The sequence below is a fragment of the Sciurus vulgaris genome (assembly GCF_902686455.1).
Source record: "Sciurus vulgaris genome assembly, chromosome: 1".
Classification (NCBI taxonomy): Eukaryota; Metazoa; Chordata; class Mammalia; order Rodentia; family Sciuridae; genus Sciurus; species Sciurus vulgaris.
The window spans coordinates 150,698,058-150,824,729 of NC_136461.1; the positions used below are offsets into that span (position 1 = coordinate 150,698,058).

Here is a 126,672-nt window from a genome sequence, read left to right on the forward strand (position 1 = left end):
AGCTTAAAGGTCAGCAAGGCATGGGGGAGGGGGGAGGGCAAGGGGGAGTGGTTCACACAGGTAAGAGTCCCATAGGACTATATGGCAAGCAGGAGATGATCATGTTCGTGGAACTGTTAACCAATTGTTAACCAATTCCTGATGGTGGTCCGATTTATCATCATTAACTTTTGAATCTGCCTTTGAGGCCTTGATCTTGCCCACCCACCAGGAAGTAAGGAGTCAGCCTGAGTTAGTTAACGTGTCATTAATCCCAACAGTCCTACTGTGCTGTCAACATAGAAACAGCTTCAGGAGGCTGAAAGGAAAAGATTATAAGCAAGCATACAATGGTGTCAGGTCAGAACACAATGGTGTTACTTTGGTTCTTTTTCATTTCAACATTGTATTGTAAAGTGTTGGGATACATGCCTTTTGCCCCATCTTGACTGTGCAGTTCTTAAGTAAGAGAACTACATGAAATGAAAGAATAAAATAAAATTAAAACAAAGAACTCAACAAATTAAATATCCTACTTTAACTTGTTGGAATGGAACTGTATCTAATTCAAAGATTCAGATTCTCAGGGTTGTGAGCAATTCTGGTCCCTGCCTACCTCTGTAGTCTCCCTTTGTATACCTGGCACTTTCTACCTCTTTGCTTTTCTCTCACTTTTTCTGTGATTGACTATTTCTTTACTGTAATTCCTCTCTTGCTGGTTCTTCTTATTTTTTTTTCATTTCATCTTCATGGAATTATTTTGTTGAGAATGTAGTGAAGTCTTTCTAGTTGAAAATTCTTTTAACTTTTGTTTATCATGGAAAGTTTTTATTTCATCTTCAAATCTGAAGCTTACTTTTTCTGGATATAGAATTCTTGGTAGGCATCCATTTTCTTTCAGAGCTTGGTATATAATTTTCCAGAATCCCCTAGCTTTGAAGGTCTGGGTTGAGAAATCAGTTGAGATCTGAATTGGTTTCCCCTTATTCATAATCTGATATTTTTATCTTGCAGGTTTTAAAATTCTATCCTTATTCTGTATTTTCATTATAATGTGTCATGGGGTGGGTCTGTTGTAATTTTGTACATTTGGTGTCCTGTAAGCCTCTTGTATTTGATTTTCCATTTCATTTTTTAGGTTTGGGAAATTTTCTGATATGATGTCATTGAAGAGATTGTGCATTCCTTTGGTTTGTATCACTGCACCTTCATCTATCTTGATAAATCTTAAATTTGGTCTTTCCAAGTTATCCCATAATTCTTGGAAGTTCTGTTCATGGTTTCTTAACATTTTCTCTCCTGGTCAACACTATTTTCAAGATTATATATTTTGTCTTCATTGCTTGAGGTTCTGTTTTCCAAATGGTCTAGTCTGTTGGTGATGCTTTCAATTGAATTTATAATTTGGTTTATTGTTTCCTTCATTTCAAGGATTTCTACCTTTTTGTTTTTCAGAATCTCTGCCTCTTTATTGAAGTGACCTTTCACTTCCTGTATTTTCTCTCTGATTTTATTTCTTATACTGTCCTTTACTTGGCAGAACAGTTTAACTATGTATATTCTAAACTCCTTCTCTGACATTTCTTCCACTGTATTGTCAATGGATTCTGTTACTGGAGTATCTTGATTTGTTTGGGACAATTTGTTCCTTTCCTTTTCATGTTGTTTGTGTGTCTACCCATCTAACAGTATGGATCTGAGATAGTAGAGTCTCTACCTTGTGAACTTATAGTGCCTCTGAAGGTTTCCAGTTCCTCCCTGTTTAGGGGGAGAAAAATAATATCAACAACCAATGCAAACATTATACAGCATGAAACCAAATAGTTCCTACTATGATGTCTACAATGTTAATTATCACAATAAACAGAAATGATATAATTAGTTATTGCCCACAATAAAAACAGCAAGTTTGTAAAAGTATTTATGATTTCAAATAGTGGACAGGGAAAAAACAGAAGTGATATAGTGATATGAGGAAGGAGAGGAAGTAAACAATTAAAGGAAGATTGAAAGAGAGAAAAATAGAGATTGACTGTTAGCAGAAAAAAAGAGAGAATCAAGGGAGACAAGCAGGAGGAAAATATATATATATATATAAAGTAAAAATTTAAAAAATAAAAAATAAAAAAATAGGAAAAATAACTGGCTTCAAAAATGCTAGAAATGAGAAAAAAATATGAATATGTATAAATGTTCATGTACAATTAAGGTCACAATTAAATAGAGAAAATGAATTTAAATAAAAAGATCTTGATGAAAAGTTAGGGAAATTTTTCCATTGGAGTTCAGAAGTTTCTCAGTTTCTCTTCCTAACAGTTTTAGATAGGTTCATCTAGAGCTGATGCTTCACCCTCCAGATTACTGGAGTGAGAGAGGTATTCTATAGGTGGAATTCCTGAAGGCAGGGTTTAGGCTTAGGTGGGCTCTGGGCTCTTCATTGAATGCCAGTTGGTCTGGAGATTTTAAATCTGCATGCTTCCAGGGCCCAGCACTTGCTGGTCCATGCTGGAAGACTCAGGGATCTCCCTTGGGTTCCCCTTGTGTGGTGGGGGACCCAATGCTTAGGTCCCCTACTTTACCTTCAGACCTCATGTTTCCTGGTCTCAGGTTCAGTCTCCAAACAATCTCTCCATCTCCCACCCTTCAGAGTTCCTGGCTAGAACTCTCTTCAAGCCCATCCTGCAAGCAGTAAGATCGGAGGGGTAGGGGTAGAGCCAGATGGGTTTCCACAATCAGTTGTCCCCTGTGTAAACTTCTCTCCATGTTTGAGTTTCTCCTGGTCACTTAAGCACACTCTATGTTATGTATCATGTGTTTGCTGGACCTGCATTTCAGGTCAAACTCAGGTTTACCAGGAATCAGTTCCCTCAGTTGCTGGCTCCTGTGCAGCAGCTGAAAATGTTTCCTTCTTTTGTCCTCCACAAGCTGCCTGGAGAGATGGCACACATGGATATTGTGCAGTGTGGCTTTTAGGTTTGTGGGGCAATGTCCTTGATCTCTAAGTGCTTCATACCCAGACATGCCGAGGGCCTCCCCAAAATGTGGGTTCCTTTAATTCCCTTATCCTTCCTCTATGCTCATGGAGGGACTGCTCTGACTGGTGCTTTCTGCCTGACTGAGGCAGTGGCTGTGCTACTGGGGGATTTCTTCCTTGTTATATCCAACCTCCTGAGTTTCTGATCTGCTTTGAATGTCCAGTTTTAAATTCCAGTAAAGTCCCCCCAATTTTGTTCACCCACCTTGCTGAGAAGCTGCCTATCTGCTTTCTTGGTTTCACTCCATGGAGCAGCCAGGAAAGTGACCCCCCTCTATTCACCATCTTGAAAACCTCTCCTCCTTTTCTCTGTGTGACCTCACTCTCATCTAAACTATCTCTAGTCCCTCCCTGCCTTATCACTTTACACCCATCCCCAGGGGAGGCCTCCCACATCATGGTGTCCTTGTGGTGCCTGTGCTATGTTCAGTAGCCCTGGGATCACTGGGCAGTGGTGTTGGTCAGTGTATGGACTTTGGAGCAAATCATGACTTTGAATCTGAACTTTGTCTCTTTCTTTCTTTTTTCCTTTTTTTTTTTTAAATTGAAGCATTATAGTTATACATAGTAGTTGGGTTCATTTTGACAAAGTTATACATGCATGGAATTGGATTTTCTCCATTTGGCCCCATTCCACCCCCCCTTTCCCTCCATGCTTTCCTCTTCCTATTCTTCTTCCTCTACTAACCTTCCTTTTTCTTATCTGTTTTTGATTTGTTCTTTTTATATATACATAAAGTTGGGTTCCCTGTGGTATATTTATAGAGGCATACAGCATGATTTTGTTAAATTCATTCCACATTTCCTGTCCTTCTCTCTCACTCTCGATTTTCTTGTTCTATTTCACTGATCTTCCTTACATCTTTAAGATTTCTGATCCTCCCCACTTGTGGGAAGCCATTCTTATTTAGCAGAATTAGACTAGGTTGAGTCCTGTGATGCAAAGGCCTGGCTTCTAGGAACTGTGGTGAGGCAAGTGGCGCTAAGTGGGAGTGGTTCCCTGTCTCCTTCTGGAAATATCCTCCTAAGAGGATGGCTTCGCTAACTCCATCCTATCCTGTCCATCACAGAAGAAGCTCCTCCCGGTCCTTGCCCCCTTTTACCTGCATATTATAAATAAAGGAGGATTGGGCGACTCAGTTGTTGTAAAGAGGCCAGAGTTGGTATGGCCAGAGTGGTCACACCTCCCTCTCTCATAAAAAGAGTATTGGCTCTCGTGCATTTATTGAGTAGATAAGTTTTTTGACTAATAGATAGAAAAACTGCCAACATCCTCCTCCAACAGTTAACCTTTTCCTCCTCCACATGGGATGTGGCAGAGAGGACCTCGACATCCACTCTTTCCCATTATTTTGCCGTAGCTTCCACAAATGTGAAATCTGCCACTTATAAGCTGTGTAAAAAGGCCTGCTGCTTGTGCTTTGGTTTTTCTCCAGTGCACATAGGGATAATAATGATAACTTTCTCACTGAATCGTTGTATAGATTAAATGGTTTAATGTAGAAAAGCTTCTGATATAGTTTTATAAGTGTTCCAGGAAGTCCCATGTGTTAAAGGCTTGGTGCCCAGTCTGTGGTGCCGTGGGAGGTGGCTGAACCTTTAAGAGGTAGAGCCTAGTAGGAGGCCTTTGGATCACTCAAAGGTGTGGCCTTACCTCTTCCTGTCTTGTTTCCCAACCAGCATGTGTGAGCATGCTTGATCTATGAGGCATTCTTTTTTTTTTTTTTTTTTTGTGGTGCTGGGGATCGAACCCAGGGCCTTGTACTTGCAAGTCAAGCACTCTACCAACTGAGCTATCTCCTCAGCCCCTTTGAGGCATTCTTTATCATGATGTTCTGTCTTACCACAGGCCCAAAAGCAACAGGACTAACAAACAAACATGGACTGCAACCTCCACAACTGTAAGCCAAAAATAAAGCTTTTCCTTTTTTTTTTTTTTTTTTTTTTTTTAATAAACTGATTGTCTCAGGTATTTGCTACAGTTTGGGGAAGCACTCCCAAAACTTAGCTAATATTATCTGCTTAGCCCTTTCTATACCATATGTAATTCTCTGCTTCCCAAGAATTGCCTGCTATTTGTGGGCTAGTTATTACTATTCAGTTGGCTATAAAGAGGAAGAGTAGTAGTGGAGGTGTGCTATTAATGTCATAGCAATGCTTGTTTCAGGTCTAATTATGTCCCCACATTTCAAAATTATCCATGATTTTATGTGTATTGATTTTGTATCCTGCTACTTTGCTGGATTTTGATAATAGTTTTCTGCTTTATTATATTCTACTTGGCAGAATATGATGGAATTTACAGAGGATGAAAATTAATCTAATGGAATCTGTTTCATTATTATGCACCAGCATTCTTCGGAGATTCTTTGAGAGTATAAAATGATCTACCTAAAGTCAATCTAGAATGTTGGTGGAAAGACATACACTGCACTTTCCTCTTCCTGCGATTTGGATTATCCATTTCTGGCCAACATTATGTGTTTTATTTTTAAAGGGTTTAACTTCAGGTTTGCCTTGTTATACTAAGCATAAGCTTAATGGTGCTTCTCCATGCACTGTGTGATTGGCAGTGATAATTTGAAGAAGGAATTAGCTCAATGTTGGGAGTTTTTTGTGTCACATTAAACTTTCAGAAACAACCTGAAGCAAACCCAGTTAGGTCTCCCCAGACCACATTTTATTGACAGTTTGTTGCAAAGAAGGCTAGCTCAAAATTTGAAGTTAATGTTAATTATGAAATGATGTCAGAGGGAGAGCACTGAATGTCTCTAACTTATTTTTATAAAGGAGGTCAAATTCAGTATCTGGAGGATAATGTGTAATTTGGTTGAAAATAATTGAACAAGTTTGACATCAAATACAAGAAAGGGGTCAGGGCTAAGTTTTAAATTCTGAGATAAATTCTTTTAGCCCCAGGCTCTTGTTAATTGTCTCTTATCACCAAGTCCAAGATAGTACCTGGGATTTTGTTTTTCCTGGATATTTGTATTTGTCTTGTGTAAAGAAGGTTGTGCTGAATTACTCTTGGTTTTTCTTTAGGAAGATAAAAAAGTGGTTTCTACAATAACATGTGAGTTTGCTGAACTATTGTAGAAGAAATGTAGAGTATTGAAGGAGCTTGAGCTCACTACTTTGAGGACAAAGAAAGAGGAGGGGTAGAAGGAAAGTAATTTAAGTGGTGTTCCCCAGAAGTGGACTCTGAGAGAAAGAAGTTTCATGTGCAAGTGATGTATGGTAGCTAGGGACCAGTGAGCGGTGGGGTGAGCAGCACATGGAAGAGGAGCCCAGGGGTAAGCTCCATCCTGACCCAGCAGGAGAGTTCTGGACTATGAGTTGTGCCCCAGAACTGTCCCTCAAGCAAGGGAGACATGGTTTTCATATTTCTTCCCCCAATAGTCATTGGTTGAGGACCATGAAGGGAAAGGTACAGACTTTGGGGGCATAAATTCTTAGACACACTAAGTTTTTGCATATACAGTCAAAGCAGACTGTGATATCACATCCCAAAAGATTCTCAGGCAGTGACTGTTGAGGATGCAACCTTATGGAAGCCAGGTACCCCACAAAATAGTGAAAAGGGGGCTAAAAGTTGGCTGAGTATCAACTTTTTCTACTACAGAGGGGAGAGGTGGTGATCAGAAAGACAGAGGCATTTTATCTCTGCTTCCCAGCTCCTTGGACCAAGATTGGGTGGGATGGTGCTATGATTTGGATGTGAGATGTCCCCCAAAACCTCATGTGTGAGATAATGCATGGTTTAGAGGAGAAATGTATTGAATTAATCCCCTGTTGGGGATTAGCTGAGTGGTAACTGAAGGGAGGTAGGGTATGGCTAGAGGAGTTGGGTCCCTGGGGTTTGGTCTTGGGGTATATATTTTATATCTGACAAGTGGAGTCTCTCTCTGATTCCTGATCATCATATGAACTGCTTCTTTCCCCCACACTCTTCTGCCATGATGTCCTGCCTCACCTCGAACCCTGAGGAATGGAATCAACCTTCTATGGACTAAGACCTCTAAAACTGTGAGCCCTCAAATAAACTTGTTCTACTCTACAATTGTTTCGGTCAGATCTTTTAGTCACAGCAGCAAAAAGTCTGACTAAAACAGGTGGGACTTTAATAGTATCTGAATAAGAGAAAAAGGCACAGGATGGGGTATATGCCAGGCTTAATGGGGAGCTGCTCAGTCAAGCATAGGTCTGAAGTTCAGCCCTGCATCCCCTTTATCTTCCAAGATGAGGTACAGATAGTTTCACATGCAGGTGAACTGCAATGGTCCGTGTGCCCACTGGGATTCAGCAGACCCTAGGTGTAGATCACTGTGCTGCTGAGAACAAAGATGAGAAAACAAATCAGTCTGCTGGGGAAGGCTGCAGGTTTTGAGGCTGGGGAAAGTGGTGCTATGGTGAAGTGGGTCTTGGGTGAGAGGCATCCATGGAGCATCAGGAAGGCAAGCTGAAGGGGTCAGACCCCTTTTCTTCATGTGCCCTTGTCTCCCATTTTGGATTTCTGTATGGAAGTCTTGGTTAAAGGGAACATTTCTTAGACCAATTAAATTTAGAAGAGTTTATTTGAACTAAGCCAAATAAAAACATGATTTGCAAATTGGGCAGCTCCCAGAACCAGAGCAGGTTCTGAGAACTCCAGCCAACAACACAATCAGGTGACATTTATAGAAAAACTGAGGTGGGAAAGAAACATCTTAGTTGGCTAGAGCTTAGTCAATGAACCAGTCAGTTGGTTTATCTAGTTAATTGTTTATGGCTTCATTAGTTGATTGGCTACAAGGTTTTCTGCAGTCAATAAAAACTCTGTTACTGTGATTAAGCTTTATATTGGTTTGATCCATTGGGCCCAGTGAAAGTGGCTTATTCAAATCCTAAGGTCTCTCACAAAATTTACTTAACAGTTTTCTGTTTTAGATAATGTTAGTTCTAGACTCTATATTCAAGGGCAAGAGATAAAGGGCACTGTTATGGTTTAGACATGAGGTATCTCCCAGAGCTCATGTGTAAGACAATGAAAGAAAGTTGAGAGGTGAAATGATTGGGTTATGAGAACCTTAACATAATCAGTGCATTGATCCTCTTGAATGATTTACCTGGCTGGGAACTGTAACAGGTAGAATGTGATTGGAGGAGGTAGATTACTGGGGACGTGTCTTTGGGATATATATTTTGTCCTTGGTGAGCAGAGCTCTCTCTTCCTCCTGCTGCCATGTCCTGAGCTGCTTTCCTCCATCACATCTTTCCACCATGATGTTCTACGTCTACTTTGGCCCAGAGCAATTGGGTCAGCAGTCTATGGATGAACTGAGACCCCTGAACCTGTGAGCTCCAAATAGACTTTTTTCACTAAAATTATTCTTGTTAGGTCTTTTGGTAACAGCAGTGAAAAAGCTACCCAAAACAAAGGCCTTAAAATCATTGGCGAGGGAAACATGGCAGATCGGGGCTCTGGTCAGAAGGCCCACCTGGATGTACAGCAAAGGTGCATTTGCTATAAGTGCCTTTTGCAAGCTTTGGGGAACTGGTGGAGAGAGAAGGGCCCAGGTGAGTGAGGGATGAGGCTGGTAAAGCTCTGGGTGAGGTGTGTCATTGGCTCCCATGTCTGTTTTTGCAAAGCTTTCCTCCTCTGGTTGACTTTGGAGGCCTTAATCATAAAACCATGGCGTACACCTTGCTGGCATCACCCAGCATAAAATTGTTCCATTCTGTCCAAGAATATCAAACATCCCATTTCCTCTGGGCTCTGATACTAGATCTGGCTTTTAACTAATGAACAGTAAGTATAATACAAAGCTGCTCCCTGGCCCTTTATGCTGCAGTCATTTCCCCGCCTCCCAACTTACAACCTAGCTCGTCAGTCTGTGAACATCCTAGCTAGCTATTGGTTCATCAGTCAGCTTGCAAGTATTCTTCTCCATTATTGGTCCCCTGTTAGCCTGCAGAATTTCAATATTTAGGAGAAGCTCCTGCGCCATTTTTTCTCCTTTTCCTTTCTTTCCAGCCCTGAGCAGACGCTCTAGTCGTGGGCCTGATAAAATCTCTGGTGTGAGTTCCCGTGTCCAGAGTGGCTTTCTGGGTACTGTTGCTGGACCGCAACTCAGAGAGGGCACCCCAGCGTGCCTGCTCCCCTGGATTTAAGGGTCTGAACTGCCTTGGGACCCGAGCTGAGATGCATTTTTCTTACAGTAAGGTGTGCGTCCCTTCTCTCATGCCCAGAGTTTCATGTACCTCCTTTCTGAAGGTTATTTGCAAGGGAGAATGGTAGAACCCTTTTGTCTTTGAAAAAATATTTTTATCACTTTCTTTCTTATTCTAAAAGCACCCCAGGCTTTTAAAAATATTTAGGTTTACAAATAAAGAAGATTCCAGTCATTTTACAACTGAGAGAAAACCATTGTTTGCATTTTGGTGTGAATCTCATCTTTTTATCAATATAGTATTGAAAATGTGTATTAAGATTACACATTATTGCATTTGAACAGAGGGTGCTTGAGGGGGTGACTGAAGTTCTCAGCCAAAGAAATGAATGTGTCCCAGTGAGATTTGCACTGTGCTCCCTGCTTACGTGGACTTTACACTGAGTAGGGGCAGGAATAAGAGTTGTTTTGTTTTGTGCTTTAAATAGAAGTCTGAGCTTTCTACCCTCTGTTAGACCTGCCTGGGCTTAGAGAGGTTAGTTGTAGGCTTGGAGACTCTGACAGTAGGCATTAAAAAAATAAAGACTTAGGAAAAGCAGGTGAGAGCCAACTTCGGCATGATCCTAGACTGAGTTCCCAGTTCGCCCTGTGGCCTGAACAGGAATCTGAGCCAGTGTTTGCTCACTGGCCTCTGAGGCCCTCTGAGCTTCTTTTGTTCACATACTGAGGTACTGTAAGATTTGGAAGTTTGCAGGGCAATGCTTGACCTTTTCGTAGATGCCCAAAGTCAGTGTGTTCAAGTTATGTATCACAGGTCAGGTTTTCCTGGAATTGGGATCTGGGTTGCAGTTTGGTTAGCAGGATGTTTATGGGGGAGTGTGCTGGAGAATACGACCTGGGGAAGGGAGGACAGGAAAACAGGATTGGGCAGAAGGAGGAGTTGAGTTGCCGTGCATGCCCAATGGCCTCCGCCAACCTCTCCAGGACACTGAAGTTGGAATGGCTTGACAGCATCAGCCTGTGTTGGGCCCAGATGGCCTGGCCTTTGTCCACCTTTTACTTCTTCCTCAGTCAATGGATGTGGGCTGCCCTGCTTAGTTGTGTGACTGAAACCAGAATTATAGGTGATCAGGTGGAATGAAGGAATGAAGGCCATCTGAGTCTGGGAAGCTGGAGACCACCCCTGGGAGACTGAAATGTGTCTCCAGAGCCCTTTTGATTACCAAAGTTACCTGCCTATACTACCCCTCCCAAAAAGGCTGCAGAAAGGGAATTGCTAATTAATGCCTCTGGGGCCCCTACCTGCTTGAATCACTTCATTTGACCCTCCACCTTGTGGCCCTTCCCCTATCATCTGCTTCTCACTTTTTTGCCATGTCACCAGCATCTCCTGGGCCTAGTCTCATAGACAGGAAGTAGAGATAAGTGGGGTGTGGGGAGAGAAGAACAAAGGAAACTCTAATCTATAAAAGATGCAGGGTGCTCTCACCTCTTGGGATTCCAGAACATCAGCCATGTCCCCTTCTCTCTCCTGGGAGAAGTCTGTGTTACTACCTTTAAATAAAACCTGCTATTATATGCTTGCCTCGTGGTGCTTCTTTGGTGTTATACTTCAACATCTGAGGAAGCAGAACTCATCACTGATAAATGGCGGTAATATGACCACAAGGGAAGCAGCTCTCTATAGCTGGGACAAGGTGCTCACAGCTGCTTGGGACAAGCGGTTCTATGATTGGGGGGTTGGACAGTTTATCTCCGTGTCCATCACAGTATGTAGGAGGTGAAGGATGGCGTGGGGAGAGTGGGGACCTGGAGGGTGGGGGATATGCTATGGCCAAGGTCATTCAAATTTAATTAATAAAAGTATTTGCTGGCTAAGCAAAACATGTTTGGGGGTATACTCTGGATGTGTCCTCCTACTTTGAACATCTCTGCTCTAGAAAGAAGGCAGTATCTGGGCTCCAGAATGGGCTTACTAAAGCTTGTGATGAATGACATAATCTCTTAGTGTCTACTCTAAAAAATGGGGAAATCATGACATCTACTTTGAAGAGTTGTGAGAATTGCATGAGGTATTTTGTGTAACATTCTAAGCACAAGACCTGGCCCGCTGTTAGCACAAGATTGATGTCGTTTGCTTTTGTGGTGATTCTGATACTTGTTATTCTCTTCAGATTATCAGAAGCTCCTGGTGTTGATGACTCTGCCACTGTTTTGGTTTAGATGTGAAATGTCCCCCAAAGGCGCAGGTGTGAGACTATGCAAGAAGGGTCAGAGGAGAAATGGTTGGGTTGTGAGAGTCTTAACACAGTGAATTAATCCCCTACTAGGGATTAACTGAGTGGTAACGGAAGTGGTAGGGTGTGGCTGGAGGAGGTGGGAATTGGGGCATGACTTCGGGGTATATATTTGCATCTGGCAAGTGGAGACTCTCTCTGTTTCCTGATCACCATGTGGCTGTCTCCCTCTGCCACACTCTGCTGCCATGATGTTTTCGAGACCTTCGGAGCTGGCCTTCCATGGACTAAGATCTCTGAAATCATGAGCCCTAAATAAGCCTTTCCTCCTCTACAGTTGTTCTGGTTGGGTCCTTTTAGTCATAGCAGTGAAAAAGGTAACTAAAACAGCCACCCTCAAATCTCTCCTGGCCTCACAACCTATTTCTATTACCTACTGGGTTTTTCCATCAGATTCCAACTAACCTGATGGTTAATACTCCCCTACAAATTAATGACATCCATCTTTTCATCTTTCAACCCCAAACTCTGGCTTTGCACTTACCACCTCCCAAATTTGACTCTGCGTGTATTTTAGTCATCCATACTGGGATCTTTAGAATTACCCTTCCTGCCTCTGATCTCTCCCTTTCTTCCCAGATTCTGTTAGCAGCAGAAGAGTCCATCTCCTGAAGAATAACTAAGCCCTCTTTTCTCTTGCTGTTCTTCAACTCATCCTCATGACCACCCTTGATGAGCTCAATTTCATTTGCCAGGTGACTGCTAAGGAGATTTCCCCTCAACAGCTCTGTTCCTGCCATTCCTCAACTTAAATCCTTCCTAGCGCTCTGTTTCCTGAAGAAGTGCTAAATCCTCAGCCAGCTTTCTGTGATCTGGGCTCTGCCTACACTTTAAGCCTCATCTTTACCACCTCCCCCCAGCTGCATTCTGCTCTGTCTGCAGTTCCGTGAAAGGGTCCTGTTCCTTTCTTGATGCCTTTGTAAGTGTGGTTGCTTTTGTCCTGCAGGCTTGTCTCCACTCATGCCCATCTTCCTGGAGAACTTGTATTTTTCCAGGCACTCTTAGTTCACATATCTCCTCTTTGGGGATGTGTCTTTGACCAAGTTCTCTTTTTCACAAGTCTCCATTAGTCAGTTATTTAAAATGTAGTTTTTCAACAAATATTGAGGGTTTTAGTCTTTTTTTTTTTTTTTTTCTAGTTGCTGTGACTAAAAGATCTGACGGGAATTTTAGAAGAGGAAAAATTTATCTGGGGGTCACAGTTTCAGAGGTCTCAGTCTACAGATGGCCAACTCCATCTAGGCCAGAGGTGAGGCAGAACATGATGGCAAAATGGTGGTGTGGAGGAGGCAAAGGCAGCTGAGGACAGGCAATCAGGAAGCAGGGAGAGAAAGAGAGCTCCCCTCACCAGGACGGACTATCAACCCCCAAACACACTCCCAGTGACCTACCTCCTCCAACCACACCCCCACCTATCTATTCTTACTGCCCAGTGAATCCATTAGTGGATTAATCCACTGATTTAGTTGAGGTTCTCATGACCCAATCGTTTCACCTCTGAAAATTCTTGTGTTGCCTCACACATGAGTTTTTGGCAGACATCTCATGTCTAACCATAACACTGATTTCTCAAGAAATGCCAAGCCATTTGGTCAATGCAGGTAGTATTTTGAATTATTTATTAACATGTCTAGCTGATAAACTTTGGTACCGCTGGGTTTTTTTCTTTCCTGTTTTTAGTTTTATTTTTAGTCGGCATGTACTTATACATATTTATGGGGTACAAAATGATATTTGATACATGTATACATTTTGTATCAAACCAGGATAATTAGCATATGTCACCTCAAACATTTATCATTTCTTTGTGGTGAGAACATGCAAAGTCTTCTCTGTTAGCTATTTTGAAATATGTAATACAATTATTATTAACCTTGATCACTGTACTATGCCTCAGAGCTCCAGAACTTATTCCTCCCAACTGTACCTTTGAACTTGTTGACCAACATCTCTCCTTTCCTCTTCCACCTCCACCCCCACCAACCATTCTCGTTACTTCTTTTCTATGTGTTGTAGGAGTTCCCTGGGGATTGAAAACAGGGGCATTTTACCACTCAGCTACATCCCCAGCTCCTTTTTTATTTTGAGACAGCATCTCACTAAGTTGCTGAGGCTGGCCTTGAACTTGCTATACTCCTACCTCAGTTTCTCAAATGGCTGGGATTACAGGTATGTGCCACCTCACCTGGCTTTACTCTCTATTGCCACGAGTTCAACTTTTTTAGTTTCCACATATAAAGAGATCATGTGGTATTTGTTTCTCTATGTCTGGTTTATTTCACTTTTTTTGGACAGGGCTTTCCTAACTTTACATTCTTGGTGTCTAGCACAGTGTCCAGCACGTAGTAAGTGCTCAATAAATGCAATTTGCGTAAATGAAGATACACAGTGATAATATTGCCTAAACAGAAAATCATGGCATGTGGTCTGGCAAAGCATTTTCTCTTATTGATAAATGCATTTATATAGATTCTTATAAAATAATTGCTTATTAATTACTCTGTTGGCTATGTGAAACCAATAAAGGCACATGGATTTAGACAAGTTTCTAAGATAGATTTACTCTGATTATGGAATTCCTTTCTTTAGCCTTAGTTGGGTTTCCCCTAGGGTTGTGATTTTCTGTAAGTTACATGAAAATCAGGCCCCTTTCTCAGTGTCCTATTCCTCTAAAGGACTTAAAGCCACCCTGGTCTGGAGGCAGGAGACCTGACAGAAGAGATGTTGTTCTTATGTGGCTTCCCAGGAATCCACAAATATGTGGCATGGTTTTATGTTGGACTAATTCCATAAGAAAAAAATATTTCCTTTCCTCTCACTTCACCTTTCATTCCTCTGTCTTTGAACTTGTGTTTTTATTACAAAAGTGTTTTATTCAATTTATATATATATATATATTTTTTTTTTTTTGGGGGGGGTGCTGGGGATCGAACACAGGGCCTTGTGCTTACAAGGCAAGCACTCTACTGACTGAGCTATCTCCCTAGCCCCTTCAATTTTTAAATTCATTTTTATTGGTGCATTATTATTACACATACTAGTATGATCTGTTGTGACATATTTGTAAATGCACATAATGTAATTTGGTTAATTTCATTCCCTAGAGCCTCCCCTGTCGCTCCCCTCCTCTCTCCTGGATCCCATTCTCTACTGGGCTCCTTTCTAGTTTCATGAGACCTTGTCTTTTTACGTGGAGGATATGACAAAATCTCCCTTCATCTTAGGTTTGCTGAGGAACAAAAAAACTGGTGGCTTTCTGAGGAAGATGCAAATTTATGGAAAGGAGTCTAGTTGGCTTGGCTTTAGTGCACACAGAGCGGCCACAGTGGATGCTACCTGTGGTCACTTGAGAGATGATGCCTCACTCTTTCAGTGGTCACAGGCCCAGACTGAGGCCCTGGGAGTGGTTTATTTCAACTGTGACCTCTTGTGCTTCTGGAATGGAAATGTGGCATGAGGTCACCACGTTGGGTAGAGTGAGGCAAGAAAAATAAAAAATATCAATGTCTTCTTTGATTTCCAGCTGGTCCCTCCCCTAGCAGGACCATCAGTATGGAAAGGTACAGAGCACAGAAGACGCTATTAATGTGGCATAACTAGTGATTCAAGGAACTTTGAAAGGACAAGGAGTTCTGTAACAAGATGACGTTTACATTAAAAATGATCCTGGGCTGGGGAAATGTACTAGACACGCAGTTTATATAAGGAAAGAACATCCCTCTCTCCCTGACATAGTCTCTGCTGCTTTTAGAAAATAGCTGGGCTTTCTTTGATGGACAGATGATGGATTGATGTCCTGTAATGCTGTAATCAAAAACCAAGTCTCTCTTGCTCTCTATTCTGGCTGGAAATGAATAGCTTCATTGTGTGGTGACCTTGTATGTTTTTTCTCATAGAAATTGATCAGTACTAATTCATTTCTGAGCAAAATCTATTATTTTTGAGTTTAAAACTGTTCTGATTGGAAACTTTACAAGCCATACTAAATTTTTATAAATTTCAATAGCTAAATATTTTTTTAATAAATTTCAATAACTAAAAAAATCTCTTTTAGGCTCATATACATTCCTTCACATCATTTTTCTCAAGTGTAGGTAAATTGGCACAGTTTTCTTATATTACCTTTATGATAAAGGTTCAAAAGGTTTGTGCCTTTTATTTTTATCTTAAATACATTTGAGTGATAATACATGTATATTATGAAATACATAAGATATGGAATCACAGACAGTGAAAATTAATCAACCAGGTTCCTCTACACTTACCTAGAATTATCTCCTTATTATCAATGTATCCTTCTAGAATTATTCAGTGTATATCAACAATATACAGTATATCTATGTCTTGTATATATATTTTTCAGAGGCACAGATAGGTTTATTTAGGAAAGTAGGCACATGGAAAGACACAGAGCCTAGAAATTGCTATTAATGTGGCATAACTATTGATTAAAGGAACTTTGTTATGGAATGAAATATGTGTCTATTCCATAAACACATTCTGTATGATAGAAAAATAAAGTTTTGTTAGCTTGAGCTACTAAGGTATTGGAATTGTTTATTGTTGTAGCACAACCTAGGCTATTCTGGCTGATTTAGAGATTGTTCTATATTAATACGAACCAAACCACCTCATTCTTTTTATTAGATACATAGAAATTTGTTGTTTAGATGTCCTAGAAATTATTTCATTGCCTACTGATGGAATTTAATTTATTTCTAACCTTTTTCTATTACAAATGATGCTACTGGGACACCTTTGTAAATTATGTTGTTTTTTAGCTGGATTCTTTTAATATTCTGCTTTGAATAAGGTGAAATCTTCTGGACCAGTTATTTGCAGAAGTTTTCTCCCTTTCTTTCACTTTCTGCATTGTGTTGGGAAGGGGTCATGGTAGTAGTGGGAGTCAGATCATGTTCAGGCTAGACTTCTTCCTATTTCACAATTATATTTTTCATGAGATGGGAAAATATGTAGGCAGATGAAGCCTCTACTTCCTTTTAGTTAAGAAGCACGGACAACCCTCAATGGCTAAGCCTCATGAAAGCTTGCTTCTGTACACATGACATTACTGAAGCCTCCCTTGCTTCTCCTTGGTGCTATTACTGATCCACAGAGTGTGTTAATCAGGGACCACTGGTTTTACCCACCAGTATGGGTTGCCTACTTTGCAGTCTTTACTTTGCCCTCTTTGCTGAGATTGGGTCAGCAGCTTCTTCACCCTGTTCGATGCTGGCTGTGTTTGGCAGCTTCTCTCTCTCTCTCTTTTTTTTTTTTTATTGTAAACAAATGGGATACATGTTGTTTGTCTGTTTGTACATGGGTTAAAGGCATACCATTTGTATAATCATAAATTTACATATGGTAATGTTGTTTGATTCATTATATTATTTTTTCCCTTCCCCCCACCCCTCCCACCCTTCTTTTCCCTCTAAACAGTCCTTTCTTCCTCATTCTTGCCCCCTCCCTAACCCTAACCCTAACCCTAACCCTAACACTAACTCCTCCCACCCTCCCCCTTATGTGTCATCATCCACTTATCAGCGAGATCATTCGTCCTTTAGTTTTTTGAGATTGGCTTATCTCACTTAGCATGATGGTCTCCAATTTCATCCATTTGCCTGCAAATGCCATAATTTTATCGTTCTTTATGGCAGAATAATATTCCATTGTATATATATACCACAGCTTCTTTATCCACTCATCAATTGAAGGGCATCTAGGTTGGTTCCACAATCTGGCTATTGTGAATTGAGCAGCTATGAACATTGATGTGGCTGTATCTCTGTAGTATGCTGATTTTAAGTCCTTTGGGTATAGACCACGGAGTGGGATAGCTGGGTCAAATGGTGGTTCCATTCCAAGTTTTCTAAGGAATCTCCACACTGCTTTCCAGAGTGGCTGCACTAATTTGCAGCCCCACCAGCAATGTATGAGTGTACCTTTCTCCCCACATCCTCGCCAACACCTGTTGCTCGTATTCTTGATAATCGCCATTCTAATTGGGGTGAGATGGAATCTCAGGGTGGTTTTGATTTGCATTTCTCTTATTACTAGAGATGTTGAACATTTTTTCATATGTTTGTTGATTGCTTGTAGATCTTCTTCTGTGAAGTGTCTGTTCATTTCCTTAGCCCATTTGTTGATTGGATTATTTGCATTCTTGGTGTAGAGTTTTTTGAGTTCTTTATAGATTCTGGAGATTAGTGCTCTATCTGAAGTATGATTGGCAAAGATATTCTCCCACTCTGTAGGCTCTCTCTTCACATTGCTGATAGTTTCCTTTGCTGAGAGAAAGCTTTTTAGTTTGAATCTATCCCAGTTATTGATTCTTGCTTTTATTTCTTGTGCTATGGGAGTCCTGTTAAGGAAGTCTGGTCCTAGACCAACAAGGTGAAGATTTGGACCTACTTTTTCTTCTATAATCTGCAGAGTCTCTGGTCTGATTCCAAGGTCCTTAATCCATTTTGAGTTTAGTTTCGTGCATGGTGAGAGATATGGGTTTAGTTTCATTCTGTTGCATATGGATTTCCAATTCTCCCAGCACCATTTGTTGAAGAGGCTATCTTTTCTCCATTGCATATTTTTGGCACCTTTGTCTAGTATTAGAAAGTTGTATTTATTTGGGTTTGTGTCCATGTCCTCTATTCTGTACCATTGATCTACCTGTCTATTTTGGTACCAATACCATGCCGTCTTTGTTACTATTGCTTTGTAATAAAGTTGAAGTTCGGGTACTGTGATACCCCCTGCTTCATTTTTCCTGCGAAGGATTGCTTTAGCTATTCTGGGTTTCTTATTCTTCCAGATGAATTTCATGATTGCTTGTTCTATTTCTGTAAGGTACATCATTGGGATTTTAATTGGAATTGCATTGAATCTGTATAGCACTTTTGGTAGTATGGCCATTTTGACAATATTAATTCTTCCTATCCAAGAACATGGGAGATCTTTCCATCTTCTAAGGTTTCCTTTAATTTCTTTCTTTAGTGTTCTGTAGTTCTCATTGTAGAGGTCTTTCACCTCTTTTGTGAGATTGATTCCCAAGTATTTTATTTTTTTGGATGCTATTGTGAATGGGGTAGTTTTCCTAATTTCTCTTTCTGAAGATTCATCACTTATGTATAAAAATGCATTGGATTTATGAGCATTGATCTTTTAACCTGCTACTTTACTGAATTCACTTATGAGTTCTAAGAGTTTTCTGGTGGAATTTCCTGGTTCCTGTAAGTATATAATCATATCATCAGCAAATAGGGATAGTTTGAGTTCTTCTCCTGTTCGTATTCCTTTAATTTCTTTGGTTTGTCTAATTGCTCTGGCTAGCGTTTCAAGTACGATGTTGAATAGAAGTGGTGAAAGAGGGCATCCCTGGCAGCTTCTCTTCATATTTTGCACTTGGGGGCCTGGGCTTATCTTCTAGTTTCATCAAAAATGTGGTTTGATCTGTCTTCTATTGTCTTTGCTTCGGGGTGAATTCCAAGAGAAGAAGAGGGCAGTGCCAGCTTTATGATCTTATTTTAAAACTCGAAGTTTTCTCTGACTTGTAAAAATACTAATTTAGCACTTGTCACTGCTTATTTTTATTTTATTTTATTATTTTTAAAATACCTTTATTTTATTTGTTTAGTTTTTTAATGTGGTGCTGAGGATCAAACACACTGCCTCACATGCTAGGCAACTGCTCTACCATTGAGCCACAACCCCAGTCCACTGCTTATTTTAAATGCATGCTAGGTGCAAAAGAATGTATGGAACTCAATTTGGGATTTACTTTAAATAATATGATATTTGTCATCTTTTAGTAAAAAAAAAAAAAAAAAAAGAAGATCAGCAGTTTCATATGGCTCAACCTACTATACTGAGTTGTTCACTGTGGGAAATATTTAGCGATCTGCTAAACATAAAAGGCATGATGACCATAGGCCTCTGTGTCTCACACTGGCACTGTCAGGAGCTCAGTCACACTGATGTATGATTCTATTTGGCATGATAGCTTCTTACTTGAAAGCTCATGTCTGTCTCTGTTTAGCACAAAGTAGAGGGTAGGGCAAAAATTCTCTTATTTTATGCTAAGCAATTATATTGACACTGTAGTTCATATTTCCTTATTTTTTTTCCAAGATGAAAAGTCACGTATTTTATAGAGAGTAAATTATTTGTTTCCAAGAGGCAGCATTCCCTAAATCACTAGAAATAGTTAAATGACAAGCCCTAGTATCATGTGATTGAGCCTGTGGGTGACAGGTAGACTTTTTTATTAGAGTAACTCAAGAAATAACCACAAAGTAAATGATGTCTATGTGATATATTTTGCTTCACTGGTCTTAGTTAGGGTTTTATCTGGCGGTTGTCTTTCTCTAGCCCACATCCAAGAAAATTCTTTCAGCATTGCGGTCACAACAGCATCAAGAAGCCATTTGGGCGCCATTACAGTACATAATTTCAGAGTCAGTTCTGAACTTACGTAAGACCAGTGGACGTCTGTAATGAGACAAGGAAATAATAGGAATTGCTATAGTTGTGTGTTATGTAGTAATTATAAGCTGTATTTGGTATTTGCCTGGACTTGTAAAAATAAAATCATAAAAGGCGCTTGGTGACAAACTTGCTGGGTGGCAGGATGACACTCCTGAACAATGCCGATATGAACCTTTATGATTTCAGTGGGGGCTCCTAGTACAGTCGTGTTCTGGTCTTTATCAATGAAGACCAGAGCATGACTGGGCTGAAAATCACTACTTAAACCCCTGGACTTTTGGAGCAAATTGTCAGCAGCACTGTGACCAGAGGTCTCCACGTCCCTCTGTCTCTTGACTGCCCTGGCTGCTGTCCACACTTTCGCTGATTGCAGATTGACCATTGTCACTGAGGCCAGACGACTGACCACCTCTCCTGCGGCGATGACTGCCACCCAGCCTCTGGCTTATCGGACACCTGAGGACATCCAAAGACATGCGAGGAACAGAGAGAGGCTACTGCTGAGAAGAATCCCCTCGGTCTTGCTGACTGGCTTCTTGGCTAAGAGACGTTGCATTGAGTAAGTCCATGGGGATTGGACTCTAGGTGAATAAGGGAGTGAATCTTCAATGTTTTGGTGACTTGCTATTATTAGGAATGTTAAGTTGAGTGTGTATTGCATGAATAAAATCCACTTGTTGGAACCAAACTTGATTCCTCTCTTACTCACTGCTCGAGACAATCTCCTTAGGCTCCAGCATGGAATGTATAATGCCGTGGAGCAGCCAGAAAAGATAGCATTAACTGAATAAAGAGAGTGAATTATTCTGTATTTGAACAAATGGCCTCTTAACTTGCATGGCCTCAAGCACTTAAGAGAAGAATAAAGGTCTATGTTGGGGGTGAGGACTAAGGAAAAGTGGCATCAATTCCCATTTCAGAGTTTGCCTCACCTCTGCCTCAAGTCCTCCAGCATGTGCTGTTCCATTGTCCCTGGGTTTGTTGTATGGCAGGAGGGGTAGCACCCACCTTATATCCTCTTATATCCTCTCAGCATCATTTGTCTTGAATGTGAGCACCTGTGACTCTCTGCAATGAATGGCATTTCTCTGGCTATAGGAGCATATTTGGCCCATGCACAGGGCCACCAGAAGAGCTAGAGAGTTAACATGTCCAAGAATAGCTCTTGACCAGTGACTGAGGGGACTGGTGGGCAAACATCCCAGTTTCCTTGCCCCTCAGGTGGGAATACCCTGGAATGAGCTCAGTGAAGATTCCCAGAGTTTCTAGATGAGGCTGAGTTCCACTTACCCATGGAGGTGATCAGTTCATTAACATACCTATTGCAGCTCCTTTTTCTTCTCTGCCTCATTTCCCACTCCTTTGCAATCTTCCTGGGATCACTTCCCAAATAAACTCTTTCTACTCAATTCTTGTCTCAGGCTCTTCTGGGAGATTATAGTCTAAGGCCCTTGGTATCAGGAGTGACCCTAGGGAGCACATCCTTAGAATGAGATCCTGAGAATGAGTCATTCTCTGGCCAAGTGGTAACATGGGCCCCATCTCTTGGGTTCCTTGGGTTGCCGATAACGTTGGTGTCCTATGGCATCATATTTACAAAACTTTCACCTGGGCTGGGTTGGGGAGGGCACAGGAAGAAAGGGAGGCATTGCTTTATGAAATAGTTCTAGTATTGAAAGATGTGGGTAGTGGTGATTAATGTTCTATAGAACTGGGTTGGCTGGTGTTAATGGCCATACAAACCCTAAAGGTAGAAAATGACATATTCAGACCAGCCAACTAACAACTCAGGGCACAGTGTGAAACATAGAAGGCCCTTAATGCAGGCTTTAAATAGGTTCTTATCTTGCTAAATAGTAAGGCAGCCTATGCTGAAAATGGGGCACAAGGCTTTTTCTTCTTTCTTTTCACAATGCTAGGGATCAGAACCCAGGGCCTTGTGCATGTAAGGCAAGCACTCTACCAATGGAGCTATATCCCCAGCCCACAAGATTTGGTTTGGAGTGTGACAGTTACAAAGGAGGTGGAACCAATGTCTCTAGAAAGTCTGCTGTGCTAGAAAGAAGGTCCTGGTAGGGAGAGGTCTGGACCCTGAGTCTGTGATGAGGATATCTGGGTGTAAATCTTGAGAGATTTATTCTTTAATAGTTTTAGAGACCAGAATTCTGAAATTCAGCTATCAGCAGGGGTGTGTCCTCCTTGGGGTGTCTGGGACATAGCCAGGTCCAAGCCTCTCCCTCCAAGTTTCTGGTGGCTACTGGCATTCCTTGGCTTGTGGCTGTTCCACTGTATTCTATGCTTCTGTTGACACAGGACTTCTTCCCTCAGTGTTTCTTCTTTTCTTAAAAGGAAGACTGTTATATTGAATTAGGACCCACCCTATTCCAGGATGCCTCAGCCAAACTTGATTATATCTGCAAAGAGGCTGTTTCCAAATAAGGTCACATTTACAAATACTGGTATTTAGGGTTTCACAAAATTTTTAAAAATTTTTAATTAATTATTATTATTATTTTAATTTTATGTATTTATAGGATATGATAACTTGATACATGTGTGTAATGAGTAATAATCAAATCAGGTATTTAGCACTTTTGTTTTCTTAAACACTTAAACATTTTTTGGTGATCATGTAAAAAGTGTATATATTTATGAATGCTTCAACAAATTATATGCAACATGTTCTGATCAAATCAGGGCAATGAACTTTGTTTTCTTATATTGCTCTGTGTTTGGAATGTTCAGTCTCCTCTCCTAATTCTTCATATAATACAGATTGATATGAACTATAGTCATCCCACTATGGCGTGGATAGTAGAACTTAATCCTTCTACCTAACTGTGTTTGGTATCAACATATTTTTGAGGGGCTACAGTTTGATCTATAGTGTCTAAAGACCATGAAATGGATGCTCCATCATGTGCTTGTCCTTCTTTACCTCTGCCTGCACTTATAACTTCTAGACCAATAACTGGGATTATGTTTCAGGATGGTCAAAGTAGAAACAGACTTTCCCTGTTGTGAGAAGAAAAGAATTGTTAATCGAAACAGAATGGTTAAAAAAAAGAACAAGAAGACTAAATATGGGGATTGATTTTGAGATTTTGCAACAGGGAATAAAGAATAGAAGACTGATATGGGAGAGTGTGTGATATTGAAGCCAGAACTGAGGACAGGCAGTTAGTGTAGAATAGGGAATCTGGTTGAACTGAGGAATGAAGGCCATCTGTGTCTGGAAGTTGGAGACCACTCCTGGAAGATTGGAATGTCAGTGTCTCCAGAGCCCTTTTCATCACCAAGGTTACCTGCCTATACTACCCCTCCCCCAAAAAGCTGCAGGCAGGGAATTGTTAATTAATGCCCCCTGGGCCTCTACCTACTTGAATCCTCCCTGCTGCCCTTCTCCCTGCCATCTGCTTCTCACCTTTTTGCCATGTCACCAGTAACTCCTGGGCCTAGTCCCATAGGCAGGAAGGAGAGAGATAAGGGAGAAGAGAACAGGAGAACAAAGGAGACCCTAATCTATAAAAGACAAGGGCACACTCACTTCTTGGGACTTAAAACTCAGCCCTGGCCCCCTTTCCCTCCAGGGAGGGGAGAAGTCTGTGTTAAGACTTTTAAATAAAACCCTGCTTCATATGCTTGCCTTAGCATGCTTCTCTGATGTTATACTTCAACATCTGAGGAAGCAGAACTCGTCACCGATAAATGGCAGTATCGATATGGTGCATAATGCTGATCCGCTTGCTCCTCAGAGCTTGAAACCAACACCAATCTCCTGTAAATGAGATAGGCGTGCTAGAATCACCATGGCAGGAAAAGAAGCAAGGGGTCAAAGGCTCGGAAAGCTGGGACTGTTAGGATGAGAATTGCCGTGTGGGTATAGAACCTGATAAAGAACAGGACAATCTGGGTGGAACTGGTGTTGTAAGGCCCCCAAAAAGGAAACCCCAACTCTGTCCCATGGATGGATGGCAACCCCAATCAACCGCAGGAGGCGTCACTTGATGCAAACCGCAAGAGGTGTTTATTCCAGCGCGCTGGGACCCAACTCCAGGAGTCGAGTCCCTAGCAGAAAATCTTGTAGGTTTATAAAGGCAGAAACCACACATGGGGAGGGGTCGCACATGAAAGGGGGAAAAGGGGGAACAAAGCTGCCAGGAAATTTCAAAGGGGGTCTGGGTTTGCTGACAACATGTTTCACAATGTTTTACAACAGGCTGTAGATTCTGGTCAATAGTTTCTGGTAATCCTACTGTTTGAGCACTATCTGGCTATCAGGCTCAATTTACTCTTTTACTCTCTGTTTGGGAACAGAGAACAGCTTTAAGGGCTTTGTTCCCATTACTGGGAGGGAAACCTTAGGGAGTTGAGATAAAACAGACAGCTTAAAAAAATGTCCATTCTTTCAGTGTGAGATATTTCTTTTTATTTAAGTTTTCCTCAATTATTGCAAAAGACTAGGATGAATACCTTAGATTGTAACTAGAGCAGCGTATTACTTAAAGCTGTATTTATGGAAGCTGGAAAGCTAAGTTCTTCCCTGAACACACCTCCAGGGATAGGGTTTATGTCATGCAACTGAGATCCTCCACTTTTTAGGTTTGGTGTTATAGGAGGAGTTTTGCCAAGTTTTTTGGCTGCCTTATCACTGAAGTGTGAGATATTCTTTCTTACCTACCACCCAGGGATCAGAAGGGACTATATTTCTGTGAACCATGGATTCCAGTTGGGATTCTTGTCAGGTGCCGCCTGGTCAATCAAGTATCCAGTTCCTTGGGCTCACAGATACAAAATCCACTTTCCTTGCACAGATATCCCTGCATTTTCTACTGTCTCTCAGCTTCCCCCTAAGCCCTGACTTGAAAGCAGCTGCTTAGCTTTTTGCCACATATGCAGATGCATTTATTAAAAACTTAATTATATTCTGATCTCTATTAAGCATTGGATTTGTAATTCACTGCAGAGGAGCCTATTCTTCAGGAGTCAATGAACTGGAATTTGTGTTTTTTCTTTCAACTGTGACATGGAATCTTCAGTCACAGCATGCAAGTTTGTTACTGTGGAAGCAGCAAAATAAGTCCCTACTGTGAGAGCAGAAGGGTGCTGCCTGTAATACAACAGAATCACAGGCCTCAGAAACCAGAGACAACTTAATTGAACAATAGGTTCAGCAACGGGTAGAGTTTTACATTTTCTTAACAAGACCATCAATTACCATAAAAACAGAACATACTCTGTTTCTTGCATTTGAAGCAATACATAGCAATTAGGGATGGGATATATTGTGTGTGGAGCTCAAAAAAAAAAAAAAAAAAAAGATGAAACCCAAGTTCAACTGACTGTGCAAATTCAGCTCATTTTCTTGCAAGGATCATCCTTGTGGAAACTGATTGTCGCTCACCTTGCAGCTTTTCTGTGCTACTTGGAGTATTTGCAATACCTCTGGCCTTGGTACCCTCTTGCTCAGTTTTCCTTTGTTCTATGTGCCTTACCTATTTTTGTCTACCCTCTGGGGTATCCCACCTGGAGGCTGCTAACCAAAGCTGCAGGCGAGTTGTGGATTGCAGAGCTCTGAGAGGCTGGAGGTGGATGAGCAGCTTATACAGCAGGCACTGCTCCAAGAAACCACAACTGAATTCCCAAGAGTTTCTAAGTCATCTGGGGTAGTCAACACTGTCTCATCGATGGCTGGCACCTCAATTAGCATTTAGCACATACTTCATCAATCAGCAACTTATGTTACATGTACATACATAGATTTTAGATCAAGAAGAAGCAGGCTGAACGAATAACAAATCCCTAGAGTGTGCTATAGAAATTGTGGACAAAACAACCAGATTAGGCTGTAGTGAGACACTAGTGGTTTTGCTCCTTATTATCACCGTTGATGACAAAATGCAATTTTACCTGAGACTTGTGTTTGTGTGTACCATTGATACTGCCGACTAATTGGTGACGAGTGGTGCTTCCTCAAATGGTGAAGTTGGAACATTAGAGAAGCACGCCAAGGCAAGCATATAGAGCAAGTTTTATTTAAAGGTAGGAACACAGACTTCTCCAGGGAGGGAGAAGGGGGCCATGGCTGGTATTCTGGTAACCCAAGAAGGGAGAGTGCCCTGCCACTTTCATAGACTAAGTTTCCTTTGTCTCCTGCTGTCTCCCCTCTTATCTCTCTCCTTCCTGCCTATGTGACTAGGCCCAGGAGATACTGATGGGATGGCCAAAAGATGGGAAGGAGATGGGTAGTGAAGGGTCCAATGGAGTGATCAGGGCAGGTAGTAGCTCAGGGGGCATTAATTACCAATTCCCTGCCTTCAACCTTTGGGAGGGTAGTATAGGCAGGTAACCTTGGTGATCAAAGGGCTCTGGAGATACTGACATTCCAATTTCCCAGAGGTGGTCTTTGACTTACTGGATCCAAACTGGCCTCCATTTTCTCCATTGGACCAGGTCACCTACCTATCTATCCTAACTGCCTATCTTTAATTCTGGCCTCACCATCACATTCAGACACAGTGACAGCCAACAATTATTGAATATTTATTTTGTCCTTGGCACTATCTGATGCTTTACAAATATTTACTTAATTCTCTGCGGTCACGCACCACTTCGTGATGTGGATAGGTTTTGAAAAATGGGTCATTGGGCCATTTTGTCATTGTTCCAATATCATAGAGTATGCTTACATGAACCAAGGTGGCTACATTATCAGGCGATATCATTTTATGAACCCACCATAGATGCAGTCTTACTGTTAACAGAAATGCTGTGGGGCATGCAATTGTACTCTAGACCAAACCTGTGAAACAGATATTATTATCATTCTGCAAATGAGAATCTGGGTCAGAGTAGGAATAGAGTATGCCTGAAGCCAAGCAATCAGGAAGTAGAGAGCTGGGATTTGAACTCAAGTCGCAGCTCCTGAGCTTGTGTACTCCACCATTGCTACCTTCAAGCTAAGAGCAATCCTCTTGGCCACTGTTTGGCCTGAGATGATTTGCTCACGCTATTGATACCAAAGTTTACCGGTGACGAGATCTGTTCCCTCTAATGTTGAAGTTTGAACACTAGAGAAGCACGCCAAGGCAAGCATATTAAGCAGGTTTTATTTAAAAGTAGTAATGTTATAGACTTCTCCCGGGAGGTAGAAGGGGACCTTGGCTGATGTTCTAGAATTCCAAGAAGTGAGGTTAAGGTCTCTTTTTGTTCTCCAGTTCTCTCCCCCCTTATCTCTCCTTCCTGCCTACATGACAAGGCCTGGTTTTGCAGGTGAGATGTAAAAGTGAGAAGCAGATGGGGCAGGGGAAGGGCCAAAGTGATCCAGCCAGGCAAGGGCCCAGGGGGCATTAATTAGCAGTTCCTTGCTTGCAGTCCTTGACAAATTTGGTCATCAATGGGCTCCAGAGATCCTAGACATTCCATTCTCCCAGGGGGCAGTCTCCAACTTCCAGAGGCTGATGGCTTTCATGGCCTCCATTTCCTCGATTTGACCCGATCCTCTATTTCTACACTAACTGCCTGTCCCCAATTCTGGCTTCACTGTTCCAGCACTGAACTCAAAACATCAAGGTGTGGGTGCAACACACACACACACACACACACACACACACACACACACACACACACTGTTTGCTAGTGTCACTCCTTCCCACAGCTTAGGTTGCAGTGTTAAGCCTGGCTTTCTGCTGTTCACTAGGGGCCAAAGTGGGATGGCAGGGATGGACTGGTATGACTCCATTTCTGTTACTGGACAAATAACTCAAATTGTGTGCTCCCTGAGAGTCAGTAAGGGCAGCTTTGTCTTTGTATGAATTTACTGACTTCCAAACTGAACGGTCAAATGAAAACACTTTAGATCAGTTCCTTCCACTGAATGGGAAGAGGTACAAATTATAAAGGGTACAATGTGAAACAAGACAGCCATGTGACATAAATATTAACTTCTAGTTGAGAGAAGGTCTACCTCTATTGGCTCCATGGAGAAAATAGCTGGGTTTGGTGAGGGGGGATAACAAAATGCCTAACATTAGGATTTTAAGGGATTATAATGTAATACTCTCTCTCTCTCTCTCTCTTTTTTTTTTTTCTGTTCAAAACTAAGTGAAGAACTGGTCATGGTGGTGCACGCTTAATCCCTGCTACTAGGGAAGTTGAGGCAGGAGGATGGCAAGTTTGAGGCCAAGCTGGGAAACTTAGATCCTGTCTCAAAATTAAAAGATTGAAAAGTGCTGGGAATGTAGCTCCCCCGAACAGTTAGTTCCCCTGGGTTCAATCCCCAGTACTGCAAAACCAAACAAAAAACCCCCAAACTGAGTGAAGGATGGAAGCAAGAGAAAGTCAGATGCCAAGAGCTACCTTTGCTTGGACTGACATTTTCTCTAGCTGCTGAAACAGCAGGGCAATAGATGGCTTTCTCTGCCTGGACAAGGCCTTCATCAGGCTTCTAGAAAAGCACCTTGTAGAGACAGGCTGGCTCTGAAAGAGAACCTAGAGAACTTCCCAGGCACAGAATTCACTTCTCCAGGGTCTGGGAGGGAGTGAAGAGGAGGGCAGGCCACCAGCAGTGTTAGTCTTACTGATGTTCTCTTTCCACAGAAAAGGAGATGAAGAGTGGGAACCAATGATGTTCTTTGTGTATACATGGTAACACATGTAATCAAATAGTAGCAACATGATTACTGGGGTAACAAGACCACAAGACAGAAACACATAAGGGAGAAGCAGGCATCGGAGGGCTAGCAGAGCAGAGGGTCTTTGATGTCCAGCATCAGGCTGGTCAGTGAGGGGGCAGGGACCCAAGAAGATCCAGCAGGGACCCACTGAGGGTGACAGAGAAAGTTGTGGCAATAGATAAGAAGGAACAATAGTCAAAAACTTTTGCTTTGTCAGAACAAAATAATATGTAGACCCTACTTATCCATGGTTTCACTTTCTGAGATCAACAAGAAGGGTGAGTTCAGTACACAAAAAGATATTTTTAGAGAGAGAGATATTCCATGTTCATACAACTTTTATTACAATATGTTATTATAACTGTTCTGTTTATTATGAGATGTAGTCTTACTACATTTCTCAGACTGGCCTTGAATTTGTGAGTTCCTCCTACCTCAGCCTCCCATGTTACTGGCACTACATATGTGTGCCACCAGGCCTGGCTTAATGGTTCTGGTTGGTTATTGTCTTTAATCTCTTACTGTGCCTAATTTATAAATTAAACTTTATCATGGGTATGCGTGTATAGGAAAATGTACAGTATAGTCACGTGCCATGTAATGATCAGCCAATGATGGGCCATGTCTATGACACCGTGATCATATAGTTTGATGACATCGTGGCTGTCTTAGTTCCTGTAACTATACTCTGATATTCACATGATAGTGAAAATGCCTAATAGCAAATTTCTAATAATGTGTCCCTATTGTTAAGGGACAGATGATGGTTTATTCAGGTTCTGGTACTATCTGTGGTTTTAGGCATCCGCTGAGATCTTGGAACATATTCCCGGCACCTTTTCTCCCTCCTGGCGTTAGGAATTAAATCTAGGGGCATTCTACCACTGAGCTATATACCCAGCCCTTTTCATTTTTTATTTTGAGACATGGTCTTACTGTTACCCAGGCTGGTCCAAAACATGGGATCATCATGTCCCAGCCTCCCCATTAGCTGGGATTAATTAAGGTGTGTATCACAGTGCCTGGATAACATATCCTCTTTGGATAAGGGGAAGCTACTGTATCACACTTTATCTCCAATTGTTGGAAACTGGAAATACAAGTAAATTTTAAAGGAAGACGGTGTGCTAAAGACAGTGGAGGACAAGCCATTGGAAAAATAAAAAGACATTTCTGAGGGTCCTAGATGGACTGACATCAGTGGTTCACTTATGTCTTGGGTAAGGTACCTTGCTATAGATTGCATCTGGAGTGTTCACCAAAGGCTCTTGTGTTAAAGCCTTGATTGCCAACCTGTGGCACTACTGGGAGGTGGTGGAAACTTTAGGAGGTGGGGTCTAGTAGAAGAAAGGTCAATGGGGCATGCCCTTTTTCTCTCTGTTTCCTGGCCACCATGAGGTGAACAGGCCATGTTCTCCTGACATGATGTAGTGTGCTGCCACAGGTCTAAAGCAATAGGACCAAGGGACCATGGCCTGAAACCTCTGAACCTATGCTCAAAAATAGACCTTCTTTCCTTTTCATACTGATTTGTCTCAGGTGTTCACAATGACGATGGAAAGCTGACTAACATGTGTCCCAAGAAAGAGTTCTAATTCTTCTGCTTTGTACATGAAGTAGAGACAGACATTGGCAACCTGGGGAATTTGGGGTTTCCTGTGAAAATACTGGCTAATTTTCTAATTGTTACTTCTAAATTATTATTATGTTTATTTTCCACAAACTCTTTGGCAAGGTTGTCTGTAGGTGTGTTCGATATTCCCAAAGATGCTATAGAAGAGTTGGAAGTAAGAACTGGCATATTGCCTGACATCAATTATCTGGAGATAAACTTAAATTGGCATAGTTCTTTACAAAATCAAACAGATCCACGATTATTTTGGTTGATTACAAAGAGAAGGACCTAGAAGTCTAATGGCAAGCACTATCTTATTGAGAGAGTTCTGTGATAGCTTTAACTTCTCTGTGCTTTGATTCCTGATTGAGAAATAAGTGTTATTTTTTCAAAGAGATAAAAGTGAATCTCTACAGTTGTCTGATGTTGCTTAGAGGAAGAAAAATATTTTAATGTGAGCCTTCTATAAGGTAATGTGTGAAAAGACTGTAAACTCTGAATGTGAATTTAAAGGCATTGGCGTCAAACATTTCTTTGGGGTGACTATTTTCTCTTTGAGTGTCATAGCTTGCTTATTACTGAGCATATGACTTCTTCCTCGGGCCTTCCTTTTAGGCCTCAGGTAAAGACACAATGTCCTTCTCTTCTTCCTTCACATCTTTCTTTTGAATAATGTCCTCACCCCTTAAAGATATAAGTATGACAAAGTTGTGGTTGGCAAATCCAGTGAGCTACACAGATTCCACTCTGTTCCTGTTCCTTTCTGCAACCAAAGATGCTTCTTAGAGGGAAATTCTAATTTCAGCTATGGCTGCTGGGTTGGACTTATGGGCATGGAGGTGCAATAGCCCTCCCTTCCTTTGAAGGGAATTGACAGAATATCACATATTGGAAGAAGAGAACTCCCACATTGTAGTTCCTTTTTCACTGCACAAAAGTTGCTAAAGTAGGAAAGAGATGCAGAGATGGGGCCTGGAGGCAGGGCTGCCCCAGGGCATGCAAGGGCACCCCAGCCTTCCAGCCTGGTCCTGAGTCTGTGGTGCATAGAGCTCTCTAGCCAGGAGCCTGACATTCTAGTTACATGTTAGCCTTTAGGTTTGTGTAAATGCTATGTTCTTAGTTCATTTTCATTAATAATGGTATTAATAATTAATATTTATTGCTTTTACAAAACATTTTTCCTTGTTATTTTTTTGGTTCCTTTGGATGACTCCAGGATTTTGATGACTCATCATTTTACTGAGTAGGGGAAGAGAATCGAGGTTCAAAGAAACTAATTCAGAGTCATGCAAGCCAGTGAACGGGGAAATCAGGACCAGAATTTGGGATTTCTGGTTCCAAATTCTGGCATTTTTCCCTATGGAAATCATCTTCTTTCTTCCCTAGATGATTTTAAGTAAACTTCAAGTTTAGGCCATGTTCAATTTCTGAGAATAGATAACATGTATTTTTGGAGCACATACTATGTGCCAGGCATTGCATGTGGTGATTCCCCTGCTTTACATCATTAAGTTCCCATAGAAACCATATGGTTTATGCACTCCAGTTGTACCCATTTTACAGAGGAGGTAAATAACTTGAGCAGAGTAACATGGCTTGTAAGAAGAAAGTTGGGATTTGGGTCCCAGTCTTCAGACTCTGAAGTTCAGCTCCTAACCATGGCATTATGTTGTTTCCCTGAGATCTGGTTTGATCTTGATGACATTGAGGGAGTCACCTTTGAAGATTGCAAGTGAGAAATTGGAGGGGGAAGTCCCATAGGTGCCTGGAAAACAGAGTAATGGATCCTTAAAGAACTCATGGCAGGCAGGACTCTCTCCCCACATGTAACCTGATCTGCTGATGCAGGACAAGTGTGTGATGTGCTGTCCTGGGGTGAAGCCCAGGGGCTTGGAAAGACTTCTAGCTTTTACTGTTGTTCCTTTTAAAGGCAATTAGAAGACAGAAAGTCTGCTTAGGAAACTATAAGCTCATGAGCTGATTTTAAAATATCCAAGGACAAGTTGCCATGTCTGAAAGTAATTCAACACCTCTAGCTCTCTTTTCATGGAGTGGTAATGCTAGGGAAAATGATAGTGATTTTTTTTTTAATTTAAAAATTCAAGGCATTATTTTCGATTATACCTTGTGAGTATGAAAATCTTAAAAAATGAAATTTCTTCTTTTCCTCCAAATCTAGTCTCCTTATTAGAAGAACTCCAGTGGTAAGATATTTCTTGCTGTCTCTTAGCAATGACACTTGCATTGGAAAAATTTCTAGGGATCCTCATTTACAGTGTACCTAAGAAAACCACATGATTTACTATTCTGTTCACAAACTAGAAAACGTTGAGAAAGTGTTTTGCTTCATTCTGGTCTCAACCCTATGGATTCCTGACATTAGTTTGTTGTGATGCATCTGTTTGGTCAAAATTGGTGTGGCAGTTTTGTTTTGGCAGGTAAAAGAAAGGTAGGAGAAGCATTTTGCTTTTGAAAATTAAAAATACAAATTCTTCTATGGAGGGTGACTATAGGATTGTTGTGTAAGCCAGAATGCTTTTGAGAGTAAGAGGGCACTGTGCCTAGTTATACCAGGACAACAGCTTAGATTACAACTGTCCTTAGGAAATGGGACATATGGTCACCCTGCTTTCCTGAGTCATAGTAAGGAAGTGGTTCCTAAAAACCAGATGCCAAATGTTGTCAATTAATTCTCTCTCCCTGGCATTGTTCAGAGTGAGCCATATAGTTATCTAGGGATCATCTAGATATGGAAATACCATTCACTGTTTTACTGCTCTGCATCCTCAACAGGTTGGCCTGCCCTGGGCAGGTTACTTGCTTGACACATAAGGCTGGGGATTACCAGTCACTCTGACCATATACCTAACCATGAGCTCCAACCAACAGCTGGCTCTGGAAAGTCACAGATTGGACTCAAACCTTGATTTTGCTCCTTTCCTGCTGTGCAGAGTTAGAAGATCTCCTTTCCTGCCCTGAATCTTGGTTCTCCATGTTGTGGAGTGAGAACATTAATACCTGTCCAATATATCTTTTGGGTTTGTTGTAAGGGTCAAGGAACAGAAGTATGTGGTAAATGAACTAGCAACATAAAAATTCTGTGACGTATTGCTTTTATTAACTAGTGGGGGGGAAACACTTTTCCTTATCCATAGAAAGAGGAGAATTATATATGCTTCTTCAAGGGATTGGTTTAATGCAGTGACCACCTAGTCTAAGCAAACATAAACTAGCCCTATTTTTTTTTCCTATTTTTTAAAACACACTTTTTTTTTAAAGTTGTGAATGGATCTTTATTTAATTTATATGCGGTGTGCTAAGGATAAACCCAGTGCCTCACTTGTGCTAGGAAAGCGCTTCACCACTGAACCACAACTTCAGCCCTGAACTAGCCCTTTTTAAATTGGTCTGTTCCTGGAACTTTGTAACTGAGTTGAAGCGATCATTTTTCTTCACACAGTTGTCAGGGGGGTAAACTCTGCTGCTTAAATACCCCCATTTTGGATGAAAGAACACTGATAGGCTCTGCGGACCACTTGAGTACCTCCAAGGCAGGAGTGAGGATGCTGACTGGCGCAGAAGCTGGAGGATTCAGGGGACAGGCTCAGGAGTGACAGACTGTGAGCCTGCCAAGAAACAGCACAGGGAGCTCCTTCAATCACACCGCTAAAAATACTGCTGGGAAAGTAATTTCTCTGGTCCTATTTTAGAAATCAGAGACAGATCCACCATATTCATGTTTGGATCCTGGTCAGCCTTCTGGTTTGAGTTTTAAATTTCAAGAGAGATTTTCAGGAGGGGGGATAGTTAAATTAGTCTGTAGAGTTTGAGAACTGAAATTTGAAGATACTGGTAAGAAAGATATGTGTTGGGCATTATTTAGGCAATTACTAGCAATTTTCTAAAAGGTTTTATTAGAGATAATCCAGATGTCATAATGACAAAATTCTTCCAGCTATTTACCTGCCCATGTAAGTCCATGATTATGTCTATATATATGAATTCATATATCTAAATCTGTTATATGTAATATATGTAAAATATATATTTTTAATATTTTTTTAGTTGCCAATGAACATTTATTTTACTTATTTATTTATTTATGTGTGGTGCTGAGAATCGAACCCAGGGCCTCACATGTGTAAGGCAAGCACTCTACCACTGAGCCACAACCCCAGCCCCAAATATATATATTTTACTTAAGGTAGATTATGAAAGGATATTTTCCTTTTCCTCTGTTTTTCTTCTTAATTTCCCCTTCTTTTCCTTATTTCTCTTCTGAAAACTTCCTCTTACCTCTTTCCTTTCCTCCCACCTTCCCTTTCTCATTGACGGCTTCACCCTGAGATGGGAGGCCCTGTCAGTCTGAGGGTAATAAGTTGTGTATCTTTAATGGAGTCCGTCTTTGCTTCAGTACTACGTACTTTCACAAACATTTCCTGAGGAGCTATTACTGCAAGACACTGCATCTAGCCCTTGGAGAGGAGTAGAGGAAATGTAAAGATGAATAGCACATGATTCCCATTCTCAAAGTTTCCTACAATGTAGTGGAAGAGATATAAGTTCAAAATCAAAACAAGGAAATATCCTGGGGACTGGGGAGCCTTTTGTGTAGAAACAAGCCTATTGTTCAAAACACAACTAACCAAAATGATTTCATTAAATGATCAATATACCAAAAGGCCAGTTCACTGAAAGTCAATTTGCCATTGGCTCAGGGCTGCCAAGTATTTCTATAGAAATAATTTCCTCAAAAGTTCTATAGGGGGCAACCTTGGTATTAGGAGAGGGTCACTTTTAAGTTCCAGCCCAGGGATGTGTTGGAAGTTCTCTTGAATCTGGCCATGAGAGAATATTTTGTATACAAAATTGCAATAACCGGGAAGTGCGGTTTGCTTAAATAACAACAGACTGCTTTTTAAAAAATTTGACATATCAGTCATGGTTCCAGCAGGAAACAGATGGCACTCAAAAACTGGATGTGTGAAGATAGTCTAGTGAAGAGACTTTTTTCAAGGAGTGGGAAAGATTAGGGAAGCCAATAAGGGATAGTGTGGTGTCCTTGGGTAGCAAGGACAGGGAGCCATTGCCCCTGGAGTCTGAGAAGGTTAGCTAGTTACTTGAGAGGGCCAAATTGGAGCAAGGGTTCACAGTGGTACCTTCCACTTCTCATTTCTTGCAGGTGCCTCTCATTGGCCACATGACTGTAAACTTAGGAAAGCAATTCCTGGGCACAAGGAAGGGGAGGAGCAAATCTATAGGGCGTTTGCATATCAGGTTTGGATTCAGTAACATGGCACCAAATTGCCATTTGGTTTCATCAAGGAAGAATATGGTTGTTATTTAAGACTGAAAGTTCAATATCACTTCAAAAGTTCCTCACTGGTACCAAATTCATCAATTAATAGTTGAAATGTATAATAGGGTACACTATAAAATTCTTTTCAGCAAGAGGAATTCTCAGCAATTCATTAAGTAGGTGGATACAGCAAAAAATTTGGGGGTGAATCTTTGTTCAGAAAAGTCACTCGAGCAAATCTCTGTGGTAGGTTTACTGTAAGGTCTTTTTAAAAGGTATAACAAAAATATTTTGTTTGGTTCAGTGAAGCAACCTGTCTGCAGAGCTCTTGGGGCATGATGAACCTAACTACATTAGGTGCCCTGGACTCATTACAAAGAATAAAGGGTTTGGGGAGAGGGATGTTGCTGAAGGTAGAAGTCTACCAACTTGACTTTGGCTCTGCAGAACTGTGTGTTAGTATGTCAGTATGAATCAAGAGAGCTGATCTCCAAGGTTGTAAGAATCTAGTGCAGCACTAAGCCATTGTAGTCACTAGACCACAGGTAGACCGTGCAGGACCAGTGTTCAACAGCAAATCACATGGGAGGGACAAAGTATGGTACAATGGGCAACTACATTTCTCACTTACCATCTGAGTTTACTTTCTTTGATTCAAGTAAATCTCTGAAGTTCCTGGCTACCCAGAGAAGATGGTGTCCGCAAGGGGAAATTTTAGCATTTTTGCTAATAGAGACACATGGACTTTGAGGGATTAGAGTAATAAATGAGATATGATTTGATATGTACCTTAGTTGGTAAAGTAGATCATACTTTGTACAAAAGAACACTAATCTGGGGTAATCTCCAGCTATGAAAGGTAAATTCAAATAAATTTGGAATTTGGAAAGAAAAAATGAAATGGATTTTCATGAAATTCTGCTGTTTTTTCTTCTAATCTCTGTCTTGTACGTTAAGCCCTGGAAAGGATATTTAAAGAAGGTGTTAGATTTGAGGTGTGTTTAAGAGAAAGTATCCTCAATAGAATTTGCGCATTGGTCAGTAAGGACTTGGTGGGATACCGTATTGTTCTTCTCCAGTCACTGCCCTTGAGCTGAGGAGTGACGGTTATCGGCTTCTCCCTGGTAGCAGAACCATGAAAACATCTTGACTATTCTGAATGTCTGACAACTCCTCATTCATTTCCAGTTATTTAAATTTGGGACAGCCTGATCTTTCAAACTCTTCTTCTGATCCCCATATGCTGGAGCTCTGGTTCCAGGACTTCTCCAACTCCTTCTCTCTTCTAGGCTCTAGCTACTCCCATAGGTTGGAGAGCAAGAACAAGTGATGGTGGGGGTAACCTTCCACCAGCAGAAACATGTCTGTCCATGGACTATTCTGGTGCAGTGTCCTTAGCTGCTGTGTCTGTATCATTAGAATGGTGTCTGTCAATTTCAGTTTCACCAGCTCCCTCCATTAGTGAGAGCCCTGGTGTTCTCTCTTTGGTCCTTGACAGTGGTCCATATTTCGAAGCATCTCTCTGGTTGGGTTGTCCCTTCATTCATGTCCTTCTAGACATATCTTTGGCCTCTTCTCTACCCTTCAGTGGTACCATGGGAACTGCTGAAGTTCTCATTCACATTTTTGAAGACTATAAGGATCTGGGATAGGGCAGAGGGTTGCCGCCATATTCTTCCAGGCTTCGGAATTTCTCCATCATTCCATCTCATCGTGATGTTGCATGCAGGAAAGTCCTCCAAACCTCCCATCTTCAGAAAACTGCAGATGAAAAGCAAACTTTATGTCTGGATTTGCTTCTAAACACCACAGGTCTCACGTAAAGTTCTCCCCCAAATTTATCATGCTCTGTTTTGCTCTGATGGAATCACGAGGTGGTTCTGCTGATGTTTCAGCTCAGCCAATGCCTGTCCAGAAGATGAAATGATCACTTTCCCTTTCTGGCGGACACCACAACTTTGCACATGCTTTCCTTGGATCCACTTCCCTTGCTTTGGGATGCAGAGGGTTGGGAGAGAGGGAGGAGGACATTTTCTCAGGATTAAGAAATGCCTGGGCAAATTTCATGGCATCTGTTTGACTGAGGAACTAAAGAAACTCATTGGAAATAAATTGTCTAAGGGAGGAAAGATTCAAGTAGGCTCCAGGCCTCTGGTCTAACAATGGTCTCAGGCACTGAGAAGAAAGGACATTTTCAGCATAGCAGTGTTTCTGCCTTTGGGTGTTCCCTTACCCAAAGGACTGTGTCTCCATCCCTGGATGGGGATGCGGAGAGCCATGTGAATTAAAAAAAAAAAAAAAAAAGAAAGAGCTGTTTTTATACAACTCTCTTTGAAACATCGAAGTACAAGGCAGCATTGTTTTGAGAACCATGCCACAGAATAACAAAAATCCAGGAGAGAGGAACCCTCTGCCCTGGTCACAGAGTAGACAGTGACCTGAGTGTGGGGACTTTGGCACCTTGGTGGCTCCTGCACACTGGTGGTACCTCCAGTTCTGGTGAAGGGTGCCAGCACTGACTTCTATAGTGCTAAGAGGAGAGGGGAGGGGAGAGCCAGGAAGAAGGCCTCCTTGGTGGCAGGGAGATAGAGGAAAGCTTTGAAAGCAGTGGGAAATGGTGCCCTTGGCATGGATTCCAATACCCTTCTGCCCAGGGAGGAGCAGAAGTAGCATCGGGTGTCAGGTGTATTTTAAATTTGAAGACGCTTTCTCATTTCAGTGATCAGCTGGATGCCTTGGCCTTCTTGCTGGGGATCTAGTATCTCTAGGTGAGAGCATCTACTCATTTGTGGTGCAAACATTTACTTGCTTCTGGCCAAGATAATGGCGTAGGTACATTCCAGCAGCATTGGAGCCAGGCCAGCAGATACCCATAGCAGGAGCAGAAGTACTTGCAGAAAGGCCTTCTCATGGCTGAGGGCAACCTACATCCACACCTCAAGGGCAGATGGCACCCATGCTGCTGGGCAGGGAAGTGAGGAAATGACTGCTAAGACCCAGAGATAGTTGCGGGGAGGAGGAAGTTTGCAGGGAACCCAAACACTCTGAGGCTAATGGGTCACATTTATCAGTTAACGGTGTTCGACAGCGGTGCTCTCCTTAGTGCACGAAGAGGGTGTCTTTGCTTTTAATTTATTAGAAGAAGAGGAGAGAACATGAGATAGGTAAAAAGAATTTCTGAAGGGAAATGCCCTAGAGATTTATCACAGATAAATGGTCCAATAAATAAGCCAGGGAATAGTGGAGTGACAGTTCCTGGGAGAAAGTCAACATCTAAAGCATTTTCTGTGGTTGTAACAAAAACAAAAACAAACAAACAAAAATTACTCCTAAAGGAAACCCTGGAAAACTTTTCCTTGAAACGTACTTTCATAAGGCAGGAAATTGATAATCCTTTCAAATCTGGCTTTGTATGTTTGGCTTGGTAAACTAACAACTAAAACAAAGTAATACATTTTAGAATTTATTAGACTTTGTAATCATGTCCTCTTATTACTATAGGAATACCTGTTTTTAGGAATAAATGGAATTGTTTACAATGAAATCTGAAGGACAAGAAATAGTGGGTCACTGAAGATCTTCTATGTTGCCTTACTTGGGTGAAAACCTGAGACATTAAAAAATTGAAAATTTTTTACTGTCAAGAGGAACAAATATCCATTTCTCTATGTTGCAAATTGAATGTGGAACATTGACTAGCTTCTAATCAGAAATCAATCCATAAATGATTTTTTTTTAAATTTTGGTAGTGCTGGAGATGGAACTTAAGACCCCTCACATGATAGGCAAGAACTCTACCCCCAACCCATGGGTGAATATTTATAAATGCTTACAGCAGAAGATGCTAGATCCCTAGCAAGAATTGCCCAAGGCATCCAACTGATCACTGAAATGAGAAAACTTGTTCAAATTTAAAATGACTGGTACTTAGGAAGAAGATCTTAAACAACAACAACAACAACAAAACTATCATTCATGTATCCTAATCAACAAACTGGGAAGCAACAGCAAGACCAGCAGAGGTGTGAACTTGGAGGCCCAGGGATTCAGGGTGACTCTGGCAGGACACCTCAGTAGCCCAATCACTCTTTCTGAAATAATTATATTATCTATTTCATAGGAACATTGAGAACTGAGAGGAGATGGGACAAAGGAAATGTTCTAATTATTAGTAAGTCTAATTCTGACGTGTTTAAAAGGGACCATAAATATTGAACTACACAAAGAGAATTTGTAGACATCTACCTTTCAGTTGCTGAAAATCCCAGCAGTAGCTTATCCAGACATGAAGTGTCACTGTGATGTGCATCTCTGGTCTGTTTCCCTCAGCAAAATTTAGAACATGACCTTCACTAAGTACCCTGGTGACCTTCACTAGCTGCCCTGGTGACTGTCCCTCCAGTTCACCTCCACCCTGTTTCCCAATAGACCCACACTGACCTCACTTTCTTTGCCTCCTTCCCTGGCTCTTCTACTTCCTGCTCCAAGGTGAAAAAAAGAATCCTCTGGTTTCTTTTCCTGGGCATGTCCGAACCTTGTTGATCTCTTTTTCTGCTTCTGCTCTGCCACTCTTCCTGGGATCTCTGCTGAAAACTCAACTTAACTGTGTCTCTTGGATGGCATCACCCTGGTAGCTTCAGTCGCTGGGATCTCTTTTGACAAAGTTGAGAATATGCGTATTTCAGAGGGCGTTTTACTGAAACATAGAGGAATGGATTTTTAAAAAATGACTTAATTATGGTTTCTAGGTTTTGATCCTGATTTATCCATAGATATGCTTGCCTAGCACGATTTCTGGACACCTCTTCTTGGATTCTTTCTCTTTGTGTAATTTAGCTCAGAGTGGACACTAGTCTTAGGGATCTGGTTTTTCATTGTATATGGATTCAGGCGACGTGCTGTTGATTCAGGGTGACTTACCTATTCTTGGTCTTTTCTGTTTTTTTTTTTTTTTTAAATTTTGCATGAGTTAAATTTTAATTAAAATTATACCCATACTATTCTTTTTTTCCATTTTTTTATTAAAAATCATAAATTTACATAGGGCAATGTTGTTCGATTCATTCTGTTATTTTTCCCTTCCCCCACCCCTCCCATCCCTCTTTTCCCTCTATACAGTCCTTCCTTCCTCCATTCTTACCACCCTCTTTATCCCTAACCCTAAACCTAACCTTAACCCTAACGCTAACCCCTCCTACCCCCCATTATATGTCCTCATCCGCTTATCAGCGAGATCATTCGTCCTTTAGTTTTTTGAGATGGCTTATCTCACTTAGCATGATATTCTCCAATTTCATCCATTTGCCTGCAAATGCCATAATTTTATCATTCTTCATGGCAGAGTAATATTCCATTGTATATATATGCCACAGTTTCTTTATCCATTCATCAACTGAAGGGCATCTAGGTTGGTTCCACAATCTGGCTATGGTGAATTGAGCAGCTATGAACATTGATGTGGCTGTATCTCTGTAGTATGCTGATTTTAAGTCCTTTGGATATAGACCAAGGAGTGGGATAGCTGGGTCAAATGGTGGTTCCATTCCAAGCTTTCTGAGGAATCTCCATACTGCTTTCCAGAGTGGCTGCACTAATTTGCAGCCCCACCAGCAATGTATGAGTGTACCTTTTTCCCCACATCCTCGCCAACACCTATTGTTGCTTGTGTTCTTGATAATCGCCATTCTAATTGGGGTGAGATGAAATCTTAGGGTAGTTTTGATTTGCATTTCTCTTATTACTAGAGATGTTGAACATTTTTTCATATATCTGTTGATTGCTTGTACATCTTCTTCTGTGAAGTGTCTGTTCATTTCCTTAGCCCATTTGTTGATTGGATTATTTGTATTCTTGGTGTAGAGTTTTTTGAGCCAGAGCAATTAGACAAACCAAAGAAATTAAAGGGATACGAATTGGAAAAGAAGAACTCAAACTATCCCTGTTCGCTGATGACATGATTATATATTTAGAGGAACCTGGAAATTCCACCAGAAAACTCTTAGAACTCATAAGTGAATTCAGTAAAGTAGCAGGTTACAAGATCAATGCTCATAAATCCAATGCATTTTTATACATAAGTGATGAATCTTCAGAAAGAGAAATTAGGAAAACTACCCCATTCACAATAGCATTGAAAAAAAAATACTTGGGAATCAATCTCACAAAAGAGGTGAAAGACCTCTACCATGAGAACTACAGAACACTAAAGAAAGAAATTAAAGAAAACCTTAGAAGATGGAAAGATCTCCCATGTTCTTGGATAGGAAGAATTAATATTGTCAAAATGGCCTTACTACCAAAAAGTGCTATACAGATTCAATGCAATTCCAATTAAAATCCCAATGGTGTACCTTACAGAAATAGAACAAGCAATCATGAAATTCATCTGGAAGAATAAGAAACCCAGAATAGCTAAAGCAATCCTCAGTAGAAAGAGCAAAGCAGGGGGTATCGCAATACTAGATCTTCAACTCTATTACAAAGCAATAGTAACAAAAACGGCATGGTATTGGTACCAAAATAGACAGGTAGATCAATGGTACAGAATAGAGGACATGGACACAAACTCAAATAAATACAATTTTCTCATACTAGACAAAGGTGCCAAAAATATGCAATGGAGAAAAGATAGCCTCTTCAACAAATGGTGCTGGGAAAACTGGAAAACCATATGCAACAGAATGAAATTAAACCCCTATCTCTCACCCTGCACAAAACTCAACTCAAAATGGATCAAGGACCTCGGAATCAAACCAGAGACCCTGCATCTTATAGAAGAAAAAGTAGGTCCAAACCTTCAACTTGTTGGCTTAGGATCAGACTTCCTTAACAGGACTCCCATAGCACAAGAAATAAAAGCAAGAATCAGCAACTGGGATAGATTCAAACTAAAAAGCTTTCTCTCAGCAAAGGAAACTATCAGCAATGTGAAGAGAGAGCCTACAGAGTGGGAGAATATCTTTGCCACTCATACTTCAGATAGAGCGCAAATTTTCAGAATCTATTAAGAACTCAAAAAACTCTACACCAAGAAACAAATAATCCAATCAACAAATGGGCTTTTCTGGTTTTTTAGTTATTCAGTTTGACCTTATGGTCTATGGTTTTCAAGAGCTCTGTAGTTCTCTTTTACTGGGCATGCTGGCACATGCTTGCAATCCCAGCTATCTGCAAGGCTGACGTAGGAGGATTGCAAGTTCAAGACCAACTTGGGCAACTTAGACCTTGTCTCAAAATTAAAAAACAAAAAATCAAAAGGGCTGGGGAGTATCTCAGTGGTGGGTCAACCCTGGGTTCAATCCTCAGTACCACTAAACCAAACAAAGCAAAACAAAACAATAACCCACAGTTTTCTTGATCACCTGCTCTAAACCACACACTTTACCATATGGTCTGGTGAATACAAAGCAAAAAAAGAGACTTACTGGAGTAATTTACAGCTTAGTGAGCAAGAGGAATAATGCCTGTGTAATTGCAGAATAGTGCAAGTGTTTGGTAGATGTTTGATTTTCCTTCCTTCCTTCCTTCCTTCCTTCCTTCCTTCCTTCCTTCCTTCCTTCCTTCCTTCCTTCCTTTCTTCCTTTCTTCCTTCTTTTCTTTCCCAGCATCCAGACCACCACTTTTGTTCTTGGGGATCTATCAAAGATCAAAGATTCATGCTGGGAAGGTCCTTCCTTCATTTCATGTGTATTGGAATTATACTCTCATGTCCCCAGTAGAAGATAGAGGTATGTGATCATAGTCAGCCAATCTAATGTTCCTGTCTAGGAATCTGAATCCAGATTCCTAGAAATAACAATACAATGACTGTTGAGAAATGTTTTGGACTATGGTTCCCAGCACTGAGTCCAGGAATTACCTTTGATTCCAGCTCATCAGGCAATGTTCTCTTGACTTCCAGGCATTCCCTGTCTGCCAATATATATATATATTATATATATAATATATATATATTATATATATAATTTTTTATATATATAATATATATATATATTTTTATATATAGTATTTTTTTTTTGGTAAAATGTGTCAAAGTAAAATATTTTGACTGCATTTTTTTTTTTGTATCAGGCATTGAACCCAAAGGGAATTTACCACTGAGTCACATCATCCCCAACCCCTTTTATTTTTTTATATTTTTATTTTCAGACAGGGTCTCATTGAGTTGCTCATGGCCTCACTAAGTTGCTGATGCTGGCTGTGAACTTGGTCTCCTCCTGCCTCGGCTTCCCAAGCCACTGGGATTACAGGCATGCACAACCACACCCAGTTCTGGCTATTTTTTTTTTATACTCTGATTTCTTGATCTCATTTCCCCTGTGTGGCTTTGGAGGAAGTCTGGACATCTTTGGGATCTACCTAAGCAGAGGTTAAGTGGAGAATTCATTTATTTTAGTTTTAGTGGAAGATGTTTTTGAAGTTTACAGCTAACTTACCCATGTCACAATGTTGACACCAGTATTGTGGTTATAGCTCATATCCAGAGGTCATACTGACATGTGAGTAGTGTCTGGCACAGGCAATGTGTGGACAGTAGAGGGAAATGAAGTTTGAAGTGGAGCCAAAGCTCAATAAGGAGCCAGAAGCTGCCTTATGTGAACCTCCTCCATCACCAAATATATACAGTTAGAAGTGGAAGGTTCAGTGTTCATAGATACTTGGTTGAGAACCAAAGATCTCTTCTGTCAGGAACATACTTGGTAAAGCAACATACATATTTAAAAATGTACCACATGTTTATCTTTCTGTCTTTGTTTTTGAAATTGCATAAAACATTGTTTATCAGAATGCTTATGTCTGTAGGGCACAATTTGAGGTAATTCTATGTGAGAGGACATCTGCTCAACAGAAGTGTCTGTCTGAGACAGGTGAGTAGAGAGGATTTATTCATTATTTGGGCTGTGACCTCCTCAAATGTTACAGGTTTGGTAGGAGGTAAGCGATTGAATAGTTTCCACAGGAGGCTTACCTGATTGAGGCAGTTAATCTGAAAGCAAGCTACACTCAGTGACTGTACTCTTGGGCTACTCATATCAAGAGCTACAAGAAAATGGTGAATTGAGAGGATCCATAGTGATCTCCAAGAAGAGTCCGATATGTAGGTCAATGAGTGTCATTCCTACCAAGATTACCTAAGCAGTCCCTGCTCAAGAAAATGGAAATACCCGGAAGTCTCATGGTTCAAATGAGAAAGAAACTTGATACAGGTTTTTCTAAATGTAACAGTGATGGAATATCTTTTAACTCAAATGCACAACTATTTCCACTTAGCATAGTACAAGGCATGTCATCAGCCCTCAATCAATAACTTTGCAATTGATAATTTGTCGAGTCAAAATATAGGTACTCATTCTCAGATTCCCTTAGATCCATAATGCAACATCTTTAATTTTCCTCATTAATTGTGAATTTCTTCCTTGCTTGGTTTGATTCTGAACTTCTCTGGGGTTCATTTCACAGAAAAAAGTATCCCATAGTGAAAAAGGAAACATGTTCAAGTTATTGCATTACTCTTAAATTTTATACCCTTTTGAATGAATGCTTAACTCTAAAATTTGGCAGGCAGCTGACCACCCTTGCCTATAAAATGCCTTCTTTCTTGGCTTATGGAGACTGAAATTTCATCTTTTGAAATTGGTAAGGTGTATTATTTTTTTAGAGGGCCTATTTCTGCAACAGAAGGGAAATGAAGTATTTTTTAACTACAACATGAGTGAAATGAAATATCTGTGATTTAAAGAACAAATGTGTTTGGGATACTTAATGATGCACCTTGGTTTTCAAGGCCTAGCTTCTATTGAGGTGGGATTGATATGAGTTTGTAAACCAGGGTACCCCTTAAAGTCTTCCTAAATAGATTTCAGAAATAATAGAGGTCACTTGTAGATTTATGGACTCTTGGCAGAGTCTGTGTGATAGCTTAATCTTTGTTTTAAGAGCTCATTTGTGTAGATATAATTTGGGTTAACTAGACAGTCTATCAGATATAGATTGGGGATTGGCAAATTTTTCTATAAAGGGCTAGATAATGACTATTTTAGGCATTGCTTGCCACCTAGGGTCTCTGTTCCTCCTCCTCCTTCCATTAAAACTGTGCAAACCACGGGGTGCCCTGACACATGCCCGTCATCCCAGCAACTAGGGAGGCTGAGGCAGGAGGCTTGGGAATTCAAAGCCAGCCTCAGCAACTTAGTGAGGCCCTAAGAAACTCAGCAAGACCTGTCCCTAAATAAAATATAAAAGAATTTCTGGGGATATGGCTCAGTGGTTGAGCAACTGCAGGTTCAATCCCCAGTACCAACGAAACAAAACAAAACAAAAAAGTGCAAACCAATTCTTTGTACGACTGAATTTGAATACTGACCCCTGATGTAGATTATTAGATTAGGGTGGAGTAGGTTATGCTACAACAACACTAAAACCTGAAAACCTCTGTGCCTTTATTTTACATTCACCAGGTGAGGTGGCCCTAGTCCATTTTACAGCTGTTAGATCTGCTTCAGCTATCCTCTGTGTTCTTGTCAGGTCTTTTGCTTTCAGGAGAAAAAGTTTATTTTGGGGTTCATGGCTTCAGAGGTCATAGCTCATAGATAGCAGGTTCCATTCCTCAGAATCTAGATAAGGCAGAACATCATGGTGGAATAGTGTGGCAGAGGAAAGCAGGTCAGGCATGGCATCCAGGAAGCAGAAAGAGAGAGAGAGAGAGAGAGAGAGAGAGAGAGAGAGAGCGCTCTACTCAACAAGAACAAAATATTTACCCCAAAGGCACACTCCCAGGGACCCACCTCCTCCAGCCATAACCCTACCTGTTTATAGTTATCACTATATAAGGGGATTAATTCACTGATTGGGTTAAAGTTCTCATAACTCAATCGTTTCACCTATAAACCTTCTTGTGTTGTCTCAGATGTTAGCTTTTGGGAGATACCTGATATCTAAACCATAGTGCTCCTCTTGTCCCTTGGAACACGCTGGCACAGGATGAGGCATGCGTTCTCTCCTGGGCACAGCATTGAAGGAGGCCCTTCCAGTCAGTCAGATGTTTGATTCCAGGATTCCCACTCAGGATGTGTTTAGTCATCTTGGCTCCCCAGGCTCCTCTTGGCTGTGACAGTTTCTTAGCCTTGTCTTGATTTTGGTGACTGGACTGTTTTGAGGAGCGCTGATCAGGTATTCTGTAGAATGCCCTGCACTGGGATTAGCCTGGTGTTTTCCTTTTGTTTCTGGGGAGGGAGACCACAGAGGTGGTGCCTTTCTCATCGATCACACGAGATGTGTGCTGTTAACACGACTTATCGTTGTTGATGTTGACCTTGATCACTTGGCTGAGGCAGTGTTTGTTACCACCCCCTTCCATACTAGACTCTTTGGAAGGTGTCACTGTGATGGCTAATGTCAGGCGTCAACCAAACTGGATTAGAGAATACCTAGAAAACTGGTAAGGCATTGTTTTTTGGTATGTCTGTGAGGGTGTTTCCCTCACAGGATGTGAGTCTGAGTGGTCTAGGTGGGGAAGACCCATAATTAATGTGGGCAGGCAGTGTCAAATTAACCAGAGACCTGTAGGGAATGAAAATAGAGGAAAGGAGAGAGTGCTTATCTCCTGGAGCTGGGATACACTCCTCTTCTCCTTCCCTTGGACGTTAAAACTCCAAGCTTTCTGACCTTTGGACTCTAGGACTCACACCAATGGGCCCATAGGTTCTCAGGTCTTTGGACTGAATTATACCATTGGCTCCTCTGGTTCTGGAGCCTTCAGACTTGAACTGAGCTACACTACCATCATCCTAGGGACTCCAGCTTACAGACAGTGTGTTGTAGGACTTCTCAGCCTTCATAACTGTGTGAACTAATTCCCCTAGTAAATCTCCTGTAATCTATTTATCTACCTATCATCTATCCATTCATCCATCCATCCATCCATCCATCCATCTGATTGTTCTCTTTGGAAAACTGACTAATACAATCACTAAGTGCAGCTTGAAGCCAAGTAGTGGTGGGGTATGGCTCCCTTTCCTTGAGGGGCGAATATCTACATACATTATTTGGAATTCTTTTGAATGAAAGGACTGTCTCTTTTTTCCTATGTATTTATTTATTTGTTTATTTATATTAGCATGAACTCTTAGATATTTTACACTTGGGGTCATAATCCAATACTACTTTATTCTGTCATTTGAATTGTTCCACTTTGACCAGTGGGAGTCTTTTAGTTGGTTGCTGGGTCCCTTTGACATATAGGTGTGCACATCCTTTGTGACATAACAAGATCCTCCAGGTTCATATTTTCTGCCCCAATCCTACAATAGGCATTTCTCCAAGAAGCCCTAGTTCCTTCTGTTAGAGAATGGCGTTAGAAACCATGATTCGGTTGTGAGATGCATTTGTTGCTACTGGGGTATTATTGCTCTCACATGGGACATTTTTAAAGGCTTGGTAAAGAAGTTACTTCAGTTGGGCCTACGTTTTCTTCTAGAAGGCACAGAGTCTCCAGTTCAATGCATAGGCCCTTGGTCCATTTTGAGTTTTGTGTAGGATGAGAGATAGGGGTTCAATTTCATTCTGCTACATATGAATTTCCAGTTTTCCCAGCACCATTTGTTGAAGAAGCTATCTTTTCTCCAGTGATGTTTTTGGCACCTTTGTCTATTATGTGAGAACTGTATTTAAGTGGGTGTATTTCTGTGTCTTATCTGTTCCATTGATCTTCATGTCTGTTTTGGTGCCAATACCATGCTGTTTTTGTTATTACAGCTCTGTACTAAGTTAAGGTCTGGTATTGTGATGCCTCCTGCTTCACTGTTCTTGCTAAGAATTGCTTTGGCTATTCTGGGCCTCCTTATCTTTCCAAATGAATTTCATCACTGCTTTTTCTATTTCTATGAAGAACATCATTGGAATTTTAATAGTAATTACATTAAATTTGTATAGTGCTTTTAGTAGTATGGCCATTTTGACAATTTTAATTCTGCCTATCCAAGAACATGGGAGACCTTTTCATCTTCCAAGATCATCTTCAATTTAATTCTTTAGGGTTCTGTAGTTTTCATTGTAGAGGTCTTTCATCTCTTTACATTGATTCTCATGTATTTTATTCTTTTTGAGTCTATTGTAAGTAGGATAGTTTTCTTAATTTCTCTTTCAGTTGATTAATCATATAGGAATGCAATTGATTTATGGGTGTTAATTTTATATCCTGCTACACAGCTGAATTTGTTTTACAAGTTCTAGAAGTTTTCTGGTGCAGTTTCTGGAGTCTCCTAAATATAGAATCATGTCGTTGGCTCAACTCTCCATCATGTCAGCTTAGGAACTAACTTTCTCAATAAGACTCCTAAAATGCAAGAAGTAAAATCAAGAATCAATAAATGGGATGGAATCAAACCAAAAAGGTTCTTCTCAGCAAAGGCAATCATCAGTAATGTGAAGAGAGAGCCTACAGAATGGGAAGAAATCTTTACCACACGCACCTCAGATAGAACACTAATCTCCAGGACATACAGAGAACTAAAACCACTTAACACCAGAAAAACAAATAACCCAATCAATAAATGGGTTAAGGAACTGAACAGACACTTCACAGAAAAAGAAATACAATTGATCAACAAATATATGAAAAAATGTTCAACATCTCTAGCAATTAGAGAAATGCAAATCAAATCTGCACTGAGATTTCATCTCACTCCAGTCAGAATGGCAATTACTGGGGGGTTTCAAGATGGCGGACTAGAGGGTGGCTGCATTTCATGTTGCTCCAGGACTCAGGATTCAAAAGAGGAGAAATTGAGAGACTTGGGACCAACTCAAAGCAGCCGGGTGAGTCTCTCCCATTGGGGAGGCGTCCCGGATGGGGCGGTAGTCCCCCAATGCAGGGAACTTTGTGAAGTAGAGCTGCCCGGCGAGGCATCCCTCCCCCCGCTGGAGCAGTGAACTCGGACAACTGGGAGCGTCGTAGAGGAGGCCGCTCAGCACAGCGCTGGGACTCAGAACAACCACTGGGGCTCCGGTGGCTGCCCAGGGGAGGAGCGGCGAGGAGAGCTGTTTGGACTCAGAGCGACCACTCCTGAACACCGGGGCCTGCACAAAGGAGGAGGAGGAGGAGGAGGAGCAGTGCGGTGAGGCGCTTGGACTTGGAGAGACTGCGCCAGAGCTACAGGCAGTTGCCAGAGGAGGAGCTGCTCGGCGAGCTGTTTGGACTCGGAGCGACCATTCCTGAACACCAGGGCTGCCCTGAGGAGGAGGAGGAGAAGCATGGCTGCTTGGATTCGGAGTGACTATACCAGAGTTATGGGTGGTTCCCGGAGGAGGAACTGTGTGGCGAGCTATTTGGACTCAAAGCGACCTTTCCTGAACCCTGGTGCCTTCCCGGAGGAGGAGGAGGAGGAGGAGGAGGAGGAGGAGGAGGAGGAGCAGCGCGGTGGGTCGTTTGGACTCGCAGTGACTGCATTGGAGCTCCAGGTGGCTGCTGAGAGGAGGAGGCGAGTGGTGAGTTGTTTGGACTCAAAGCGACCGCTCCTGAACACCGGGGGGGGGGGCTGCCTGGAGGAGGAGCGTGGTGGGTTGCTTGGTCTCCAGTGGCTGCACCAGAGCTCAGGGCTGCTGCCCAGAGGAGGCGTGCAGTGGGTCATGTGGACTCAGAGTGACTCAGAGTGACTCACAGTGACCACTCCTGAACACCTGGGGGGCTACCTGGAGGAGGAGGAGGAATGGGGCGGGTCACTTGGACTTGGAGTGACTGCCCAGGGCTACGGGTGGTTGGCAGGAGGAGGAGGCACGCAGTGAGTTGCTTGGAATCCTAGTGACCACACCGGAACACCGGGCGGCTGTCTGGAGGAAGAGGCATGCGGTGGGTCTCTGGGACTCGGAGTGATTGTACGGGGCTCCAGGTGGCTGCTCAGAGGAGGGGCCACATAGCCAGGCGATTAGGTGCAGAGCAGGGTTCCAGGACCTAGGAGTCTTCTTGGTGGAAGAGCCGCACAGAGACACGCTTAGGGCGGAGCAAAGGTTCCAGGACGGCGGGCAGATTATCTGAGGAGAGGCAGCCTAAGGAGACTCATCTGCGAAGGGTGAGGCTCCCAGGCCCTGGAGGTAGGGCCGGGCCCCTGGGAACGTTGCAGAGGAAGGCAGCACAGCCCAGGCAGTAGTTGTAGATTGAGGGGGACCTCTAGGAGGGGAACCGACCAGCGAAACCTCCCCACCAGGTGAGTCTTCCCTGCCGGTGAGGTTTTCCCACAAGGACGGTAAAACCAGAGACACAGGCCCAAACAGGCCTTGCCTCAGCCCACAGCCTAGTTACCCTTTGGATGACCATTGGTCAACAAGTGGAGACACCTCTGCCCACTAGCAGGGAATATACCCCACCTGAAGGCCACCACCCCTAGAGAGGCAGCTTCCTTATGGAGCACCACACTATCAACTTCCTCCAAGACTTCAGCCTACTGAAGACTAAGAGGGGATATACTAGAAATCTTCAGGGACATTATAAATCAATAGAGGAAATCTGCAATACCTCATCAGTCCACTGATACCTGAACAACATGAGAAAACAAGGGAAGAATATGCCCCAATCAAATCTAGATGTTACATCAATAAAACCCAATGACAGCATGGCAGAAGAAATGACAGAAAAGGAGTTCAGAATGTACATAATTAAAATGATCAGGGAAGCAAACGATGAGATGAAAGAGCAAATGCAGACATTGAATGATCCCACCAATCGACAGTTAAAAGAGCAAATACAGGAAGCAAAAGATCATTTCAATAAAGAGTTAGAGATATTGAAAAAAAAAACAAACAGAAATCCTTGAAATGAAGGAAACAATAAACCAAATTAAGAACTCCATAGAAAGCATATCCAATAGGATAGAACACCTGGAAGACAGAACCTCAGACATTGAACACAAAATGTTTAACCTTGAAAACAAAGTTGAACAAACAGAGAAGATGGTAAGAAATCATGAACAGAATCTACAAGAACTATGGGATATCATGAAAAGGCCAAATTTAAGAATTATTGGGATTGAGGAAGGCTTAGAGAAACAAACCAAAGGAATGAACAATCTATTCAATGAAATAATATCAGAAAATTTCCCAAATCTGAAGAATGAAATGGAAAATCAAGTTCAAGAGGCTTACAGGACTCCAAATACACAAAATTACAACAGACCCACACCAAGGCACATTATAATGAAAATACCGAACATACAAAATAAAGATAGAATTTTAAAGGCTGTGAGAGAAAAGAACCAAATTACATTCAGGAGGAAACCAATACGGATATCAGCAGATTTTTCAATCCAGACCCTAAAGCTAGAAGGGCCTAGAACAACATTTTTCAAGCTCTGAAAGAAAATGGATGCCAACCAAGAATCTTATACCCAGCAAAACTTACCTTCAAATTTGACGATGAAATAAAATCCTTCCATGATAAACAAAAGGTAAAAGAATTTACAAAAAGAAAGCCAGCGTTAGAGAACATTCTCAGCCAAATATTCCATGAGGAAGAGATGAAAAACAAAGAAGCAAATCAGCAAAGGGAGGAATTATCCTAAAGGAATTGTTAAATAAAGGAGGAACCAAGTCGTGTCAAATAAATAAATAAATAAATAAAATTTAAAAAATGAACCAAACGACCGGGAAACCAAATCATATCTCAATAATAAACCTGAATGTTAATGGCCTGAATTCATCAATCAAAAGACATAGACTGGCAGATTGGATTAAAAAGAAAGATCCAACAATATGTTGCCTGCAAGAGACTCACCTCATAGAAAAAGATACCCATAGACTAAAGGTGAAAGGATGGGGGAAAACATACCATGCACATGGACTCAGCAAAAAAGCTGGAGTATCCATTCTCATTTCAGATAGTGTGGACTTCAAGCCAAAGTTAGTCAGAAGGGATAAAGAAGGACATTACATACTGCTTAAGGGAAGCATAAATCAGCAAGATACAACAATCATAAACATCTATGCCCCAAACAGTGGCTCATCCATGTATGTCAAACAAATCCTTCTCAATTTCAGAAATCAAATAGACCATAACACAATAATACTAAGTGATTTTAACACACCTCTCTAACCACTGGACAGATCCTCCAAACAAAAATTGAACAAAGAAAGCATAGATCTCAATAACACAATCAATAATTTAGACTTAACGGACATTTATAGAATATACCATCCAACCAAGAGCGAATACACTTTCTTCTCAGCAGCACATGGATCCTTCTCTAAAATAGACCATATATTACGCCACAAAGCTAATGTTAGCAAATACAAGAAGATAGAGACACCACCTTGTATTCTATCAGATCATAATGGATTGAAGTTAGAAATAAATGAAAGAGTAAAAAACAGAAACTATTCCAATACCTGGAGATTAAACAATATGCTTTTATATGATGAATGGATAACAGAAGATATTAGGAAGGAAATTAAAAAATTCTTAGAGGTAAATGAGAACAAAGAAACAACATATCAAAATCTCTGGGACACTATGAAAGCAGTACTTAGAGGGAAATTTATTTCATGGAGCGCATTTAATAAAAGAAGTAAAACTCAACAAATAAACGAGCTAACACTACAGCTCAAAGCCCTAGAAAAAGAAGAACAGACCAGCACCAAAAGTAGTAGAAGACAGGAAATAGTTAAACTCAGAGCTGAAATCAATGAAATTGAAACAAAAGAAACAATACAAAAAATTGACAAAATAAATAGTTGGTTCTTCGAAAAAATAAACAAAATTGATAAACCTTTAGCCACACTAACAAAGAGAAGACGAGAGAAAACCCAAATCACTAAAATTCGGAATGAACCAGGAAATATCACAACAGACACAAGTGAAATGCAAAACATAATTAGAAGCTATTTTGAAAATCTATACTCCAACAAAATAGAAAATTTCGAAGACATCAACAGGTTTCTAGAGACATATGAATTGCCTAAACTGAACGAGAGGAAATACACAATTTTAATGGACCAATTTCAAGTAATGAAATAGAAGAGGTCATCAAAAGCCTACCAACAAAGAAAAGTCCGGGACCAGATGGGTTCTCAGCCGAGTTCTACAAAACCTTTAAAGAAGAGCTCATTCCAATACTTCTCAAAGTATTCCATAAAATAGAAGAGAAGAGAACCCTCCCAAACTCATTCTATGAAGCCAATATCACCCTGATACCTAAACCAGACAGAGACACATCGAGGAAAGAAAATTTCAGACCAAATATCCTTAATAAACATCGACGCAAAAATTCTCAACAAAATTTTAGTAAATCGCATACAAAAACATATTAAAAAGATAGTGCACCATGATCAAGTGGGTTTCATCCCAGGGATACAAGGTTGGTTCAACATCAGGAAATCAATAAATGTAATTCACCATATCAATAGAGTTAAAGTCAAGAATCACATGATTATTTCATGCAGAAAAAGCATTTGATAAAATACAGCATCCCTTCATGCTCAAAACACTAGAAAAAATAGGGATAGTGGGATCATTCCTTAACATTGTAAAGGCCATCTATGCTAAGCCCATGGCCAATATCATTCTAAATGGTGAAAAACTGAAAGCATTCCCCCTAAAAACTGGAACAAGGCAGGGATGCCCTCTTTCACCACTTCTATTCAATATCGTCCTTGAAACTCTAGCCAGAGCAATTAGACAGACCAAAGAAATTAAAGGGATACGAATAGGAAAAGAAGAACTCAAACTATCCCTATTTGCTGATGATATGATTATATACTTAGAGGAACCAGGAAATTCCACCAGAAAACTTTTGGAACTCATAAGTGAATTCAGTAAAGTAGCGGCATATAAGATCAATGCACATAAATCTAATGCATTTTTATATATAAGTGATGAATCTTTGGAAAGAATAATCAGGAAAACTACCCCATTCACAATAGCCTCAAAAAAAATAAAATACTTGGGAATCAATCTCACAAAAGAGGTGAAAGACCTCTACAATGAGAACTACAGTACACTAAAGAAAGAAATTAAAGAAAACCTTAGAAGATGGAAAGATCTCCCATGTTCTTGGATAGGCAGAATTAATATTGTCAAAATGGCCATACTACCTAAAGTGCTATACAGATTCAATGCAATTCAATTAAAATCTCAATGACGTACCTTACAGAAATAGAGCAAGCAATTATAAAATTCATCTGGAAGAATAAGAAACCCAGAATAGCTAAAGCAATCCTTAGCAGGAAGAGTGAAACAGGTGGTATCGCAATACCAAATCTTCAACTCTACTACAAAGCAATAGTAATAAAAACGGCATGGTATTGGTACCAAAATAGACAGGTAGATCAATGGTACAGAATAGAGGACACGGACACAAACCCAAATAAATACAATTTTCTCATACTAGACAAAGGGGCCAAAAAATATGCAATGGAGAAAAGATAGCCTCTTCAACAAATGGTGCTGGGAGAATTGGAAATCCATATGCAACAGAATGAAAGTAAACCCATATCTCTCACCATGCACGAAACTAAACTCAAAATGGATTAAGGACCTCGGAATCAGACCAGAGACCCTGCACATTATAGAAGAAAAAGTAGGTCCAGATCTTCAACATGTCGGCTTAGGACCAGACTTCCTTAACAGGACTCCCATAGCACAAGAAATAAAAGCAAGAATCAATAACTGGGATAGATTCAAAGTGAAAAGCTTTCTCTCAGCAAAGGAAACTATCAGCAATGCGAAGAAAGAGCCTACAGAGTGGGAGAATATCTTTGCCAATCATACTTCAGATAGAGCACTAATCTTCAGAATGTATAAAGAACTCAAAAAACTCTACACCAAGAATGCAAATAATCCAATCAACAAATGGGCTAAGGAAATGAATAGACACTTCACAGAAGAAGATCTACAAGCAATCAACAAACATATGGAAAAATGTTCAACATCTCTAGTAATAAGAGAAATGCAAATCAAAACCACCCTAAGATTCCATCTCACCCCAATTAGAATGGCGTTTATCAAGAATACGAGCAACAACAGGTGTTGGCGAGGATGTGGGGAAAAGGTACACTCATTCATTGCTCTTGGGGCTGCAAATTAGTGCAGCCACTCTGGAAAGCAGTGTGGAGATTCCTTAGAAAATTTGGAATGGAACCACCATTTGACCCAGCTATCCCACTCGTTGTCCTATACCCAAAGGACTTAAAATCAGCATACTACAGGATTCAGCCACATCAATGTTCATAGCTGCTCAATTCACAATAGCCAGATTGTGGAACCAACCTAGATGTCCTTCAGTTGATGAATGGATAAAGAAACTGTGGTATATATATATACAATGGAATATTACTCAGCCATAAAGAATGATAAAATTATGGCATTTGCAGGCAAATGGATGAAATTGGAGAATATCATGCTAAGTGAGATAAGCCAATCTCAAAAAACCAAAGGTCGAATGATATTGCTAATAAGTGGATGAGGACACATAAAGGGGGGAGGGAAGGGTTAGTGTTAGGGTTAGAGTTAGGGTTAGGGAGGGGGGCAAGAATGGAGGAAGGAAGGACTGTATAGAGGGAAAAGAGGGGTGGGAGGGGTCGGGGGAAGGGAAAAAATAACAGAATGAATCAAACAGCATTACCCTTTGTAAATTTATGATTACACAAATGGTATGCCTTTACACCATGTGCAAACAGAGAAACAACATGTATCCCATTTGTGTACAATAAAAAAAAAAAAGAATGGCAATTACCATGAATACAAGCAACAATAAATGTTGACAAGGATGTGGGGAAAAAGGTACACTCATACCTTGCTGGTGGGACTGCAAACTGGTACAACCACTCTGGAAAGTGGTATGGAGATTCCTCAGAAAATTTGGAATGGAACAACCATTTGACCCAGCTATCTCACTCCTCAGTATATACAAAGGACTTAAAATTAGCATACGTCAATGACATAGCCACATTAATGTTTATAGCAGCTCAATTCACAATAGCCAAGCTATGAAACCAACCTAAGTGCCCTTCAACAGATGAATGGATAGAGAAAAGTTGGCATATATACACAATGGAATATTGCTCAGCTATAAAGAAGAATGAAATTATGGCATTTGCTGGTAAGTGGATAGAACTGGAGATGATCATGCAAAGTGAAATATACCAGTCCCCAAAACAGGATTAAATGTTCTCTTTTATACATGGTTGCTGATCCATAGTGGAGGGTTAGTAGGGAAGAATGAAGGAACTTTGGATTATATAGAATGAGGGGAGGGTTGGGGTGGGTGGATGGGAAGGACAGTAGATTGAAACAGACGTTATTACCCTATACACATGTATGAAAAGAATTTTTAAAAAATATATATTTATCACTGTCAAAAAAGGGTTAATGAAAACAAATAAATAAAAGTTAAAAAAATAACAGCAAAAAGAGAGTATTATTAATTTAGATAGAATTGCCAGGGAAAGCCTCTGTGAATAAGTCATCTGCTCTAGTTTGGTCTTAAGCATCACTCCAAGAACCATGTGTTAAAGACTAGTGCCCAACTTGGTATAATTGGGAGGGGATGAACACTTTCAGAGGGTTAGTGCTCCTTCCATTATGTGCTATCTCACCACAGGATCAAAAGCAATGGAGCCAACAAACCATGAAATGAAACCTCTAAAACCATGAGCTGAAATAAACCTTTCCTCTTATTAAGTGGGTTATCTCATGTGTTTTATTATAGTGATGGAAAACTAACACATTATCTAAATAGAAATCTAAATGAAGCAAACAAGTGAAGCCTGTGCTTATTTGAGGATATTTCAGGCAGGCATGGGGGATGGGTTGGGGGATAGGCAGTGGTTCTCTTGAAAGCCAATGGATACATTTAGATTACAATTTTAAATCTCTGCTCTGAAGTCAGTTTTCAAAATATTCAGCCTTGAAAAATTTTGGATCCTGCATGGTTTTTGTTTGTGTTTTCTTTTTCCATCTGTTGACTTTTTCCATCTAGGTTTTTGATAACATATAGATACTGCTATGTTATTGCAACCTCTTTTGTCATCGAGGTATGTAATACAGTGATGCTCATTTCATAGAGTATAAAAGACCGTATTATGGTTAATATCAGGCTTTTTGACTTTAGGATAATTTTATACCCTTAAAATTATTGAGGATCCAAAAATTATTGGTTACATGGGTTGTATCTATAGATATTTACTACATGAGAAATTAAATCTTGGAAAATTTAAAATTTTCTTCATTTAAAATAAAAAAATAATAAACCCATGACATATTAGTGAAACATAATCTTATGAAATAAGTACATTTTCCAGAAAAAACAAAAATTAATGAAAAGAGTGACATTGTTACATTTTTGCTTATCTCTTGGATGCCTAACTTAATAGAGGTTGACTGGAATCTCAAACCCAATTCTGCATTCAATTTTTAGCACTGTCATATAGCATCTGGAAAACTTCATTGTATGCTTGTGAAAAATGTAAAAAAAAACCCAAAAAACAAAAAATAAAAAGCAAATAACAGCTTAGCATTATTACAAAAACTAGTTTTGATCTCCTGGAACCCCGAGTCCAAAGTGTCTGGGTATCTCTAGGAAGTAGAGTTGGGGAACCTGTCCTTGATTATATTCCAGCTTCATCACCTGAGGTGCTATCTGATCTTTCTGTGCATTGATTTCTTCATCTTTCAAATGGGTAGAATAACAGTGCTTACCTCCTAGGGTTGAGGTGAGGATCACATGACAAGTCATATGAACATGTCATAGAGTCACGTCTGGTACTGAGAAAACTCTAGTCATTAGTATAATTTCTTTTTTTACATTTTAAAAATTGGCGCATCATCATTAGTATGCTTTTAAAATAAATACCACAGTTGATTATGACTAACTCTGATCTGTGACGGAGTATTGTTCACATGTGAGATTTAATTTTGTGTCACTCCTTGATCAGGAATGCATCTTCCACTTATAATCTTTATATGGAAAAGTAAGGCACAGTGGTGAGAAGAACTAAAAACCACACATTGCTGTTTTTCTCTTTTGAAAAGATTTATCTTTTATTATATTTTAAATTCCATTAAAATTTTTCATATTTATTGTCTACTTGCGATCAGAACTTGGGGAAATATGTCCTCCCACCTCCCAAGACAAAACATGCCCAAACATGGCAATTCTACAAATAGAGATATCATTTGCTACTAAATGTCATCATTGATATGAATTTCAGAGAAATTCAAGAAGAAAACTGCCTTCAACTACTGTAGAATTTCTTTAGAGATCATTGACCTTCAATGTTTCTTTCATTTATAACCATTTTTCATATTCGATCTAATTGTCATAAAAATAGTATGAATTAAAACCAGCAATCAAGAACATTAGCATGGGATATTGGTTTTTTTTAAATGTTCAGATTTCAATGACTCGACTCAGGTGTATAGTAGTCACATACTGCTGTTTTATTTTACCATGTGAGTTAAAATGAAAATACTTCACATCACTTAAGTAACAGATGTACTGTGCATGCAAAGTTTGTGCAATCTTGTGATAACGATCTTAAATGTAAAAGAACTTCAAACGGCAATAACACGTGGTTAATCCAAGAAGCATTAACAGTCTACTCCTTATCCACTCTGAACATGGAAGCATTTATGTAACTAATTAGTTTACCATAGTAAATAATCCACTAACATTTCAAGAAGCATTCCTATTGGAGTGTGGAGTAAATATTATATTGCATGTTAAACTATAATTAGGATGAATAGTGGTACCAGGCCCAATTTTAAAATGCTATGGAAAATAAATGAGCTCTGTCTGGGTTAGATGGGTGTTGCATGTCCTCTACATACAAGTGCTCAGCTGCCCAGCTCAGGTTTCCCTATAGCTGCTCTGGAAACCTGATGATTCATCTCAGTTTCCAGCATGACTCTTAAGAGGTAGCTAAAAGAGTGAGTGACTGTTTCTCCTGGGGAAAAAGAAATGTAGAAGACAAAAGAGAAAATTCACAACTGCATGAGAGATATGGAATCCATCTAGCTTTAGGTGAACAGAGAATGCAGAATTTTCCACATAGCAGGAGTTTCTATCTGCTACTTGGATGATTCCAAGAGTTTAGAAAAGGAAACTCTGTGTTGCCCCACATAACTTTATAACAGATGATCTTAAACTCAAAGGTGTATACAGTTAGTGGCTGTCTTTGAAACAGGACTATGGTCGGGTGACTATAGTTAACAATAATATGGTGTGTCTTTCAAAATAGCTACAAGAGAGGATTTTGAATGTTTTTACCATAAAAAATCCTAAATGTTTGAGGCAATTGATATGCTAATTCCTCAAACATCATCACTGATGTGTTTCAGTACATCATTTATATGTACTAACACATCACAGTATACCCTGTAAACATGGATAACTATTTTGTGTCAATATTTAAAAAGCTGCAGATTAGGTGAGGAAAGAATAAAGTCCAGGGCAGAAAAGTAAACAATGAAATGGAATCTCTACATGGAGAAAATTTCTTAAGCCCATGGATTTGGGTGAAGCATAAATCCAGTGCTTAATTTAAGGCCTAATTAAGAGGGAATGAAGAGAGGAAGAGAAAGGAGAATTGACATTTTTATGGCTCGTCCAGGCATAGCCAACAAAGCAGCTGCCTTCCCAGGATGTAAGAGGGACCCAGAGAATCTCCCTTACCCCATTCCTCAAATTCCCACAAGCCACACATTCTAATTAAATCCCTTTCAGTTCAGTGATCCCAGTCCTGTGTTCAATTGTTGTCCACTGATTCAAACATCTCTGATGACCTAGGGCTTGGGATAGAAATGCAAAGACAACAGACATTTAAAAAGTTGTGCTCTCTGTCTCAAGAAATCTATCTTCTAGTGGAAGAAGAGAAAGAAGCAAATAAATGAGCACATTTAGTGTGAGAAGTGCTTCCATGGAGATAAGTACCCACCAGAGGGGGCAGGAAGACAGGGATGGGATTAACCCTGCTGGGGGTGTGGTTGGAGTAGATGCAGGTGATATTTCTGGAGCTGCAGGGAGGTGGGGTGTGCAAAGTTGGGAAGAGAGGATGGAGTCTGGAGCAGGGGTCTCTGGCTTTGTACAAATGGGGAGAAGGGGTCAATCTCCCTGTCCTTGGAGTTCCAGGGAAGCAGCCATTACCCAGCCTTCCACTGCTGGATCCACTAAGGACAGAGTGTATTCTCCACGGGTGTTCAGGTAATGCATGTGCATGAATGCCTCAAATGTCCTTTGAGCTCCGGCCACAAGCTGGTCCCACTAGGAGTATGAGTCGCACGCTGAGTCCTGCCCTCATGGAGCTGGCCTTCTTATTTAAAGAATGAGGGGGAATGAACATGTAGAATGAGACTAACTTCTCTTAAAGCTCTGGTACTACAGCCTCCCATCAAATAGGTAATGGACACCATTGAAAGACAGCCCTGGCTACCTGTGGAAACCTGAAGATGTCCTAGTTCAGTTTTCTATTTCTATATGCTTTGATCTTGCACATGTTGTTGCCTTTGCAATGATGAACAAGATGCAAGGAGAAAAATGTGAGTGTATATGTGTTTGTGTGATAAATGATACCACATTGATTTTTATAAAATATTGTCTCTATTTTCTTGTTCAGTGTTTCTCATCTGCTTTCTGACTTTTCTGATGTTTGGCTCAGAGTCCATTCCCCCATAGTTGGAAAGCTGAGAACATCTTAAGACTTTTTTTTAAAAATATATTTTATTTCTTGTACTTTGTAACTAAAACCAAATAAACCTGCATTAAATGAAAAGAAGTTTTCAAATACATTACACACTGAAGTCAGTTGTATTCATAAAGTTAAAGGTTTCAAATATGTGTACAGTTATAAAGCAAATTAAATTTAATATTTCTGAGAAAGAGATATGAATGTTCAAAAATATATGAGAACGTGTTCAATGTCTATAGCAATTAGAGAAGAGCAAATTAAAACACACTGGGATTCCATCTCACTCCAGTTAGAATGGCAATTAACAAGAATACAAGCATCAATAAATGTTGGCAAGGATGTGGAAAAGGTACACTCATACACTGCTGGTGGGACTGCAAACTGGTGCAACTATTCTGGAAAGCAGTATGGAGATTCCTCAGAAAACAGAATGGTACCACCATTTGACCCAGTTATCCCACTCCTCGGCATATACCCAAAGGACTTAAAATCAGCACACTACAGTGATGCAGGCACAACAATGTTTATAGCAGCTCAATTCACAATAGCCAAGCTACGGAAACAATCTAGGTACCTCTCAACAAGTGAATGGATAAAGAAAATGTGGTATGTATATACAATGGAATATTACTCAGCCATAAAGAAGAATGAAATCATGATATCTGCTGGTAAATGGATGGAGTTGGAGAATATCATGCTAAGTGAAATAAGTCAGTCCCCCAAAACCAAAGATAGAATGTTCTCTCTACTACGTGGATGCTAACCCACAACAAGGGAAGGTAGGGAGGGGAAGAATAGAAGTTCATTGGATTAGACAAAGGGGAAATAAGGGAAGGGAGTTGGGGAGGAGAATAGGAAAGGCAGTATAATGAACTGGACATTGCTATGTACATATATGAATAAAAGTCCAGTGTAATTCCACATCATGTGCAACCACAAGAATGGGATCCCAATTAGAATAAATTATACTCCATGTATGTATAATTTGTCAAAGTCACTCTACTATCATATATATCTAAAAAGAACAAATAAAAAAATTAAAAAGAAGAACCATCTTAGGACTTTCTGCTCCTTCAATTCTTCCTTCCTAGGAAGGTTGGCAGACAGTTGTCTGAGCTAGCTATGTCCTCTTTTGAAATTTCTCCCACCAGGGCCTGGGGAGATAGCTCAGTCGGTAGAGTGCTTGCCTTATAAGCACAAGGCCCTGGGTTCGATCCCCAGCACCCAAAAAAAAAAAAAAAAAAATTTCTCCCACCAAACAGAGGACTTCACTAGTTATTAAGAGGTTGGGCAAAGCCATATTAGTTAATATCATGATATCCTTGAGGTGAAGTATCCATCTGTTCATCTATCCATCCATCCACTCCCTCATCCATATTATGTACTTTACGATGTCTGAACAATTTTTTCTTTTTTCTTTTCTCTTCTACTCTGCAGTGCTGAGGTTCTAACTCAGGGCCCTGTGCATGCTAAGCAAGTGTTCTACCACTGAGCTACATCTCAGCCCCCAAACATTTTAATAAGACATACAAACAAGTACACAGACCAATGTAAAAAAAGGTTGTACATGCTCTGCTAGAGGAATATAGGGGGCCATGGGAGCACATTTTAAAAGTCATTTGGGTAAGATAGAATTAATTCAAACCTAGCAGAATGAAGAAAATATAATTTTTATCATATACAACTGTTAACATTTCTATTTACAACAGAAATCACTTGAAGCTTTTGCATGGGACAAGGTAGCTGATTATATAAATTATGCTACAGAGCATGTTTGCTAACATGGGCCTGTGCTTTGAGGATATTCCCCAGAACTGCAAAATAGTTAGACAAATGTACAGTGGTAGCAAACTTAGCAAAGAAACAAAATCTCTGAACTAATTTCTTCTGGTTTGGGTACAGCCTTTTCATTTGGGTGGAAGAAAAAAATCAGGTGCTCAGTTCAGGACATAGCTAAGGAGGGAAAGAGGTGCATGTTAAAATCTGCTAATACCAGGGTCACACAGGGTAAAGGACCTTCACAGCTGGAGCTTCTCAGTGCGTGCAGAGCCCTCTCATGAGCTGTCACTATGAGAGTACCCCAGCAGGAGATGCTTCCTTTAAAACTGGGTCTCTTTTATTCCTGTAAGATAGAAGGGAGGTTGCATCCACTGTTAATGATCTTAATTGCTATTCCAAACCACCCAAAGACCTAGAAGAAAGACTATCAAGGATGATAGCAAAATCATAATTGGTCCTCTGCTGGAAGAATGACTTTCCAACTTTTTTCTAGGCCTAACATGCCTCCTGAACAAAGGCTGGCTATCCTTGGGACTGTAATTTTCTTCACATTGAATTTTCCTGGGATGTGGTGAAGGACAAATGTGGTCAGCTGCCCGGTCCCAATGCAGAATGCCCTTTGAAATCCCTGTTCTGCAGTGTCCGTGCCTATACCTAACTCCCTGTATTAGGAGCACATGGGACTGGGCAGAGCTCATATAAGCAGTGAGCCTTTGTTTCTGATCAGAGGATCAGCTTTTAAGTCTTTGAGCCTGCTTTGGGACATATCTTGTCTCTGGGGCTGTTCAAGGTTCTGGCTATTGAAGAATTCCTTTCGGCTTTTGGCTGTTGTCTCAGTACGTCTGCTTGCGGTTCCCTCAGTCTGGGAGGTGGAGGTGGGTAGAGATTCCAGCTTCCAAGTTGGAACACTCAGGGTGATTCTACACGCGGTGGTTATGATGAATGTAGGTGGTAGTGGGACCTGCAGGAGGTGGGGCCTAGTGGAAGGAAGTGAGGTCACTGGGGACCTAACTTAGGGGTCATTGAAGCAGATATTAGGACCCTAGATATCCATAAGTAGAAGAATGAAGTTACATCCCTATCTCCATTCTGCACAAAAGTTAACTCAAAGCGGATCAAAGACCTAGGGATTAGACCGGACACTTTGCAACTAATAGAAGAAAACATAGGGTCAACACTCCAACATATTGACCCAGGCACCAAATTCCTTAACAAGACCCCTAAAGCTTAAGAAATAAAACTAAGAATTAATACGTGGACTAGCATCAAATTAAAAAGCTTCTGTACAGCAAAAAAACCAATTAGGACCTGAAGAGAGTGTCTGCAGACTGGAATATTTTTGCCATCTATTCCTCTGACAGGGGATTAATATCCAGAATATATAAAGAACTCAAAAACCTTAACATGAAAATCGAAAATACCCAAACCCAATCAATAAATGGGCAAAAGAACTCAACAGACCCTTCTTAAAGAAAAAATACTAGCGGCCAACAAATACATGACTTTCCTAGCAATCGGGGAAATGCAAATCGAAGCTACATTGAGATTTCATCCCACTCCAGTTAGAACGGCAATCATTAAGAATACAAGTAATAGTAAATGCTGCTGAGGATGTAGGGGGAAAGGTACATTCATACATTGTTGGTGGGACAGCAAATTAGTTCAACCACTTTGGAAAGCATTATGGAGATTCCTCAAAATACTAACAATGAAACCCCATATGACCCAGCTATCCCACTCCTTGGTATGCTTTCTCACATATGTAGAAGCTAGACTAGAATAAAGAAAAAAAAAATAAGGTTCGTGGGAATCCCATGAATATGGAAGGGAAAACAGTGGAGTAGAGGAAAGGAATAGAAGGGGAGGAAGGAGGGACAGGAAAGGGAGAAATGGTGGAATGAAATTGACCACAATATGTTGTGTACGTACCTGAATATACCACAGTGAATTTCACTTTTATGTATAACTAAAAAGCACTAATTTTAAAACTATAAATAAATAGAAGGAAGACCAGTAGAGAGGAGGAAGTGGGACAAGGGAGGGAGGAGGGAAGTACTGGGGACTGAAGTGGAGCTAATTGTATTCCATGCCTGTATAATCGATTATGTCAAAATGTACCCCAGTGTTATGGATAACTATAATGTCCTAATAACAACATTAAAAAGTACTCTATGTTCATTGCCGCTGCCGGTTCACTTTCTATTCATTTTGTAATTCATGGCAAGGAAGCTTTGCCCCGGGCAGGACCTTGACTTCTCACATTCATTTAGTTCTTTTCAGTTCCTATTTAACTTGACTTTTCTGAAGCAATTTATGTAAGGAAAGAGAATTATGGTCTTTGGTGTCAGAAAGTTTTGGCTTTGAATCCCATTTCACCACTCAGTAGCTATGTGATGCTGGACAAGTTATTTTAACTTTCTGGGCCACAATTTCCATATTAGTTAAATCAGAATACTAATACGTTACTCATGGGATTTCCCTAGGGGCCTTAAATGAGAGAACATATGTAAAACTCCTGGAATAGGGCTGAGTACAAAATAGAGCTCAGTGAAGATTGGTTGGGTGGCTTTCTTCTCTTCTCTTTTGCTCCTGTGATTTCAATCTCTTCTCTATTTTCCTCCTCTCTCTAGTCACTCCTACGCGTCTTTTGTATGCTTTTTTTTATCCTTCCCTCCACCCCCACCCTGAGCTATTGCTGTTCCTCAAATCTGTCCTGAGTTTTGCCCTCTTTTTACTGCTAATGTGTGGAACTGGGTGGTCTCACGCACACCTGTGACTCCAGTTACCACCTATCAGTGATTTCGTAACTCACAGCCTTATACCGGTTCCTTCTCCTGGGCTTCCAACTTGTGTCCCCACTACTTACTGACATCTCATTCACATGTCCCCTGGCATCTCCAACGTGACTCATCTCCTTCTGTCCTACTCCAACTCTCTCCATCTTAGAGAATGGTCCATCTTCCCAGTTGCTCCTTGGAAATCTACGAGTCCATTGTTACCATTCTCTTTCCTATGTCTCATATTTCACCACAATAATTTCTAATTTCTGAATACACTTCAAATATTTTCCCTCTACTTTCTTCTCCCTTAATTCAAACTCTGATCTTTCTTGACTTGACTACCAATATTTTAAACTCCTTTCCCCATTTAGTGTGTTCTGTCTTATAAATAATTTTCCAGAGTGAATTTCTAAAGTGGAAATGTGATCAGGTCATTTTCATTTAAAAATAAAATTATTCAATTTTTATCTGTCATCTTCAGGATCAGTTCAAATTCTTTAGCACGACAGATACATAACTTTTCATGAATTGGTCCCATTCCCAGCTACACTGGCAGTTCCTCCAATGTGCTGTACGATTACAGGACCTGCCTTTGCCTGTTTCCCCCATTATCTGGTCATCCTCTTCTCTCATCCATTAGAAATCTCCACTTAAGTCTTGTGGCACTTGGTTCTGATATCGCCTTCTCTTTGAAGCTTCATTTACCATTTTAAGCTGGGCAAGTGCCTACCTTGGGACCTCCCCTAACCCACTCCTATTATAAGATTTACCACACCCCTCTCTAATCCATTGATTTCCCAGTTTCCTGTGCAGTCCTACAGGCTGGAATGCCAGGAAAGGTATTCACCCCTGATTCCTGAGCCTTTGGCAGTGTGTGACCCTCCGTGAATAATGGTTGACTGAATGAAGGGCAGGTTCAGTGCTCGTTCGACTGGAGCAAGTTGGCAATGACCTGGCTCTTCATTTAGCGCATCCAAGCTGTTGAAATATTCAACTTGGTTCACCGCACCCTTGTTTCCCTATTACATATTGCATGTGGACTGATTCGAGACTTGCTTTAGGTTTTATCCTTTTTTTTTTTTTTAAACTAACTCAATTTTTCTTCTCAAATTTGGATCAGCTCTGCCACTGAGCAGCATGGCTTCTTGCACGAGTCCCTCAGCCACCTTGAGCTTGGGCTTTGGTTTTCTTTTCTGTCTGATGGAAGAAATATTCTTGTAAACATTAGCAGGGATTAACTTGGAGTACATGAAAGCATCAAACGCAAGGCAGTATCTTTAGGATACTACAACCAGAATTTCTACAGCTTATCCCCTCTCAAAATAGAGAGACAAGTGCCGCATGTCTGCCTGTACTATTTTGAATCAGGAGAGGCCATATCAAAAATTGTTAGCCTTGTGAAGAAATAATGCAGAGTCCTTAAATACCCCAGAGTGCTCAGAACATACCAGAAGACTCTAAGAGAAGTTGGTCTAAGAAACTCTTTTGAAACATGGAAAAGTCGAAGTGGAGTTTCATGGGATGGCGCTGTGAAGCCCGGGGATATGTCTGACTTGCAGGCTCTCTCAGCTCTATGCTGGGCGAGTTTAGAGCCTGGAATACTCTTCTGAGATCACTGTCAATCTCAGAGGAAGATGTCACTGCTGTGATGTATAAATCTAAGAAGTCCCTGAAGAATGTTCTAAACCTTGAGCCCCACAAGCTGCCTGGCTTAATGGCTATGGAGAGAACCTGGTCAAGAGACCAGAGTCAGGGATGGAGACAGTCTGTGGACACACCACTCCATTGGAGAAGACTTATTGAAGAATGGGTATGTGTGGGGTCCACTGTCAAGTCCTGAGAACACAAGATGAATGAGAGATGGTTTGTGACTCTGTACAGTCCCCTGCCAATGACTACGTGAAGGACAAGACGCCTGTTCTCCTGTCTATACTACAGGCCTAGGAGCCTCAACAGAGGTTCAGAGGCAGAACCTCTGATGTGGTCTTGGCTGTGAGTAGCCCGAAAGAGTTAGGGTTCTATTTCAGAGGCGCCTAAGGCCTCCCAACAGGAAAGAACTTCCCAGAGGCCAGCATGCCTCTCTGCCCTTTAACTATGATAGGCTCATTTCTTCAGACTGTCAATGAATGATCATTTGAAATATGAATAATTCTGCAAGTACTAAGAATAGATAGCCTCTACTGAAATCCTCAAAGATAGGCTCCAGTTTAAATGTTTTATGACTATGTCATTTAATTCTCACAACAACCTAATGAGGTATTTTCATTATTCCCAGTTTACTCATAGGGAAATGGAAATGCAGGGCCCTGAGAAACATGTCCAAAGCAGGTCACACACCAGAAAGTGGGAGAGGCAAGATCGGAGTCCAGCAGACTGGCTTTAAGTTCATGCTCTCAATTATAATGCTCTTCTAGAAAGAGCAGCATTGTGTCCTATTAGCAATTACTTCTGTAACTTCAGTGACAGTTAACTAATTTTTAATGAGGATGTATAGGCATCATACCAAGTGATTTTTATTATTTCATTTACTGTTAACAAAATCCAGCAGAATAGGTACTGTTCTTATCATTTTACAGATGAGAAAAACAAAGTAAGAGAAGACAAAGAATTAACTTGAGGCCACTAAGCAGGGAATCTGGAGTCAAGGTTTGCGATCAGGCATTTTAATTCCCAAACCTGAAGGTCTTATGGCTACACTTGACAACTGGGTGACACCAGACACCTATGGGCTGTGAGGCCCAGTTATCTCAGGGTGAGACAGACACTGAAAAGATGGTCAGTTCAAGGGTCCTGGAGGTCTTGGGGAGAAGGGGACATAGGCAGTATAGAAAAAACTGTTTTTACCCTCAATTTTGCCCAGGGCTGACTTTGTCCATTGTCCAGTGGGGGAGTAACTTTTTTTTTACTGCAGCCTTATTTAATAGGCTAAACATTGAACTTTAAACTCAGAAAGGTTAAGGATCTTGTATTCTAACACCAACCCCATGCTACACATAAGTTCCCTGACAGGAACCAACTCTCTCTAGTTGCGTTCTCATTCACAGGAACTCACTGCTTCTCAAAGGCAACTATGCCTTTGAGCTGGCTATCATGGCCAGATTATTAAATCAAAACATCTCCCTGTAACTTCTATTTCTGGCTCTGCTAGAGCTAGACAATTGGGCCAATTGTGTTCTGAGCTCATCTTATCATCACATCTCACACCAGACTCCCCTTACTCTGTGGACTCATGATTCACTGACTTTCCTTGGGACAATCACAAAAGTACTGCCACAGGACCTTTGTTCATGCTATTTCCTCTGCCCAGAATACTATCTCTTTCCTTTTCAACCCATTTTTATTAATTTTTCACTTCAACTTAATCATGTCCTCCAGAAAGCCTTCCCTAGACCCTTGACATGGTCAAATCTCCCAATTATATACTTTCAGAATATCATTGTCTTAGATTACATTCTCTAAAGACAGAGCCTGATTGGGGGAGGGGATGTGTGTGCTAATGATTTACTGAGGAAGCACCCTCAGGAAAACTGGGGTGAAGGAAACAAGATGGTGGGTGGGGGGTGGGGAGCTACACGAGAAGGTTCTAGTCTCTTAGCGTGTGGCTTCAGCTCGTCTGGGAGGGAACCCTGGAGGGCAGGCCAATTTGCAGCGTCTGTGTCTTGAGGAAAATGTTGGTGCTCTTATCCCTGCCCCAGTCAGGTTGGCTGCCAGGGTGGGTGAAGGCCAAGCACTTCCTGCAGGAGATGTCTCTGGGTAGCCACTGAAAGGTCATAAGTCCACTCATTGGGTAGAGACTGAGGGCAGCAGGGAAATACACCAAACACAACCATCCAGGAGGTCAGGGTGGGCACCAACAGCAAGTGCTCAGTCACAGCCTCTCCTTCCCCGAACTTGCCCACCTGAAACTTTGATCTACAGTGTGGTTGTTTGATTGGAATCTCTCTCTCCCATCGGGGCATGATCTCCTTGCAGGCAGGACCAGTGTCTCTCTTCTGGTGGTTTCCATGGTGCCAAGCACAGGGCTTGTAGTTAGTCAGTGCTGAGTGAACAATGCATCTCCTGGACCAGAGAAGCCCATTCCTGTCTCAGATGAGCACAGTCTCCTTTACCTCCGTATCTCCTTTCCTACTTTTTAGCTTTTGGACATTTTCTATTCCCTTCTGTCTTCCAGGATCTTTTCCCTTCTGGCTTCCTTGAATTACAGTTCCTTCCCAAGAATCCCACATCCTGCTTGTTAACAAGCCAGCGTATCTAAAGTCATTCCTCAAGGGCTTGTTATCAAGAATGGGAATCAGTCTGCCTCCATAACAGCTCAGAACTGCCAAGAGCTTTAAGGAAAAAGATACAGCAGTACTCTTCTTAAAAATTTTAAATTTGTTCTAATTAGTTATACATGGCAGTAGAATGCATTTTGATACATGGAGTATAACTTCTTATTCTGGTTGTATATGATGTAGAATCAGAATGATGTAGAATCTGGTTGTATATGATGTATATATATGACTGGTCATGCAGTCATATATATACATCCAGTAATAATGTCTGATTCATTCCCCTATCCTTCCCATCCCGATTCCCACTCCCTTTACTTCCCTCTGTCTAATCCAAAGTACCTCTATTGTTCCCAAGCCCACCCCCACCCTGTCCCATTTTGAATTAGCATCCACATATCAGAGAGAACACTCTATCTTTGGTTTGGGGGATTGGCTTATTTCACTTGGCACGATAGTCTCTAGTTCCATCCCTTTGCCAGCAAATGCCATAATTTCATTCTTCTTCAATGCTGAATAATATTCTGTGTGTGTACACACACACAAACATATATATATATATATATATATATATATATACACCACATTTTCTTTATCCACACATCTGTTGAAGGACACCTAGGTTGGTTCCATAGTACAGCAGCAGTCTTTAGATCCAGGTTCTATCCTGTTCCCTCAATGTTCCTTTCTGGGTGTCAGGGGAACAGTAGTGAGTTAGTCTTTTTTGTTCCCCTGGACATTTCCATGGCTAGCTTCCCATTGACCTTTTGCTCACTTATGATATTTAGACTACTGAGGATTTTCATTTATTCTGGTTAATCTATTGCCTTAACATAATGAGCCAAATCCCACTTGAATTGCTGGGTCAGGCCCAAGAAGCAGTGGTAATGAGAAAAAGGTGAAGTTTGATGGTAGTGAGATTGATAGAAGCCGAAAAGCTTTAAGGAAGTTGATGTATTGGGCATCGGGCAGAGAGAACATTCCAGAAGATGATAGAAGGTTCTGAGGCACAGCTAATCTGGCTTAAATTCTAGGACTGACTTTATCTACTGGATTATGCAGTAGAGCCCCAATCCATGCTCTGCTATGTAGTAGTGTGTGTGGTGTGTGTATGTGTGTGTGTGTGTGTGTGTGTGTATGTGTGTTTATGTGTGCACGTGTGTGTTTGTGTGCGTGTGTGTATGTATGTGTGCATGTATGTGTGCTCACACATATGCTTGCACATGTGCCCATGCATATATCCTTCTTGAGCTTTGCAAGCTGTCCAAGCCCCTCTGAACCCTCCATACTCATATGATTTCCAAAGCTTCTCCGTCCATGCATCAGAGAGCATGGCCCCACTGGACTGCACTAGACCAAGAGAAAAGAGCTAGGATTCATTCTTGGTTCTGTGCTGGCCAGCAGGAACACATTTGGGATAATATTCTACTTCTCAGACCCCAGTTCTGCCACTTATGAAACAAAGGGTTGGAATATAAATGTCTTCAGCTATAGACTCCCATGGCATGTTTATTGGAGTGTGCTCTGGGCTGGCCGCTTTGGAGGATCTCAGCAGGTATCATTTTCTCATTGAATTCTCCTGGAGCTGCCGTCATCCCTATTTATAGATGAGAAAATTGAAGTCAAAGAAATCGAGTTCCTTTCCCATGGCCACTCAGGCAGTCACTGTGGGAGCTGGGACTAGACCATAGACACGGACTCCAAGTTCAGTGCTATTTACTCCATCATTGCATCTATTCTCACTTCCTGCCATTGCCACCATTGTCAGAACTGCAAGGTGGCTCTGGTGGGCAGTCAGAAAGAAGTGGAAGGAAATTAATCTGGAGTGGCTGCTGCCATCTTGCTTTAAATCCGTCTCTACACCATAGTCCACACTGGTGCTGTAGTCACCAGCGTCAGGTGAGCAGAGAGCCCCAGGAAAGGGCACTGTGTGCACAGGGACAGGACTGGGTGTTGTCAGCGGATCCAATACATATCTAGTGATATGCACAGTATTATGGGCATTGGATTCAGGAATGAATCGTAAATAGTTCACGTACATGTGATTAGTGTCAGATTCTGAAAGTTAAGCTAAGCCCTGTTAGTTTCAGGAGGAAAGAGGAGTTGCCCTCCACAGAAAATTCTTCACATTCTACTTTCCACCTGGGCGAGCAGGACTGACTTTCCTGACTGTGTCTTTTGGGACAGTGGTTCACTCAGCCCACTACCTGCAGATTCACCAACTGTAAAATGGTGACAATAATGATAGCTATGTTCTGGGGTTTGGGTAACATTCATGTTTGGGGGTTAGATCACATTTATGAACACGCTGTACAATGTAAAGTGCTAACAATGTTGATTTTTATTTTGTGCTACCCTGGCTACTAGGCTAGAAAAATGAAGAGGATGTAATCCTGCTGCTAAATGCTGTTTTTTGTTGGTGCTCTTGTGGCCAGGGCTACCTTGACACGTGCATTCTAGTTGCTGCAGGTCACCTAGTGTCCTCGTTCTCCGGCTTATTGTGATTAATGTACATTGAACAAACAGGGCCGATGGAGGGAATGTCTCCTTTTTCTCCATGCACAACTCTGATCAGCGTTCAGGTCAGGTTGCTTTCCTAACACCACAATTTTGTTTCTCAGAGACAGATGGCACAGCATAGATGCACGACATGGAGAGGACCACGGGCACGGGGCGGGGGGGGGGGGGGCGGTGCTCACCAGAGTGACCTGGTCCACTGGAGGTGGGAACCAGGGACTGTGACTGACTTGTTCTGATGTAAGAGGTGAGTGTAGCAGAGACTGCACGTTGTCACTCATAACAACCTCCCTTCTTCTTTAGTCAGAAAACCCCCATCTTTAGCTGGGCCTATGACTGCCAAGCTCTATCAAATCTATAGGTGGTTGTAAGACCAAGTCTGTTATGTGAGCAGAAGTAATATGCACAACTTGTGGTTGTGTGCCCTTAACAATGTGATTTTTTACTCAGCTGCCTCCTTTTCTTTCTGTAGGTTGGAATGTTGGCATGATGGCAGGAGCAATAGCCAGCCATATATAATACTACGAAACCGAGATGCATACTGAAAATGGCAGAACAACAAAATCAAAGCCTGTGTTTCCAGCATCACCGAACATATTATGGAAAGAGAAATAACTTCTAATGTTCTATGGTGATAATGAGGGGTCACAAGGCAATTAACTGTATGTTGCAAAATAACTCGTAGAGAGGATTGTTAATGTTCTTAACACAAAGACATAAGTGTTTTAGGTGATGCAATTTTCCTGATCTGATCATTAAATTGTATACTGTATTGAAATTTCACACTATACACCTAAAATATGTACCATTATTATGTCAATTAAAATAAAAATATATTAAAACAGTCTGCTCACATATCAACCATTACACACGGGAGAAATACACCCTATTTTGCTTAAGTTTCTGTTATTTTGGTATGCGTTATAGCAGTTGTATCTTAACTAATGTATGAGAAAGGATGTTTTGTACCCTGTAAGGTTAGACACTTCCACATCTTAAACAACTGTTTGATGAAGTGGTTGTAATTTAGTAGAATAAGCTCAGACATTGATGTCATTAACTAGTTTGTTGTGGAGAGTGGTGATTCTAAATCATGGCCTGACTCCTGGTGGCGGGGGTGTTTCTGCTGGGAGCTGCCTGTGAGAAGGTGCAGGTCAGGAGGCCCCAGTTACCATGCTAAGGTAATGCCGGCCAGGGGTGGCTACGATGAAGGCGCCCAGCTTTATCAGTCCAGGCCTGGAGTTCAGCATCTTTTCCCAGGGACAGTGAATTCTGAGCAAAATGAGGTGACCCTAATGTCTCACCAGTCCTGCATCTTTCAGATTGCCTGCCTTTGCTGAACTTTCCCACAATGAACCTTTTGATGGTGAAACCTATATAATAAACTTGCTGAGCTAGCTTAGAGTCAGTCAGGGCTCACAGGGCTTGGCTACCCACCTGGCCCCATCTTTTTTTCCCTATGTGTCTGTTTGTCTTTTCTTCATCCCCCATTGCTCCTGTGCTTTCAGTATCTCCCTTAATTAATGGCCTGGCTGAGAGAGATGAGAGGGTGGGCAGCAATTGGTGCATGAACAGGGACCATGAGAGGCCCAGGCAGTTTGTCATGGTCACATTATAATTGTTAGGCAGGCTATTAACCTCTGCATCTGTTATGATTCGCATATGAAGTGTTCTTCTAAAACTGATAATGATTCGGTTATGAGGGTGTCCTCTAAAACTGATAATGCAAGAATGTTCAGAGGTGTAATGATTAGATTATGAGAGCTGTGATCTAATCTGTGGATTAATTCAGTAGGTTGATTAATAATTTGAAGGACTTCTGTCCTGGGTGAGGCCATGGATGGAGGAGGAGGGTCACTAGCGGCTGACCCTGGAAGAGTTCATCTTCCCTGCAGCCCCTTCCCTTTTCTCTCTGTTTGCTTCCTGGCCTCCAGGAACAGAGAGGCATTCCTCTGCCATGCCTTCTGATGTGATGTTCTGCCTCACCTTGGGCCCAGAGTAATGGAGTTGGCTGACCATGGACCGAAGCTAACCATGAAACCGTGAGTCAAATAAAAAATTTCTTCCAAGTTTTCTTGTCGGGTATTTTTGTTATAGTGACATAAGCGACTAAACACAGAATCTCAGTTCTTTTCTCACTTATAAAATTAAAAAAAACCACAGACATAGCAGTAGCAAGGTCTTCATTTTATGAACTTGTTCCTTGCATTGGTGCCACAGATTGTCAGGGTTAAGTGAAATAAAGAGTTCTGGGTGAACATAACACAATGTAAATTATTATTACTTGATTTTTCCCATATGATTTCTGCTTACTTAAATGCTTTCAGGCACTGACCATTCCTGAGATTTGCATCCATACCCCTCAAAAAAAATCAGGTCCAAAAATTTAGTACAAACAGAAAATTAATGTGTGCACATTAAAGGTATAGCTGACTTTTTAAGGTGAATGCCTCTGTTCACAGAATTTTTAATTTTGGTTTGAATTCATAAATAAATTAGTTTGGCCCCAGAGATTTGTCAGGCAACTTATAAATATTTACAGTAGAAAACCAAACTACAGTGGATCTCTCTAAGGACATGTAGCTGTGTGACTGGGTAATCCACTCATTTATTCAAATACATGACTGATTTTGTTTGCAAACTCTACTGTCTACTTGAGAATGGTAGAAAAGCCAAATAATATCTTTCAGTCATCATGACAAATTTTGACCCGGTGGGGCCCTCTGGAAAGGTCTCTGGTATATTCATTGTTGGCAGGCAGGGGCAGGTTTTGAGGATGGAAGCCCTATGCCTCTAGAGAGCTGCACTCCCAGCCCTTATTTTCTTAATAGACCTGTCCGTGTCCTCTTGAATCCTTTACATGCTTCCATGGGTGCGGGGTCAAGTGAGTAGTCTGTTACGTGACTGCTAAGGTGTAAATCTGGAGCAACGTGGGAGTTTTCATTTTTAACCAATTCTCAGATGATTCTAGAGTCTTTAAAACTTGAATACCGGACTTTTCTGTTTAAATGGCTCTTTTAATAAAGGAGACACTGTGTCCAAATATGTGCCCAAATTTTTCAAATACTCTATTCCAAAAAGCAAAAATTAAAAAAAAAAATCACTTTATCTATCTATTCTCCCTGCTAATTAAGGACTGACCCCCAATTAGGTATTAAATCAATGACAAAATATTGAGGGTGGCTCCTCTCCTAAATGAAAATAAACACAGATCTGCCAAGATCAGATTTGTGATTTATTTGAATTTGTGAGTGACTCCAAAGGAAAGCAGAGATGAGTACTAGCCTTAAAAAAAAAAAGGTAAAAATATTTTAAATTCTGTTATATACACAACACAATATATACTGTTTTAACATATTTAAGAGTACAGTTAAGTATATTCACATTCTTGTGCTATCCTCCCGGCCATCCGTTTCCAGAATTTGTTTCTCATCCCAAACAGAAACTCCACACCTATTAAACGATAACTCTTGCTCCTCCCTCCCTCCATATGTGGTAAACTAATCTACCTCTTGCCTCTGTAAATCTGCCTGTTCTAGATATCCCATGTAAGTGAAGTGGACTCTGCACTTGTACTATTGTGTTTGGTTTATTTCATTTCCCATTCATGTTTCAAGATTCATCCAAGTTGTATCCCATGTCAGAATTCCACTCCTTTTTAAAGTTAAATGATATTTTATTTTGTATATATCATGTTTTGTTGATGTACCCATCATGTATGGAGGCTTGAGTAGCTTTTACCTTCTGCCTATTTTTTAATAATAATGCTGTGAGCCTGGGTGTATAAGTTCTCAATTTGTTGCCAAAACAGCAGTTTTGACCTCCTATTAGGAGTGGCACGTGTTTCGCCTGGGGTGGAGCAGACACTGGGACCTGCCTGCAGAGTTTCTGTTGGAGCCCTGTATGGAATTTTGGATGCTTCACTGGTGCCTAGACACAACAGCTGGTCCATGGCACAGCTGTGAGAATGCTCACTGTGTACTGCCATCTCCTCACGTTGCAAGGAAGGACCTTAAGGGATAGAGAGAACATGAGGGTGACATTGGGATGTATGTACAGCACGAGTTGTGCAAATGAATTTGTCTGTCCTGGATACAACATGTCACACTCCATATCCTAGATGGGATCTGGGATGTGGGAGGGGGGTTCTCAATTTGCTGAATAGAGTCAGACGGTTGGACTTGGAGCTGGAGGTATGGCCTTCTGTGCCCAGAGCTGTAAGTGCTGTGTGTGTGTTTGGCTGATAATCCTCGTCTCTTACTGTTGGCTCCCTCTGTGTAGGAGTAGAAGCTGATGACTTTGAAGCTGAGTTACAGAGAAGAATGCCTGAAGAATGTGGCCATTACTACGACTTCTGACAAATGCCATCATGAGGATTCTCACTTAGTTCATTTAGCTACAGAGACACGACCCCATGGCCTGTGGTGTTTCATCCTCACTGCCAGCGAAGTTTAGAATCAGTGTCAACACAGAAACCGCTGCATGGCCTTAGAGTCTCTTACGTTGATCCTGCAGTCCAGGAGATCAGATTCCAGGATGATGGGATTTTGACTGTCTCTAAATTTCAGACAAAGTCAGATGAGGACAGCACAGGCAGGTGTTCTCATCCGTCCTTGGTTTGGGGCCCTGTCCCTTTGAATTTTAATCATTGAGTACAAATTCAGATCCTTTTATGTGATGTGGTTTTTAAACTTTGTTTTTACTGCTTTCTAGATTTACAAAAGGACTTAATTAGATATACTAAAAAAAAAAAAAAAAAAAAAAAAATAAGTAAAGACATTGAGCTGTGTTAGGAAAACACCCAGGATTTACATTTAAAGTTTTGGTTCCTGCAGAAATAAGTTTATGGAGTAGAGTAGCTCTAAATCCACTGACTGGGGTCCAGTGCTCTCCCTTTTGCTCTGTTTATTGGGTTTCTTAAACAAACAAACAAACAAAACAAACAAACAAAAAAACTAGTTCTATGCTTCTGCTTTTTTTTAATTGAAAAAAATAATACAAGCTCATTCACTGCTTAAGTCTAGGAAACAGCCTTGGAGAAAAGCTTAAGTGCTGCTGCTTAATTGGGAGGGTCCGATGCCAAGGCAGCCAGGGAGAGAGCAGAGGCTGCCGTGGTGGGGGCAGGATGGAGGCAAGCACAAGGTGGGGCGCTACTCAGTCTACAGGTCCGTGGCTCTAGGTAAGATATGCAGAAGCACCTTACCCGGAGCAGTCCATCCGGGGTGAATGAAGAAGAGATTTGTTGGCTCTTTCCTAGCTCCTGTCTTGCCATAGCTGAAGCTCACCTCATGGGGCGTTATGTTCCTATTCCTTCAGGTGGCATCACTTAATCCCTTAGTGGCTTCCAGAGAAGTCAGACCCCACAGATGGCACTTTATCTGAAGTTGTGGGAGGAGCCAGAGGACTGGCCCATTTGCCTCACGTTGTGGGACCAGTTTGTCACAGTGGCAGCAGATGGGGAGAGCAAGCAGCAGAGGTCTGGAGGAAAGTTGAAGCTAGAGAAACTGAGGCCAGCCACGAGCTGGTTTGAAACGGACATGGTAAAAATTCAAGCGCAAATCTAATAAGTACCATTTCCCTTCCACTATTTTTTGGTATATTCACAGGATTGTCAAGCATCACCATTATATAGTTTCAGAACATATTCATAATTCCCAAAAGGAGACTTTACTCATAAAATAGCCCCTCCCCATTCCTCTTCCCTGCTGGTGATCCCCATCAATCACTCTGCTACTCTGTGTTTCTGTGGATTTGCACATTGCCTATGCTGGACGTTGCAGGTACATGGTTGACTTTTTGTGCCTGGCTTCTTTCACTTTGCATAAGTATTTTCAAAATTTGCCATGTGGTGCCATGCATCAGTGCTCATTCCTTTATTTCATTTTCTTTTTATCAAATTTTTAAAAATGTTTTTATAGGGAGGCTGCGGTCTGGCTCCCGCTCTCAAAGCTGTTGCAGTGCGTTGAGCTCCATAGAGACAGCACTGGGGCAAGTGAGAGCTGGACGGCACCGAGCCACTCTGTGCCTCGCTGAGGAAAAACAGCTAAACAGGGGCAAAGGAGCGCCTAAGAAGCCGAGAGGCAAAATGTCATCATGTGCATTCTTTATGCAAACTTGCCGGGAGGAGCACAAGGGGAAGCACCCACATGCTTCAGTCGCCTTCTCAGAGTTTTCCAAGAATAGTGCTCAGAAAGGTGGAAGACCACGTCTGCTAGAGAGAAAGGAAAATTTGAAGACATGGAAAAGGTGGACAAGGTTCATTATGAAAGAGAAGTGAAAATCTATGTCCCTCCTGAAGGGGAAACAAGAATCCCAATGCACCCAAGAGGCCTCTGTCAGCCTCTTGTTCTGTCCTGAGTATCGCCCAAAGATCAAAGGAGAATGTCCTGGCCTGTCCATTGGTGATGCTGCAAAGAAACTGGGAGAGATGTGGAATCACACTGCTTGCAGATGACAAGCAGCCTTCAGAAAAGAAGGCTGCTGAGCTGAAGGAAAAGTACGAAGAGGATCTCGCTGCCCACCGAGCTAAAGACAAACCTGATGCAGCAAAAAAAGGGAGTTGTCAGGGCTGGAAAACGCAATAAAAAGAAGGAGGAGGAGGAAGATGAGGAAGATGAAGAGGATGAGGAGGAAGAGGAAGATGAAGATGAAGAAGAGGATGATGATGAAAAAGTTGGTTCTAGTGCATTTTTTTTCTTGTCTATAAAGCATTTAACTCCCCTGTACACAACTCACTCCTTTCAAAGAAAAATTGAAATGCAAGGCTGTGTAAGATGTTTTAAACTGTGCAGTGTCTTTTTTTGTATAGTTAACACACTATGAATGTGTCTTTAGATAGCCCTGTCTGGTGGTATTTTCAATAGCCACTAACCTTGCCTGGTACAGTATGGGGCTTGTAAATTGGCATGGAATTAAGCAGGTTCTTGTTGGTGCACAGCACAAATTAGTTATATATGGGGACAGTAGTTTTTCATCTTCAGTTGTCTCTGATGCAGCTTATACGAAATAATTGTTGTTCTGTTAACTGAATACCACTCTGTAACTGCAAAAAGAAAAAAAAAAGTTGCAGCTGTTCTGTTGACATTCTGAAAGCTTCTAAGTAAATACAATTTTTTTTATTAGAAAAAATGTTTTTATTGGTACATTATAGTTATACTAATAGTGGGGTGCATTTGACATGCTCATATGTGTATGTAATATAATTTGCTCCATTTCAATTCCCAGTGCTTTCTCTTTCCCTCCTCTCCTCCCTCCCCTGCCCCCCTTCCTCTAGTCTACTGGTCTTTCTTTTATTTCATTATTGATTTTTTAATTGGCTCATGATAGATACCTGTAAAAGTGGCATTCCTTGTAATATAGTAATATGTTCACATAACATAATTTGGTCATTTGCATCCCAAAGTTCTCCCCTTTCCCATCTCTCCTCCCTACCCCTGATTCCCTTCTTATACTTCATTGTTCTCCCTTTTATTTTCATGGATTTCCTTCTTTTAGAAATTATTTATATCTCCCTAGTTTCTGCATATGAGGGAAAACATTCAACCTTTGCTTTCTGAGTCTGGCTTAATTCACTACGCATGATCTTCGCTTCCATCTATTTATTAACAAATGACATTTTGCTCTTCTTAATGGCTAAGTAAAATTCCATTGTGCATATAGGCCACATTTTCTAATCCATCTGTTTGTTAATGGGCACTTTCATTTTTAAATTTTTAAAATTTTATTTGTTCTAATTAGTTGTACATGACAGTAGAATGCATTTATACATTTTGATAGGTCACACATCAGTAGGATGTTCTCTCTCATTTTTCTGATTATACATATTGCAGTATTTTTTTATTGTGGTTAAAATATGCATAACATAGTTATCTTCTTAACCATAGGTAAGGCTATCGTTCAGTGTCATTAAATAGTGTCATCACTACTATTCTCCTCAGAACTTTTTCATTTTCCCAAACTGACAATTTGTGCTCATCAAATACTAACTTCTTCACCTGACTTCCCCCAGTCCCTGTGACCACCATTTTATTTTCGTCTCTATGAATCTAACCACTCTGATATCTCATGTAAATGGAATCATATAATAGTGTCCGCCTGTGCCTGTATTTCACTAGCATGTTTTCAAGAATCATCTATTTTGACATATATTAGTATTTTATTCATTTTACAGCTTACTAGTCTTCATTGTATGTATATACTGCATTTTCTATATCTATTGATCTCTTGATGGATTACTTCCACATTTTGGGTATTGTGAATAATATTTCTAGGAACCATTAGTGTACAGATATCTGTTTGAGTTCTGATTTCAATTATTTTGGATATATACATAAGAATGGAATTTTGTCATAGGACAGTTCTATTTCATTTTAGGCACACCATACTGTTTTCCATAGTGACTGTATTATTTTACATTTTCACCCAGAAATGTACAAGAGTTCCAGTTCCTCCACATCCTTACCAATACTTGTGATTTTTTTTTTTTTTTTTTGTTATAGTGGCCAATTCTTTTTTTTTTTTTTTTTTTTTTTTTTTTTTTTCTTTTTTGGTACCAGGGATCAAACTCAGGGGCATTCAATCACTGAGCCACATCCCAACCCTATTTTTTTTTTATTTAGAGACAGGGTCTCACCGAGTTGCTTAGCACCTCACTTTTGCTGAGGCTGGCTTCGGACTCCAGGGTCCTCCAGCCTCAGCCTCCCCAGCCCTTAGGATTATAGGCGTGTGCCACTGCACCTGGCTATAGTAACCAATTCTAATGGATGTGAAGCAGTGTCTCATTTTTTTATTTCTCTAATAACTAATCACGTTGAGCATCTTCACATGTGCTTATTGGCCATCGGTATCTCTTTTTTGACACAAGTCTACTTAAGCCTTTGGCCCATTTTGTAATTAAATTGTTTGATTTTGTTGTTGAGTTAAAACAAATATTTTTTTAAAGGCTGTGCTGAGTGTCTTCTAACTGTTTACCCTACTTGACTTTCTATTTTCCTTCTGTCGTCCCCTTGGGTCTTATTCTGTTCAGGCTTCTATAAAAAAAATACCATAGTCTAGGTAACTTATGAGCAACATAAATTTATTTCTTATAGTTCTAGAGGCTGGGAAGTTCAAGACGCAGAGACCAGCAGACTCAAAGTCTGGCGAAGGCTCAATCTCCACTTTAAAATGAACCTTGTTGCTGGGCCCTCAATATGGCAGAAGGGAAGAAGAGCTCTGTTGCATGGAGTTGCTGATCCCACTGAGGTGACTGTCATGACTTGATCACCTCCTTAAACTCCCACCTTTTAATGCCATCACATCAGTGATTAAGGTTCAGCATATGAAGTTTAGGGTGACACCCTTGGACCATAGTGCATTTAGAACTTGTGCTGATGCTTTAACAAAAATATCTTGGTTAGAGTCCCACAGAACTCTACACTGTCTTCTTCTGCCTTGTAATAACTCTAGGTGACTCTTCAAATTTTATGAGTTCAGGATATATACAATATTTTTTTTTTTTTTTTTTTGGTGGTGCTGGGGATCAAACCCAGGACTCCGTGCATGCTAGGCAAGTGCTTTGCCATTGAGCTATATCCCCAGCCCAGGGCTTGTAAGATAATTTTTTTTTTTAATACTGGGAATTGGACCTGGGGATTGTTTTACCACTGAACTACATCCCTCAGTCCTTTTTATTTTTTATTTTGAGATAGAGTCTTGTTAAGTTGCTGAGGCTGGACCCTGAACTTGCAATCCTACTGCCTCAGCCTCCTGTTGTTGGGATTATAGGCGTGGGTCACTGTGGTTGGCTTATGAAAGATGATTCTGAATCAATATAGGTCCTCGATGTTTATAGCCAAGTTGATGCATCTAGAATTCACCTCTGTGATCATTTTTTCATTTTGTCTTTGTTCTTTTTCCCTTTAACCAGCTTGTGTATTAGCTGAAGGGACAGAACTTAAATGAGTAACCACTGGAGAAAATAACTTGCCATTTAAAAAAAGTTATAGTTATCTTTAGATGTAAAATAGCGTTTTAATGTTTTTGATTTTCATTTCCCTAATAACTGATGGTATTGAACATCTTTTCATATGCTTATTTATTTTCTATGGAGAAATGTCTATTTAAATTCACTGTCAATTTTTGATAGAGTTATTTGTCTTTCTGTTGTTGAACTGTAAGTTCTCTTACATATATTGAATACAGATCCCTTATAAGATATTTGACTTGAAAATATTCCCTTTTATTCCATGAGTTGCCTTTTCTCTCTCTTAATGGTGCCCTTTGAAGCACAGCAGATTTTAAATTTTGATGAAGTCCAAGTTATTTAGTTTTTATTTTGTTACTTGTGCTTTTGGTACTATATTCAAGAAACTGTTGCCTAATATAAGGTCATGAAAATTTATATCTGTATTTCTTCTAAGAGTGTTATGCTCTTGGACTGGTAACTTTAGGTATATGATTCTTTTGAGTTAATTTTAATATAGGATGTAAGGTTGGGGTGAAATTAAAACCATTTTTATAAACAGAAAGTTTTCAAAATTACATCTAAGCATTATCTTTCCTCCTTCAGATTTGGCTCACTTTCCTTCAGTAGAGATTTGTTCACTCATTCATTTGATGTGTAGTTACTGAGTGAATGCTTTGTGCCAGGTTCAAGTATGCAGTGCAAATAAAGAGGAAATAAAGAGTAGTCTCTCTTTCCCATAAGCTAACATGGAGGAGAAAAAAGAAAGAAAATGAACAATTACTACTACATCAATAGGAGAGATACATTCAGCTTGGGTTTGGCCAAGAGAATGTTTCTCTGGAAAAATGATAACTAACTCAAGCATTGAAGTAGGAGGTAAAGTTTATGTGTGGTGAGGGAGGGAGGTTGATCCAGGTGGGGTGAAAGCACCCACAAAGAGTCACGGAGCGCATGAGCAAGTCTAATACATTTGCAAACATGAACATGCAGCTGTAATCCCACAAAGCAACATACTGGGAAGTCATAACACAATTCTGGAAGCAAAAAGTAAAATGAGCAAATCTTGTTCAAGGACACTATAAGTGAGAAGTTCTGACAGAGTCAACTAAATCAGAGCTATGGAAATAAAGTGAGAGGTAGAGTCACAGGATATTTCAGATCTGAGCCCTGGGTTCAATCCCTAGTACATGTGTGTGCATACACCCACACACCCACACCTCCGCCACACACATATCGGGGAAGTGGAATTGATAGGAGTTGGAGATTGATTACATTTCAAATAGTAAAAAGGAGACGCCTTTGGGGAACTGGGGGGTAGAGGATGGTTCTGGAAGATGATGAATTCATTTAGGAACCTAAATGTGGTTTATAAACATCTCTCCCATTTTAAGTCACCTTGGACTAGGTTCAAAATTTTCAAAAGGCTTCAAAGAGAGTTAAATGTTCTATTGTTTCTTAAAAGCCCAATTCAATTCTTCCACTTGAATTCTTAAGTAGGAGAGTTATTAACATTTCACTGAATCAGACTTTTCCCTCCTTCCCTTTCTCCTCTTTTGGCCCTGCTTCCCCCTACCCTTTTCTTTTCCAACATTTCTGCAAATTTGTGTTGGACTAGCCTATTGCTGGTTGGAGAAAGAAAGAACCCAGGAGTCCTGGCTCCCAGCACTGCTTTTCCCATTTCCTCCTTTGTGGAGATTCCTCCTTTGGTTGAAAAACTCACCAGCTCTCAACGGATGCAGAAGAACTGCTTTCCTATTGGCTTCTTGGTAAGAGCATCTCATGAAGCCAGCGGATGCCTCACAAGAAGGAAACGCTGCTTGTTAGAATAGGAAATGCAGATAATTGGCATGCTTCCTTTCATCTGCCAACACTGGCCTGAAAACAAGCCACCATTGGGCAGCTTTCGTGCAGCTGGTGGCTCACGGCACTAAGAGTCTGGTCTTTGGGAATTAGAAACACATTGATCTGTGCTGTAAAAGCTGATGGCTAAAGACAGTCCAATTGCACATGTCATCTGAGGGACTCTACTGCTTTGTTTGGTGAGTGGGGTTGTCAGTGTGGGGAATGAGTCTGCTTTTTGCTGCTGCTTTTCCTTTGCTGTGACCCAACATTTCAACGCAACGAGAAGATGATGGGCACTTGTATGATAGGTCCAGGAAACCCAGGGGGAGTCCAAGAATCAGTGTGTGACCCTCTCCTTCACCAGCACATCAGCTCTGCAAGGACAGGGGAGTCAAATTTATTTGTTTCCCATAGCACTTAGCATAGTATTCTTCCAGGAAAGTTAGTTCAAACTGATTCACCTGAGTAGCTGTGTTCTGAGCTGGCAGCAGATTGGCCACACCCTTGACCCCCTTTTCCTTAGTTCATTCTCAGGTGAACTGATGGGGTTTGGAGCGTACATGGAAGCCATGACTTCCTAGTATCTCCAGGGAGAGCAGCTTTAGGATTTCCTTGAGTCTTCTGAGGAAAGTTGAGGGACAAGCAGAAAATGAGACCAGCAGTAAACACTGACCTTTCCTGCTTCCCCCAGGAAAGAATTCTGTAGCAGAATTATTGCCAACCTGATATTTACTTGGTGACCCTGATGACCTTGGAAGAAAAAGTTCCTCCCTTGAGTCTCACTCCAGAGGTCCTGGGTTGTGGGCTGGTTTTCTGGCTTTGCTTGCTCACTGTGGTCCACCTTCAACTCATCATTGGTTTGTTCCTGTACCAGAGCCCCCAACAGCCTGACTTATCTGTCTGAAGGGGTGGGGCAGACACAAAATCATGAACAGAAAAAGAACCACTCACTGGAAACAAAAGCCAAGCGGGACATCTGGCCTAGGTGACTCTCTCCAAGTTAAGTTCTCGCCATAGACAAGATAAGAAGGAACTTGAACAAAATAATGATGAGAATTTTTAAGGAGATGAAATTAGAGTTATAAAAGGTTTTCTGAAACTGAATAACTAAGATTTTAAAAGAAATTCAACAGATGCATTCTGAGTACTTATTACTATTAAAAAAAAACTCTTATGCTGAGTACTATGTGTACACAAAGAGCGAAACTGTCCCTTTTCTCAAGGAGTTTATAATCTATTGAAAAAGATAGGAATTACTAGACATGGTACAAAGGAGGATGATGTAAAAGCTTATATGAAGTACGAATGAAATGTCTGCAATACAAGGCGATCTCTAATTAATTAGCAGATCAGGGACTTAGGCACAGGAAATGCTGCTTTAGTTCAGCTCCAAGAGATGACAGTGGTCTTAGCAGGGGCAACGGGAGGGGATCGGCTGGGCAGTGAATATTGGTGAGGCTGGGAAGTGTCACCTGCAGCTGGAGAGTGGTTTATTCCATAGGTAGAGAAGCAGCATCACAGAACTAGCTTCAGGCATACTAAGGTTTCAGGCCATTACATCTCTCAGCTGTGTGATCTTCTGTAATGGCTAGAGGTGGCCTCATCTTGTGAGGGACAGTGGTGATGGGGGCTTGCTGGAGGAAGTGGTTTTAGCCAAGGAGAGTGAGCAGGAGTTCACCCACTTCCTTCCACACCTTAACTAATGGGGCTGGACTTACAGGCTTGGGCCTTTTGCTCAACTTTTAGTCTACTTCCTGGGAAATCCAACCTGTGACATGCAGATAATGACCTCTAGTTTTTGCACTACAGCCAAGTACTTGCGACTCAGCTCATCCCTGGGTGTTGTATGGTGAGTGGGCCAAGGTCCTCGAGTCCACTAGTGTTCTCTTGAGACCTGTCCCTGTCCTGTCTACCTACTCCCTTAACATCCTTGTGTCAGAGGGATTTTTTTTTTTTTTTTTTTTTAATGCTAGGTGAGTCAGATTGAAGAGTGTGTATGGTACGGGGAGGGGATGCAGGATGTGGGAGGACCCTGGAGTGGAGGCAGCCTATCTCCACATTCCTTTGTGGTGTCCATTGGGTTGGGGGGGTGGGGGGAAGGAGAGCTGGGGTTGGGGTGCTGGCTGAGGATGAAGCACAGTGCTGAGCGGGAAGGAGAATGAGAGTCCCAGAAGAACACTTAATTGGCTTTAATCTTTTAAAAGCCTGTGCCCATTTTTGATGAATATAAAAATATTATGCTCTGACATAAATACAAGAATATTTTAATTTAAAACATTTTTTCTCTAAGGTCTTTTTTTTATAAAAAATTGTGTATATAAGATATACAACATGGAATAAGATCCATTACATAAAATATTATGGTTACTATAGTAAAATAAATGAATGTATCCATCAGGTTAAAACATATGAAATAGGCTTAAATAAGTAGGGCACCATAAAAAAGAAATCATGCCTGAAAGGATCACAGATGTGCAGGATGAGGAGTCCAACTTCTGCAAATCCCACTGTGAGAGATGATTCCATCGGGATTTATTTCTGTAGTATGGATTATGTAAGAAACCAGTTATTTTCATTCCACTTTATTAATATAAAGTGATTATTAAAGCTGAGATGTCCCTCCCTACTGGAGGTGCCTAATATCAAGAACAGCAGTCTGAGGCTGCGTCAAAGTAAAGTTGGAAAGTCTGGGTGCTTGGTCTGCGGAAGTCCTCTTAGTGTTGAGCAGCAACTGGGAACTTAGGAACCTCAGGGACAGTCTTGAGCATCAGTGACAGGAGGATGCAGCCTGACAGAACATCTCAGGCCTGTCTGGTTCGCCTGTGGTTGAACAGATTCAGAGTTCAAGTTTCCAGGAAGCTTAGTGACTGACCAGGGCCTGCTGGCTGCCCCTGTCCTGGTGACTTCTCATGGCCAAGTGCTGGTCAGGTGAAAAGTCAAGACCTAGCCGCAAGGTTGGCCCCGAGGGCGGGGTGACCATTCCTCTTTAAACACTTGGAATCTTATTATCAGAAAGAGTCAGACCTAGTCCTCAGAATATGTGTGTGTGTGTTGGGGGTGTGGGTGGGGAGGGCTGTACCCTGTTTCTTCTCATTTCTAGAATACAGCAAAGAAGCCAGTCCACATCTTGAATAAGGAGGTGGCAGGCTTAGAGCTCAGTGGTGGCATTCCTGTCAAGTCCCAGCAGCAGTTGGTGAGGCCAGATTGGGGGCAGGGAGATCAGTTTGGGTGTGCCTGCAAGCCCAGAACTGTGGGTACCAAGTTGCTGAATTAAAAGGGTGGCAGAGGGATGGAAGAGAGGGATCACTGGAGACATGCTGGAGACAAAGCGTGGGAGTTAACAAAGGCTTGGACAGAGACAAGTCCGGTTTCAGCCCTGAGGGCATGGTAGCTGATAATGCCTTTAAAAGAAACTGGGAAGTCAGTTCTCACAAACCCTATGAGACAGGCTTCAAAAATAGATCTGGTTTCAAATTCTAGTCCGATTATAACTGACTGTGTAGGTGCCACTGGACATACAAGTCACCCCATGAAGTCTGATTTATCTGATTTTTTTAAATTTTATAAATCTGGGATAGTGATGACTATTTCATAGAATTACTTGTTATACAGAATAAATGAAACGAGAAAATATCCTAAAGCATTTACTGCAGGCGGGCAGTCAGTACCCTGTCAATGGCAGCAGTTGGATAGAGTGAGGTTAGTGCCATTTAGGAGGTTGTAGCAGAAGCTGGGCCTGCAGAGGGGACAGTTCTAGTTAAAAGGCTTAGGGAGGTGTTGGAGTGTGTGCTGGTGTCTATTGGGATCTCTGAAGCACAGAACTGAGTCAGTTTGTAAAATGGTTTCTTATTTCTTTTTCAGAGTTAGATACAAAAGACAAGTGTGAACACTGCTAATGATCTCTTTTACGCATAAGGTTGAAATCATGGTCTTCCTCTTATTATCAGCTTAATAGCTGAGATTTTTAAAGAGGAGAATAGAAAACAATGACATTTATCACTTACTTCACATGAAAAGTTTGACAATGTTGTTAAGGATCCAGACTCTTTCCAACTTTCTGCTTCCCCATCCTTGGGTTTTTGGTCTTATATTTGTTGCCTCAAGGTTGCAAGATCACTGCCATATATAAGGCATCACATGCACATTGACAGAAAAATAAGAAAATGCTGCAGCACCATTGAGTTCTCTGCTATCTATCCCTTTTAATTGGAAAAGCTGTTTTATAGAAGACGCAGTTGAGTTTAATTAGCCAGAATCAGGTCACATGGTCATGCCCCAGGATTTAAAAAGCCTGGGAAAGGCAGTATCTGCCAAAGGGGAACAGGATGGCCTGATGATGGCTTTCTACCCTAGTGGGAGATTTTTAAGCAGTGGTGATTTTGGTAATTTAGGTCAATGCCTCAATCCAAATTCTATCATTTGATTGTAGATCAATGAGTATCTCCATAGATGAGTAGGTGTTTGCTCTGTGTTGTCGGGGAATAGGAGGATTGAAAGACCCTTTGAGAAGTCGAGCTATTTTTACCTTTTTGGTCTCTCAGGGCCTACAGGAGATTTAATTCTCTATTTGTCCCTCTTTTCCTTTTTAAAAATGTCAATAAATAAGTAGAGAATCTCTCTAACTGATAATAACTAAAAATATTGGTGAACTTCAAGATTTAACTTTGTTGCTTTTTAAATCTGTCTATGAGTTTGGGAGTAGGCTCAACTGCACAGGAAGCTCTTTCCACCTGGTGCAGGAAGGAGCCCTGAGCCAGGCTCCTTCTTGTGAAGAAAAACTTTTTTGGGGGTGGGGTGCGGATATTGGAGATTGAACTCAGGACCACTCAACCACTGAACCACATCCCCAGCCTTGTTTTATATTTTATTTAGAGACAAAGTTTCACTGAGTAGCACTTCACTTTTGCTGAGGGTGACTTTGAACTTGTGATCCTCCTGCCTCAGCTTCCAGAGCAGCTGGATTCACAGGCATGTGCCACCGAGCCCAGAAAGAAAAACTTTTTAACCCTTTATGATTGGGCTGAAGATAACTTAGGCATTCACAGATATTTACAGTAGTCTGATCATCAAATTCCTTGTTATAAAATGAATTAGAAAAATTATATATGTGATGTGGGATTCAGTGACTTTGGATTCAGTAAGAAAACAAGTGATTAAAACAACTTCAAACATCTCTGTAACAGTAAAAATGACCTCAATTAGTGAAGTTAATTACAAAATATTTTTTTTAAAGAAGAGACAATTAAAAAATCTAAAAAGAATCTGAAGATGGATGGTGGTGATGTTTGTAAAACAATGTGAAAGTTCTTAATGTCACTGAACTATAACTTAAAAATGGTAAATTTTGTTATGTTCATTTTGCCCTCCCCCCAAAATCTGAACATATCCTTGTTGAGGGACCTGCTTAAATGAATGGTAAAATAATTTGTAAAGAGAAGAACAAATAATAGCATGTAAGTAGGTGTTTCTCTTCATGATACACACTGGGTACATATCTTGGCCACAGTGTTCTCTGGAATGGTGGACCATTTACTTGGTGTGTCTCAGATACCTCAGGTCCACCGGGTCTGAGGTTGAATTCAATGTCTTCAGGGAACCTGTGGATACCTGCTCCTCCCTTGACCTTTCCTGTTTTGGGTAAGGGCATTAACATGCACCCAGTTGCTCAGATCAGAAACTCAGATGCCATTCTTTAACTCCACGTTTCCTTTACTCTCCACACAATATCAGTTATCAGTCAGCTTAATTCTATTCCCTCAATGTTGCTTAACCTGTCCATTTTTCTCTACCCCACAGTCACCACCCTGCAGTAAATAAGGAATCAGGATCTCTCACCTATGAAATAGGCTCCTAGCATCTATTCTGCCATCCACCAATCTTAAATATGGTGGGTTGTTTCAAGGTGCAAAAAACAATTTTTTTTTTCAATTTTCCAAATTGTATACTTTTTTAACAGTTTTCTTGGGATAGCTGGGTCAAATGGTAGTTCCATTCCAAGCTTTCTGAGGAATCTCCATACTGCTTTCCAGTGATCAACTGGCCTTTTGGGATATATGATCAAGTTGCTTAGCAAATTGATTTTACAAAGGCCATTAGCCATAAATTTGGAAAGATGGAATTTCTGCAAGTGTCCCAGATATCTTACTCTTCCACATAATAGTCAGTACTCTCCTTTCGAAGTAGTGTTGACAATAAAAAACAGAAGAATTGGAGGGTTAGGTCCTCAGGGCATGTCTTGGTAAATGGCTGTCTTACATTAAGTGCTAGCTGTCCAAGGACAAGGCTGTTTGTTTTCTCAATGTACTCATTAGCTAATAGCACTGATTCATCACCTACAAGGGTTAGGGGTAGAGAAATGGAACAAAGCCTCCACCTGCAAGAAGGATACAGCCTTGGGCTGGTACAGAAAGACAGACGGCTGCTATTACAGAATGGTGTGCTAAGGACTGGGCAAGGGGTCTAGACTCACTAGTCAAGGGCATCCTGACAGTCTTCACAGTCTGGAAGGAGCAAGGAAAGATTCTCAGGGCTAGAAAGTAAAGATCTGAATTTGAGACCTGTCCTCTTCATATCTGGTCCTTTTCCTATTTTAGCTAAGAATGTAATCAATGTGGCAAGTGCTGGATTTTAAAAATTTCTTAAGTTGTATTTCCCTAGCTACCAGTCAGTTTGAGCATCCTTTTGTGTTTACTGACCCCTGTGCATTTTTTTTTTTTTTTTTTTTTGTCTCTGTTGTCTCACTGTTTGTGGAAAACTCTCAGTATTTAAAGGTAACTCTGGGGCAGAAAGGGAAATTGTCTTTGCCCTTTGAAGGACTGATTTCCCCCAATCCTACATACATCTGTGTACAAAAATAAGGACCAGGATGTTTTCCTAAAAGCCCCCTTGCTTCCTTCGAGGCTCTGCCTTCTCTGATTATCCAGCTTCCTCTTCTGGCCTGGTGGTCACTAAGGGAGGTCAGCAGGACACGATGGAATCAGTACATGCAGACACCATTCTCTTCCTTGACTGTCAGCACATGGATCCTTCTCTAAATAGACCATATATTACGCCACAAAGCTAATGTAGCAAATACAAGAAGATAGAGACACCACCTTGTATTCTATCAGATCATAATGGATTGAAGTTAGAAATAATGAAGAGTAAAAAAAGAAACAGAACTTCCAATACCTGGAGATTAAACAATATGCTTTTATGATGAATGATAACAGAAGATATTAGGAAGAAATTAAAAAATTCTAGAGGTAAATGAGAACAAGAAACAACATATCAAAATCTCTGGGACACTATGAAAGCAGTACTTAGAGGGAAATTTATTTCATGGAGCGCATTTAATAAAAGAAGTAAAACTCAACAAATAAACGAGCTAACACTACAGCTCAAAGCCCTAGAAAAAGAAGAACAGACCAGCACCAAAGTAGTAGAAGACAGGAAATAGTTAAACTCAGAGCTGAAATCAATGAAATTGAAACAAAAGAAACAATACAAAAAATTGACAAATAAATAGTTGGTTCGAAAAAATAAACAAATTGATAAACCTTTAGCCACACTAACAAAGAGAAGACGAGAGAAAACCCAAATCACTAAAATTCGGAATGAACCAGGAAATATCACAACAGACACAAGTGAAATGCAAAACATAATTAGAAGCTATTTTGAAAATCTATACTCCAACAAAATAGAAAATTTCGAAGACATCAACAGGTTTTAGAGACATATGAATTGCCTAAACTGAACGAGAGGAAATACACAATTTTAATGGACCAATTTCAAGTAATGAAATAGAAGAGGTCATCAAAAGCCTACCAACAAAGAAAAGTCCGGGACCAGATGGGTTCTCAGCCGCGTTCTACAAACCTTGAAAGAAGAGCTCATTCCAATACTTCTCAAAGTATTCCATAAAATAGAAGAGAAGAGAACCCTCCCAAACTCATTCTATGAAGCCAATATCACCCTGATACCTAAACCAGACAGAGACACATCGAGGAAAGAAAATTTCAGACCAAATATCCTTAATCATCGACGCAAAAATTCTCAACAAAATTTTAGTAAATCGCATACAAAAACATATTAAAAAGATAGTGCACCATGATCAAGTGGGTTTCATCCCAGGGATACAAGGTTGGTTCAACATCAGGAAATCAATAAATGTAATTCACCATATCAATAGAGTTAAAGTCAAGAATCACATGATTATTTCATGCAGAAAAGCATTTGATAAAATACATCCCTTCATGCTCAAAACACTAGAAAAAATAGGGATAGTGGGATCATTCCTTAACATTGTAAAGGCCATCTATGCTAAGCCCATGGCCAATATCATTCTAAATGGTGAAAAACTGAAAGCATTCCCCCTAAAAACTGGAACAAGGCAGGGATGCCCTCTTTCACCACTTCTATTCAATATCGTCCTTGAAACTCTAGCCAGAGCAATTAGACAGACCAAAGAAATTAAAGGGATACGAATAGGAAAAGAAGAACTCAAACTATCCCTATTTGCTGATGATATGATTATATACTTAGAGGAACCAGGAAATTCCACCAGAAAACTTTTGGAACTCATAAGTGAATTCAGTAAAGTAGCGGCATATAAGATCAATGCACATAAATCTAATGCATTTTTATATAAGTGATGAATCTTTGGAAAGATTAATCAGGAAAACTACCCCATTCACAATAGCCTCAAAAAAATAAAATACTTGGGAATAAATCTCACAAAAGAGGTGAAAGACCTCTACAATGAGAACTACAGTACACTATAGAAAGAAATTAAAGAAAACCTTAGAAGATGGAAAGATCTCCCATGTTCTTGGACAGGAATTAATATTGTCAAAATGGCCATACTACCTAAAGTGCTATACAGATTCAATGCAATTCAATTAAAATCTCAATGACGTACCTTACAGAAATAGAGCAAGCTTATAAAATTCATCTGGAAGAATAAGAAACCCAGAATAGCTAAAGCAATCCTTAGCAGGAAGAGTGAAACAGGTGGTATCGCAATACCAAATCTTCAACTCTACTACAAAGCAATAGTAATAAAAACGGCATGGTATTGGTACCAAAATAGACAGGTAGATCAATGGTACAGAATAGAGGACACGGACACAAACCCAAATAAATACAATTTTCTCATACTAGACAAAGGGGCCAAAATATGCATGGTGAGAGATAGCCTCTTCAACAAATGGTGCTGGGAGAATTGGAAATCCATATGCAACAGAATGAAAGTAAACCCATATCTCTCACCATGCACGAAACTAAACTCAAAATGGATTAAGGACCTCGGAATCAGACCAGAGACCCTGCACATTATAGAAGAAAAGTAGGTCCAGATCTTCAACATGTCGGCTTAGGACCAGACTTCCTTAACAGGACTCCCATAGCACAAGAAATAAAAGCAAGAATCAATAACTGGGATAGATTTCAAAGTGAAAAAGCTTTCTCTCAGCAAAGGAAACTATCAGCAATGCGAAGAAAGAGCCTACAGAGTGGGAGAATATCTTTGCCAATCATACTTCAGATAGAGCACTAATCTTCAGAATGTATAAAGAACTCAAAAAACTCTACACCAAGAATGCAAATAATCCATCAACAACAATGGGCTAAGGAAATGAATTAGACACTTCACAGAAGACGATCTACAAGCAATCAACAAAACATATGGAAAAATGTTCAACATCTCTAGTAATAAGAGAAATGCAAATCAAACCACCCTAAGATTCCATCTCACCCCAATTAGAATGGCGTTTATCAAGAATACGAGCAACAACAGGTGTTGGCGAGGATGTGGGGAAAAGGTACACTCATTCATTGCTCTTGGGGCTGCAAATTAGTGCAGCCACTCTGGAAAGCAGTGTGGAGATTCCCTTAGAAAATTTGGAATGGAACCACCATTTGACCCAGCTATCCCACTCCGTTGTCCTATACCCAAAGGACTTAAATCAGCATACTACAGGATTCAGCCCACATCAATGTTCATAGCTGCTCAATTCACAATAGCCAGATTGTGGAACCAACCTAGATGTCCTTCAGTTGAGTGAATGGATAAAGAAACTGTGGTATATATATATACAATGGAATATTACTCAGCCATAAAGAATGATAAAATTATGGCATTTGCAGGCAAATGGATGAAATTGGAGAATATCATGCTAAGTGAGATAAGCCAATCTCAAAAAACCAAAGGTCGAATGATATTGCTAATAAGTGGATGAGGACACATAAAGGGGGGAGGGAAGGGTTAGTGTTAGGGTTAGAGTTAGGGTTAGGGAGGGGGGCAAGAATGGAGGAAAGGAAGGACTGTATAGAGGGAAAAGAGGGGTGGGAGGGGTCGGGGGAAGGGAAAAAATAACAGAATGAATCAAACAGCATTACCCTTTGTAAATTTATGATTACACAAATGGTATGCCTTTACACCATGTGCAAACAGAGAAACAACATGTATCCCATTTGTGTACAATAAAAAAAAAAAGAATGGCAATTACCATGAATACAAGCAACAATAAATGTTGACAAGGATGTGGGGAAAAAGGTACACTCATACCTTGCTGGTGGGACTGCAAACTGGTACAACCACTCTGGAAAGTGGTATGGAGATTCCTCAGAAAATTTGGAATGGAACAACCATTTGACCCAGCTATCTCACTCCTCAGTATATACAAAAGGACTTAAAATTAGCATACGTCAATGACCATAGCCACATAATGTTTATAGCAGCTCAATTCACAATAGCCAAGCTATGAAACCAACCTAAGTGCCCTTCAACAGATGAATGGATAGAGAAAAGTTGGCATATATACAACAATGGAATATTGCTCAGCTATAAAGAAGCAGTAAATTATGGCATTTGCTGGTAAGTGGATAGAACTGGAGATGATCATGCAAAGTGAAATATACCAGTCCCCAAAACAGGATTAAAATGTTCTCTTTTTATACATGGTTGCTGATCCATAGTGGAGGGTTAGTAGGGAAGAATGAAGGAACTTTGGATTATATAGAATGAGGGGAGGGTTGGGGTGGGTGGATGGGAAGGACAGTAGATTGAAACAGACGTTATTACCCTATACACATGTATGAAAAGAATTTTAAAAAATATATATTTATCCCGGTCAAAAAAGGTGTTAATGAAAACAAATAAATAAAAGTTAAAAAAATAACAGCAAAAAGAGAGAGTATTATTAATTTAGATAGAATTGCCAGGAAAGCCTCTGTGAATAAGGTCATCTGCTCTAGTTTGGTCTTAACGATCACTCCAAGAACCATGTGTTAAAGGACTAGTGCCCAACTTGGTATAATTGAGGAGGGGATGAACACTTTCAGAGGGTTAGTGCTCCTTCCATTATGTGCTATCTCACCACAGGATCAAAAGCAATGGAGCCAAGCAAACCATGAAATGAAACCTCTAAAACCATGAGCTGAATAAACCTTTCCTCTTATTAAGTGGGTTTATCTCATGTGTTTTATTATAGTGATGGAAAACTAACACATTATCTAAATAGAAATCTAAATGAAGCAAACAAGTGAAGCCTGTGCTTATTTGAGGATATTTCAGGCAGGCATGGGGGATGGGTTGGGGGATAGGCAGTGGTTCTCTTGAAAGCCAATGGATACATTTAGATTACCAATTTTAAATCTCTGCTCTGAAGTCAGTTTTCAAAATATTCAGCCTTGAAAAATTTTGGATCCTGCATGGTTTTTGTTTGTGTTTTCTTTTTCCATCTGTTGACTTTTTCCATCTAGGTTTTTGATAACATATAGATACTGCTATGTTATTGCAACCTCTTTTGTCATCGAGGTATGTAATACAGTGATGCTCATTTCATAGAGTATAAAAGACCGTATTATGGTTAATATCAGGCTTTTTGACTTTAGGATAATTTTATACCCTTAAAATTATTGAGGATCCAAAAATTATTGGTTACATGGGTTGTATCTATAGATATTTACTACATGAGAAATTAAATCTTGGAAAATTTAAAATTTTCTTCATTTAAAATAAAAAAATAATAAACCCATGACATATTAGTGAAACATAATCTTATGAAATAAGTACATTTTCCAGAAAAAACAAAAATTAATGAAAAGAGTGACATTGTTACATTTTTGCTTATCTCTTGGATGCCTAACTTAATAGAGGTTGACTGGAATCTCAAACCCAATTCTGCATTCAATTTTTAGCACTGTCATATAGCATCTGGAAAACTTCATTGTATGCTTGTGGAAAAATGTAAAAAAAAACCCAAAAAACAAAAATAAAAAGCAAATAACAGCTTAGCATTATTACAAAAACTAGTTTTGATCTCCTGGAACCCCGAGTCCAAGTGTCTGGGTATCTCTAGGAAGTAGAGTTGGGGGAACCTGTCCTTGATTATATTCCAGCTTCATCACCTGAGGTGCTATCTGATCTTTCTGTGCATTGATTTCTTCATCTTTCAATGGGTAGAATAACAGTGCTTACCTCCTAGGGTTGAGGTGAGGATCACATGACAAGTCATATGAACATGTCATAGAGTCACGTCTGGTACTGAGAAAACTCTAGTCATTAGGATAATTTCTTTTTTTACATTTTAAAATTGGCGCATCATCATTAGTATGCTTTTAAAATAAATACCACAGTTGATTATGACTAACTCTGATCTGTGACGGAGTATTGTTCACATGTGAGATTTAATTTTGTGTCACTCCTTGATCAGGAATGCATCTTCCCACTTATAATCTTTATATGGAAAAGTAAGGCACAGTGGTGAGAAGAACTAAAAACCACACATTGCTGTTTTTCTCTTTTGAAAAGATTTATCTTTTATTATATTTTAAATTCCATTAAAATTTTTCATATTTATTGTCTACTTGCGATCAGAACTTGGGGAAATATGTCCTCCCACCTCCCAAGACAAAACATGCCCAAACATGGCAATTCTACAAATAGAGATATCATTTGCTACTAAATGTCATCATTGATATGAATTTCAGAGAAATTCAAGAAGAAAAACTGCCTTCAACTACTGTAGAATTTCTTTAGAGATCATTGACCTTCAATGTTTCTTTCATTTATAACCATTTTCATATTCGATCTAATTGTCATAAAAATAGTATGAATTAAAACCAGCAATCAAGAACATTAGCATGGGATATTGGTTTTTTTTAAATGTTCAGATTTCAATGACTCGACTCAGGTGTATAGTAGTCACATACTGCTGTTTTATTTTACCATGTGAGTTAAAATGAAAATACTTCACATCACTTAAGTAACAGATGTACTGTGCATGCAAAGTTTGTGCAATCTTGTGATAACGATCTTAAATGTAAAAGAACTTCAAACGGCAATAACACGTGGTTAATCCAAGAAGCATTAACAGTCTACTCCTTATCCACTCTGAACATGGAAGCATTATGTAACTAATTAGTTTACCATAGTAAATAATCCACTAACATTTCAAGAAGCATTCCTATTGGAGTGTGGAGTAAATATTATATTGCATGTTAAACTATAATTAGGATGAATAGTGGTACCAGGCCCAATTTTAAAATGCTATGGAAAATAAATGAGCTCTGTCTGGGTTAGATGGGTGTTGCATGTCCTCTACATACCAAGTGCTCAGCTGCCCAGCTCAGGTTTCCCTATAGCTGCTCTGGAAACCTGATGATTCATCTCAGTTTCCAGCATGACTCTTAGAGGTAGCTAAAAGAGTGAGTGACTGTTTCTCCTGGGAAAAAGAAATGTAGAAGACAAAAGAGAAAATTCACAACTGCATGAGAGATATGGAATCCATCTAGCTTTAGGTGAACAGAGAATGCAGAATTTTCCACATAGCAGGAGTTTCTATCTGCTACTTGGATGATCCAAGAGTTTAGAAAGGAAACTCTGTGTTGCCCCACATAACTTTATAACAGATGATCTTAAACTCAAAGGTGTATACAGTTAGTGGCTGTCTTTGAAACAGGACTATGGTCGGGTGACTATAGTTAACAATAATATGGTGTGTCTTTCAAAATAGCTACAAGAGAGGATTTTGAATGTTTTTACCATAAAAAATCCTAAATGTTTGAGGCAATTGATATGCTAATTCCTCAAACATCATCACTGATGTGTTTCAGTACATCATTTATATGTACTAACACATCACAGTATACCCTGTAAACATGGATAACTATTTTGTGTCAATATTTAAAAAGCTGCAGATTAGGTGAGGAAAGAATAAAGTCCAGGGCAGAAAAGTAAACCAATGAAATGGAATCTCTACATGGAGAAATTTCTTAAGCCCATGGATTTGGGTGAAGCATAAATCCAGTGCTTAATTTAAGGCCTAATTAAGAGGGAATGAGAGAGGAAAGAGAAAGGAGAATTGACATTTTTATGGCTCGTCCAGGCATAGCCAACAAAGCAGCTGCCTTCCCAGGATGTAAGAGGGACCCAGAGAATCTCCCTTACCCCATTCCTCAAATTCCCACAAGCCACACATTCTAATTAAATCCCTTTCAGTTCAGTGATCCCAGTCCTGTGTTCAATTGTTGTCCACTGATTCAAACATCTCTGATGACCTAGGCTTGGATAGAAATGCAAAGACAACAGACATTTAAAAAGTTGTGCTCTCTGTCTCAAGAAATCTATCTTCTAGTGGAAGAAGAGAAAAGAAGCAAATAAATGAGCACATTTAGTGTGAGAAGTGCTTCCATGGAGATAAGTACCCACCAGAGGGGGCAGGAAGACAGGGATGGGATTAACCCTGCTGGGGGTGTGGTTGGAGTAGATGCAGGTGATATTTCTGGAGCTGCAGGGAGGTGGGGTGTGCAAAGTTGGGAAGAGAGGATGGAGTCTGGAGCAGGGGTCTCTGGCTTTGTACAAATGGGGAGAAGGGGTCAATCTCCCTGTCCTTGGAGTTCCAGGGAAGCAGCCATTACCCAGCCTTCCACTGCTGGATCCACTAAGGACAGAGTGTATTCTCCACGGGTGTTCAGGTAATGCATGTGCATGAATGCCTCAAATGTCCTTTGAGCTCCGGCCACAAGCTGGTCCCACTAGGAGTATGAGTCGCACGCTGAGTCCTGCCCTCATGGAGCTGGCCTTCTTATTTAAAGAATGAGGGGGAATGAACATGTAGAATGAGACTAACTTCTCTTAAAGCTCTGGTACTACAGCCTCCCATCAAATAGGTAATGGACACCATTGAAAGACAGCCCTGGCTACCTGTGGAAACCTGAAGATGTCCTAGTTCAGTTTTCTATTTCTATATGCTTTGATCTTGCACATGTTGTTGCCTTTGCAATGATGAACAAGATGCAAGGAGAAAAATGTGAGTGTATATGTGTTTGTGTGATAAATGATACCACATTGATTTTTATAAATATTGTCTCTATTTTCTTGTTCAGTGTTTCTCATCTGCTTTCTGACTTTTCTGATGTTTGGCTCAGAGTCCATTCCCCCATAGTGGAAAGCTGAGAACATCTTAAGACTTTTTTTTTAAAAATATATTTTATTTCTTGTACTTTGTAACTAAAACCAAATAAACCTGCATTAAATGAAAAGAAGTTTTCAAATACATTACACACTGAAGTCAGTTGTATTCATAAAGTTAAAGGTTTTCAAATATGTGTACAGTTATAAAGCAAATTAAATTTAATATTTCTGAGAAAGAGATATGAATGTTCAAAATATATGAGAACGTGTTCAATGTCTATAGCAATTAGAGAAGAGCAAATTAAAACACACTGGGATTCCATCTCACTCCAGTTAGAATGGCAATTAACAAGAATACAAGCATCAATAAATGTTGGCAAGGATGTGGAAAAGGTACACTCATACACTGCTGGTGGGACTGCAAACTGGTGCAACTATTCTGGAAAGCAGTATGGAGATTCCTCAGAAAACAGAATGGTACCACCATTTGACCCAGTTATCCCACTCCTCGGCATATACCCAAAGGACTTAAAATCAGCACACTACAGTGATGCAGGCACAACAATGTTTATAGCAGCTCAATTCACAATAGCCAGCTACGGAAACAATCTAGGTACCTCTCAACAAGTGAATGGATAAAGAAAATGTGGTATGTATATACAATGGAATATTACTCAGCCATAAAGAAGATGAATCATGATATCTGCTGGTAAATGGATGGAGTTGGAGAATATCATGCTAAGTGAAATAAGTCAGTCCCCCAAAACCAAAGATAGAATGTTCTCTCTACTACGTGGATGCTAACCCACAACAAGGGAAGGTAGGGAGGGGAAGAATAGAAGTTCATTGATTAGACAAAGGGGAAATAAGGGAAGGGAGTTGGGGAGGAGAATAGGAAAGGCAGTATAATGAACTGGACATTGCTATGTACATATATGAATAAAAGTCCAGTGTAATTCCACATCATGTGCAACCACAAGAATGGGATCCCAATTAGAATAAATTATACTCCATGTATGTATAATTTGTCAAGTCACACTACTATCATATATATCTAAAAAGAACAAATAAAAAAATTAAAAAGAAGAACCATCTTAGGACTTTCTGCTCCTTCAATTCTTCCTTCCTAGGAAGGTTGGCAGACAGTTGTCTGAGCTAGCTATGTCCTCTTTTGAAATTTCTCCCACCAGGGCCTGGGGAGATAGCTCAGTCGGTAGAGTGCTTGCCTTATAAGCACAAGGCCCTGGGTTCGATCCCCAGCACCCAAAAAAAAAAAAAAAAAAATTTCTCCCACCAAACAGAGGACTTCACTAGTTATTAAGAGGTTGGGCAAAGCCATATTAGTTAATATCATGATATCCTTGAGGTGAAGTATCCATCTGTTCATCTATCCATCCATCCACTCCCTCATCCATATTATGTACTTTACGATGTCTGAACAATTTTTTCTTTTTTCTTTTCTCTTCTACTCTGCAGTGCTGAGGTTCTAACTCAGGGCCCTGTGCATGCTAAGCAAGTGTTCTACCACTGAGCTACATCTCAGCCCCCAAACATTTTAATAAGACATACAAACAAGTACACAGACCAATGTAAAAAAAGGTTGTACATGCTCTGCTAGAGGAATATAGGGGGCCATGGGAGCACATTTTAAAAGTCATTTGGGTAAGATAGAATTAATTCAAACCTAGCAGAATGAAGAAAATATAATTTTTATCATATACAACTGTTAACATTTCTATTTACAACAGAAATCACTTGAAGCTTTTGCATGGGACAAGGTAGCTGATTATATAAATTATGCTACAGAGCATGTTTGCTAACATGGGCCTGTGCTTTGAGGATATTCCCCAGAACTGCAAAATAGTTAGACAATGTACAGTGGTAGCAAACTTAGCAAAGAAACAAAATCTCTGAACTAATTTCTTCTGGTTTGGGTACAGCCTTTTCATTTGGGTGGAAGAAAAAAATCAGGTGCTCAGTTCAGGACATAGCTAAGGAGGGAAAGAGGTGCATGTTAAAATCTGCTAATACCAGGGTCACACAGGGTAAAGGACCTTCACAGCTGGAGCTTCTCAGTGCGTGCAGAGCCCTCTCATGAGCTGTCACTATGAGAGTACCCCAGCAGGAGATGCTTCCTTTAAAACTGGGTCTCTTTTATTCCTGTAAGATAGAAGGGAGGTTGCATCCACTGTTAATGATCTTAATTGCTATTCCAAACCACCCAAAGACCTAGAAGAAAGACTATCAAGGATGATAGCAAAATCATAATTGGTCCTCTGCTGGAAGAATGACTTTCCAACTTTTTTCTAGGCCTAACATGCCTCCTGAACAAAGGCTGGCTATCCTTGGGACTGTAATTTTCTTCACATTGAATTTTCCTGGGATGTGGTGAAGGACAAATGTGGTCAGCTGCCCGGTCCCAATGCAGAATGCCCTTTGAAATCCCTGTTCTGCAGTGTCCGTGCCTATACCTAACTCCCTGTATTAGGAGCACATGGGACTGGGCAGAGCTCATATAAGCAGTGAGCCTTTGTTTCTGATCAGAGGATCAGCTTTTAAGTCTTTGAGCCTGCTTTGGGACATATCTTGTCTCTGGGGCTGTTCAAGGTTCTGGCTATTGAAGAATTCCTTTCGGCTTTTGGCTGTTGTCTCAGTACGTCTGCTTGCGGTTCCCTCAGTCTGGGAGGTGGAGGTGGGTAGAGATTCCAGCTTCCAAGTTGGAACACTCAGGGTGATTCTACACGCGGTGGTTATGATGAATGTAGGTGGTAGTGGGACCTGCAGGAGGTGGGGCCTAGTGGAAGGAAGTGAGGTCACTGGGGACCTAACTTAGGGGTCATTGAAGCAGATATTAGGACCCTAGATATCCATAAGTAGAAGAATGAAGTTACATCCCTATCTCCATTCTGCACAAAAGTTAACTCAAAGCGGATCAAAGACCTAGGGATTAGACCGGACACTTTGCAACTATAGAAGAAAACATAGGGTCAACACTCCAACATATTGACCCAGGCACCAAATTCCTTAACAAGACCCCTAAAGCTTAAGAAATAAAACTAAGAATTAATACGTGGACTAGCATCAAATTAAAAAGCTTCTGTACAGCAAAAAAAACCAATTAGGACCTGAAGAGAGTGTCTGCAGACTGGAATATTTTTGCCATCTATTCCTCTGACAGGGGATTAATATCCAGAATATATAAAGAACTCAAAAACCTTAACATGAAAATCGAAAATACCCAAACCCAATCAATAAATGGGCAAAAGAACTCAACAGACCCTTCTTAAAGAAAAAATACTAGCGGCCAACAAATACATGACTTTCCTAGCAATCGGGGAAATGCAAATCGAAGCTACATTGAGATTTCATCCCACTCCAGTTAGAACGGCAATCATTAAGAATACAAGTAATAGTAAATGCTGCTGAGGATGTAGGGGGAAAGGTACATTCATACATTGTTGGTGGGACAGCAAATTAGTTCAACCACTTTGGAAAGCATTATGGAGATTCCTCAAAATACTAACAATGAAACCCCATATGACCCAGCTATCCCACTCCTTGGTATGCTTTCTCACATATGTAGAAGCTAGACTAGAATAAAGAAAAAAAAAATAAGGTTCGTGGGAATCCCATGAATATGGAAGGGAAAACAGTGGAGTAGAGGAAAGGAATAGAAGGGGAGGAAGGAGGGACAGGAAAGGGAGAAATGGTGGAATGAAATTGACCACAATATGTTGTGTACGTACCTGAATATACCACAGTGAATTTCACTTTTATGTATAACTAAAAAGCACTAATTTTAAAACTATAAATAAATAGAAGGAAGACCAGTAGAGAGGAGGAAGTGGGACAAGGGAGGGAGGAGGGAAGTACTGGGGACTGAAGTGGAGCTAATTGTATTCCATGCCTGTATAATCGATTATGTCAAAATGTACCCCAGTGTTATGGATAACTATAATGTCCTAATAACAACATTAAAAAGTACTCTATGTTCATTGCCGCTGCCGGTTCACTTTCTATTCATTTTGTAATTCATGGCAAGGAAGCTTTGCCCCGGGCAGGACCTTGACTTCTCACATTCATTTAGTTCTTTTCAGTTCCTATTTAACTTGACTTTTCTGAAGCAATTTATGTAAGGAAAGAGAATTATGGTCTTTGGTGTCAGAAAGTTTTGGCTTTGAATCCCATTTCACCACTCAGTAGCTATGTGATGCTGGACAAGTTATTTTAACTTTCTGGGCCACAATTTCCATATTAGTTAAATCAGAATACTAATACGTTACTCATGGGATTTCCCTAGGGGCCTTAAATGAGAGAACATATGTAAAACTCCTGGAATAGGGCTGAGTACAAAATAGAGCTCAGTGAAGATTGGTTGGGTGGCTTTCTTCTCTTCTCTTTTGCTCCTGTGATTTCAATCTCTTCTCTATTTTCCTCCTCTCTCTAGTCACTCCTACGCGTCTTTTGTATGCTTTTTTTATCCTTCCCTCCACCCCCACCCTGAGCTATTGCTGTTCCTCAAATCTGTCCTGAGTTTTGCCCTCTTTTTACTGCTAATGTGTGGAACTGGGTGGTCTCACGCACACCTGTGACTCCAGTTACCACCTATCAGTGATTTCGTAACTCACAGCCTTATACCGGTTCCTTCTCCTGGGCTTCCAACTTGTGTCCCCACTACTTACTGACATCTCATTCACATGTCCCCTGGCATCTCCAACGTGACTCATCTCCTTCTGTCCTACTCCAACTCTCTCCATCTTAGAGAATGGTCCATCTTCCCAGTTGCTCCTTGGAAATCTACGAGTCCATTGTTACCATTCTCTTTCCTATGTCTCATATTTCACCACAATAATTTCTAATTTCTGAATACACTTCAAATATTTTCCCTCTACTTTCTTCTCCCTTAATTCAAACTCTGATCTTTCTTGACTTGACTACCAATATTTTAAACTCCTTTCCCCATTTAGTGTGTTCTGTCTTATAAATAATTTTCCAGAGTGAATTTCTAAAGTGGAAATGTGATCAGGTCATTTTCATTTAAAAATAAAATTATTCAATTTTTATCTGTCATCTTCAGGATCAGTTCAAATTCTTTAGCACGACAGATACATAACTTTTCATGAATTGGTCCCATTCCCAGCTACACTGGCAGTTCCTCCAATGTGCTGTACGATTACAGGACCTGCCTTTGCCTGTTTCCCCCATTATCTGGTCATCCTCTTCTCTCATCCATTAGAAATCTCCACTTAAGTCTTGTGGCACTTGGTTCTGATATCGCCTTCTCTTTGAAGCTTCATTTACCATTTTAAGCTGGGCAAGTGCCTACCTTGGGACCTCCCCTAACCCACTCCTATTATAAGATTTACCACACCCCTCTCTAATCCATTGATTTCCCAGTTTCCTGTGCAGTCCTACAGGCTGGAATGCCAGGAAAGGTATTCACCCCTGATTCCTGAGCCTTTGGCAGTGTGTGACCCTCCGTGAATAATGGTTGACTGAATGAAGGGCAGGTTCAGTGCTCGTTCGACTGGAGCAAGTTGGCAATGACCTGGCTCTTCATTTAGCGCATCCAAGCTGTTGAAATATTCAACTTGGTTCACCGCACCCTTGTTTCCCTATTACATATTGCATGTGGACTGATTCGAGACTTGCTTTAGGTTTTATCCTTTTTTTTTTTTTAAACTAACTCAATTTTTCTTCTCAAATTTGGATCAGCTCTGCCACTGAGCAGCATGGCTTCTTGCACGAGTCCCTCAGCCACCTTGAGCTTGGGCTTTGGTTTTCTTTTCTGTCTGATGGAAGAAATATTCTTGTAAACATTAGCAGGGATTAACTTGGAGTACATGAAAGCATCAAACGCAAGGCAGTATCTTTAGGATACTACAACCAGAATTTCTACAGCTTATCCCCTCTCAAAATAGAGAGACAAGTGCCGCATGTCTGCCTGTACTATTTTGAATCAGGAGAGGCCATATCAAAAATTGTTAGCCTTGTGAAGAAATAATGCAGAGTCCTTAAATACCCCAGAGTGCTCAGAACATACCAGAAGACTCTAAGAGAAGTTGGTCTAAGAAACTCTTTTGAAACATGGAAAAGTCGAAGTGGAGTTTCATGGGATGGCGCTGTGAAGCCCGGGGATATGTCTGACTTGCAGGCTCTCTCAGCTCTATGCTGGGCGAGTTTAGAGCCTGGAATACTCTTCTGAGATCACTGTCAATCTCAGAGGAAGATGTCACTGCTGTGATGTATAAATCTAAGAAGTCCCTGAAGAATGTTCTAAACCTTGAGCCCCACAAGCTGCCTGGCTTAATGGCTATGGAGAGAACCTGGTCAAGAGACCAGAGTCAGGGATGGAGACAGTCTGTGGACACACCACTCCATTGGAGAAGACTTATTGAAGAATGGGTATGTGTGGGGTCCACTGTCAAGTCCTGAGAACACAAGATGAATGAGAGATGGTTTGTGACTCTGTACAGTCCCCTGCCAATGACTACGTGAAGGACAAGACGCCTGTTCTCCTGTCTATACTACAGGCCTAGGAGCCTCAACAGAGGTTCAGAGGCAGAACCTCTGATGTGGTCTTGGCTGTGAGTAGCCCGAAAGAGTTAGGGTTCTATTTCAGAGGCGCCTAAGGCCTCCCAACAGGAAAGAACTTCCCAGAGGCCAGCATGCCTCTCTGCCCTTTAACTATGATAGGCTCATTTCTTCAGACTGTCAATGAATGATCATTTGAAATATGAATAATTCTGCAAGTACTAAGAATAGATAGCCTCTACTGAAATCCTCAAAGATAGGCTCCAGTTTAAATGTTTTATGACTATGTCATTTAATTCTCACAACAACCTAATGAGGTATTTTCATTATTCCCAGTTTACTCATAGGGAAATGGAAATGCAGGGCCCTGAGAAACATGTCCAAAGCAGGTCACACACCAGAAAGTGGGAGAGGCAAGATCGGAGTCCAGCAGACTGGCTTTAAGTTCATGCTCTCAATTATAATGCTCTTCTAGAAAGAGCAGCATTGTGTCCTATTAGCAATTACTTCTGTAACTTCAGTGACAGTTAACTAATTTTTAATGAGGATGTATAGGCATCATACCAAGTGATTTTTATTATTTCATTTACTGTTAACAAAATCCAGCAGAATAGGTACTGTTCTTATCATTTTACAGATGAGAAAAACAAAGTAAGAGAAGACAAAGAATTAACTTGAGGCCACTAAGCAGGGAATCTGGAGTCAAGGTTTGCGATCAGGCATTTTAATTCCCAAACCTGAAGGTCTTATGGCTACACTTGACAACTGGGTGACACCAGACACCTATGGGCTGTGAGGCCCAGTTATCTCAGGGTGAGACAGACACTGAAAAGATGGTCAGTTCAAGGGTCCTGGAGGTCTTGGGGAGAAGGGGACATAGGCAGTATAGAAAAAACTGTTTTTACCCCTCAATTTTGCCCAGGGCTGACTTTGTCCATTGTCCAGTGGGGGAGTAACTTTTTTTTTACTGCAGCCTTATTTAATAGGCTAAACATTGAACTTTAAACTCAGAAAGGTTAAGGATCTTGTATTCTAACACCAACCCCATGCTACACATAAGTTCCCTGACAGGAACCAACTCTCTCTAGTTGCGTTCTCATTCACAGGAACTCACTGCTTCTCAAAGGCAACTATGCCTTTGAGCTGGCTATCATGGCCAGATTATTAAATCAAAACATCTCCCTGTAACTTCTATTTCTGGCTCTGCTAGAGCTAGACAATTGGGCCAATTGTGTTCTGAGCTCATCTTATCATCACATCTCACACCAGACTCCCCTTACTCTGTGGACTCATGATTCACTGACTTTCCTTGGGACAATCACAAAAGTACTGCCACAGGACCTTTGTTCATGCTATTTCCTCTGCCCAGAATACTATCTCTTTCCTTTTCAACCCATTTTTATTAATTTTTCACTTCAACTTAATCATGTCCTCCAGAAAGCCTTCCCTAGACCCTTGACATGGTCAAATCTCCCAATTATATACTTTCAGAATATCATTGTCTTAGATTACATTCTCTAAAGACAGAGCCTGATTGGGGGAGGGGATGTGTGTGCTAATGATTTACTGAGGAAGCACCCTCAGGAAAACTGGGGTGAAGGAAACAAGATGGTGGGTGGGGGGTGGGGAGCTACACGAGAAGGTTCTAGTCTCTTAGCGTGTGGCTTCAGCTCGTCTGGGAGGGAACCCTGGAGGGCAGGCCAATTTGCAGCGTCTGTGTCTTGAGGAAAATGTTGGTGCTCTTATCCCTGCCCCAGTCAGGTTTGGCTGCCAGGGTGGGTGAAGGCCAAGCACTTCCTGCAGGAGATGTCTCTGGGTAGCCACTGAAAGGTCATAAGTCCACTCATTGGGTAGAGACTGAGGGCAGCAGGGAAATACACCAAACACAACCATCCAGGAGGTCAGGGTGGGCACCAACAGCAAGTGCTCAGTCACAGCCTCTCCTTCCCCGAACTTGCCCACCTGAAACTTTGATCTACAGTGTGGTTGTTTGATTGGAATCTCTCTCTCCCATCGGGGCATGATCTCCTTGCAGGCAGGACCAGTGTCTCTCTTCTGGTGGTTTCCATGGTGCCAAGCACAGGGCTTGTAGTTAGTCAGTGCTGAGTGAACAATGCATCTCCTGGACCAGAGAAGCCCATTCCTGTCTCAGATGAGCACAGTCTCCTTTACCTCCGTATCTCCTTTCCTACTTTTTAGCTTTTGGACATTTTCTATTCCCTTCTGTCTTCCAGGATCTTTTCCCTTCTGGCTTCCTTGAATTACAGTTCCTTCCCAAGAATCCCACATCCTGCTTGTTAACAAGCCAGCGTATCTAAAGTCATTCCTCAAGGGCTTGTTATCAAGAATGGGAATCAGTCTGCCTCCATAACAGCTCAGAACTGCCAAGAGCTTTAAGGAAAAAGATACAGCAGTACTCTTCTTAAAAATTTTAAATTTGTTCTAATTAGTTATACATGGCAGTAGAATGCATTTTGATACATGGAGTATAACTTCTTATTCTGGTTGTATATGATGTAGAATCAGAATGATGTAGAATCTGGTTGTATATGATGTATATATATGACTGGTCATGCAGTCATATATATACATCCAGTAATAATGTCTGATTCATTCCCCTATCCTTCCCATCCCGATTCCCACTCCCTTTACTTCCCTCTGTCTAATCCAAAGTACCTCTATTGTTCCCAAGCCCACCCCCACCCTGTCCCATTTTGAATTAGCATCCACATATCAGAGAGAACACTCTATCTTTGGTTTGGGGGATTGGCTTATTTCACTTGGCACGATAGTCTCTAGTTCCATCCCTTTGCCAGCAAATGCCATAATTTCATTCTTCTTCAATGCTGAATAATATTCTGTGTGTGTACACACACACAAACATATATATATATATATATATATATATATATATATACACCACATTTTCTTTATCCACACATCTGTTGAAGGACACCTAGGTTGGTTCCATAGTACAGCAGCAGTCTTTAGATCCAGGTTCTATCCTGTTCCCTCAATGTTCCTTTCTGGGTGTCAGGGGAACAGTAGTGAGTTAGTCTTTTTTGTTCCCCTGGACATTTCCATGGCTAGCTTCCCATTGACCTTTTGCTCACTTATGATATTTAGACTACTGAGGATTTTCATTTATTCTGGTTAATCTATTGCTTAACATAATGAGCCAAATCCCACTTGAATTGCTGGGTCAGGCCCAAGAAGCAGTGGTAATGAGAAAAGGTGAAGTTTTGATGGTAGTGAGATTGATAGAAGCCGAAAAGCTTTAAGGAAGTTGATGTATTGGGCATCGGGCAGAGAGAACATTCCAGAAGATGATAGAAGGTTCTGAGGCACAGCTAATCTGGCTTAAATTCTAGGACTGACTTTATCTACTGGATTATGCAGTAGAGCCCCAATCCATGCTCTGCTATGTAGTAGTGTGTGTGTGTGTGTATGTGTGTGTGTGTGTGTGTGTGTGTATGTGTGTTTATGTGTGCACGTGTGTGTTTGTGTGCGTGTGTGTATGTATGTGTGCATGTATGTGTGCTCACACATATGCTTGCACATGTGCCCATGCATATATCCTTCTTGAGCTTTGCAGCTGTCCAAGCCCCTCTGAACCCTCCATACTCATATGATTTCCAAAGCTTCTCCGTCCATGCATCAGAGAGCATGGCCCACTGGACTGCACTAGACCAAGAGAAAAGAGCTAGGATTCATTCTTGGTTCTGTGCTGGCCAGCAGGAACACATTTGGGATAATATTCTACTTCTCAGACCCCAGTTCTGCCACTTATGAAACAAAGGGTTGGAATAAATGTCTTCAGCTATAGACTCCCATGGCATGTTTATTGGAGTGTGCTCTGGGCTGGCCGCTTTGGAGGATCTCAGCAGGTATCATTTTCTCATTGAATTCTCCTGGAGCTGCCGTCATCCCTATTTATAGATGAGAAAATTGAAGTCAAAGAAATCGAGTTCCTTTCCCATGGCCACTCAGGCAGTCACTGTGGGAGCTGGGACTAGACCCATAGACACGGACTCCAAGTTCAGTGCTATTTACTCCATCATTGCATCTATTTCTCACTTCCTGCCATTGCCACCATTGTCAGAACTGCAAGGTGGCTCTGGTGGGCAGTCAGAAAAGAAGTGGAAGGAAATTAATCTGGAGTGGCTGCTGCCATCTTGCTTTAAATCCGTCTCTACACCATAGTCCACACTGGTGCTGTAGTCACCAGCGTCAGGTGAGCAGAGAGCCCCAGGAAAGGGCACTGTGTGCACAGGGACAGGACTGGGTGTTGTCAGCGGATCCAATACATATCTAGTGATATGCACAGTATTATGGGCATTGGATTCAGGAATGAATCGTAAATAGTTCACGTACATGTGATTAGTGTCAGATTCTGAAAGTTAAGCTAAGCCCTGTTAGTTTCAGGAGGAAAGAGGAGTTGCCCTCCACAGAAAATTCTTCACATTCTACTTTCCACCTGGGCGAGCAGGACTGACTTTCCTGACTGTGTCTTTTGGGACAGTGGTTCACTCAGCCCACTACCTGCAGATTCACCAACTGTAAAATGGTGACAATAATGATAGCTATGTTCTGGGGTTTGGGTAACATTCATGTTTGGGGGTTAGATCACATTTATGAAACACGCTGTACAATGTAAAGTGCTAACAATGTTGATTTTTATTTTGTGCTACCCTGGCTACTAGGCTAGAAAAATGAAGAGGATGTAATCCTGCTGCTAAATGCTGTTTTGTTGGTGCTCTTGTGGCCAGGGCTACCTTTGACACGTGCATTCTAGTTGCTGCAGGTCACCTAGTGTCCTCGTTCTCCGGCTTATTGTGATTAATGTACATTGAACAAACAGGGCCGATGGGAGGGAATGTCTCCTTTTCTCCATGCACAACTCTGATCAGCGTTCAGGTCAGGTTGCTTTCCTAACACCACAATTTGTTTCTCAGAGACAGATGGCACAGCATAGATGCACGACATGGAGAGGACCACGGGCACGGGGCGGGGGGGGGGGGGGGCGGTGCTCACCAGAGTGACCTGGTCCACTGGAGGTGGGAACCAGGGACTGTGACTGACTTGTTCTGATGTAAGAGGTGAGTGTAGCAGAGACTGCCCGTTGTTCACTCATAACAACCTCCCTTCTTCTTTAGTCAGAAAACCCCCATCTTTAGCTGGGCCTATGACTGCCAAGCTCTATCAAATCTATAGGTGGTTGTAAGACCAAGTTCTGTTATGTGAGCAGAAGTAATATGCACAACTTGTGGTTGTGTGCCCTTAACAATGTGATTTTTTACTCAGCTGCCTCCTTTTCTTTCTGTAGGTTGGAATGTTGGCATGATGGCAGGAGCAATAGCAGCCATATATAATACTACGAAACCGAAGATGCATACTGAAAATGGCAGAACAACAAAATCAAAGCCTGTGTTTCCAGCATCACAGAAACATATTATGGAAAGAGAAATAACTTCTAATGTTCTATGGTTGAATAATGAGGGTCAAAAGCAATTAACTGTATGTTGCAAAATAACTCGTAGAGAGGATTGTTAATGTTCTTAACACAAAGAAATAAGTGTTTTAGGTGATGCAATTTCCTGATCTGATCATTAAATTGTATACTGTATTGAAATTTCACACTATACACCTAAAATATGTACCATTATTATGTCAATTAAAAATAAAAAATATATTAAAAACAGTCTGCTCACATATCAACCATTACACAAGGGAGAAATACACCCTATTTTGCTTAAGTTTCTGTTATTTTGGTATGCGTTATAGCAGTTGTATCTTAACTAATGTAATGAGAAAGGATGTTTTGTACCCTGTAAGGTTAGACACTTCCACATCTTAAAACAACTGTTTGATGAAGTGGTTGTAATTTAGTAGAATAAGCTCAGACATTGATGTCCATTAACTAGTTTGTTGTGGAGAGTGGTGATCTAAATCATGGCCTGACTCCTGGTGGCGGTGTTTCTGCTGGGAGCTGCCTGTGAGAAGGTGCAGGTCAGGAGGCCCCAGTTACCATGCTAAGGTAATGCCGGCCAGGGGTGGCTACGACTGAAGGCGCCCAGCTTTATCAGTCCAGGCCTGGAGTTCAGCATCTTTTCCCAGGGACAGTGAATTCTGAGCAAAATGAGGTGACCCTAATGTCTCACCAGTCCTGCATCTTTCAGATTGCCTGCTTTGCTGAAACTTTCCCACAATGAACCTTTTGATGGTGAAACCTATATAATAAACTTGCTGAGCTAGCTTAGAGTCAGTCAGGGCTCACCAGGGCTTGGCTACCCACCTGGCCCCATCTTTTTTTCCCTATGTGTCTGTTTGTCTTTTCTTCATCCCCCATTGCTCCTGTGCTTTCAGTATCTCCCTTAATTAATGGCCTGGCTGAGAGAGATGAGAGGGTGGCAGCAATTGGTGCATGAACAGGGACATGAGAGGCCCAGGCAGTTTGTCATGGTCACATTATAATTGTTAGGCAGGCTATTAACCTCTGCATCTGTTATGATTCGCATATGAAGTGTTCTTCTAAAACTGATAATGATTCGGTTATGAGGTGTTCCTCTAAAACTGATAATGCAAGAATGTTCAGAGGTGTAATGATTAGATTATGAGAGCTGTGATCTAATCTGTGGATTAATTCAGTAGGTTGATTAATAATTTGAAAGGACTTCTGTCCTGGGTGAGGCATGGATGGAGGAGGAGGGTCACTAGCGGCTGACCCTGGAAGAGTTCATCTTCCCTGCAGCCCCTTCCCTTTTCTCTCTGTTTGCTTCCTGGCCTCCAGGAACAGAGAGGCATTCCTCTGCCATGCCCTTCTGATGTGATGTTCTGCCTCACCTTGGGCCCAGAGTAATGGAGTTGGCTGACCATGGACCGAAGCTAACCATGAAACCGTGAGTCAAAATAAAAAATTTCTTCCAAGTTGTTCTTGTCGGGTATTTTTGTTATAGTGACAATAAGCTGACTAACACAGAATCTCAGTTCTTTTCTCACTTATAAAATTAAAAAAAACAACAGACATAGCAGTAGCAAGGTCTTCATTTTATGAACTTGTTCCTTGCATTGGTGCCACAGATTGTCAGGGTTAAGTGAAATAAAAGAGTTCTGGGTGAACATAACACAAATGTAAATTATTATTACTTGATTTTTCCCATACTGATTTCTTGCTTACTTAAATGCTTTCAGGCACTGACCATTCCTGAGATTTTGCATCCATACCCCTCAAAAAAAATCAGGTCCAAAATTTAGTACAAAACAGAAAATTAATGTGTGCACATTAAAGGTATAGCTGACTTTTAAGTGAATGCCTCTGTTCACAGAATTTTTAATTTTGGTTTGAATTCATAAATAAATTAGTTTGGCCCCAGAGATTTGTCAGGCAACTTATAAATATTTACAGTAGAAAACCAAACTACAGTGGATCTCTCTAAGGACATGTAGCTGTGTGACTGGGTAATCCACTCATTTATTCAAATACATGACTGATTTTGTTTGCAAACTCTACTGTCTACTTGAGAATGGTAGAAAAGCCAAATAATATCTTTCAGTCATCATGACAAATTTTGACCCGGTGGGCCCTCTGGAAAGGTCTCTGGTATATTCATTGTTGGCAGGCAGGGGCAGGTTTTGAGGATGGAAGCCCTATGCCTCTAGAGAGCTGCACTCCCAGCCCTTATTTTCTTAATAGACCTGTCCGTGTCCTCTTGAATCCTTTACATGCTTCCATGGGTGCGGGGTCAAGTGAGTAGTCTGTTACGTGACTGCTAAGGTGTAAATCTGGAGCAACGTGGGAGTTTTCATTTTTAACCAATTCTCAGATGATTCTAGAGTCTTTAAAACTTGAATACCGGACTTTTCTGTTTAAATGGCTCTTTTAATAAAGGAGACACTGTGTCCAAATATGTGCCCAAATTTTTCAAATACTCTATTCCAAAAAGCAAAAATTAAAAAAAAAAATCACTTTATCTATCTATTCTCCCTGCTAATTAAGGACTGACCCCCAATTAGGTATTAAATCAATGACAAAATATTGAGGGTGGCTCCTCTCCTAAATGAAAATAAACACAGATCTGCCAAGATCAGATTGTGATTTATTTGAATTTGTGAGTGACTCCAAAGGAAAGCAGAGATGAGTACTAGCCTTAAAAAAAAAAAAGGTAAAAATATTTTAAATTCTGTTATATACACAACACAATATATACTGTTTTAACATATTTAAGAGTACAGTTAAGTATATTCACATTCTTGTGCTATCCTCCCGGCCATCCGTTTCCAGAATTTGTTTCTCATCCCAAACAGAAACTCCACACCTATTAAACGATAACTCTTGCTCCTCCCTCCCTCCATATGTGGTAAACTAATCTACCTCTTGCCTCTGTAAATCTGCCTGTTCTAGATATCCCATGTAAGTGAAGTGACTCTGCACTTGTACTATTGTGTTTGGTTTATTTCATTTCCCATTCATGTTTTCAAGATTCATCCAAGTTGTATCCCATGTCAGAATTCCACTCCTTTTTAAAGTTAAATGATATTTTATTTTGTATATATCATGTTTTGTTGATGTACCCATCCATGTATGGAGGCTTGAGTAGCTTTTACCTTCTGCCTATTTTTTAATAATAATGCTGTGAGCCTGGGTGTATAAGTTCTCAATTTGTTGCCAAAACAGCAGTTTTGACCTCCTATTAGGAGTGGCACGTGTTTCGCCTGGGGTGGAGCAGACACTGGGACCTGCCTGCAGAGTTTCTGTTGGAGCCCTGTATGGAATTTTGGATGCTTCACTGGTGCCTAGACACAACAGCTGGTCCCTGGCACAGCTGTGAGAATGCTCACTGTGTACTGCCATCTCCTCACGTTGCAAGGAAGGACCTTAAGGGATAGAGAGAACATGAGGGTGACATTGGGATGTATGTACAGCACGAGTTTGTGCAAATGAATTTGTCTGTTCCTGGATACAACATGTCACACTCCATATTCCTAGATGGGATCTGGGATGTGGGAGGGGGGTTCTCAATTTGCTGAATAGAGTCAGAGGTTGGACTTGGAGCTGGAGGTCATGGCCTTCTGTGCCCCAGAGCTGTAAGTGCTGTGTGTGTGTTTGGCTGATAATCCTCGTCTCTTACTGTTGGCTCCCTCTTGTAGGAGTAGAAGCTGATGACTTTGAAGCTGAGTTACAGAGAAGAATGCCTGAAGAATGTGGCCATTACTACGACTTCTGACAAATGCCATCATGAGGATTCTCACTTAGTTCATTTAGCTCCAGAGACACGACTCCCAGGCCTGTGGTTTTCATCCTCACTGCCAGCGAAGTTTAGAATCAGTGTCAACACAGAAACCGCTGCATGGCCTTAGAGTCTCTTACGTTGATCCTGCAGTCCAGGAGATCAGATTCCAGGATGATGGGATTTTGACTGTCTCTAAATTTCAGACAAAGTCAGATGAGGACAGCACAGGCAGGTGTTCTCATCCGTCCTTGGTTTGGGGCCCTGTCCCTTTGAATTTTAATCATTGAGTACAAATTCAGATCCTTTTATGTGATGTGGTTTTAAACTTTGTTTTTACTGCTTTCTAGATTTACAAAAGGACTTAATTAGATATACTAAAAAAAAAAAAAAAAAAAAAAAATAAGTAAAGACATTGAGCTGTGTTAGGAAAACACCCAGGATTTACATTTAAAGTTTTGGTTCCTGCAGAAATAAGTTTATGGAGTAGAGTAGCTCTAAATCCACTGACTGGGGTCCAGTGCTCTCCCTTTTGCTCTGTTTATTGGGTTTCTTAAACAAACAAACAAACAAACAAACAAACAAAAAAACTAGTTCTATGTCTTCTGCTTTTTTTTTAATTGAAAAAAATAATACAAGCTCATTCACTGCTTAAGTCTAGGAAACAGCCTTGGAGAAAAGCTTAAGTGCTGCTGCTTAATTGGGAGGTCCGATGCCAAGGCAGCCAGGGAGAGAGCAGAGGCTGCCGTGGTGGGGCAGGATGGAGGCAAGCACAAGGTGGGGCGCTACTTCAGTCTACAGGTCCGTGGCTCTAGGTAAGATATGCAGAAGCACCTTACCCGGAGCAGTCCATCCGGGGTGAATGAAGAAGAGATTTGTTGGCTCTTTCCTAGCTCCTGTCTTGCCATAGCTGAAGCTCACCTCATGGGGCGTTATGTTCCTATTCCTTCAGGTGGCATCACTTAATCCCTTAGTGGCTTCCAGAGAAGTCAGACCCCACAGATGGCACTTTATCTGAAGTTGTGGGAGGAGCCAGAGACTGGCCATTTGCCTCACGTTGTGGGACCAGTTTGTCACAGTGGCAGCAGATGGGGAGAGCAAGCAGCAGAGGTCTGGAGGAAAGTTGAAGCTAGAGAAACTGAGGCAGCCACGAGCTGGGTTTGAAACGGACATGGTAAAAATTCAAGCGCAAATCTACAATAAGTACATTTCCCTTCCACTATTTTTTGGTATATTCACAGATTGTCAAGCATCACCATTATATAGTTTCAGAACATATTCATAATTCCAAAAAGGAGACCTGTACTCATAAAATAGCCCCTCCCCATTCCTCTTCCCTGCTGGTGATCCCCATCAATCACTCTGCTACTCTGTGTTTCTGTGGATTTGCACATTGCCTATGCTGGACGTTGCAGGTACATGGTGACTTTTTGTGCCTGGCTTCTTTCACTTTGCATAATATTTTCAAAATTTGCCCATGTGGTGCCATGCATCAGTGCTTCATTCCTTTATTTCATTTTCTTTTTATCAAATTTTAAAAATGTTTTTATAGGAGGCTGCGTCTGGCTCCCGCTCTCAAAGCTGTTGCAGTGCGTTGAGCTCCATAGAGACAGCACTGGGGCAAGTGAGAGCTGGACGGCACCGAGCCACTCTGTGCCTCGCTGAGGAAAAACAGCTAAACAGGGGCAAAGGAGCGCCTAAGAAGCCGAGAGGCAAAATGTCATCATGTGCATTCTTTATGCAAACTTGCCGGGAGGAGCACAAGGGGAAGCACCCACATGCTTCAGTCGCCTTCTCAGAGTTTTCCAAGAATAGTGCTCAGAAAGGTGGAAGACCACGTCTGCTAGAGAGAAAGGAAAATTTGAAGACATGGAAAAGGTGGACAAGGTTCATTATGAAAGAGAAGTGAAAATCTATGTCCCTCCTGAAGGGGAAACAAGAATCCCAATGCACCCAAGAGGCCTCTGTCAGCCTTCTTGTTCTGTCCTGAGTATCGCCCAAAGATCAAAGGAGAATGTCCTGGCCTGTCCATTGGTGATGCTGCAAAGAAACTGGGAGAGATGTGGAATCACACTGCTGCAGATGACAAGCAGCCTTCAGAAAAGAAGGCTGCTGAGCTGAAGGAAAAGTACGAAGAGGATCTCGCTGCCCACCGAGCTAAAGACAAACCTGATGCAGCAAAAAAGGGAGTTGTCAGGGCTGGAAAACGCAATAAAAAGAAGGAGGAGGAGGAAGATGAGGAAGATGAAGAGGATGAGGAGGAAGAGGAAGATGAAGATGAAGAAGAGGATGATGATGAAAAAGTTGGTTCTAGTGCATTTTTTTTCTTGTCTATAAAGCATTTAACTCCCCTGTACACAACTCACTCCTTTCAAAGAAAAAATTTGAAATGCAAGGCTGTGTAAGATGTTTTTAAACTGTGCAGTGTCTTTTTTTGTATAGTTAACACACTACTGAATGTGTCTTTAGATAGCCCTGTCCTGGTGGTATTTTCAATAGCCACTAACCTTGCCTGGTACAGTATGGGGCTTGTAAATTGGCATGGAAATTTAAAGCAGGTTCTTGTTGGTGCACAGCACAAATTAGTTATATATGGGGACAGTAGTTTTTCATCTTCAGTTGTCTCTGATGCAGCTTATACGAAATAATTGTTGTTCTGTTAACTGAATACCACTCTGTAACTGCAAAAAGAAAAAAAAAAGTTGCAGCTGTTCTGTTGACATTCTGAAAGCTTCTAAGTAAATACAATTTTTTTTATTAGAAAAAATGTTTTTATTGGTACATTATAGTTATACATAATAGTGGGGTGCATTTTGACATGCTCATATGTGTATGTAATATAATTTGCTCCATTTCAATTCCCAGTGCTTTCTCTTTCCATCCTCTCCTCCCTCCCCTGCCCCCCTTCCTCTAGTCTACTGGTCTTTCTTTTATTTCATTATTGATTTTTTAATTGGCTCATGATAGATACCTGTAAAAGTGGAATTCCTTGTAATATAGTAATATGTTCACATAACATAATTTGGTCATTTGCATCCCAAAGTTCCTCCCCTTTCCCATCTCTCCTCCCTACCCCTTGATTCCCTTCTTATACTTCATTGTTCTCCCTTTTATTTTCATGGGATTTCCTTCTTTTAGAAATTATTTATATCTCCCTAGTTTCTGCATATGAGGGAAAACATTCAACCTTTGCTTTCTGAGTCTGGCTTAATTCACTACGCATGATCTTCGCTTCCATCTATTTATTAACAAATGACATTTTGCTCTTCTTAATGGCTAAGTAAAATTCCATTGTGCATATAGGCCACATTTTCTTAATCCATCTGTTTGTTAATGGGCACTTTCATTTTTAAATTTTTAAAATTTTATTTGTTCTAATTAGTTGTACATGACAGTAGAATGCATTTATACATTTTGATAGGTCACACATCAGTAGGATGTTCTCTCTCATTTTTCTGATTATACATATTGCAGTATTTTTTTATTGTGGTAAAATATGCATAACATAGTTATCTTCTTAACCATAGGTAAGGATATCGTTCAGTGTCATTAAATAGTGTCATCACTACTATTCTCCTCAGAACTTTTTCATTTTCCCAAACTGACAATTTGTGCTCATCAAATACTAACTTCTTCACCTGACTTCCCCCAGTCCCTGTGACCACCATTTTATTTTTCGTCTCTATGAATCTAACCACTCTGATATCTCATGTAAATGGAATCATATAATAGTTGTCCGCCTGTGCCTGTATTTCACTTAGCATGTTTTCAAGAATCATCTATTTTTGACATATATTAGTATTTTATTCATTTTACAGCTTACTAGTCTTCCATTGTATGTATATACTGCATTTTCTATATCTATTGATCTCTTGATGGATTACTTCCACATTTTGGGTATTGTGAATAATATTTCTAGGAACATTAGTGTACAGATATCTGTTTGAGTTCTGATTTCAATTATTTTGGATATATACATAAGAATGGAATTTTGTCATAGGACAGTTCTATTTCATTTTAGGCACACCATACTGTTTTCCATAGTGACTGTATTATTTTACATTTTCACCAGAAATGTACAAGAGTTCCAGTTCCTCCACATCCTTACCAATACTTGTGATTTTTTTTTTTTTTTTTTTGTTATAGTGGCCAATTCTTTTTTTTTTTTTTTTTTTTTTTTTTTTTTTTTTTTCTTTTTTGGTACCAGGGATCAAACTCAGGGGCATTCAATCACTGAGCCACATCCCAACCCTATTTTGTATTTTTATTTAGAGACAGGGTCTCACCGAGTTGCTTAGCACCTCACTTTTGCTGAGGCTGGCTTCGGACTCCAGGGTCCTCCAGCCTCAGCCTCCCCAGCCCTTAGGATTATAGGCGTGTGCCACTGCACCTGGCTATAGTAACCAATTCTAATGGATGTGAAGCAGTGTCTCATTTTTTTATTTCTCTAATAACTAATCACGTTGAGCATCTTCACATGTGCTTATTGGCCATCGGTATATCTTTTTTTGACACAAGTCTACTTAAGCCTTTGGCCCATTTTGTAATTAAATTGTTTGATTTTGTTGTTGAGTTAAAACAAATATTTTTTTAAAGGCTGTGCTGAGTGTCTTCTAACTGTTTACCCTACTTGACTTTCTATTTTCCTTCTGTCGTCCCCTTGGGTCTTATTCTGTTCAGGCTTCTATAAAAAAAAATACCATAGTCTAGGTAACTTATGAGCAACATAAATTTATTTCTTATAGTTCTAGAGGCTGGGAAGTTCAAGACGCAGAGACCAGCAGACTCAAAGTCTGGCGAAGGCTCAATCTCCACTTTAAAATGAACCTTGTTGCTGGGCCCTCAATATGGCAGAAGGGAAGAAGAGCTCTGTTGCATGGAGTTGCTGATCCCACTGAGGTGACTGTCATGACTTGATCACCTCCTTAAACTCCCACCTTTTAATGCCATCACATCAGTGATTAAGGTTCAGCATATGAAGTTTAGGGTGACACCCTTGGACCATAGTGCATTTAGAACTTGTGCTGATGCTTTAACAAAAATATCTTGGTTAGAGTCCCACAGAACTCTACACTGTCTTCTTCTGCCTTGTAATAACTCTAGGTGACTCTTCAAATTTTATGAGTTCAGGATATATATACAATATTTTTTTTTTTTTTTTTTTTTGGTGGTGCTGGGGATCAAACCCAGGACTCCGTGCATGCTAGGCAAGTGCTTTGCCATTGAGCTATATCCCCAGCCCAGGGCTTGTAAGATAATTTTTTTTTTTTAATACTGGGAATTGGACCTGGGGATTGTTTTACCACTGAACTACATCCCTCAGTCCTTTTTATTTTTTATTTTGAGATAGAGTCTTGTTAAGTTGCTGAGGCTGGACCCTGAACTTGCAATCCTACTGCCTCAGCCTCCTGTTGTTGGGATTATAGGCGTGGGTCACTGTGGTTGGCTTATGAAAGATGATTCTGAATCAATATAGGTCCTCGATGTTTATAGCCAAGTTGATGCATCTAGAATTCACCTCTGTGATCATTTTTTTCATTTTGTCTTTGTTCTTTTTCCCTTTAACCAGCTTGTGTATTAGCTGAAGGGACAGAACTTAAATGAGTAACCACTGGAGAAAATAACTTGCCATTTAAAAAAAAGTTATAGTTATCTTTAGATGTAAAATAGCGTTTTAATATGTTTTTGATTTTCATTTCCCTAATAACTGATGGTATTGAACATCTTTTCATATGCTTATTTATTTTCTATGGAGAAATGTCTATTTAAATTCACTGTCAATTTTTGATAGAGTTATTTGTCTTTCTGTTGTTGAACTGTAAGTTCTCTTTACATATATTGAATACAGATCCCTTATAAGATATTTGACTTGAAAATATTCCCTTTTATTCCATGAGTTGCCTTTTCTCTCTCTTAATGGTGCCCTTTGAAGCACAGCAGATTTTAAATTTTGATGAAGTCCAAGTTATTTAGTTTTTATTTTGTTACTTGTGCTTTTGGTACTATATTCAAGAAACTGTTGCCTAATATAAGGTCATGAAAATTTATATCTGTATTTTCTTCTAAGAGTGTTATGCTCTTGGACTGGTAACTTTAGGTATATGATTCTTTTGAGTTAATTTTAATATAGGATGTAAGGTTGGGGTGAAATTAAAACCATTTTTATAAAACAGAAAGTTTTCAAAATTACATCTAAGCATTATCTTTCCTCCTTCAGATTTGGCTCACTTTCCTTCAGTAGAGATTTGTTCACTCATTCATTTGATGTGTAGTTACTGAGTGAATGCTTTGTGCCAGGTTCAAGTATGCAGTGCAAATAAAGAGGAAATAAAGAGTAGTCTCTCTTTCCCATAAGCTAACATGGAGGAGAAAAAAGAAGAAAATGAACAATTACTACTACTACATCAATAGGAGAGATACATTCAGCTTGGGTTTGGCCAAGAGAATGTTTCTCTGGAAAAATGATAACTAACTCAAGCATTGAAGTAGGAGGTAAAGTTTATGTGTGGTGAGGGAGGGAGGTTGATCCAGGTGGGGTGAAAGCACCCACAAAGAGTCACGGAGCGCATGAGCAAGTCTAATACATTTGCAAACATGAACATGCAGCTGTAATCCCACAAAGCAACATACTGGGAAGTCATAACACAATTCTGGAAGCAAAAAGTAAAATGAGCAAATCTTGTTCAAGGACACTATAAGTGAGAAGTTCTGACAGAGTCAACTAAATCAGAGCTATGGAAATAAAGTGAGAGGTAGAGTCACAGGATATTTCAGATCTGAGCCCTGGGTTCAATCCCTAGTACATGTGTGTGCATACACCCACACACCCACACCTCCGCCACACACACATATCGGGGAAGTGGAATTGATAGGAGTTGGAGATTGATTACATTTCAAATAGTAAAAAGGAGACGCCTTTGGGGAACTGGGGGGTAGAGGATGGTTCTGGAAGATGATGAATTCATTTAGGAACCTAAATGTGGTTTATAAACATCTCTCCCATTTTAAGTCACCTTGGACTAGGTTCAAAATTTTCAAAAGGCTTCAAAGAGAGTTAAATGTTCTATTGTTTCTTAAAAGCCCAATTCAATTTCTTCCACTTGAATTCTTAAGTAGGAGAGTTATTAACATTTCACTGAATCAGACTTTATTTTTCCCTCCTTCCTTTCTTTCTCCCTCTTTTGGCCCTGCTTCCCTCCTACCCTTTTCTTTTCCAACATTTCTGCAAATTTGTGTTGGACTAGCCTATTGCTGGTTGGAGAAAGAAAGAACCCAGGAGTCCTGGCTCCCAGCACTGCTTTTCCCATTTCCTCCTTTGTGGAGATTCCTCCTTTGGTTGAAAAACTCACCAGCTCTCAACGGATGCAGAAGAACTTGCTTTCCTATTGGCTTCTTGGTAAGAGCATCTCATGAAGCCAGCGGATGCCTCACAAGAAGGAAACGCTGCTTGTTAGAATAGGAAATGCAGATAATTGGCATGCTTCCTTTCATCTGCCAACACTGGCCTGAAAACAAGCCACCATTGAGTGCAGCTTTTTCTCAGTGCAGCTGTGGCTCACGGCACTAAGAGTCTGTTCTTTGGGAATTAGAAACACATTGATCTGTGCTGTAAAAGCTGATGGCTAAAGACAGTCCAATTGCACATGTCATCTGAGGGACTCTACTGCTTTGTTTGGTGAGTGGGGTTGTCAGTGTGGGGAATGAGTCTGCTTTTTGCTGCTGCTTTTCCTTTGCTGTGACCCAACATTTCAACGCAACGAGAAGATGATGGGCACTTGTATGATAGGTCCAGGAAACCCAGGGGGAGTCCAAGAATCAGTGTGTGACCCTCTCCTTCACCAGCACATCAGCTCTGCAAGGACAGGGGAGTCAAATTTATTTGTTTCCCATAGCACTTAGCATAGTATTCTTCCAGGAAAGTTAGTTCAAACTGATTCACCTGAGTAGCTGTGTTCTGAGCTGGCAGCAGATTGGCCACACCCTTGACCCCCTTTTCCTTAGTTCATTCTCAGGTGAACTGATGGGGTTTGGAGCGTACATGGAAGCCATGACTTCCTAGTATCTCCAGGGAGAGCAGCTTTAGGATTTCCTTGAGTCTTCTGAGGAAAGTTGAGGGACAAGCAGAAAATGAGACCAGCAGTAAACACTGACCTTTCCTGCTTCCCCCAGGAAAGAATTCTGTAGCAGAATTATTGCCAACCTGATATTTACTTGGTGACCCTGATGACCTTGGAAGAAAAAGTTCCTCCCTTGAGTCTCACTCCAGAGGTCCTGGGTTGTGGGCTGGTTTTCTGGCTTTGCTTGCTCACTGTGGTCCACCTTCAACTCATCATTGGTTTGTTCCTGTACCAGAGCCCCCAACAGCCTGACTTATCTGTCTGAAGGGGTGGGGCAGACACAAAATCATGAACAGAAAAAGAACCACTCACTGGAAACAAAAGCCAAGCGGGACATCTGGCCTAGGTGACTCTCTCCAAGTTAAGTTCTCGCCATAGACAAGATAAGAAGGAACTTGAACAAAATAATGATGAGAATTTTTAAGGAGATGAAATTAGAGTTATAAAAGGTTTTCTGAAACTGAATAACTAAGATTTTAAAAGAAATTCAACAGATGCATTCTGAGTACTTATTACTATTAAAAAAAAAACTCTTATGCTGAGTACTATGTGTACACAAAGAGCGAAACTGTCCCTTTTCTCAAGGAGTTTATAATCTATTGAAAAAGATAGGAATTACTAGACATGGTACAAAGGAGGATGATGTAAAAGCTTATATGAAGTACGAATGAAATGTCTGCATATACAAGGCGATCTCTTAATTATAATTAGCAGATCAGGGACTTTAGGCACAGGAAATGCTGCTTTAGTTCAGCTCCAAGAGATGACAGTGGTCTTAGCAGGGGCAACGGGAGGGGATCGGCTGGGCAGTGAATACTTGGTGAGGCTGGGAAGATGTCACCTGCAGCTGGAGAGTGGTTTTATTCCATAGGTAGAGAAGCAGCATCACAGAACTAGCTTCAGGCATACTAAGGTTTCAGGCCATTACATCTCTCAGCTGTGTGATCTTCTGTAATGGCTAGAGGTGGCCTCATCTTGTGAGGGACAGTGGTGATGGGGGCTTGCTGGAGGAAGTGGTTTTAGCCAAGGAGAGTGAGCAGGAGTTCACCCACTTCCTTCCACACCTTAACTAATGGGGCTGGACTTACAGGCTTGGGCCTTTTGCTCAACTTTTAGTCTACTTCCTGGGAAATCCAACCTGTGACATGCAGATAATGACCTCTAGTTTTTGCACTACAGCCAAGTACTTGCGACTCAGCTCATCCCTGGGTGTTGTATGGTGAGTGGGCCAAGGTCCTCGAGTCCACTAGTGTTCTCTTGAGACCTGTCCCTGTCCTGTCTACCTACTCCCTTAACATCCTTGTGTCAGAGGGATTTTTTTTTTTTTTTTTTTTTTAATGCTAGGTGAGTCAGATTGAAGAGTGTGTATGGTACGGGGAGGGGATGCAGGATGTGGGAGGACCCTGGAGTGGAGGCAGCCTATCTCCACATTCCTTTGTGGTGTCCATTGGGTTGGGGGGGTGTGGGGAAGGAGAGCTGGGGTTGGGGTGCTGGCTGAGGATGAAGCACAGTGCTGAGCGGGAAGGAGAATGAGAGTCCCAGAAGAACACTTAATTGGCTTTAATCTTTTAAAAGCCTGTGCCCATTTTTGATGAATATAAAAATATTATGCTCTGACATAAATACAAGAATATTTTAATTTAAAACATTTTTTTCTCTAAGGTCTTTTTTTTTATAAAAAATTGTGTATATATAAGATATACAACATGGAATAAGATCCATTACATAAAATATTATGGTTACTATAGTAAAATAAATGAATGTATCCATCAGGTTAAAACATATTGAAATAGGCTTAAATAAGTAGGGCACCATAAAAAAGAAATCATGCCTGAAAGGATCACAGATGTGCAGGATGAGGAGTCCAACTTCTGCAAATCCCACTGTGAGAGATGATTCCATCGGGATTTATTTCTGTAGTATGGATTATGTAAGAAACCAGTTATTTTTCATTCCACTTTATTAATATAAAGTGATTATTAAAGCTGAGATGTCCCTCCCTACTGGAGGTGCCTAATATCAAGAACAGCAGTCTGAGGCTGCGTCAAAGTAAAGTTGGAAAGTCTGGGTGCTTGGTCTGCGGAAGTCCTCTTAGTGTTGAGCAGCAACTGGGAACTTAGGAACCTCAGGGACAGTCTTGAGCATCAGTGACAGGAGGATGCAGCCTGACAGAACATCTCAGGCCTGTCTGGTTCGCCTGTGGTTGAACAGATTCAGAGTTCAAGTTTCCAGGAAGCTTAGTGACTGACCAGGGCCTGCTGGCTGCCCCTGTCCTGGTGACTTCTCATGGCCAAGTGCTGGTCAGGTGAAAAGTCAAGACCTAGCCGCAAGGTTGGCCCCGAGGGCGGGGTGACCATTCCTCTTTAAACACTTGGAATCTTATTATCAGAAAGAGTCAGACCTAGTCCTCAGAATATGTGTGTGTGTGTTGGGGGTGTGGGTGGGGAGGGCTGTACCCTGTTTCTTCTCATTTCTAGAATACAGCAAAGAAGCCAGTCCACATCTTGAATAAGGAGGTGGCAGGCTTAGAGCTCAGTGGTGGCATTCCTGTCAAGTCCCAGCAGCAGCAGTTGGTGAGGCCAGATTGGGGGCAGGGAGATCAGTTTGGGTGTGCCTGCAAGCCCAGAACTGTGGGTACCAAGTTGCTGAATTAAAAGGGTGGCAGAGGGATGGAAGAGAGGGATCACTGGAGACATGCTGGAGACAAAGCGTGGGAGTTAACAAAGGCTTGGACAGAGACAAGTCCGGTTTCAGCCCTGAGGGCATGGTAGCTGATAATGCCTTTAAAAGAAACTGGGAAGTCAGTTCTCACAAACCCTATGAGACAGGCTTCAAAAATAGATCTGGTTTCAAATTCTAGTCCGATTATAACTGACTGTGTAGGTGCCACTGGACATACAAGTCACCCCATGAAGTCTGATTTATCTGATTTTTTTAAATTTTATAAAATCTGGGATAGTGATGACTATTTCATAGAATTACTTGTTATACAGAATAAATGAAACGAGAAAATATCCTAAAGCATTTACTGCAGGCGGGCAGTCAGTACCCTGTCAATGGCAGCA

General features: G+C 40.7%; 1 long non-coding RNA gene across 1 annotated transcript; it reads left to right on the top strand.

Annotated features, from left to right (window-relative positions):
* Nucleotides 1-79,104: 79,104 nt before the first annotated feature.
* Nucleotides 79,105-118,243, top strand: LOC306660311. The gene is made up of 2 exons (XR_013763592.1): nt 79,105-79,216; nt 117,731-118,243. It is a non-coding gene; the product is annotated as an uncharacterized lncRNA (long non-coding RNA).
* Nucleotides 118,244-126,672: the final 8,429 nt, after the last annotated feature.